At 33.9% G+C, this 144179-nt stretch overlaps 12 protein-coding genes across 14 annotated transcripts; 6 read left to right on the top strand and 6 right to left on the bottom strand.

Moving 5' to 3' along the window:
• The first annotated feature begins 12180 nt into the window (after positions 1-12180).
• LOC133321460 (protein apterous) lies at positions 12181-13314 on the top strand. Of its 2 annotated transcripts, none has more exons than XM_061530551.1 (4): positions 12181-12350; positions 12420-12703; positions 12781-12977; positions 13047-13314. In XM_061530551.1, exons 1-4 carry the CDS (start codon positions 12238-12240, stop codon positions 13218-13220), a joined length of 768 nt encoding a protein of 255 aa, XP_061386535.1. In that variant the 5' UTR covers positions 12181-12237; the 3' UTR covers positions 13221-13314. The 2 variants fall into 2 exon arrangements, with proteins under 2 accessions (XP_061386535.1, XP_061386534.1); XM_061530550.1 differs by having other exon boundaries at positions 12420-12712.
• Positions 13315-32788: 19474 nt separating this feature from the next.
• LOC133321456 (uncharacterized) lies at positions 32789-44596 on the bottom strand. The gene is made up of 6 exons (XM_061530543.1): positions 44527-44596; positions 36502-36684; positions 34931-36339; positions 33450-33546; positions 33232-33386; positions 32789-33160 (listed from the first exon to the last, which is right to left on the bottom strand). The coding sequence occupies exons 1-6, from the start codon at positions 44594-44596 to the stop codon at positions 32789-32791; spliced, it is 2286 nt and encodes a 761-aa protein (XP_061386527.1).
• A 23211-nt stretch (positions 44597-67807) lies between these two features.
• Positions 67808-69802, top strand: LOC133321458 (cytosolic non-specific dipeptidase-like). Its single transcript, XM_061530546.1, has 5 exons — positions 67808-67845; positions 68167-68935; positions 68991-69058; positions 69155-69671; positions 69758-69802. Exons 1-5 carry the CDS (start codon positions 67808-67810, stop codon positions 69800-69802), a joined length of 1437 nt encoding a protein of 478 aa, XP_061386530.1.
• Positions 69803-70728: 926 nt separating this feature from the next.
• On the top strand, positions 70729-72858 carry LOC133321461 (cytosolic non-specific dipeptidase-like). Its single transcript, XM_061530552.1, has 5 exons — positions 70729-70766; positions 71009-71777; positions 71833-71900; positions 72226-72742; positions 72808-72858. The coding sequence occupies exons 1-5, from the start codon at positions 70729-70731 to the stop codon at positions 72850-72852; spliced, it is 1437 nt and encodes a 478-aa protein (XP_061386536.1). The 3' UTR covers positions 72853-72858.
• A 1692-nt stretch (positions 72859-74550) lies between these two features.
• LOC133321462 (cytosolic non-specific dipeptidase-like) lies at positions 74551-81507 on the top strand. The gene is made up of 5 exons (XM_061530553.1): positions 74551-74610; positions 78341-79109; positions 79213-79280; positions 80874-81390; positions 81463-81507. Exons 1-5 carry the CDS (start codon positions 74573-74575, stop codon positions 81505-81507), a joined length of 1437 nt encoding a protein of 478 aa, XP_061386537.1. The 5' UTR covers positions 74551-74572.
• A 329-nt stretch (positions 81508-81836) lies between these two features.
• LOC133321455 (OCIA domain-containing protein 1-like) lies at positions 81837-85241 on the bottom strand. Its single transcript, XM_061530542.1, has 3 exons — positions 85238-85241; positions 82150-82398; positions 81837-82087 (listed from the first exon to the last, which is right to left on the bottom strand). Exons 1-3 carry the CDS (start codon positions 85239-85241, stop codon positions 81837-81839), a joined length of 504 nt encoding a protein of 167 aa, XP_061386526.1.
• Positions 85242-85284: 43 nt separating this feature from the next.
• Positions 85285-85806, top strand: LOC133321464 (cytosolic non-specific dipeptidase-like). Its single transcript, XM_061530554.1, has 2 exons — positions 85285-85680; positions 85750-85806. Exons 1-2 carry the CDS (start codon positions 85423-85425, stop codon positions 85792-85794), a joined length of 303 nt encoding a protein of 100 aa, XP_061386538.1. The 5' UTR covers positions 85285-85422; the 3' UTR covers positions 85795-85806.
• A 325-nt stretch (positions 85807-86131) lies between these two features.
• On the bottom strand, positions 86132-88402 carry LOC133321453 (OCIA domain-containing protein 1-like). The gene is made up of 4 exons (XM_061530541.1): positions 88340-88402; positions 86867-87019; positions 86444-86801; positions 86132-86382 (listed from the first exon to the last, which is right to left on the bottom strand). The coding sequence occupies exons 1-4, from the start codon at positions 88400-88402 to the stop codon at positions 86132-86134; spliced, it is 825 nt and encodes a 274-aa protein (XP_061386525.1).
• Positions 88403-89171: 769 nt separating this feature from the next.
• Positions 89172-91927, bottom strand: LOC133321452 (OCIA domain-containing protein 1-like). Its single transcript, XM_061530540.1, has 4 exons — positions 91823-91927; positions 90781-90918; positions 90507-90711; positions 89172-89182 (listed from the first exon to the last, which is right to left on the bottom strand). The coding sequence occupies exons 1-4, from the start codon at positions 91925-91927 to the stop codon at positions 89172-89174; spliced, it is 459 nt and encodes a 152-aa protein (XP_061386524.1).
• A 3302-nt stretch (positions 91928-95229) lies between these two features.
• On the bottom strand, positions 95230-97587 carry LOC133321457 (mediator of RNA polymerase II transcription subunit 16). Its single transcript, XM_061530544.1, has one exon. It carries the CDS (start codon positions 97585-97587, stop codon positions 95230-95232), a length of 2358 nt encoding a protein of 785 aa, XP_061386528.1.
• Positions 97588-99001: 1414 nt separating this feature from the next.
• LOC133321450 (ATP-dependent zinc metalloprotease YME1L) lies at positions 99002-103335 on the top strand. Of its 2 annotated transcripts, none has more exons than XM_061530538.1 (9): positions 99002-99299; positions 99384-99576; positions 100690-100785; positions 100870-100943; positions 101010-101323; positions 101388-101617; positions 101681-101841; positions 102604-102769; positions 102839-103335. In XM_061530538.1, the coding sequence occupies exons 1-9, from the start codon at positions 99037-99039 to the stop codon at positions 103331-103333; spliced, it is 1992 nt and encodes a 663-aa protein (XP_061386522.1). In that variant the 5' UTR covers positions 99002-99036; the 3' UTR covers positions 103334-103335. The 2 variants fall into 2 exon arrangements, with proteins under 2 accessions (XP_061386522.1, XP_061386521.1); XM_061530537.1 differs by having other exon boundaries at positions 100861-100943.
• Positions 103336-114435: 11100 nt separating this feature from the next.
• Positions 114436-132835, bottom strand: LOC133321451 (phosphatidylinositol 4-phosphate 5-kinase type-1 alpha). The gene is made up of 13 exons (XM_061530539.1): positions 132751-132835; positions 127992-128017; positions 127779-127919; positions 127363-127703; positions 126782-127297; positions 126614-126715; positions 124144-124276; positions 123919-124006; positions 123209-123271; positions 119490-119570; positions 117016-117373; positions 114694-114866; positions 114436-114539 (listed from the first exon to the last, which is right to left on the bottom strand). Exons 1-13 carry the CDS (start codon positions 132833-132835, stop codon positions 114436-114438), a joined length of 2211 nt encoding a protein of 736 aa, XP_061386523.1.
• Between the last annotated feature and the right edge of the window lie 11344 nt (positions 132836-144179).

Genomic DNA, 144179 nt, shown 5'->3' with positions numbered 1-144179 from the left:
TTCTATAGAAAAAAATTCACAGGTCCGTAGGGACTATTTTTTTGCTATAGAAAAAAATTCACAGGACCCTAGGGACTATTTTTTTGCTATAGAAAAAAATTCACAGGACCGTAGGGACTATTTTTTTGCTATAGAAAAAAATTCTCAGGACCCTAGGGACTATTTTTTTCTATAGAAAAAAATGCACACGACCCTAGGGACTATTTTTTCCTATAGAAAAAAATTCACAGGACCGTAGGGACTATTTTTTTCTATAGAAAAAAATTCACAGGTCCGTAGGGACTATTTTTTTGCTATAGAAAAAAATTCACAGGACCCTAGGGACTATTTTTTTGCTATAGAAAAAAATGCACAGGACCCTAGGGACTATTTTTTTGCTATAGAAAAAAATTCACAGGACCGTAGGGACTATTTTTTTCTATAGAAAAAAATGCACACGACCCTAGGGACTATTTTTTTGCTATAGAAAAAAATTCTCAGGACCCTAGGGACTATTTTTTTCTATAGAAAAAAATGCACACGACCCTAGGGACTATTTTTTTTCTATAGAAAAAAATTCACACGACCCTAGGGACTATTTTTTCTATAGAAAAAAATCACACGACCTAGGGACTATTTTTTTCTATAGAAAAAAATTCACACGACCCTAGGGACTATTTTTTTCTATAGAAAAAAATTCACACGACCCTAGGGACTATTTTTTTCTATAGAAAAATATTCACAGGACCGTAGGGACTATTTTTTTGTATAGAAAAAAATTCACAGGACCGTAGGGACTATTTTTTTCTATAGAAAAAAAATTCACAGGACCGTAGGGACTATTTTTTTCTATAGAAAAAAATTCACAGGACCGTATAGACAAGTTTTTTTATAAAAAAAAAATCACAGTACCCTAGGAACTATTTTATTCTATAGAAAAAAATCACAGGACCCTAAGAACTATTTTTTTCTATAGAAAAAAAATCACAGGACCCTAGGGACTATTTTTTTCTTTAGAAAACACATCACAGGGCCGTAGGGACTATTTTTCTATAGAAACAAATTCACAGGACCGTAGGAACGCCTCTATTAATGAGACCTCCTAAAAATATTTTTAAAAAATCCACGCCTCTATTGATGAGACCTCCTAAAAATATTTTTAAAAAATCCACACCTCTATTGATGAGACCTCCTAAAAATATTTTTAAAAAATCCACGCCTCTATTGATGAGACCTCCTAAAAATATTTTTAAAAAGTCCACGCCTCTATTGATGAGACCTCCTAAAAATATTTTTAAAAAATCCACGCCTCTATTGATGAGACCTCCTAAAAATATTTTTAAAAAATCCACGCCTCTATTGATGAGACCTCCTAAAAATATTTAAAAAAATAAACAACACCTTTGCTGAGGGTTCTTCCTATCTGAGTATGTTTTATCGGAGTATGTTTTCCATTCCAAAAATTCATGTCCACGCCTTAAGAATTCAACTTCCTGGTACCCTCTCCTACCCCACAATAAAACAACAATTCGTTACACGTTTCTCAAAAAAAAAAATCTGGTACATCTACGCCTCAACATTTCACCTAAGAATAACTTCTACTCCCGATTGAATGCCACAACAGCTTCTGTTGTTGCCGATCGAACAAAAAAAAAAGAGATTGTTGCTGCCACTGAACTGATGTTTGTTGTTCTGGTTATCTTCGTTGTTGTTGTTGTTATTGTTTTTGGTTATGAACCACCATCATGTTTTGTGTGGTATGTAGTAGCATAGCAGAGCATCACATCGCAACGCATCGCCTTGGACCAACATGACGACATGTGTTTTGCATTGTAACAGTCCTCCTCCAGCAGAGGAGCCTGCCCACAATTGCCACCAGTTACACTCGGGTGAGCGATACAAGTTGCAATGTGACGCCACTTTACACCACCACTCACTCCACTTCACTGCAATTCTCCTCACTTCACTTGACTACCCTGTGTGAGTGTGTGTGTCTGTGCCAGTGATACATTTGCGGTTGTGGTTTTTCTTGTTGTTGTCATCTTCTTTTACTTCCATTCCCTTTGTGTAGTTGTTGTTGTTCCTTTTTTACCAGGAACAGGAAAAATTATTGTTTATTTCTTTGCTCGTGTCACACGCTCATATTTCAGCAGCAGCATCGCTTCGTATCTAATCAGTCTCGAAATCATTTCATCCAACCAAGGCATCCAGCCAGCCAGCCAACCCATCCAGCCATTCCATCCATCTATCCATCCAACATTTTGTACGCATGTATCATCATGCTTGGTTGGCATTTTCTTTCCTGAGTATGGGGGTATGGATGTTGATGTGGTTGTGTTTGTGTGTGTGTGTGCTTCTGTGAGGAATTGAGTTGACAAAAGTTTTGGCCTCCATCCATCCATCCGTCATACCATCCCGCCCCTTCTCTTCTCTCATCTTTAGCGACAATTTAGTTTTGGGCTCCACCTCTTTTTTTCTTGTCGTTGTTGTTGCTGTGGTTTGGTGGTTTGTGGTTTTGCAGGGTGTTTTTTCCGACATCATACAAAATCAGATTCAAAGGGAAGGGCATGGAGGATGGAGAATTGTATTTCATTCTTCTTCGGTTTGTGGTAGACCACACTTTCTTTTTGAAGAATTATTTTTCGGGAAGACTTTTTTTAATTCACAGTTATCTTCCCTGCCCTTGCCTGGGAGACGGAATAAATAAATCCAGTTGAGTGAAAAATTTGTATTTAACTGTTATCTTCATCATTGCCGTAATCTCTGTGGCAGAATCTCTTCAAAGATGATTGTCAGCATTAACACGACAGAGGAGATATCTGCACGCAATACGGAGACAGTGCTTTAAAGGGCAACATTTTTAATAAAAGGAAAAGATTTTTTTAATTACGAATAACTGATAAATTGTGTTTATCAGACCCCTTGGGGTCTTATGTAGACATATGACCTATGTGCTCTTCTGTAGTGGAAAATATCTTGAGTTTTTCTCTACATTAGGTCTTTCGGATTTTCTATAGTCTCTGAAGACTTAAGACCTCCATTATATAGAAAATCGTTAGGGTCTTATATATGTAGAACACTCTGAGGTTTTATAGGCATAATACCCTGAGGATCATAAGTAGATAGGAAATTTTTGGTGTATCCTTTAGACGGAAGATTCTTGATGTCTTCTATAGACAGCGGGCCTTTGAGATGCTCTATAAACAAGAGATGTTTCATAAGCAGAAAACACTTGTAGATTTTATATATAAATAGAAAACCCATGAGGTCCTCTGAAGCTAGCATATCCTTGAGGTCTTCTATAGTCATGAAACCTATGGGATATTATACAGGATAGGATAACTTTAATGTCTACAATGTATAGAAGACAATTGACAGATGATCCTTTAGAGATACTATAAATCAGATATTTTATAGGCAGAAGAAGCCTAAGTTTTTCTATGGATAGAATACTTTTAAAGGCTGCTACGTTTTGAAAGGTTTTGAAGACCCTTGGAGGCTCTGGTATACTTATATATAGGCAAAATATTCTCTTAAGGTTATATATGGACATAAAGCTTTTGATGACTAATACAGACAAGATACACTGTAGGGATTCTACAACCGACACACTTTGGTGGTTTTCTATAAACAGAAAAAAAAATCTCATCTATAGACTGAAGATCCTGTGGCTCTTTCATAGGAAGAAATTGATCTCCTCCAAGAACCTAAGACCCTTGTGTAATTCTGATCTCCAAGAAGGCCCTTAAGGTCTGATATGGGAAGTAGACACTCGAAGAAGACTTCTACAGAAGAGCATTCACGACTTTTTTTTAAATACTTTGTAAATGATTTTTTAAAAAATTGAACTGACTATGTAAGAAAACCAGTAAGGAATGTAGTGAAGTCGGGCGGGACCGACTATATGATACCCTTCACCACTTTGGGTATATTCAACAGATTAATCTTAACAGACCTGTAAAATGAAATTGGATCCATAATCATGTCATTCTGCAACCGATACTAAATTTTTCATTTTAACACATACCATTCTAGACTTAATTCATTACACTGTGCCAAATTTCATGCAAATCGAAAGATATTAAGGGACTTTGGTGCACCATTTACATGAAATCGGACGAAAATATATATGGGAGCTATATCAAAATCAGAACCGATTTTCACGAAACTTAGCACACATCACTCTAGACCCAATTCATTACGCTGTGCCAAATTTCATGCAAATCGAAAGATATTAAGGGGCTTTGGTGCACCATTTAGATGAAATCGGACGAAAATATATATGGGAGCTATATCTAAATCTGAACCGATTTTCACGAAACTTAACATTCACCATTCTAGACTTAATTCATTACGCTGTGCCAAATTTCATGCAAATCGAAAGATATTAAGGGACTTTGGGGCACCATTTACATGAAATCGGACGAAAATATATATGGGAGCTATATCAAAATCAGAACCGATTTTCACGAAACTTAGCACACATCACTCTAGACCCAATTCATTACGCTATGCCAAATTTCATGCAAATCGAAAGATATTAAGGGGCTTTGGTGCACCATTTACATGAAATCGGACGAAAATATATATGGGAGCTATATCAAAATCAGAACCGATTTTCACGAAACTTAGCACACATCATTCTATACCCAATTCAGTACGCTGTGCCAAATTTCGTGCAAATCGAGAGGTATATATGGACTTTGGTGCACCATTTACATTAAATCGGACGAAAATATATATGGGAGCTATATCAAAATCAGAACCGATTTTCACGAAACTTAGCACACATCATTCTATGCACAATTCAGTACGCTGTGCCAAATTTCGTGCAAATCGAGAGGTATATAGGGACTTTGGTGCACCATTTACATTAAATCGGACGAAAATATATATGGGCGCTATATCAAAATCAGAACCGATTTTCAGGAAACTTAACACACACCATTCTAGACCCAATTCAGTACTCTATGCCAAATTTCGTGCAAATCGAAAGATATTAAGGGGCTTTGGTGCACCATTTACATTAAATCGGACGAAAATATATATGGGAGCTATATCAAAATCAGAACCGATTTTCACGAAACTTAGCACACATCACTCTAGACCCAATTCATTACGCTGTGCCAAATTTCATGCAAATCGAATGATATATAGGGACATTGGTGTACCATTTACATAAAATCGAACGAAAATATATATGGGAGCTATATCAAAATCAGAACCGATTTTCACGAAACATAGCACACATCATTCTATACCCAATTCAGTACGCTGTGCCAAATTTCGTGCATATCGAGCCGCTTTCAGATATTCAATAAAAAACGTAAATTTCCCTATAACGACAACAAATCCACCTTCCCACTTCAATGCGTATTTGTATATCTCCTCCCTCCCCATTTTTTTTCCAACACCACGTGTGCTACCATTTCATCATGTTTGCCTATTTAAGTTGTCGGAAATAACACTTTACATATACACACAGAAAATTCAGGTGTACTCATCGTTGGGATCTGCCGACACGGTAATTATATGTAATGATTTCTGTTCAACACAATAAACAACAAAAAGGAGAAGAAGATAAAAAAAATCCACTAAAATTATAACATTTGCAACGGTTATTGAAAATTCATTGAATTGGGTCCAACAGATTTATTTATTTACGAAGTGGCGGCTACCGTTCACGACGTTGGCAGGCGGTCCACAAACGGAACGGAAATTTGTTGCGCATGCGTAGGCAGTGAGTGTGGCACACAGACACAAGCCTCCCAAATTATGATCATCATCATTCGTCTTAAGAGTATATATTTAAAGGTAATTATCTCGATGGAACACAATACCTTAGAGAAAAGAGGTAGCGGCAGGGAGTGATTGTTGTTTGGTAGCCAGGATGTCGATAGTTTATTGTCCAAAACGAATTGAGGGTGCTGCCTTAAATTACTACACGTTCAATCTTTGGTATTTTCTTTTTTTTTTAAATATATTTTCCACCGTCATCTTGAAAAATTATATGTTTGAAATCGTAAATTATAACCTCAAAACTTTGCAATTTTATTGCGATTTCCTTTCTCTTGCTAGAGGGGATATTTTGGATAACTACGAATTCGGTACTGTTGTATATTGTTTGAATGGTTACTTTTCGAAAAGCGTTATTAAATATGGCAATTTTTCTTTTGAAATCAATGACAATTTATAGAAGGTTTGGTGTTTGATGGGATATAAATGACCTGAAATGTTCGAAGCTTCTGTTGTCATTTTTATACCCTCCACCATAGTATGGAGGGTATATTAATTTTGTCATTCCGTTTGTAACTCATCGAAATATTCATTTCCGACCCTATAAAGTATATATATTCTTGATCAGGGTAAAATTCTAAGACGAATCACGCTATCTTCTGAAGGAATTGAGATAGGGTGTTGAAATTTTGCATAGGGTTCGAAGATCGGTCAAGTTCAAAGATAGGTCAATTTTTTCGGATATCCCCCATATACGGGTACCCCCCAATTTTCGGTATTTTCGGGTTCTTGAGCACGTTTTTCTACCGAATACGCTGAAATTTGTTACATTGAGTTCTTAATAGGTTCCAAAAATTTTCCACAAAATATTATGAATATAGGTCAATTTTTTCGGATAGCCCCATATAAGGGTACCCCCAATTTTCGGTATTTTGGGGTTCTTGAGCGCGTTTTTCAACCGAATTCGCTGCAATTTGACATTTTGCAGTAGTATATGGTAACAAATCTCCCTACCAAAAATTATAAATATTCGCCCCCTTTTTGGGGTAGTCCCCATATAACCCCCTTTTTATACCCTTCACCACACTGTGGTACAGGGTATTATGTCTTTGTGCATATGTTTGTAACAGCAAAAATAATCGAGATAGACCCATGGTTCCTTTTGAGAATATGCATAGAATCACTTTCTGAATCGATTTATGCATGTCCGTCCGTCCGTCCGTCTGTCCATGTTAAATTGTAAACAAAGTACAGGTCGCATTTATGATCCGATTTGGATGAAATTTGGCACAGCTCATTTGTTTGGCCCAAGGACGAACCCTATTGAAATTGGGAAAAATCGGTTCAGATTTAGATATAGCTCCCATATATATTTTTGCCCGATTTACGGACTTTAGACCCTGAAAATCTTTCGATTTGCACGAAATTTGGCATAGCGTACTGAATTGAGCCACGAAAGATGTGTGCCAAGTTTCGTGAAAATCGGTTCAGATTTAGATATAGCTCCCATATATAGTTTCGGCCGATTTTTGGTAAATGGCGTACCAAAGTCCCTATATATCTTTCGATTTGCACGAAATTTGGCATATCGCACTGAATTAAGTCTAGAATGATGTGTGCAAAGTTTCGTGAAAATCGGTTCAGATTTAGATATAGCTCCCGTATATATCTTCCTCCGATTTAAGGTAAATGGTGTACCAAAGTCCTTATATATCTTTCGATTTGCATGAAATTTGGCATAACGTACTGAATTGAGGCTAGAATGATGTCTGCCCAGTTTCGCGAAAATCGGTCCAGATTTAGATATAGCTCCCATATATAGTTTCGTCCGATTTCATGTTAATGGTGCCCCAAAGTCCCTATATATCTTTCGATTTGCAGGAAATTTGGCATAACGTACTGAATTGAGCCTAGAATGATGTCTGCCCAGTTTCGAGAAAATCGGTCCAGATTTAGATATAGCTCCCATATATAGTTTCGTCCGATTTCATGTAAATGGTGCAACAAAGTCCCTATATATCCTTCGATATATTTGGATAGAGCTTCCATATATATTTTCACCCGATTTTAAGTAAATTGGACATCAAACTCTTCATGCTAGTCAGGTTGACATCAAATTTTGCACAACGTACAAAATTGAGCATAGAATTACGTAGTTGCGTTTTCTAGAAGTACAGACATAGCCCAACAGATAACCTATTTATATTTGATTGAAGTCGATTTATATAACTTATGGATATATAGGTAGATTCACATTTAGATAAATATCACATATTTTATTTCATCCAATTTCATGTTAATAGTCCTGTTTAATATATCCATAGTGGTGAAGGGTATCATATAGTCGGCCACGTAAGGTTCGATAATGAACTATAGCCGCATTCAGACCTAGCCCCTGATTGGAGGTTCCAGAAGGAGTGGATCAATATTCCCCATCTTCGAATTTGAACTAAGCTTGGAAGAAATAATAAGATGGGCAAAGTTCGGATGAAATCTAAATTTTCTGAAACGGATTTGGTCCAAAGAAACATGGGGTCTAGAACCAATATTTCGCCGTGTTAAAGTGTATACACCCTCATTAGCCACAAGGCTGAGGGTATAATCATTAAAAAATTTCCTTTAAAAATTTCTAAAATTTTTATTATGGTTTAGCTCCACTTTTTGGTATGTTCCCTATATTTTCATTTATAGTACCTGTCAATATATCTATGGTGGAGGGTATCCAAAGTTCGGCCCGGCCGAACTTACCGCTTTTTCACTTGTTTTTTTTTCAAATATTTTGTTAATAAGTTTTTGGGTATCCCTACCTCTATGTCGAGGTTAAAACTATACATGGATAACCATTTATTAAAAAAAATATATCCAACATTTGGATTTTGAAAAAATCTCAACCCATTGTGCAGCAGATCAACTTATCTTCATTTGCAAACGTCATCCTCAGAATTCTCATCTAGGATGATGGATGATCGGTTGTTTGTTTTGTGGTTTACGGTTGCACTTGCTGATGCTGCTCCTGTTCCTTCAGATGTTGTGGCTGGTTGGTTGGCTGGCTGTTACCACAGAACATCATCGTCATACCACACACACGGACGCACACACTCATCTGGTTGAAAAACCAAACTCCTAACCCCCCATTCCCTTTACGACACAGATACGGCAACACTTCGAATCAGATTCACCAAACCAAACAGACATAACCCACTTGCAGTGGCGGCACGTAACTGCAACAAATCAAGGTGCACGTATTACGACATGCAGAAAAAACAAACAGACAGACGGACAGGCATACATACTGACACTCAAGAACTACCAGTCAGTCAGTTATAAATCCGAAAATGCAAAACTATCAACATTTTTGCACACCAAGTTGGAGTTGAAGTTACGGAAAACTAAATCACAATGAAATGGATCTGGAAATGAATGGGGAGGTTGGTTATGGGGAACTCTCTCCCCTCCTCCTTCTTTTCGCCCCATATACATTTGGGGAGGTGACATAAATTGTTGTCATGCACACATGCAATCGCAGAATATCACCAAGAAGACTTTATGTTTTTGTTGTTGTTGGCTGCCAATTTAAGACCAACCAGACCCCAGAATCAGAAATATTTACTACTACCACCAACCAGCCCGCCACTGATGCCAAATCGTCATCATATGAGAGGTGCAACTAAACAACATGAACAGATAATATCTCAAGTTTGTTTTTTGTACCACCTTCTTATCATTTTTGTGTAATCTACGAAGGAGCCAGCAAATCTATGGCCCATAGACTGGGACATTCATCATCCGTGACATTGGCTGAGAGAAGGGCAGTATAAATGTTGCGGTGCTGCCGCTGATGCTAATAAAACGCACTGAAAAATAATAGCCCACCGCTCTGCATAGAGGTGGGTCCATTCCGTGCAAGAAGGTGTTAATTTTTGTTGGTATTTTTTGTCAAGGGGACAATGTCAGGATGGTGGTGACTGCGGGATATCTCCAACATAATTCACCTGTTTCAGGGTTCATATATGGAATGAAATTAAATATGTTGACGGAGGGGAGGAATGGGAGTGAAGAAAATTAAAATCTGAAATATTTTGTAAGGAAGGGAATTTTATAGAGGCTTGGGAATTTTATAGACGATGGATAGAAGGGATTGGAGGAAGGTTCCTTCGCCATAATTTCTAGACCTCTTGTAGATAATCGTCCCCTTCTCTTTTATCGCCCAAAGACCTCTAATAGATTCAATAGGTACCCATTCTGCATGATTTTGTTGTTAAGAGTATCATGCAGAATCGGTACCTATTGAAGCTATTAAAGGTCTTCGGACGATAAAAGATGAGGAGACGATTACCTACCAGATATATTCTAAATATAAAAATCATGGCAAAGGAGAACCTATTAAAGCTTGTAGATGTCTTCAGAAGATAGAAATGGCTGGGAAGATTTTCTACAAGAGATGGAGGCCAACCACACTATTCGAATGAATCGGACCCCTTATACAATGCGTTCGGATAAAATAACAAATTAACATCAAAGCGAATAATAAAAAAAATTATAACGGTCTTCGGAAGATACCCGAGGTTTGAGAATGAAAATCTGAAACAATTTGTAAGAAAGCAAATCTTCTAGAGAGAGGTATGCTAAATATAAAAATCTTGTAGAAGCTGTACCTATTAAAACATTGAAAAGTCGTCGGAAGATAGAAGAGGTGGAGGCGATTCTCTATGAGAGATCTTAATGTAGACATCAAGCAGAATATAGAAATCATTGAAGCTTCAGAGGGCTTCGGCAGATAGAAGAGGTTGGAATGAATTGGACCCCTTATCAAAGGCGTTCGAATAAAATAACAACCTACTTAGCGTAATAAACCTAACTTTTAGAGGTCTTCGAAGACTAAAAGAGGTTTGAGAAGGTTAAATAAAGCCTAAGTGGTGTCAATCGGATGAATTGGATTCATTATCCAAGGAGTTCGAATAAAATAAAAACCTACTTAGCGTTAAGGGGATAATAAAAAGCGTCTAGAGGTCTTCGGATGATAAACGAGGTTTGAGAATGTTCTCTATGAAAGGTAGAGTCGATCCAGACACTACTCGGTTGGCTCAATGGCCTCATCGGTTGACTGACGGCCTTCGGATAAAATATAAACCTTAGTGGCGTCAAGCGGATAATAAAAATGCATTATCCGCGATGATTGGATAACAAAGAGGTTTTATCCGCATTATCCACTTCATGCGGATAAAGTAAATATGCGTTTGGGTAACATTATAACCTTATCCGCGTTATCAGGATAATAAAGAAACATTATTCGCGCAATTTGGGTATCATAAAAATGTTATCCGCGTTATTCACGCTATCCGGATAACATGAAAACGTTATCCGGATAACAAAAAATCATTATGTAGGATATTTGGATAGCATAAAAATGTTGTCCACGCTATGCGGATAACATGGAAACATTATCCAAGTTATGGGGATAACATAAAACACTTATCCGCGGTGTACCGTTATCCATTGAGTTTGGATAAGATCCGCGTTATCCGGATAGCAAAACATCATTATCCGCGATATTGAGATAACATTGAAACCTTATCCGCGTTACCCGGATAATAAAAAATCATTATCCGCGTTATTTGGATATTATAAAAATGTTATCCAGTTTATCCACGCTATGCGAATAACATAAAAATTGGGTTGGATAACATAAAAATTGGGTTGGATAACATTATATCCTTATCCGCGTTATCCGAATAATAAAGTAACATTATCCGCGCGATTTGGATATCATAAACATATTATCCGCATTATCCACGCTCTGCGGATGACATGAAAACTTTGTCCAAGTTATGTGGATAACTTAGAAATCTTATACGCGGTGTTTATATGGCATAAAAACGTTATCCATTGAGTTTGGATAAGTTTAAAAAATTTTCCGTGTTATCGGGATAATAAAATATCATTATCCGAGATATGCGGATAATAAAAAATCATTATCAATGGTATTTTGACGAAGTAAAAATGTTATCCGCCTTATCCGCATTATGCGCATAATAAAAAAACATTATCCGAGTTGTTCGGATAACAAAAAATGGTTATCCGCGATATTTGGATAACATAATCATGTTATCCGCATTATCCACGCAATGTTAAGATCATAAAAACCTTATCCGCGTTATTCGGATAACCTTAAACGTAGGTGGATAACCTTAAAATCTTATCCGCATCATACCGGAACCATAAAAATATTATCCACGATATTCGGATAAAATAAAAACTTTATCCGCGTTATACGGATAATAAAAAAATCATTATCCGCGATATTTGGATAACCTAAAAACCCTATCTTACTATGTGGATACCTTGAAAACATAAAAACCGAATACGCGAAGGTCGGATTCGGTTTTTAAAATTTTTATCGCACTTATTTTCTATGGTCCAATCTTTTTACTAACCAAAACCATTCCCCTTCCTCTTTGCAGTGTTTTTGGTACACGACGCTGTTCCCGCTGTCTGGCATCGATTGGGGCCTCCGAACTGGTGATGAGGGCGAGAAATTTAGTATTTCATGTGACCTGTTTTTGTTGTGTGGTCTGTCAAAGTCCCCTGACAAAAGGTGATCAATATGGGATCATAGATGCGCTCATCTATTGTAGGTAAGTACCGCAGACGAAAAAAAAAAACTTTAAAAGAACTTCTAATCAAGTTTTTTCTCTCTTTCACAGAACCCACTACACAATGGCCCGTGAAGGTGATACGGCCTCAACCAGCCTCGGTCCGGCTGTTGTGCCCGGCGTGGGCGGTGCCAGCTCCTACCCGTATACAAGTCAATTTGGTTCACCACCGAATGATTCGTCGAGTCCCCACTCGGATCCGACCCGTATTGTTCCTAGTAGTATATTTGCCTCCGCCTCTCACGTGATGACCGGTCTTCCACAGCCGCCACGGCAAAAGGGTCGACCCCGCAAACGTAAGCCCAAAGATATTGAAGCCCTCACTGCCAACATAGGTATGCAATGCAAGTACTGTTCTCTCTCTTCACAGACGAAACGTTTGTCCTAACCAAAGCCAATTTTCTTCAAACAGATTTAAACACTGAGTATTTGGATTTTGGTCGGGGTTCGCATATGAGTGCATCGTCGCGTACGAAGCGAATGCGTACCTCGTTCAAGCATCATCAGCTGAGGACGATGAAATCGTATTTTGCCATTAATCACAATCCGGATGCGAAGGATTTGAAGCAGTTGTCGCAGAAGACGGGTTTGCCAAAGAGAGTATTACAGGTGAGAGAGGGAGAGAGGAAAACTCTCTTTTATATGGTATATTAATCTAAAATTTTCTGTGTTTTCCAGGTGTGGTTCCAAAATGCCCGTGCCAAATGGCGTCGCATGATGATGAAACAGGATGGTTCAGGTATGCTGGAGAAAGGTGATGGCACCCTGGATTTGGACAGCATATCTGTGCACAGTCCCACCTCATTTATGATGGGAGGTGGCCAGAGTCCCAATCCGCATGGCATGGATTAGTATACGTAGTAGTTGTTTGTACTCTCTGGATTCTGTGACCTCACCACCTCAATGAGTATTATGGAACTGTGTCAAAATCAAAAGAGCACGGACAACAACACCGATGGCAATGGGAGCAGCAGCAACAACACCAACCCAAACAACAACAATGAATTATAACATCATCGGGATCATCACGTCAATCGATAAAGGAACCATTTTTCTCCATATAGATTTAACGGCAGGGACACATAAATCTATTCAAAAAAATAACTCATCCTCCCACATCCTGAACGCACCCACATCCTTTTTCAGGATCCAACACCACCAAATTGTTGTAGTTGCAGAAAAAAATCCAAAATATTGGGTTTTAGCACCAAGTGATAGCAGATTGAGTACAGACGACCAATGTAATCCACCCTCTCATTATCTTTATCATCTTTTTACCATCTGGAACTTCTCCAAAGTATCCAAACAACATCACCCAGCAAACATATATGCAACAAAATACTCAATACCCCCAAAAACATTACAAATATTAAATATTTAAATGTAGAAAAAAATCCAGGCTTTATGTAGACATTTTTGTTATATTTTTTAGAAATGTTCGGTTTAAGCCTTTCGAAATCCAGATAGAGTAGGAGAAATACTTCAGAGGTTGAAAAGAACAAATGTTTGAAATAGTATTTAAGGATTCATGTATTCTTCTCTACACCATCAATAGAAATGAGTTAAGAAACCTCAAATTACAAAAAATAGGGTGGTACAAAGAAATCGGAGGTCGTTTGAGGAATTAGAATTGGCAATTAATAAAAAATTAGATAAGGAGTCTCAAAATATAAAAATATCGGGACCATACCAAAGGTACTTCAGTCCATTATTTTTCGCCAGAATCATTTTATAATCTCGGAACAGAAATGCCAAAATAACAGGTCAGTACAGTGTGAAAATATCGAAAATCTGTCGGAATTCTTTTATATGACAATTTAGTGTTAGCAGTAGGTCGATTCAGTAACTTATAACGATCCGACAATCGACAATTTTGTCTACACATAAAATAGTTTGCAGTAACGAAAATATTATTCTGTAAAAATGTAGACAAATTGACGATAAACTTTCAAAAAGCTTTTAATTTTGAAAATTTTGAAAACAAAATACATACAAATTCAGAACAAAACAAGGCATGTTCAATATTAAAAAATATTTGTCGATAAGTTAACTTCGAATATTTTGGTGTTGTTTATTAACAACATTTTTAACAATTGTTGTTAAAAACTGTTATAGAATTGAAATATTGTTTATTTTTTCGTCATAACATTTTATCGATTTGAGAATTGTATAAATTTAATAGTGAATCGACCCACAGGTCTACAAATGAGGCAGGACAATTAAATGTCAAAACATTTACTCATGAAGAAAATGTTCCGTCAGCTGGTTTTTATGACTAATATGTATGGCTGCCAGCTCAAATCATTGACCTTGTCTTCAGGAAGATATTTTATCTTAGTATCCCTGCTATTACTTTCAGATAATACCTAAAATCATTGGGGACCCCTGTATTGGAGCCATATCAAAATATGAAACTTTACTGAAAATCGACTGCCAGAAGATTTTTTACCTTAGAAGAAGCGCAAATTACCGCCCCTAGAGTCTCAAATGAGACTTTCAAATACCGGGCCACTTCACATGGACCTATTGGAAAAAAACGTCTGCAGGAGATGTTTAACCATCTGAAAACCGAAACAGACACTTTGGCGTTAGGAGCTTCAGGACACTTATGTGGAAATTATGTCAAAACCTGCACCGCCGGCTCAGTACAGTGTGAAAAACAGCATGGGACCATACAAATATCGAAAATCTGTCGGAATTATTTTATATGAAACTTTAGTGTTAGCATGTCTGCAAATGAGGCAGGACAATTAAATGTCAAAACATTAACTCATAAAGAAAATGTTCCGTCAGAATGTTTTTATGCCTAATCATTGACGTTTCCTTCAGAGAGATATTTTATCTTAGTATCCCCGGCTAGTACTTTCGGGTAATATGTACCTAAAAACATAGGGGACCTCTGTATTCGAGCCATAACGAAATATGAAACTTTACTGATAATCGACTTCCAGAAGATTTTTTACCTTGGAGGAAGCGCAAATTACAGCCCCTAGAGTCTCAAATGAAATTGAGACTTTCAAATACCGAATATCGATCGGGACCTATTGAAAAAACGTCTGCGGGAGATCTTTTATCATCTGAAAACCGAAACAGTCACTTTGGCGTTAAGAGCTTCAGGACACTTATATGGAAATTAAAAACTTCCGCCAGTAGGTTGACAATGTGGCTATGACTTTCCCGGATACTCAGGTTGACAATTATAGCACATTCGCTTGAAAAATGAGCTTACGATCGTCCGAATTTGAGGAATTCTACTCTTAGAATGGCAGTCCAACAAACAAAAAAAATGCTAGGCTTAATATAAAAAAAGGTTCCGAAATCCTTTCGAATTTGTTAAGACAAGTCAGAAATGTGGTCTCTACAAACATGGTTTCTCTTACCCGAACCAAATCTGAACTGAAAATAAAATGATTTGTTCATCAGAAACATAGTCCAGAAAGCGTTTTCGAACGAACGAGTTCAAATGAATGATTCACTGAAAAGAGCATATGAACTAGTTCAGTCTACTTCAGTTAGCAAAAATCAGCGCAGGAAAGAACAACGAACAATTCATTGTATAAGGGTCGATCAACGAAAAAAAAAAATTAACAAGATAAATTGTGGCCCATTGTTCATTGAACTAAATACCGAATTATGAACTAAAGGAACGAACTAGTTCCATTAAAACCCCTAAACGTTTTTAAATAAAATGATGTGCTCATCAGAAACATAGTCCAGAAAGCGTTTTCAAACGGACGAACGAGTTCAATTGAATGATTCCCTGAAAAGAGCATATGAACTAGTTCAGTCTACTTCAGTTGGCAAAAATTAGCACAGGAAAATACAACGAACAATTAATTGTCTATGAACCAAAAAAAACTAACAACATAAATGGTGGTCCATTGTTCAATGGACTAAATACCGAATTAAGAACTAAAGGAACGAACTAGTTCCATTGAAACGCCTAAATTAACTAATACGTGCAATGGATAAAGGTTCATTACAATCATTACTTTTCCAAGGTGATATAAAAAGAATAATAACAGATCTAGGGCTCTATTCTGGATATCCATAATGAAAAATATCACTTTGAAGTTGTTTTTCGAATAATCGAAATTTTTCTTTTATTGACCCTATCATTTAGAAAAAAAAACTTCATTGTTCAAAGCCAAAGTGTTCATTTGTCGAAAGAGAAAATATTCAAACAATAATTTGGTGCATATGTTCATTTTTAATTCACGAACAGGAATGTACGGAGCCAGATAAATGATTGGATCAAATGGAAATAAGTGAACAAAAAAAAATAACAAAAATAAACAAGTGGATCAAAAGGAACCACGTCTAATTCTTGCGTTCATATAGTTCCTTTTGTGGAATAGTTCCTTTGAACCAGTATCGTCTATATAACGGGGGGAAATATTGTTCAATTCAAAATAAGGAAATGTGGTGCATTTCTTTTTTTTCTTCTGCAACAACCAAGGGAATTATTTCTCCTTCTTTATAGAATTTTTAGAGGGTAATAATTAAAAAAAAATAAATCCTTAAAAAATCTAATTTTGCAATACAAAAAAAAAAACTACTTAAATTTCTATGAGGAAAACAAAAATAAAACTTGTGTGTTTTTTTAGTTCTTTGTTCTAGTCAAAATTGAAAAAAAAATTGTTTGAAAAATAGGATATTTCTTAGAAGAAAAGCATAGCAAACGATAAAAACAACCCAAAGAAAGTTCCATACCACAAAAAATGAACAAACAATTTATATATTTATAAATTTATATATTTATAATATAAACCCCAGTGAATAAACTTAGTTTTTTTTAACTGAACTAAAAAACCTCCATAACTAGAACACACCCAAAAAAACTTCGAACAAATTTCAAGGTCTTCGGTTGGTTACAAAGATCTGGATATTTATTTTATCAATTTAAAGACATTCGGACTTCCATAGCTCAAACCAGCTTAGTGATTTCATTTTAGTTCTTATGTTAAAGAACTAGTTTTTCTCTAAATGGAATACAATTCTTCATTTACAGTCGATCTTCCCCAAGTCGAAAAGTCAACAGAGTAAGAATAGGATGCAAATTATAATTAATTCTAGAGTCCGAACCGCTTCGTTTCTGAAGCGGTACGATAACAAAACCGAGAACGACAAAAGGAACTAGATGAACAAGGGAATCGTTCTAGTTTGATACTAGTACCGAACGTTCCCTTTGCGGAATAGTTCCATTGAACTAGTTCATTTCTTAGGGAAGTTCGATTGTAAATGAAAAAAATGTATTCGATTTCGAGAAAAACTTAAAACTGAGGGTATCTAACAGAAGATTTTGAAATAATGTTGGAGTTGATTATAAAAAAATAATAAATAAATCTAGAAAAAACCAAGGTTTTCCTTTTCACCTTCCAATGGCTTCATTTTTTCTGGCTTCTATGCAAATTATTGTTTTGTAAATAATTTTTATATATAAACATATAAATATATAAATAAGTATAGCGTTAAATTGAATAGAAATTAACGAAGTTAGTATATTAGAGTTATTTATTAAATGAAAAACAAAAAACTGAAGAATACGACACACAAAAAATTAAGTCTTATATATATTGTTATTTAATTGACTCTCTCAACCATAATCATTAATATTATTATTAATTATAAAATAAAAAGAAATAATAATAATTTGTTTATTTATAAGTTAATTAATTTTTGTGGGTATTAACTTGTAGGAAATACTAACTAAAAATGGGAAATAGTCTCAAAAACGAATCTGATTATGCAGATTTTGAAAAAAAAAAATTGAAAAGAAAAGAAATTTATGGAGGGTGGCAGGCTTGGCTTTGTGTTGGGTAGCGGCTTATTTATTAATACTTCTAATTAATTTTAAAGGCATTTTAATAATAGTCCAGAGCTTACACGAAGTCAAGCATGTCATATTCCTGTACATTTAAACCTAACAAATGTTAAAAACAATTGTATAAATAAATTATATATAAGAAGAAAAACAAAAAAATATTTATTAAATTAGAGAAGAAAATAAATCTCACAAAAAACAACTAAAAAATATAATCCCAAAAAATAACAACAACAAAAACTACATTAACTTATAGTTAGCTGAGCGAAGCATGTGTATATTATTTTGTTAAATTATAATGATTATTATATATATAGATTAAGTGAAAACGAAGTCCTAGTAACTCTACCCCCCAAAAAACAAATAAAGAATTTAAGCAGCACATAAAAATAACATAAAAAAAAATAATTTATAGTTTTTAATATTTAAGGTGAAAAAAAATTAAAATAAACAAAGCGTAAAGAAATTTATAAAAAAAAATAATTAAAAAAATAAAATGAAAATATAACAAAAATATTTGTACTTAATATTATTAAATTATTTATAGAAATATTATTATTATTATTGAAAGATGTAAAACAAAATGAAAACAAGCAAACAAACTGGTTTATAATGAATATTTAAAACCTTAAATAAAAAAAAAACAAAAATTAACAACAAAAATAAGAATATACATGAAAAATCAAGAAAAAAAATAAAGCCTAATTACAAAAAAATATTTAATGTGTTTTATTATATTTAATTTAAAAGGTGAACAATAAATTAAAAACATATTTTTTTTCAAATCTGGATTTTTTAAACAATATCTTTTAGAGGACTATATAAGCCGTGGACCTATACAAGACTTGGATTTTTATAAAAAACATTTTTTTAGGTCCCAAACAAGGCTTGGAATTTTAAAAGAATAATTTTTCATGGGCCTATACAAGGGGTGGATTTTTTAAAGAATATTTTTCATGGACCTATACAGGAGGGCGTGGATTTTTAAAGAATATTTTTTCATGGATCTCCACCAGGCGTGGATTTTTTAAAGAATATTTTTCATGGGCCTATACAAGGCATGGATTATTTAAAGAATATTTTTTCATGGTCCTATACAAGGCGTGGATTTTTTAAAGAATATTTTTTTAAAGGCGTGGATTTTTTAAAGAATATTTTTTTAAAGGCGTGGATTTTTTAAAGAATATTTTTTTAAAGGCGTGGATTTTTTAAAGAATATTTTTTTAAAGGCGTGGATTTTTTAAAGAATATTTTTTTAAAGGCGTGGATTTTTTAAAGAATATTTTTTTAAAGGCGTGGATTTTTTAAAGAATATTTTTTCATGGTCCTATACAAGGCGTGGATTTTTTAAAGAATATTTTTTTTAAGGCGTGGATTTTTTAAAGAATATTTTTTTAAAGGCGTGGATTTTTTAAAGAATATTTTTTCAAAGGCGTGGATTTTTTAAAGAATATTTTTTCAAAGGCGTGGACTTTTTAAAGAATATTTTTTCAAAGGCGTGGATTTTTTAAAGAATATTTTTTCAAAGGCGTGGACTTTTTAAAGAATATTTTTTCAAAGGCGTGGATTTTTTAAAGAATATTTTTTCAAAGGCGTGGATTTTTTAAAGAATATTTTTTCAAAGGCGTGGATTTTTTTAAAAAAATATTTTTTAAAAGGTGTGGATTTTTTAAAGAATATTTTTTTAAAAGCGTGGATTTTTTAAAAAAATATTTTATCAAAGGCCTGGATTTTTTTAGAGAATATTTTTTCAAAGGCGTGGATTTTTTAAAGAATATTTTTTCAAAGGCGTGGATTTTTTTAAAAAAATATTTTTTAAAAGGCGTGGATTTTTTAAAGAATATTTTTTCAAAGGCGTGCATTTTTTTAAAGAATATTTTTTCAAAGGCGTGGATTTTTTAAAGAATATTTTTTCAAAGGCGTGCATTTTTTTAAAGAATATTTTTTAGAGGCGTGGATTTTTAAAGAATATTTTTTCAAAGGCGTGGATTTTTTTAAAAGAATATTTTTTCAAAGGCGTGGATTTTCTTAAAATAATATTTTTTCAAAGGCGTGGATTTTTTTAAAAAATATTTTGTCCAAGGCTTGGATTTTTTAAAGAATATTTTTAGAGGCGTGGATTTTTTTAAATAATATTTTTTAGAGGCGTGGATTTTTTTAAATAATATTTTTTAGAGGCGTGGATTTTTTTAAAAAATATTTTTTAGAGGCGTGGATTTTTTAAAAAAAATTTTTTTCATGAGGCGTGGATTTTTTTAAAAAATATTTTTTAGAGGCGTGAATTTTTTTTAAAAAATATTTTTTAGAGGCGTGGATTTTTTTAAAAAATATTTTTTAGAGGCGTGGATTTTTTTAAAAAATATTTTTTAGAGGCGTGGATTTTTTTAAAAAATATTTTTTAAGTTCCAAACAAAGCGTGGATTTTAATCTATACTAATAAAAGAGTAAAGTGATTGACTGACTGACTGATTTAACGATTCATCAACGCCCAGACGAAACGGCTGGAGCTAAAATCTTTAAAATTTTGAGTGAGGATCACTCTTGGTCCAAAGGTGACAGATAAGGCTGGGTTTTTGGAAATTCGTACTAGAACGATACGAAAAGTACTAAATGTGATACCATTTGGCGAAAAGGTGGAGCTAGAACTCTGAAATTTGCATTGTTGACCGTTGATGGAGTGTAGGATAGATGTACCAAAGGGTTTTTGGAAATTCGAACTATTAATATCCGAAAAAAAAAACGAAAATGTACTAAATTCGGTACAATTTCGTAACATGTGAACGGATAGCGCTAAAAACTTGAAATTTGGATTGTGAATTAAGGTTGAGAAGGCTAGGGTTCATTTAAGGAGATGGTTTTTGAAAGCATGTGTGTACGAAAATTACTACATGGTACTAAATTTGATGCATGTTTATTTTTGAGGTACAAATCGAGCTGGATTCCTGAAATTTGAAATTATCATTACCATCGGAGTGTAGTAGTGGGATATGTACGTAGTTTTGGAATTTTTTTACTAATGTGTACGAAAAGTACTAAATCGTACTATAATCGGTACAGTTTGAATTTTGGGTGAACCGAAAGAGCGGAAACAACCAAATTTGAAGTCAGGATCACGGTATTGGGTGTAGGATTAGAGATAGGATTCAGTTTAAGCAATTTATATTCATAGAGCTAGAATCATGAAATTTGGAGTCAGGATCAAGATATATAGGAAGTTTTAAAACTGTTTACAAATGTGTACTAAATTTGGTACAATTTGAATTGTGGGTGAACCAATAGAGTTGGAATCCTAAATTTTGCATTTAGGATCACTGTGAAGGTTTAGGGTTGGGTTAAGTAGGAAGTTTTGAAAATTTGTACTACTGTGTACTAAATTTGGTACAATTTGAATTGTGAGTGAACCGATTGAGTTGGAATCCTGAAACTTCGATTTGGGATCACTGTGGGGGTGTAGGGTTGGGGTATGTAGGAATTTTTAGAATTTTGTACTAAGTGTACTAACTTTGGTACAATTTAAATTGTGGGTGAAGCGATAGAGTTGGAATCCTGAAATTTTGATTTAGAGGTGTAATATTTAGGTATGTAGGAGGGTATGGAAAATGGTACTACATGTACTAAATTTGATTTTTGGGTAAACCGAAAGAGTTGGAATCCTGATATTTTGATTTATGAACACTGTGGGGGTGTAGAATTAGGGTATGTAGGAAGATTTGGAATTTGGTACTACTATGTACTAAATTTAGTACAATTTGAATTGTGGGTGAACCGATAGAGTTGGAATCCTAAAACTTGAATTTAATATCAGTGTGGGGGTGTAGGATTGGGGGATGTAGTAAGTTTTGGAAATTCGTACTACTGTGTACTAAATTTGGTACAATTTGAATTTTGAGTGATCCGATAAAGTTTGAATCCTGAAACTTGTATTAGGGATCACTGTGCAGGTGTAGGATTGGGATATGTAGGAAGTTTTGGAAATTGGTACTACTGTGTACTAAATTTGGTACAATTTGAACCTGTAGAGCTTGAATCATGAAATTTTGTACTAAATGGTACTCAAATTTAATTTATAGTCAATAAAAATGAATGGATAGCTTAGTTTTTCTGGCATATGCAGTTTTCTGTGAAAATAAAATATTATGTTAAAACATGTTTAAATATATCCCACATTCGCTAACATAGTAGCGGGTATATTCAAGTAATTTCATATTTTTTCATGAATCGATAAAAATATTAGATTAAAAAAATTTTCAGCCAAATAGAGAAGATTTGGATTTAATAATTTTTTTAGGCGTTCACAAAGGACTTGGATTTGAAATAAAAAATCAAAAAAGGCTTGAATGTAAAAAAACATTTTTTTTAGGCATCGACAGAAGGCGTTGAATTTTAAAAGAACATTTTTGGAATACCACAAAGAGGCCTGAATTTTTTAAAGAATATTTTTAAATGACTCAAAGAGACCTGTATTTTTTAAAGAACATTTTTAAACACCACAAAGAAACCTGGATTTTTAAGAAATATTTATACCCTACACAACTATGTTGTCAGAGTATTATAGCTTTGTGCAGCCCCAAGAGTTTGTAACGCCACGAAATATTGATCCTAGACCCTAGATTCCTTCCCGTCTGTTAATTATAATTTGTAAACACGATACAGGCCACAATTATGGGCCAATCTTCACGAAATTTGGCATGTAGAATGGGTTCGGCCCAATGAAGACCCCTATTTTTTATACACTTCACCACACTGTGGTACAGGGTATTATGTCTTTGTGCATATGTATGTAATAAGCAAAAATAATCGAGATAGACCCTTGGTTGCGTTTGAGAATATGCAGAGAATCACTTTCTGAGTCGATTTATGCATGTCCGTTCGTCCGTCTGTCCGTCCGTCCATGTTAAATTGTAAACAAAGTACATGTCGCATTTATGATCCGAATTGAATGAACGTTGGCACAGCTCATTTGTTTGGCCCAAGCACGAACCCTATTGAAATTGGAAAAAAATCGGTTCAGATTTAGATATAGCTCCCATATATAGTTTCGCCCGATTTTAGGTAAATAGTCCACTAAAGTCCTATATATCTTTCGATAGACTCAAGAAATTGATGGTATATCCAAGAAGAGGTGTTTAGGCTTTCAATTGATACAAATTATGTTGTCGTATGTATTCGGATGTGGGAGTTACACTTAAATATTTACAGGTGTTTACGTATACAGATATTATTTAGTAACCCATTACCGCACAGGAGGGCGGAAATATAGCGCAGATTGCTTTGAAATGTTCCACGAGGTTTCAGTTATGGTCAAGTACAACGCCTATAACTTTCGGTTATGATGAAGTGGACCAAAAACTTATTTTTTTTCGATTCAGTCTATAGGCCACAATTATAAGCCGAACAGCACAACACAATCCACGGTGAAGGTTATATGGACAAGTAATTAAAGGGATGTACTGAATATTGGTAATATTCGGAAAATATGCCAATGTAAGGAAGAGGTGACCTCTAATCGGGAAAGAGCGTGCAACTATCACGAAAAATTATCCAGGCTCGGAATAAAAATCCGAAAAAAGATAGAGTTCTGTGGTTGTTGTGTAGGGCATCGTATGGTCGGCCGCGTCTGACTATAATGTTCCGCTCACTGCCTCTGTATTAAAAAAAATTATTTTTTGCACACCTCAAAAAGTCCTGGATTTTTTATAATCATACCTGAAAAGATGCTCACGGCGAAGTGGCGGTTTACTATAAAGCAAAGGATTTCATATCAAATAGTTGAAGGTCCCTATCACCATTTAAACAAATTTCAAGTAATACCGATTTACTATGGTAAGCCGATAACTTCTCAATTATGGCCTTGAATTAAACATTTTAAGTGCGGAGATATAATTTCCTTTGTTTACAAGAAGTATTTTTAGATTATATATTGTTTAGCGTATTTTAATGCAAATTTAAGAGAATGTTTTAAAATACATATTTTTTTTTAAATTTATGTTTATTTTTTAAACATTTATTTTTTTTGACGAGGATTTTCTATTAAAAATATTCCAAACAATTTTTTTATAAAAATATATTAATTAATTTTTAAACGAATTAAAAAAAAATATGTATATGAATTAATGGATTTATTTCTTTAATATTTACACACAATTTCATTTCCAAATAATTCAAAAGCGCATTATTTATTACCCTATAATCACAATTCTCTTGAATACACCCAAAAAAAGCCGAATCTCTCATAAGCAAACATTGACAACACTGTTGTTTGTTAACTGTTAACATGCATGAATTTGCACATTGCAACTTTGTTTTTGTTTTGATTTTGTTGTTGTGATGAATGTTGATTGTACTATTTTTTTAGGTTAGGTTTTTCCCCAAAAAACAAATAATTTATGTAAAACATGTCACAAACAACTTACCTTCAATGCTTTTTGTGTCCCGTTAATGATATTTGCTTGTTGATCCAATAAGACTCTCTCACTCACACACATACACATCTGTGCGCCAAAACAACACAAAAACAATAACAACACTTTGTCAAAGGCAAACACTTGTCACACGATCATGTCTACATCTTTGGCATTTGCTTTTTTCATTAAATTCCATTATTTATTGACACATTTTTCACTTTCTTCTTATTCACAAACACTTTCCACTTAACCGTTCACACTTTTTTCTACTTTTTATCGTATAAAAACTAATTAAAACTTTGGAAAACTACAAAAGAAATGCAAACTTCTGAAAAATGCCGTGTTGTTTGTTTTGCTTTCTGCCGGTAACTACTGACACTCACAGCGGCGTTGCCAACACCAACATATTTCTGTGACAATATGAGGTATTGCCATACATGTTAGAAATGTGTTATGGGGTATGAAATAGAATGAAACACGTCGGATGGTTTGTTTATTAACGGAATTTCTTATTGGAAATGTGATATGAAATTGAATAACGTCTTGTTTGAATGAAGGAGAGGAATGAAATAATTGGAAAGAGAAGGAAAAGAGAAGTTAATGAATGAGAAAGAGAGTGTTGCCAATAAAATACAATGGGAAATGGTATGTGTATAGGAATTATTAAAGGTTAATTTAAATATTAATGTAAAATGATTAGAAATGTATATTTATTTTAATAGGTGTGGATTTATATATATATATATATACCCTCCACCATAGGTATACTGACAGATAATTGAAATGAAAATATAGGGAAAATACGAAAAAGTGAATATATACCGATAATTCCACAAACGGATTTATGTAAACCATTATGTGCACCAAATAAAAATTTCAGCAATTTTTAATGGGAATTGGGTGGAACATCTCCACGGTTACAGTTGTATAAGACCATCACCACAGGTCTAAAATATTTCATTCTCGAACTCCACGTTCTAATTTTTATCTCGATATCCTCCGCCGGTAGAATGATTACAACAAAGTCTTAGAACCCAAACTGCGGAACAAATCAGATAACTATTTTAATATAAAAAGGGGGACTACCCCTAAAAGGGGGATAAGAACCCCCAAAATACTAAAAATTTGGGTGTACCGTTATATTGGGACTACCAGAAAAAGTGAACCTATATTTATAATTATTAGTGGAGTAATTTTGTACCCAATAAGAACCCAATGTACAAAAATTCAGCGAATTCAGTTATAAAACGTGACCAAGAACCCCAAAATACCGAAAATTGGGGGTACCCTTATATGGGAGCTATCCGAAAAAATGGACCTATATTTATAATTTATAGTATGGAGATTTGCTACCCTATAATAACTCAAAGTACCAAATTTCAGCGAATTCAGTTATAAAACGTGCCCAAGAACCCCAAAATACCGAAAATTGGCGGTACCCTTATATGGGGGCTATCCGAAATAATGGACCCATATCTATAATTTTTAGTGGAGAGATTTGCTACCCAATAAGAACTCAAAGTACCAAATTTCAGCGTATTCAGTTAAAAAACGCGCTCAAGAACCCCAAAATATCTTCGAACTTGACCTGGTCTCAAATAAGGCGTGGATTTTTAAAAGAATATTTTTTCAAGGCTTATCTAAGGTGGTCTCAAATAAGGCGTGGATTTTTAAAAGAATATTTTTTCAAGGCTTATCTAAGGCGTGGATTTTTAAAAGAATATTTTTTCAAGGCTTATCTAAGGCGTGGATTTTTAAAAGAATATTTTTTCAAGGCTTATCTAAGGCGTGGATTTTTAAAAGAATATTTTTTCAAGGCTTATCTAAGGCGTGGATTTTTAAAAGAATATTTTTTCAAGGCTTATCTAATAAGGCGTGGATTTTTAAAAGAATATTTTTTCAAGGCTTATCTAATAAGGCGTGGATTTTTAAAAGAATATTTTTTCAAGGCTTATCTAATAAGGCGTGGATTTTTAAAAGCCTTAGACGTGGAGAAAAAATTCTCAGGTCCCTGAGAATTACTTTTTTCCTATCATTTTTTTTTTCAAATAAATAAAACACATTGACAATTTATTGTTTGATAATGAATAAAAAATAACTTTATTAAATATTAGTTTTGTTGTTGTTGTTTTTTGTGGGTTTTTTTTTGTTTTTTCTTTTCAATTGGTTTCATTTCTGGTTTTTTGTTTTTGTTGTTTAAACTTAAAGCTATATTTAGTATTCTTCTTTTGTTGTTGTTTGTATTGTTTGTTTGTTTGTTTGCAAATCAAATATAATTTAATTTATTTTATTTAATAAAAAACTGATTAATGATATTCAAAATTTTTAATCAAAAACGAATTGAATCAAATTCTATAAATGCAACAAGGTTTTTTTCTATTCTGGTTTTTTTTATAGTAATAAAGAGGGGCAGGGGTAGAGAAAAAAATCAATGCCATTATTTTTAAGGGGTTAATATTTTTTTATTTTAAGAAAAAAAATAGAATACACCAATGGTTAGGGGGAGTGGGCTTAATAAAAGGGTATATATTACTTCTCAAAAATTGAAACAACAAAAGAAATAAAAAAAATTTGTTAGAAAAAAAAAAGAAATTCGATTTTAAAAAAGGACGGGATTGGGGTATGCGTTCGAAGATCGAAAAGAAAATATAAAATTTCGTTAAATTAAATATTTGGGGTAATTTGTTATTATATAAATTAATATTATTATTTTTTAAAATTATTAAATGTATATAAAAAATTATTAATATTATTATTAATTATTATTTTTTTTTAATCGTAGATGTTGTTGGTAATTATGTATATATCAAAACAAAATAACATTTTCTAATGTATATATGTAAATTAAAATGTATGTGTGTGGGTGTGTAAAAAAGAAAGAAAATGTCTTTTGTTTCGCGAAATAAACAAAAAATTGGAAAACTAAATTGTATAGTTGAAAAATAAACACATATATAAATTACAAAAAATATATAAATTGTTAAATATCGTATATAAAAATGTAAATATTTTCCAAAATCAAAACATACAAAATAATTTTTTTTTGTGTGTACCGGGTTTTTTGTTTTAGATTTTCATCTTTTTTGGGATTTTAGTAACTCAAGGGATTTATTTTTATTTTTTGTTTTTTTTTTACCTTTTTGTCGAAAAAATCGAAAAACACACACAAGAACAAAACTGAATCGAACTAAGATTTGGGAAAAAAATAATTATAGAAAGGGGGAAAAGGAAAATATAAATTTGTAGATTAGAAACTAAATAGTGGGGGATTTTTTTTTATTTATGTTTAAGGAGGTAGTGGAAATAATTCGGAATACTTGGGTAATACTTGTACTAGAGTGTAGAAATAGAGAATGAAAATAATAACACTGTGCAACAAAAAAAAAAATACAATTTGTCATTACTAGAATCCTTAAAAGGCATAAATATTGTAACTGAAAATTTTTTCAAAAAAAAAACTAAACTCCAAAAAAAATATTTTTTCTTAAGTAAATTAAAAAAAAACAATTAAACTTTGTAATTTAAATTTGGAAAATGTTAGTTAAAATTCGATATTTTCCAAATAAGATATTTTTTTTATATATTTTTTTATTATATAAAATATATATTTTCCTTAAATTTCTATTTTTTGAAACATTTATATTTAAAACTTAATTTTATAATATTTTTATTTTAAAAAATTCAGAAAAATATATTTTTTTTAATTACCATACCTAAAGGTAATTAAAAAAATATATATATTCTCTGATTTTTTTTTTTTTAAATAAAAATATTAGAATATAAAGGTTCAAAAAAATATATAATTTTTTTTTTAAAGAAAATATATATTTGTTATAGTAAAAAAATATATATAAAAGTATCTTATTTGAAAAAAAATATATATCGAATTTTACCAAAATATTGTGAATTTAATTTATTTATTTTGAATCTATTTATTAAAATTAAAAACAAATAATTGCATTAATTACAAAAAAATTGCAAAATTTTAAATTTGAAAAATTTAGGTTTTCCGATAATTGCAAATGGGAAAATGTTGAATTTCGAATTTTATTAAAATATAGTGAATTTATTTATTTTGAATCTATTTATGAAAATTAAGAACAATTAATTAAATTAATTAAAAAATAGCAAAACTTTAAATTTGAAAAAAAATTAAGTTTTCAGATAATCGCAAATGGGAAAATGTTGAATTTCCTTTAAATTTTAAGAGCATTTTTTTTTTAAATATAAAAAAATATGGAAAAAAGTCGAAATATGGAAACATAATATTTTAAGTTTGAAACCCTAAAAAATATAAAATTTTTAAATTTGATTTTTTTATTTAAATTTTCTTTATTTATTTTTGTTTTTAATTTTAAAAGTATAAATTCAAAAAAAGAAAATTTTAAAGATGTTCTTTAATATGGAAAATATATATATTATAAGCCAGGGTGCGAAGAATGATTCAAATACGTTCTTTCTTAATACGGGCGAGAATGGTTTTTTTTCGAAAATATATATATTATTAAAATTTCGCTTCAAGCGTCGTCGATTCATTCATTCGCAAGCATTCTTTGCTGAACAGGGTGCGAAGAGTGATTCAAATGCGTTCTTTCTTACGAATGCTCACGCACGATAATTCGAATGTTTTCAATTTATTGCATTCGCCAGAATTCGGGAATGTTTGTTTTCATTCGTAAGAGAATGTCAGAAAGAATTTCAAACACCAAATGAAACGAACGATCGTTGTTGTGTGTTCTCATTCGTTTGTTATGTGTGTGCGAACATTCATTGGTGAATGCTCGTTTGGTAAAGAATTTATCGCCATAAATTCATTCGAAAAATGAGCAGCACGAAACGAATCATTGAATCATTTGAATCATTGGCGAACGAATTTTTGTGCACCCTGATTATAAGTTTGAAAACATGAATTGGGAAATTTCAAAATTTATTTTTTTGAAAAAAAAAAATCTAGAATTTCCCATTTTATGTTAAAAGTTCAAATTCAGAATAAGAAAATTTTTAAGATGTTCTTTAATTAAAAACTTAAGATTTTACAAATAATCATTTTTTTTTTTTAATTTAAAATTGAATCGAGTAAGGTCTTATTGTTTCAAAAAAAAGTAAGACTTAAAAAAAATATTTGAACATATTGGAAATTTTTGAAAATATATTTTTTTTAATATTATAATCAATTAAGAATATATTATTCTCTGTTCAAATATTTTTATTTTAAGTTTTGATATTTCTTTACATTTTTTTAAATGCAAAAAAAAAAATCAATATTTCATAAGTTCCAAAATATTTTTTTTTTATTTTGAATTTTCATAAAAAATGTTAAAAATTAAAATTTAAAATTTTTCCATTTTTCAGCTTTTTAATTTTTAATAAAATGGAAAAATTACCCAACTATGAAATATAAATGTTGCAGAGTAGAAAAAATTTAAATGCTTCTAAATTTTTAAAAATAAAAATTTTTCAACTTTCAACATTTTTTTTTTTTAATATTTGTTTTTAAACTTTCATAAAATGCAACAAAAATATCAAAAATTTCCAAAAAAAAAAAAAATTATTAAAAAAAAATATTTTTTTTGGAAAAAAAACTTTTTTTGAAAAAATAAATATTTTGGAAATTATTGTATTTTAATATTGTAAAATATAATTAATTGAAGATATGTAATTTCGTAATATTTTTTTCATATCAAAATGTAAGGCCCAATAAGTATTTAAAAATAATATCAAAAGTTTTGAGATTTTTCTACCAATTTCTATTTCTTGTTTTGTTCTACACATTTTCCCGACGTTCATTATATTTTCTTTTGTTGCACAGTGTCTTAAAAAAAAAAAAAGATACATATAAATTGTTATTATATTAAATTCTAAAATAAATTGTTTTCTATTTTTTGTAATATATATTTTTTTTTATAATAAAAAAGGCATTTCAATATAAGTTCGTTTATGGTTTTGGTATTTTCGCAACGGATTTTTTTCTTTTGTCATACAACATATTTTTTTACTTTTTTTCTATTTATCTAATATAATTATATATGTGTGTATAGTATTACAATTGTAACAATTGTTTTTGATTTGTGGTATTTTTTCGAAATATTCGTAACAATTTATTTAGTATTTTTTTATTAATATTTTTTCTAATAAGATTTGATCATAGATTGAATACGGCCCAATAAAATATTTTTCAAATGTAAAGCAAGGAAGTCATGGTGGAAATAATTCTCAAAAAGGGAATTTAAAAAAATTAATTTATTAGATTTTTTTCTTTTGTAAATTGTAAATGGAGATTCCAAAAAAAAAAAAAAAAAAAATCACATCATTGAAAAGGGTTACCAATTTTAGGGGGGAAATTACGGAATTTTTTGAAATTTGCATTCTTTGCATTTTTTTTAAATTTTTTTCAGATTTTTTTTCATAAAAAATTGGAAAATTTTTTAATAAATTATAGATGGCATTTTTTGTGAAATCCTTTTTAATTTTGTTGTTGGATTTTTTTTTCTTAAAAATTTTTGTGAAATTTTTTCTTAACAATTTTTTTGAAATTTGTATTTTTTATATTTTTTTGAAACATTTTTTTCAGATTTTTTTTCTTAAATTTTTTTTTGAAAAAATTTTTTTCTTAAAGTGTTGGGAATTTTTTTCTTAAAAATTTGGACATTTTTTTCTTAAAAAAAAATTGGGAAAAAATTGTTTCTTAACAAAATTATAAAAAATTGAAAATTTTTCTTAAAAAAAGCAAGCAAGTCATGGTGGAAATAATTGGGAATTTTTTTTTAAATTTTTCTTTTTTTCTTCCAAAAAAATTAGGGAAAAAAATTTTTTGAAATTTGTATTCTTTAATTTTTTTCAGATTTCTTTCTTAAAAAAATTGGAAAATTTTTTTAATAAATATATGGCAATTTTTTTTTGTTGTTGCATTTTTTCTTAAACATTTTGGAAAAAAATTCTTAAAAATTTTGGGAAAAAATTTTTTCTTAAAAATTTTGGAAATTTTTTCCTAAAATTTGGAAATTTATTTTCTCAAAAAAAATTTCGAAATTTGTTTCTTAAAAAAAAAAATTAATTAAAATTGGAAATTTTTTTCTTAAAAAATATATGCAATTTTTCTTTAATGTTGGTAATTTTTTCTTAAAAATTGTTTTTGTAAATATTGACTCCACATGAAAATAATTCCAAAAGGGAAATTATTTTCCAAAAAACAAGATTCATCTCTTTAAGATTTTTTTCTTTTTGGAATATAACCTCAAAATTCTTTGATTAAATTGGGAAAGATTAAAAATTTTAATATTTTTTGGAATATAACCTGAAAAATATAACCTCAACCTTCTTGATTAAAGTGGAAAAGGTTCAAATTTTTAAAAATATTTTTTTTTTTTTTTTGAATATAACCTCAAAAATTGCTTGCTTTACATTTGAACAATATTTAGGTCTGTGAGGGGTGTATATATTGTAAGTATGTGTGTGTGATTATGATAGGGGTTTATTTTAGGATAGTTTAAACAGTTAGGTATCAGTTTTATTTTTTATTATTATAATTTTTTTTTTATATTTTTCGAAGGGGATTGCTTTCGAAGCACGACTCTCGTTTTGCACCTGCTGCAGAGGCTTGCAATAGTTTTGTTGTAGTATTTTGTATTCGTATTTATTTTTCTTAAATTTTGTATTCGTTTCATTTTTTAATAGGGATTTTTTGTCTTCATCATCATCGTGTTAGCCATCTAAATATACTTAAAAAAATTTTACTCATAAACATAATTTTAAATTTTTATTAAACACTCTTTTTCTTTTTGTGGATTTTTTTTTTAATAATTTAATAATTTTTTTCGTATTGTATAATTTTTCTTATTTCCTTCCTAGACTAGTTTAGTAATAGTAATAATAATAATAATAGTTTTGTTGTTGTTGTTGGTTGTTTAGGTTGTGTATTAATATTATAGTATTATTAGCAAGATAGAGTATAGAGTATATGTAGGGGTGTGTGTGTGATTTTTTTAGTTTAGTTTTCTTTTTTTCTTGAAATAGTTAGTAGAACTCTTTTAAAGATTTTTTGTTTTTTGCAAATAATTTAGAGGGTACTATTTTGTAATTTTTAACTATTCAAAAAATATATATGCAGCTTTATGTCTTTTGTTTTTATCTTTCATTAAATATAAAGCTTCTTCTTACTTCCTGTTGTTGTTGTGGTTTTCTTTAAAGCAAAATTAGCTGTCCTGTTGCAGAAGTTCTGGTTGTGGTTCCTGTTTTTGTTTGCTACTATTTGCTTCCAGAATTTCAATGCCATCGATCAGAGTCACACCACCAACCTCCACATCATTGGCGGCGGCAGCAGGTGATCCTGTGGCGGCCGCAGCCGCCATAGCTTCACGATTGCGACGCTTCATTTCTTGCAATTTTTTACGTTGAGCCTCACGTTTTAGTGCGGCAGCTGAGGGTGTGGAATTAACACTACCACTGCCGCCACCATTTGCCATGGGCGTATTTGTACGCGATTTTAAAGTCTTTGTGGGTTTGGGTGTCCTCAGGACATTACTACTGCTGCTGCCGGCATTTGCTGTTAACAGATTGGCTGGTTTCTGGAGGAGAAAAACAAAAAAAAAATATTTGAATTTATTTATAACAAAAATCATTGAGCGTTGGAACCCACCTTCCAATCATTGGCCTTCAAAATTTCAATTTCCTTAAATATCGAATCGATATGATCGACTTGTAAATAAACCATATCCCAGAAACCTTGTAAATCATCGACAGTGGTTGGGAATTGATCTTCGGGAGCGCTGTTCAAATTGTTGTGACACAAACCTGGAGGAAAATAAGAAAAAATTGAATTAATTGAGATTATTTTGGAGGATTTCAAATACTCACCTTCAAATTGTTTCATTTTTTGGGATACTAAGAGGCGTGCTTTACCAGAAGCGGAACGCAATAAACCCATTGTGTCTTCGGTAATATCGGGATTACTCTAGAAAGATAAGAAGATTTGCATTTTTAAAAAATATTTTTTCAAGGCGTGGGTTTAAAAAAAAGTTCAAGGCGTGGATTATTTAAAAAAAATATTTTTTCCAAGGCCTGAAGTATATAAAAAATATTTTTTTCAAGCCGTGAATTATTTAAAAAATATTTTTTTCAAGGCGTGGATTATTTAAAAAAATATTTTTTCAAGGCGTGGATTATTTAAAAAAATATTTTTTCGAAGCGTGGATTATTTAAAAAAAATTGTTTTCAAGGCGTGGATTATTTAAAAAAATATTTTTTTCAAGGCGTGGATTATTTAAAAAAATATTTTTTTCAAGGCGTGGATTATTTAAAAAAATATTTTTTTCAAGGCGTGGATTATTTAAAAAAATATTTTTTTCAAGGCGTGGATTATTTAAAAAAATTGTTTTCAAGGCGTGGATTATTTAAAAAAAAATTGTTTTCAAGGCGTGGATTATTTAAAAAAATATTTTTTTCAAGGCGTGGATTAATTAAAAAATATATTTTTTTCAAGGCGTGGATTATTTAAAAAAATATTTTTTTCAAGGCGTGGATTAATTAAAAAAAAATATTTTTTTCAAGGCGTGGATTATTTAAAAAAATATTTTTTTCAAGGCGTGGATTAATTAAAAAATATATTTTTTTCAAGGCGTGGATTATTTAAAAAAATATTTTTTTCAAGGCGTGGATTATTTAAAAAAAAATATTTTTTTCAAGGCGTGGATTATTTAAAAAAATATTTTTTTCAAGGCGTGGATTATTTAAAAAAATATTTTTTTCATTATTTAAAAAAAATATTTTTTCCAAGGCCTGAAGTATATAAAAAATAAAATTTCAAGGCGTGAATTATTTAAAAAAATTTTTTTCAAGGCGTGGATTATTTAAAAAAATATTTTTTCAAGGCGTGGATTATTTAAAAAAATATTTTTTCGAAGCGTGGATTATTTAAAAAAAATTGTTTTCAAGGCGTGGATTATTTAAAAAAATATTTTTTTCAAGGCGTGGATTAATTAAAAAAAAAAATATTTTTTTCAAGGCGTGGATTATTTAAAAAAATATTTTTTTCAAGGCGTGGATTATTTAAAAAAAATTAAGGCGTGGATTATTTAAAAAAAATTAAGGCGTGGATTATTTAAAAAAAATTAAGGCGTGGATTATTTAAAAAAAAATTAAGGCGTGGATTATTTAAAAAAATATATTTTTTCAAGGTCCTCTAGGAATTAGGAATTTAGGAATTTTTTAATTAAATTTTTTATGGTCCGCCATGACACAGGCCGTGGATTTTCAAAAAAATATATATTTTTTATTTTTTTTTTATTCCGTGAAGAGAAGTTAAAATTATTTTTAAGGGTCTTAAATTTGGAACTCACCGCCAATGCATCCATATATTTCTCAGCCACTGCTGCCAATTCCAATAAACGATTCTGTTCCGATTTCAATTGTCTAAGGAAGAAATGGGCATCCTTGGCTGACGAGCCATTGCTAGTTGTCGGCTCAGTGGACGACACAGTCTCATTTGTTGTAATATGGGAAATGGGAGTTATTACCAATAGCTCCTCGGAAGATTTGACATGAGGTGAGGCTAATGATGATGACAGGGGTGGTGGAGTCTGTAACAATTCTGCCGTGGCTTGGTCATCTACTAATTGCACTTTACGATCAACTTCATCGCTACCGATTGAACCTGCAGCGGTCGATGACGAAGAATTTAAATTTTGTGACTTTAGAAGATCGGGATTGGTAGTATTGGGATTATGATGATGGTGATTATTTGTTGTTGTTGTGTTTGTGGTGATGGGGCTGCTGCTGTTGTTGGTTGTTGTGGTGGTGGAAGTGATAATTTCCGATTTGCTTGTAATGCCATTGCTTGTGCTGTAATTTTGTGTTTTATTTACTGTCATGGTTGCTGTTGTCGCTGTGTTGGAGTTGATTTTATTATTGGCAGCTGTCAGATCCCTACCGGGGGAAGTCCTAGAGAAATTCCTTTTAGGCGACACTATAGGCAACTGGGCCCTAAATTCCTGCGATAAATGTCTCAGACATGGTAGATCGATGTTGTTATTTTCGGAATTTAAATTCTCTGCGCCTGCCGATGCGGATGATGACAAACTGGAGGCGGGTATGGAAGGTTTACCATTCGATGATAACTTCTCACGAAATTTGTTGTAATCTTTACTGGGTGACAGTTCTTGGAATTTCCTGACCAACTCCGAAGTGGCTCCACCACCACCATTTTCACTATTCAATGACCGATTCAAACGTTGTGGTGATTCTCGTATCTTCTTTGGGCTATAGAAACCCTGAGCTAGAGCACCTGGCCCATAGAGTCTTTCCACACGTTGTTGTATAAAACTGCGGGTAACTGTGCTACCCCCACCATTGCCAATATCATCACCCACACTTAAATTATGGAGACTGGTATCTGTGGCACCATTCTGTGAATGGTTATTGTTCTCAATGATGGTGTATTTGCTGCCAATGGTGGTCATACCAACACCAACACCGCCACCATTTGTGGCCATGTGCGGCAAATGATGATGCGGGTGGTGGTGGTGATGCGGCGAGGTGACATTTACATTCGGCATGGCCAATAATACGGGTGGTGCCAGCGAATTACTCTTCTTGCAATACTGTAAACTAGTCGACGAGGGTCGTATGGGCGATACTTCGCGTGATTTATTTATGTCTTGTCGTATTTTCGAATCGTATGTGGTTATATTCGAATAGCCATTAACACAACAGGCCAAATTTAGATAGCTCGGTTTCTTGTCGTATGTGTCTGCGGGGGTTTGTGGCGATGCTAAGTGAGGCGGATTTGTCACCGTGCCTCGACTACTGATACTTATGTTGCTGTTGTTACTCGGATTGTGCGTTTCCACCAGCACCGTGTTCAGATTATTATTCACTGTCGCTGTGGGCTGTTGGGTAGTCGTCGTATTACTTGCGGTTGCTGTCGGTGTTGTTGTCAGAGCAATGCAGACTTGACCCGTCACGGGATCCACATAGGCTGTTGTATTGTTTTTAACGGTCTGTACGGAACAGCGTTCGCGTATGTTGGCGGTAAATTCTCGTGTTATATCCTTGATGGAAATGGGTGTGGGAAAATTTAAACTGTCACTAGTATCTGTGTTGAGGGAAAAAAAATGTGATTAAATTTTTAGAACTTTTAAATTGGGGTTGGAAAAAATTGGAAAATTTATTTTATAATGCCTTCCACAATGTTCCGAAGGACTGTAACCTTGGGTGAGATATGCCTTAATCATAGGGATTGGGGTATTTTTTGAGAAAAGTGCATTGGTAAAAATAATAATTAATTTCCCCACCAAAAATTGTCAATATTGGTCCAAGTTACGAGGTAGCTCTCATATAACGGCACCTCTTGAATTTCAGTATTTTAGGGAGTTTGGTCACGTTTTTCGTCGGAATTGTTTGCAATTTGATATTTTGGATTGTAATTGGGTAGAAAATCTCCCCACAAAAAACTATCAATATTGATCGATTTTTTTTTTTAGCCTCCATATTACCTCCCAAATTTCAATATTTTCTTGAATTTGGATACGCTTTTCGTCGGAATTTTTTGCAATTTGGTACTTTGGATTTGAATTGGGTAGAAAATCTCCCCATCAAAAATTATCAATATTGATCGACTTTTAAGGGTAGCCTCTATATTAGAGTACCACCCATTATTCGGAATTTTGGAGATTTTTGGACAGGTTTTTCAATCAAATTGGCTCTAATTTAATATTTTGGGTTCTCAGCGAGTGTTAAACCTCCCTACCCAAAAACTATCAATATTGGTTTATTTTTTTTTTATTTTTTTTTTTTTTTTTGGGGGGGGTAGCACCCATTGAAAGGTACCCCCAATTTTTTTGAGGATTTCAGAAACTTTCTTCCAATTTGAATTGGTTCTAATTTGATATTTTGGGTTCTCAGCGAGTTTTTATTCTTCCTAACAAAAATTATCAATATTGGTTAACTTCAGCTCCGATTTCAGGGGTAGCGCTCATTTAACTGTACCACCAATTTTCCGGGGGTGTTCAGGATTTCAGAAATTTTTCTTCAATCGAATTGCCTGTAATTTGATATTTTGGGTTCGCAGTGAGTGTTTAACTCTTCCTACCAAAAATGATCAATATTGGTTAACTTTTGTTCCGATTTCAGGGTAGCGCCCATTTCACTGTACCCCAATTTTCGAGGTTTCAGAAACTTTTCTTCAATCGAATTGCCTGTAATTTGATATTTTGTATTCTCGGTGGTTCCTACCAAAAATTAACAACATTGGTCCACGTGTTGATGTAGCCCTAATATAACGGTACCTCCCAAATTATGGCATTTTGGCAATTTCAGGAACATTCTTTAATCGAATTGGCTCTAATTAGATTATTTTTGTTCTCAGTGGGCGCCAAATAATCATATTAACAAGTAAAAAGTGTCAATCGGTGTTGCATTTTAAAAATTATTGACCATTTGTGAGGGATTTACCAGAAGGAGTGGACTACTGGGTCCCATCTTCAAACTTGATCTAGGCTTGGATAAAAGTAATATGTTGTGCAAAGTTTGGTTCAAATCGGACGTTCCATTAGCCTGATATTGCATTAATAAATATTGAAAATTTTCACCATTTGTTGGGGAGGTCCTAGAAGGAGAGGACCAATAGGTCCCATCTTCGAACTTGTGCTAGACTTGGTAAAGATAATAGGTTGCGCAAAGTCTGGTTCTTATTGGATATGGGTCCCATCTTCAAACTTGATCTAGGCTTGGGTAACGGTAATACTGATATTGGATTAATAAATATTGGAAATTTTGACTCTCTGTGGGGGAGGTACCAGAAAGAGTGGACCAATGGGTCACATTTTTAAACTTGATCTAGGTTTGGTAAAGCTAATAGGTTGTGCAAAGTTTAGTTCAAATCGGGCGTTCCATTAGCCTGATATTGGATTTATAAATATTGGAAATTTTGACTCTCTGTGGTTGAGGTACCAGAAAGAGTGGACCAATGGGTCACATTTTCAAACTTGATCTAGGTTTGGTAAAGATAATATGTTGTGCAAAGTTTGTTTCAAATCGGACGTTCTATTAGCCTAATATTCGATTAATAAATATTGGAAATTTTGACTCTCTGTGGGGGAGGTACCAGAAAGAGTGGACCAATGGGTCCCATTTGTGTAAATCGACATGTGTAAATCGACTTCAAATTTTCTGAAACGGAGTTGGTCCAAAGAAACATGGGGTATTTCGATGAGGAACATTTTCACCGTATCAAAGTGTATATACCCTCATTAGCCATAAAGCTGAGGTTATAAAAATTATCAATATCGTTCCACATTTTGGTGTAGCCCCAATATAGCGGTACCCTCAATATTCGGAATTTTGATTAGCCGATTTATGATTCTGATCGATGGCAATAGAAAATTATATCATTCCAAGACTTTGGTGGTCCCAAGAATTTCCTCGCAGAACAAATTTTTAAGGCCATGGTAGTAGTCGAGGTCATAGTCAATCTGATTGTCTGTAGTTTTTTTATATCGTTTTCTCCTGTCAGCAAATATACTATATGACATAGCGTCCATATTGATACCCTGACCCTAAAAATAACTCTTATTTTGTATTTTGTAAGTCTCGGTAAATTGAATCTGGTTCTTTGAGGTTCATAGTATCGTGAGTCAACGGTATTATCCCAGTTCCAGCGGATATCCTTTGTATGTTTAGTTAAACTTTATTTGTTTTTTTTCACTGACGCCTAAAAGTATGCAATGAAATTAATGGCACTAAAAATCACAGAAGAGATTATTATTACAGAATTTTATTATATTCTAATATTTGATAAAATCTGTGGCACTAGAGCACTAACGTCCAAATCTAACCTTAATAATTCGGTATCACTTAAATCGGAATAATTGGTAAATAATTTAATAATTATTCCGATTAAAATTATACGAGTTTTTAAGGTTAGATTTGGACATTTTTGGACATATTCGAATATTATTTATTATATATATATTATTTATATTATTATAATATTCCGATATTATTATCGAATTTTTCACTTATTTACCAAAAATACACTTTTCTCAGTAAACACCCAACTCAATCGAAGAACTATCACCTTTAAAATAAAAAAAAAGACAAAATCGAAAAAAAAACTTGACCAAAAAAAAAAAAGAAAACTTAAAATATAATCGTGCCTTATAAGGAGGATATATATATATGTATGTGTGTGTATATATACTTTGGGGTAGGTTGCTTGGTGTATAATCAGCTATATTTATATATGTACGTGTGTGGTTGTGTATTGGTGCATTTAAAGGACAACATTATTTACTAGGTCAGTTCCAAAGGAAGGAACTTTATGAGAGAAAAAAAATACACAGTGTATCCTTCAAAAATTTAGAACTAAGCCAAGTTGGTTGACTGACTAGAGACTTTATTTGATTTTTTTTTTTTTTTCAACTACATTACATTAGCCATTAAAGTCCATTAGACTGGCTGACTAAGAGAGAAGAGTGCCCACTACCTAAGTGAAAAGTATGTTTGTTTGTGTGTGTGCTGTGTTGTAAATAGACTACAAAGTGTATACTTGGATACGCTCCCATGCCCCCCAAGGAGATATACAAACACATATTACTAGTAATAATAACCCACCACACATTAATCGGTCATAAAGGTTGACGGATCGCTTGGTTGGTTGTATAATAATTTACTGGACAATAACCCGGGGGATATGGGGGGATTTGTATACATGTTGTTGTTGCCTACACACAAAAATATACACAGAGGAGATTTTAAACTCACTTTTAAAACATAACAAAAAAAAAAGAATAACAAATAATAAACATAAAACAAATACAAAAACACAAACAACAAGAAAATACCAATATCATGGAGTGGATTGTCAGAGACTGGTTGGAGGTTGGGTAGGTAGGTGTATGTTAGTGGGAGAAAACAAAAACATTACAAAAAAGATAACAGAAAATATAAATAAACCCCAATAGGATTTTTAACAATGAAAGAAGGGGTTGGGTAACTTGGAGTTTGGGGATTTTGGGGTATAAAGGGAGCAGGTCCATAACGCGTCTTGGGAAACCCTACATAAACCCTCTTGTGTCATATTCATCCGTTGCATTACCGATTGTATGTTAAAAAAAGGGTGCGATCTTTGAGTGTAATAATTTTTTTCAGCTTGGGAGTGGAGGTGTACAGTAAAGTCCAAGCACCAGAGGGTTCTGCAAATACCTTCTCTTCGGGTATTTTAAGTATTACGTGAAGGTGTAAATAGCTCCAAGAACTTAGTTGACATTTAAATACCGGCAGGAAACAAAAAAAAAAGTTAAACCAAAGTAAAATAAAAAAGGAAAACCAAAAAATCCATTTGACGACATGTGTTTGTGTTAGTTTAGTTGTTGATAGAACAGTTATAGGTGTGGTAGTTTTGGGGTGTAATAATAAGTACAAATTAGCGTGGATTGTCTCTGTACATTTTTGCTGGTTGGTTGAAAATAAAAAATGTAATTTAATCCGCTGTTTTGTTGTTTTTACTTCATACAGGGAACCAAGTGGTAAATCACACAGTTATTTATTAGAGAAGTAATTATATTTATTTGTAAAAAAAAGTTTGAATTTTTACACGCAATGGGCGACTTCATTGTAACATAGTTTAATTATGAAGCCTAAAAGTATGCAGCAGATTTCTAAATAAGTCCTATACAAAGTCGCTAAACTCTCTTCCGTTAATAAATTCACTTTTTAGAATTGAATAGCTGACCTATGGTACATTTAAAGGAAAAATATATTTTTAAGAAAACATCTGGAGGTTATACACTCTTTGGTCAACTTTATATGGGCAAACATGAGACTAGACAAAAATTTCCTTAGTAAGACTTTTTGTTTTTTTTTTATAAATCACTATTTTCGATAAGATATTATATAAGGTCTTACATTAGATTACACCCAGGGTTACCAAAAAAATATAATTTTTGAGCTTATATAGGAAGATTTTTTTGTCTTCCACAATAGTAAATTTTTCTGGTTTGTTGCTCATCATCGATTTAATCTCTTTAGATCTCTTATATATTTGGTGTTCTTTATATAGGACATCAATTAGGTAGACATTAATGTATTTTGATAACCATATATGACCATATATGGGGAAGTTGTCAAGGTCGGTCTTGAGATTGTATCCTCAGTGTCGTAAAAATTCAATAAATGGATTATTAGAATATATATTCTTTATAGAAATGTTAACCAATTTGATATTTAAAATGCGAATTATTTTTGAGAAGTGAACAGATAAATTTCATGTTTGGATTAAAAAAATGGCTTGTTCTGGAAGAGACGAATATACATACGGCCGTTTAGGTGCATACATTGAAAACTTACCAATTTAAAAGAGATAGATATTAAAGGAGATAGATATTAGAAGAATACATTCAGGGAACTAAATATTTTAATTCTTGTTCGAAGTCTACTAAATGCAGCAGTCTAAATGTCATCAATAGAGAAAAGTGATTATTCTATAGATAGAATACCTTCATTGGGGCATTAATTTAAGGAATATATTTTTTTGAAATTTGTTTTCATCGGCCATAAGTAGACAGAAGGCCTTCGAAAGGCTGCCTATAAACAGAATGACTGAAGACCTTTTGGAAACCTTTAATAGGGTCAGAAAAACTTTTCAAAATCAGATAGAGGTCAAATAGTCTCTCTAAATGTGATCAATAGACAGAAGGCCCTCGAAAGAACAGAAACCCTTTTCAAAAGACCGTCCTATGATATTTTTTACAGACAAAATACCTCTTAGAAAGCTCACATAGACAAAGGACATTTTGAGAAAATCCATTTGGCGGATTTTAAAGATAAAATACCTCGATTTGAATCTCCAAAACTCTATATATGAATCCTTTGTTGAAGTAGGAAATTCACGTGGTCTACTATAAATAGAAGACTTTTAAATGATTCAATCCTCCCATATATAGAAGACGATTAAAAAAAACAAGTAAAATAGTGTCAGTCATCTTTGGATTTGATCTAGGCTTGGTAAAAAAAGCAGGTTATGCAAAGTTTGGTTCAAACTTTCTGACACTCTGTGCGAGAGGTACCAGAAGGAGTGAATCAATGGGTTCCATCTTACTACTTGATCTCGGCTTGGTAAGGATAATAGGTTGTACAAAGTTTCATTGAAATCGGATATTCCGTTTGCATGTTATAAAATTTTGACCATTTTGTGGGGGAGGTACCAGAAGGAGTGGACCAATGGGTCCCATTTTCCTATTTCATCTCGGGTTGGTAAAGACAATACGCTGTGCAAAATTTGGTTCAAATCGGACATTCGATTAGCCTGATTTTGGATTTATAAATATTAAAGATTTTTACCCTTTGTGGGAGAGGTACCAGAAGGAGTGGACCAATGGATCCCATCTTCAAACTTGATCTAGGCTTGGCAAAGGTAATAGGTTGTACAAAGTTTCGTTAAAATCGGATAGTCCGTTTGCATGTTATTATAAAATTAATTTTTAGCCAAATTTTGACCATTTTGAGGTGGAGGTACCAAAAGGAGTGGACCGACCTTCCCCATCTTCGAAACTTAACTGTGCGCACCAGCCAGCCAGCCAGACAGACAGGCAGACGGACAACGGACGGACGGACATGTGTAAATTGATTGCAAATTTTCTGAAACAGATTTGGTCCAAAGAAACATGGGGTCTATAAACCAATATTTCGATGAGGCACATTTTCACCGTATCAAAGTGTATATACCCTCATAAGCCATAAGGCTGAGGGTATAAAAAATTCTGCAGACATGGGACATTCGAATGGGACTTCTAAAGTCATATAGGCCTTCTAAATGTTTTCCAAGGGAGTAATAACTTCAAGCAGTTCTTAATTTATAGTGAAAGTAGTGATATATTTTTAAAGATTATTTTATATGCTGACATCTAAGAGAAAAAATGTGATGACGGTCTTTGCAGCCTAAAAATAGTCTATAAATATTGTAAGGTTAATATTAAATGAAATCAATAAAATAAAAAATCTTTAAATAATTTAATAATATTGAAGCTTCCTCGAATCCTATACTGACAGAAGACATTCTATGGGTCTTAAAAAAAATAATAGGAGACTTTCTAGCAACGAAATATCTTCCATAGACAGAAGTCATTCTACAAACAAAAAACCTTCTCGTGGCCATCCTCCAATGGCTTGTATAGGCAAAAAAATCACTTAAAAGGTCTTAGAGATTCCAAGAGGAGAACAATCTGCAAGAATAATTTCAATAGGACATTTACTAACTTAGTTAAAACTTAGCCTGTACGGAATATTGATGTCCTCTTTGGCGCCTAAAAGTATGCTATAAATATTGAGTGGCTATATAAGCAATGGTCTTATTACGCCTATCCATACTTGACAAACATATTCTCTAAAGGTATAGATAGTAAACCGAAATGATCCTATTGACGAACGACTTTCTAAAGTTATTCATTCTATAGGCAGGCAGAAGACATTCGCAAGGTCTAAACGCAAAAATTCTAAAAAATCTTTATTTGAAGGAGAAGAGTCTAAGTATCTTACATGGGCATATGACGTTAGGTCCTACTTTTATAGACAGAAAGACTTCTAAAGCCCTCCTTCTACCTTAGTACAGAAATCGAGAATCGATATATAAGAAAGATTGAAATTTCAAGTCTTCATGAGGACCTTCAGAAGGTTTATTGGTCTTTTCTTATTTTGAAACCGAATGGTCTGCACCCCCAAAGAAATTTTGATGGTGTTATGTTTTATTAGAAGTATTTGTGGTCCTCAATAATTTTGTTTTTGTAATAATAACTGTATTTTCCTTTTACCACTTGGTGTCCCTTCGTTGTAAATTTCCGATGCTCCAATATTTTAGTTTCACTCTGTACAATATTTGATGTGGTTTTGTTGTTTCATTAGAGAGAGACACTTTTGTTTGCTTCTTGTTTTTATGTTATACCTGATATATCAGATGATTCAGCATCGACATCTAGAGAACAGCTGCCAATAGAATCCATACTTCGATCCATAACGTTTTCTTTACACACTGGGAGGGTTAGATAGGTGGTGTTAGGTGTGCAACAATGTTGTAGTATATTTGATTGGGGTTTTTGAAACACTTGAAAATTTCGTTTTCGATTTTTTTTTCGAAGAAAACCGATCTACAATGTAAACAACTCCGGTACGTCTGCTGCTTCGTCCGCTGACTGCTCCACGACTTCTTGTCGTTTATTTATTCACCGTAGTAGATCTCAGTGATGCGTGTGTGAGTGGGTGGATGGTTCGTTGGTTGGTTAAGTTGCATTTGGATTACGTCGTTCCAAGAAAAACTGTTAGAGGTAACCACCATTCACCACCATCAACGGGAAGGCGTTCAATTCAAATGGATCGGATTGTTGTTGTCGTTATAAAAATTTTGAGATGTGGAGGAGTTGTAGTAACACAGTTCGTGGTAGTTGGTGTTGTTGTTGATGGTCGTTTGGTCGGACGATTGGTTGGTTGTTTGTTGGGTTGATTGGAGAATAAAACACAAAAATATTATCAAAGACAAACACACAAACACAGACACAAAATAAACAAGCACAAGAAGAAGAAGAAGAAACATACAAATACGAGATAATGATAAAAAATAGATATATAAATAAAATTGAAGTTTTCTATCTAATTTTTTATAATTACTAATTAATTGAGAGAAATGGCATAGCCATACAATAAATTGTCAAAAGGGCAACAAGGCAGAGGAAAAGTAGTAAAAATTACAACAACAACAACAGAAAACTCATAAACAACACAAGTCAAGCGAGCAAAATGATCAGATAAAAAAAAACGAGAAAATAAATTAAGAAATCAAACGGAAATAAAACAAATTATAACAAAACGAATTATCGAAAAAAATGAAAACAAACAAAAAATAAAAAAAAAACTATTTACAACAAAACAAATTATAGGAAGAACAAAATTGACATGGGGTTAGTAGAAAAATAAAAAAAATATCAAAATAAAACAAAAAAAGGCTGGTGGGAAGGCACTCCATTCATTTATGATTTCTTATCAATAATCAGCAGCACGCAGGCAGGCATGCAAGGCTTGTAAGAAAAACAAAAAGAAAACAAACAGCGGGAAAGCGCAGCAGTCGTAGAGAAGAACGACAACAACAAAAAACGAAGAAAAAGTTCATACAAAAAAAAGAAAAGAAACTTAATTTAAATCAATCATCGTTTACAAAGTTGTTGAACAAAATATAACTGCTGTGCGAGTGATGTTTGCGCGGAGGATTAATAGCTACAAATCACGTTATAACTTCGGAAAAAAAGAAAACTAGTAACAACAAAAATAAAGACAACACAATTTATGGATAATAGATGTGCTAAAAAGGATATTTGTGATTTGATACAATATATGAAACATAGGCGGTTTTAATATAATGGTCTTTAATTGACAGCAGATCTTCTCAAGGACTTCTATTAAAAGAGGACATCAGTAGAATGTCGTTTAACGGCAATTTATAAACAAAATACATTAAAACAGAATTCTAAAGACAGAAAATGATCCCTTGTTATTATTCTTTAGACAACAGGTTTTCTACGACCAGAAGCCCACCTCTACGGGTACTAGACCTTCGAAGAACTTGTATTGGCAGAAGAACTTCTATGGGCAAAATACGTTTTGTCATTCTTCTTTAGACATCCGTTTTTCTACGGACAGAAGTTCTTATGACACTTTGCTATACACAGAAGGTGTTCTAAACGTTTTCAAATGACAGAAGGCCTTCTGTGAACAGAAGGACTTCTATGGATAAAATATATTTTAAAAATCTTACATGGGCCGGAGGCCTTCTATGAAGAAAATACGTTTTGTCATTCTTCTTTAGACATCCGCTCTTCTACGGACAGAAGTCCTTATGGCACTTTTCTATACACATAAGGTCTTCCAAACGTTTTCGGCCTTCTGTGAACAGAAGGACTTTAAATGACAGAAGGCCTTCTGTGAACAGAAGGATTTCTATTGATAAAATACCTTACATTCGCCGGAGGCTTTTAAAAGTTTTCTATGGGCACAAGGCTTTCTATGAAGAAAATGAAGAAGACCTCCCAAAGGACTTCTTTAGCCAGGGCAAAATAGGTTTTGTCATTCTTCTTTAGACATCCGTTTTTCTACGGACAGAAGTTCTTATGACACTTTGCTATACACAGAAGGCCTTCTAAACGTTTTTAAATGGCAGAAGGCCTTTTGTGAACAGAAGGACTACTTCTATGGATAAAATATTTTATAAAAAAGTCTTCTATGGACAGAAGACCTTCTATGAGCATAATGGTATGGGCAGACGGCCTTGGGTTTTCTTCTATAGGCAAAAGACCTTTTATAGGCCCTTCATTAACAGAAAATCTTAAAAAGATAGGCGTACTTGGATTTGGAAAAATTAAAAAAAATAGAGTTCTGTGAATTATTGAAAAAATATTTGTATACCCTACACAACTATGTTGTCAGGGTATTATAGCTTTGCGCAGTCCCAAGAGTTTGTAACGCCGCGAAATATTGGTACCTATCGTCATATCTTGACTAGCTGAGTCGATCTAGACATGTGTGTCCGTCCGTCGCCCATTATAATTTGTAATACAAGCCACAGTTATGGGCCAATCTACACGAAATTTTGAATGTAGGCTAGGTTCTGCCCAAAATAGACCCCTATTGTTTTTGGTAATGATCGGTTGATGTTTAGATGAAATGACCAAATACTTAATTTTTGTCGTTTTTTATGGTTGCTCCATATACCGCAATTATGGTCTAAACATGTAAGGGGATTGGGCCAAAGAATAATCATGCTTATTTTGATAAAGATCGGTCATTATTTAACGCGTGAAATGGTATCAATTTAAAGGTAAGCCTTTAAATTGATGCCAATTATACCGTCGTATGAACTCGGATGTGGAAGTTACACTTAAATATTTACAGGTACTTATGTATTCAGATATTATTTAGTAACCCATTACCACACTGAAGGGCGGAAATATAGCGCTGAACATTTTGAAATGTTCCATAAGGTTCCAGTTATGGTCAAGGACAACGCCAGTAATTTTTGGTGATGATCAGATAATAAGTTTGGAAAGTGGACCGAAAACTTAATTTTTTGTGTTTTTTTTTTCGAGTCGATCTATGGGCCACAATTATAAGCCATACATCACAACACAACCCACGGCGAAGGGAATATGGACAAGTAATTATAACTGAATATTAGTAATATTCGGAAAATATGTCAGTGTAAGGAAGAGGTGCTGTTGACCTCTAATACGGCAAGAGGTTGGAACTACCACGAAATATTGCGCAGGCACGGAATAAAAATTCGCATAAAGTTAGAGTTCCGTGGTAGTTGTGTTGGGTATGGTATGGTCGGCCCCGTCCGACTATACTGCTCCGCTCACTGTTTTATTTTTTTTTTTTCATACAAATTTACTTTCCTGCTGTCTATGGTCATAGTCTATATATGAAATATAAAACGTTACGATCATCATCATATCGTTTTTTTTAATATAGCGCTCATTCGTGAATTGTTTTCAACACGCAAATGGCAAACAGAAATGGTAACAATTGTTGTGTTGATTTTGTTTTGTTTTACATTTTAATTATTCCGTTTATTATTTTTTTTTCTCTGGAATGAAAAAAAATCAGTATTTTTAATTAGAAAAATCTTACGTAATTGTTTGTCAGTTCCATAATGGAATTTCAAACCTATTTGGTTTAAGCTAGCACTTTATTTGAATTTTCGTTCAAAGGTGGCCCAAAGAAGCTTCAACTTGGGGAAATTTGAAACCAGAAAACGAAATTTAGTTTTATAATTTCCATATTCTATTCGAGGTATTTACCTCCGGATGGATGGATTCTTAATTGCTGGAATTCATTGAAATGTATTTAGGTTCTAATTTAAACTGATTTAATTACATTATAAATTTCACAACAAACTAAATACCCAGTGAGAGAGAGTTCATCATTCACAAAATTAGATAAAAAATTTTCAAAAGCGCACAACGGACAGATAGATTTCTAAACAAATTAAAATCAATACGTGCTGTGAATATTTTGCTTAATTAGAATTACTTTCAACAGAATTAAATAAAAAAAAGGTTTCGCCAAAATAACATATTGTTTCTCCAACAAAAAAAAAAAATCTCAAGAAAAAAAGAGGTGAAGTTAATTGCGCATTTTTAACAACAACAAAAATAAATAAAAAATAAACACCATCTGGTGAAAGTGTCTAGAAAACCCCCATTCTCTCCTCTCTCGGTACAAGTTTAGAATATGAAAATAAATCACTGCTGCAATTAAAATTCTTTGCAGCTATTGAAAAAATAGAACTGGAACATTTTTAATTAGATTAATGTTGAATTTCTTACCATTTCATTTGCATTTCGATAAAAACAAACTGTTTGGAATTTTGTTTGCAAAAATAAATCCAACTTTGTTATTTACAGACCAGACACTAAGCCGCCCATGAATGATAGCAGCAAGTTCCCTCATTAAAAATATCAGTTTTTCGTGTTTATGCCTAAGTTCCAATATTATTAGAATTGATTAGAATTCAAAGTAAATATTTATATACAACATGTGTAAATATAACACATGGTCAGATAATGAAACTTGTTTATGGAGGAAAATATGAATATTTATTTAGAAGTTAACAAAAAAAAAATAAATTGGTCCTTGAAAAGTTAAAAAAAAGAACTAAAACCAGTGGTCCTGTATTTTTTTTTATTAAAACTCAAAACAAAATTCATAATTAAAAAAATTAAATATGAAACAAAAACTATTAAGGATTTAAGGATTTACACAAGGCATGGATTTTTAAAAAAAATATATTTTTAGGATTTGCACAAGGTTTTATAAAAATATTTTTTTAAGGAGCCACACAAGGCGTGGATTTGTTATGAATTTTTGAAAAATATTATTTAATTCTTGTGTTTGTTAGAAAAAAATAATTCCAAGCTATTGGTTATTATACGGTATTGTTTTTGCTTATTTTATAAATAAAACCAGTTAGGAAATTTCAAAAGTCGGACGTACCCGACTATATAATACCCTTCACCACTTTGGGTATATTCAACAGATGAATCATAACAGACGTTGCAATAAAAGCTATATCTAAATCTGAACCGATTTTCTGGAAAATTAACACACATCATTCTAGACCTAATTCATTACGCTGTGCCAAATTTCGTACAAATCGAATGATATATAGGGATTTTGGTTGACCATTTACATTAAATCGGACGAAAATATATACATATGGGAGCTATATCTAAATCTGAGCCTATTTTAAGGAAACTTAACACACATTATTATTAACCTACCTCAATACGCTATGCCAAATTTCGTGCAAATCGAAAGATATATAGGGACTTTGGTACACAATATACCTTAAATCGGACGAAAATATATATGGGAGCTATATCTAAATCTGAACCGATTTTCACGAAACTTAGCACACATCATTCTAGGCTTAGTTTAGTACGCTGTACCAAATTTCGTGCAAATCGAAAGATATATAGGACTTTGGTGCACCATTTGCCTAAAATCGGACGAAACTATAAATGGGAGATATATCTAAATTTAAGCCGATTTCCTCCAATTTCAATAGGGTTCGTCCTTGGGCCAAATGAATGAGCTGTGCCTAATTTCATCCAATTCGTATAATAAATGCGACCTGTACTTTGTTCACAATTTAACATGGACAGACAGACGGACGGACATGCCATACATAAATCGACTCAGATTGTGATTCTATGCATATTCTTAAAAGGAACCATGGGTATATCTCGATTCCTTTTGCCTGTTACAAACATATGCACAAAGACATAATACCCTGTACCACAGTGTGGTGAAGGGTATAAAAATGAAACCGTTTTAATTTGTCATTTTTTGCCTGTCACACTTTTACTTTTTTTTTTGCTATTCACGCGATTTGTATTTTTGTTAGGCTGTTAGTCAAACATTCCACGAGGTATAATTGTGTACAATGATGATACTATTTTTTACAAAATATTTGTGTTTTTTTTGCACTTAGTGGTTAGCTATGAATATAGCCTACATATGCATTTACATACACACACCTATGTGTGTGTGTAAAAAAATTAATACATTTTTGGTTTATTTATAAACATTCTGTTTAAATATAATAATGTGATGCTTGGTGGTGGTGCATTCACTTGAACTCAAAAATAAATAAAAAATGATGACTACCACAACAATGGCGGTGGTGTTGGTGGTGGTGGTGACGGTGCTGATGACACTGTGGTAATAACGCTTTACGAAAACCGCAAAACTTTTTGTTGGCTGAATCGATGTCGATGATGAGGATGATGATGATCTCTGTATATAATTTATTTATTATTAAACAAAAAAAGAGTATATCTACAAGTATCTACTTGCAGTATATTTTTAATAATATGACATTATGTCGCATTATTTCACCATCGTTAATTGTTAAAGGGTTTTTCACATTTTTTTCTTATTCTGCTTGCCAGAGAGTAATAACCTTCAAGTTATTTTTTGTGCCCACTATGACTAGGATGATGCCACCCAAGGCTATAAAATTTATAATAAGCTTTTTGTAATGTGACATTTAAAAAAAAAGTGGCTGGAGGGTGCATAAATAATATATTGATTTATTACTAAGTAGAGGAATGTATGGACCTCTATCTAAATGTATTGGGAAAAGCATTTACATATGCAGAGGTTTACGGATCGAAGGTATACGAAATATATATATATATGGGTAATATTGCCAATTATACCCTTCACCACACTGTGCTACAGGGTAATATGACTTTGTGCATATGTTTGTCACAGGCAAAAATAATCGAGATAGACCCATAGTTCCTTTTGAGAATATGCACAGAATCACTTTCTGATTTATGCATGTCCGTCCGTCTGTCCATGTTAAATTGTAAACAAAGTACAGGTCGCATTTATGATCCGAATTGGATAAAATTTGGCACAGCCCTGTTGAAATTGAGAAAAATTAGGAAAAATCGTAATGAATAAGGTCTAGAATGATGTGTGTTAAGTTTCGTGAAAATCGGTTCAGATTTAGATATAGCTCCCATATATATTTTCGTCCGATTTAATGTTAATGGTTTACCAAAGCCCCTATTTATGTTTCGATTTGCACGAAATTTGGCACAGCGTAATGAATAAGGTCTAGAATGATGTGTGCTAAGTTTCATAAAAATCGGTTGAGATTTAGATATAGCTCCCATATATATCTTCGTCCGATTTTAGGTAAATGGTGCACCAAAGTATCTATATATCCTTTGATTTGCACGACATTTGGCATAGCGTACTATATTAAGTCTAGAGTGATGTATGTTAAATATCGTGAAAATCGGTTCAGATTTAGATATAGCTCCCATATATAGTTTTGTCCGATTTTATGTAAGTGGTGCTCCTAAGTCCCTATATATCTTTTGATTTGTACCAAATTTGGCATAGCGTACAGAATAACGTCAGGAATGATGTGAAAATCGGTTCAGATTTAGATATAGCTCCCATATATAGTTTTGTTCGAGTTTATGTAAATGGTGCACCAAAGTCCCTCTATGTCCTTCAATTCGCACGAAATTTGGCATAGCGTGCTGAATTAAGTCTAGAGTGATGTGTCTTAAGTTTCGTGAAAATCGGTTCAGATTTAGATATAGCTCCCATATATAGTTTCGTCCGATTCAATGTAAATAGTGTACCAAAGTCCCTATATATCCTTCGATTTGCACGAAATTTGGGATAGCGTACTGAATTAAGTCTAGATTGACGTGTTTTAAGTTTCGTGAAAATCGGTTCAGATTTAGATATAGCTCCCCTATATATTTTCGTCCGATTTTAGGTAAATGGTGCACCAAACTCCTAATATTTGTCCGATTGACACGGAATTTGGCACAACGTTTTATATATATTTTGAACGGATGTTTGATTGAGATTATATTTTTAACAATGCGGCAGACTGAGTAGCGTGCATCAAGTTTGCTATTAATCGATTTCCATAAATATGTCCCATTGTACGCAAACGATTCTAAACCTGGTATTTGGTATTTGATCTTGAAATATTTGAAATTTGAAATTTTTTAGAAAAGAAAACTTAGCAGATTTTAATAATTAGTATAATACTCTAACCCAGTGAGCGGCTTCAGATAATATCTGGTCCACCATCTACCCTACACAACTACCACGGAAATCTAACTTTCTGCGGATGTTTATTCCGAGCCTGGACAATATTTCGTGATATTTGTACCCTCTTGCCAGATTACACTGACATATATTCCTTACACTGACATATATTCCGAATATTACTAATATTCAATACAGCCCTTCTAATTACTTGTTCGGATTCCCTTCACCGTAAATTGTGATGTTTGGCTTAAAATTGTGTAGTGTATAAGTTTTTGGTCCACTTCATCCCAAAATTATTATCTGATCATCACGGGAAATTATAGGCGTAGTCCTTGACCACAATTGGAATCTCATGGAAAATTTCAAAGCGATCAGAGCTATATTTCCGCCCGTGGTAATGGGTTACTAAAAAAAATATCTCAATACGTACGCACCTGTTAATATTTAAGTGTAACTCTCGCATCCGAGTACATACAACAATATAATTGGTATCAATTTAAAGGCCAACCACTGATCATGGATATATTGTCAACTTTTCGGGTCTATGTCCTTCAGGAGTAAATATATTCCCTATCGAATACAAAATTTGCCATTTTTCACACAAAAGTCAGGGTCCATTTGACTCGCTAAATATTGACCGATCTTTATCAAAACAGGCATGTTTATTCTTTGGCCCGATCCCCTTCTTCATGTAAAATTTTGCGAAGTTTACGCCATAATTGCGGCCGCTGGAGCGACCAGAAAATTAGACAAAAATACCTAGACCCACCTTTAAGTATACCGATCGTCATATCTCGACTAGCTGAGTCGATCTAGACATGAAGTGGACCACTTTATCCCCACTTCAAGAAGTGGTCCACTTCATCCTTTAATTGGCCAGAACCCATCCTACCTGCAAAATTTCGTGAAGATTGATCCATAACTGTGGACTGTATCGTATTTACAAATTATAATGGACAGACAGACGGACGAACGGACACACATGTCTAGATCGATTCAGCTAGTCGAGATATGACGATCGGTATACTTAAAGGTGGGTATAGGACCAATATTTCGCTGCGTTAGAAACTCTTGGGACTGCACAAAGCTATAATACCCTGACAACATAGTTGTGAAGGGTATAAATAATACACCATTTACATAAAATCGAACGAAATTTTTTATGGGAGGCTACATCATCCAATTTCTGAAACGATTTCCACAAAACTTTTTTCGGCTTAACTCTAGTTTAGTAAAAGCGATCAGATTTTTCTGAAAATTTTTCCAGAGGTATTTATGTTTACCCCAATTATGGGAATATCTTTTTTTCTTGGGGGACGTAACCGGTTACCCGGTTATTTGACCCGGAAGATCGGGTACGGGTACCCGGAAGTTCGGGTACGGGTACCCGGTTATATCCGGTTCTACGGATCCGGTTAATATAATATGGGTATCATTTTAAAGGTTATAAAAATACCTTTCCATTGATAATATGATTATCTCAAACCAATTTGGAGATATAGTCAAACAACTGGGTTTTGGCCCCCGATTTTTTTGAAAAACTCCCTAAAAGTCGAACTTGGGTGCATTATAGTCATTCTCCAACCCAGTCTCAAATGATAGACCACAATTTGTCCTTTCCAAAATCGTGCGATATGTGGCTATATCTGTTGTGGATCAAAAGATATGGGCCTTAGAACCCAACAAAGGAGAAAGTCTTAAATCCCCGGCCGAAGACCGGCTACACAAAAAATATTCTATTTAGAAGGAGTTTCTGTCGCGTTGCCGGTGTTGGCATTTGTCCAGAGGAAAAAGTCTTAAATCCCCGGCCGAAGGACGGACACACACAAAAATATTCTATTTAACAAGAGATTCTGTCGCGTAGCCAGTGTTGGTATCTGTCCATAGGAGAAAGTCTTAAAACCCCGGCCGAAGGACGGTCACTCAAAAAACACCATGCTATTTAAAAGGAGATTCTGTCATGTAGAAAGATTTTACTTGTTTTATAGGGTTCTAAAGGCCCATATCTTTTGATCCACAACAGATACAGCCAAATATCGCACCATTTTAGAAGGGGCAAATCGTGGTCTGGGATGGAGAGGGACTATAATGGACCCAAGTTCAACTTTAAGGGAGTTTTTCAAAAAAAATCGGGGACCAAAACCCAGTTTTTTGACTATATCTTTAAAATGGTTTGATACCAATTTTATATTAGCCGGATCCATAGAACCGGATATAACCGGGTACCCGTACCCGAACTTCCGGGTCAAATAACCGGCTAACCGGGTACGTCCCTCAAGAACAAAATATATCCCCATAATTAGGGTAAAAATACCTACCTCTGGAAAAAAAATTTCAGAAAAATCTGATCGTTTTTACTAAACTAGAGTTGTTCCCTTTTTTCTTTTGAATATATTTTTGTTATAATTTTTATTGGTATAACACAAAACGTAAACGATTTTAATAACTGTTATAATACTCTAACCCAGTTTTGGTTAATGGAGCTTCGTGATTATATCTGGCCATGATCTATGGGGTCACATAATAGTTTATAAGATTTTTTTTATATTCGTCTTTTCTGTTTTGTTTTGGGGGGCACAACCATCTACAGTGGAACATGACTATAACACCAATACAAAAATTATTAATTGTTAACGTTTGAATATTTACATTACAAAGCCACGTTAAATTTTTGTTATATATATTTTTTTTATTTTTAGATTTTTTTAATCACCCTCAAAGCGCCACGATTGCAAAAAAGAAGTAAGTCTTGCAAACCAGTTCACACAACAACTCAATACAAATCAAATCTGTTTCTAAAAAAAATAAATAAAATGCGTTGGAATAAATCCAAGATTATAATTGAGAACTCAGGGCAAGCAGACAGACGTCAGTATGTCCGACCAAAAAACGAGCGAGGGTGTGAATCACTACAGTTATAAATTTTGAGTTTTAAGGTCATCACTATATATATTTTTTAATTGTCTTTTGAAAAAATAACCACCAAATTTGTAAGCCAGACTTGAGAATGCGTCGCGGGTTGACTCAATTAAATGACGTTTATGATTGTTTTAAATAATAATTGTCAATTTTTTTTTTGCATTTTGTCAAATGAAATAATTAAAAAAAAATTACGAACCGGAAATACTTTTGCAAGCGATCGTTTTTCTTTTTATTTCTCTCTTGCAGGCGTTTTTTTTCTTTTAATACGCGACACACCACTAATAGTCAAAGTCAATACGATACTGTCGACTGACTGACTGAATGCCGCTTACGGATTGCGACTTGAATCAAAGAGTGTGGACTTTTGTTGATTGTTTCTTTTTTATTTTATTTTCATTTGTTGTTATTTTATTATGGACTCTATGTGACAGAAAAAAAAAATGACAAAGATGTGTGTGGTTTTGTATTTTTATTATTATTGTTATTAATCAGATACAAGTTTTGAGCTTTGAGAAACAAGTCGGTGGTTTTGTCTAGGGTGTTAAAATTAAAAAAAGCAAAAAAAAATATTTTTATAAATAAAAAAGTAAATCTAAAAGTGGAACTTGTCCCCTTCGCCACTTGGTGCCAACACTTCTTTTATTTATTCCGCTTTTTTTGTATTTTTTCTAATTTCTTAATTTCCGAATTTTTATTTCATAGTTTTTTTTCTTCCCAACTACTGTGGGAAAGTTCAAAAGAGAGTTCATTCATTCATTTTTGGTAACAATTTCTTTGAATCCAAAAAAAAAATCATTTCCAAAAAACGGGCTAATATTTCTAATGAATTACTTCGTATTTGTTCAGGTCCAATAAAAAAATGGAACTTACACACACACAGTAGTTGGCCCGTTACAACAACTAAATAATGCCCACAATGGTTAGGTGGTAGGTTGACTTGGTTAACAGCTTAGGTGGGTTATAAATTTAACAAGTTAATATTTTATGGCAATGTGACCATATGCCGCCAAAGCTATAGCCGGCCGCATCGTGCATTACCGACTATAAATGTTTTACATTTCTTTTTTGTTGTAGTTGTTGTTTTTGATTTTTCTGTTTGTTGTTGTCCAATATTAGTTAACACACCAGCTGAGGCTGCCATGTCATATTTGTTCCTAAAGTGAACAATGAATTAGTTAATAATAGATTTCGATTTGATTGGTTATTAAATGGTCATAAAATTTATGTGCAGTGGGACTTAAGGAAGGTACCACTAAAGGTCAAAGAAAATCAATGCCAACATAATGGTTGAAGTCTCTTTGGAGCTTTTGTGCACCATTTGTTACGCCCAATGCCCATTTTCATGACAATCGAACAAAATTTGCCGGTTTGGAGCACCATTTCTAGAAAATGGGGAAAAAAAATTTATGTGGGAGCTATATTCGAATATCAATCGATTTCGACAAAACTTAGCACACATTCATCTAGACTCAATTCGATGCGATGTGCAAAATTTCGTCACAATCGAACAATCTTTGGAAGTTCGCAGCACCATTTACAGGATATCGGACGAAAATATATAAGGGGGTTACATCCAAATCTCAACCGATTTCAATAAAATTTAACATATATCCACCCAGGCTCATTTCGGTATCATGAGCAAAAATTTTGTTGCAATCGAACAAACTTTGCGGGTTTGGTGCACCCTTTTCAGAAAATCGGACGAAAAGTTATATGGGAGCTATATCAAAATATCAAACGATTGCGACAAAACTTAGCATACGTTATTGTAGGCTCAATATATTACGCTGTACAAAATTTTGTTGATATCGGACCAATTGTTGTGTACTTAAAGGTCCTTCTACATGAAATCGGACGAAATGTTATATGGGAGCTGTATCGAAATTGTTGTTGTTGCTGGCTCATTATAGTATGATATGCAAGATTTCGTCGATATCGAAAAAAAAAATTAGGGAGTTTGGTGCACCATTATCAAAAAATCGGACGAAATGTTATATGGGAGCTATATCGGAATCTTAACCGATATAGCTCATTATAATACATTATGAAAAATTTCGATGCAATCGGACCAACTTTTGGGTACTTAGAGCTCCTTCTATATAAAATCGGAGCTATATCCAAATCTTAATCAATTTCGACAAAACTTAACACACATTATTGTAGGCTCAATATAGTACGCTATGCTAAATTTCGTTGCAATCGGACGAACCGCTTCAAATTGATATCCATATAGTACATATTGAATTCTAATAGACTTGGTCTCAGCGGAACTTCGGAGGCCCATAGCTCAGGAAGTATGGTTTTCTGCAAGAAAAATATTGTATCGTTATAATCAGAGCCCCTAGTACTAGTTGTGATAAACATTTCAAAAGATTTTAGCATCTATCCATTTCAGGGTCCAAGTTTAATTTTGAAAACCCACATCTAAGAAACTACGGACTTCCCTGAAAAAATAATAATAATAATAATTTCATTTTGGTAATCAGGACCTTCACTGCTTCAAATTGATACCCATTTTGCCTTGGCGAATTTTAAAAAGGGCACAGAAAATTGCAAGGACCTTAGCGGAACGTCGATTTTTTTTTTTTTTTTTTTTGTATCGGTTTCTAAATTTGATTTGTTTCCACAAAAAGGCATAGAAATTTATGTGTTTTTTTTTTCTTTCAAAACGATATGCAACCGGTTTCTATACTTGACTTTTTTCCAAAAGCCTCAGATTTAGAAATAGATTTTTATATAAGGGTGCGGCAGTGGGATTTTGGAAGTCCATATCTCATCCAAATAATTATATTTTTGTAATCAGAACTTCTACCGCTTCTAAATTGATACCCATATTGCCTATAGAGAACTTTAAAGCATCATGTGAAAATAAAGGCGTCTCAGCGGAATTTGGAGGACATTGAAGAAACAGTATCGATTTCCATATGAACAAAATTATATCTTTGTAATCAGGTCTATATGTGTAAAAAATTCAAAATAATTCGCAATTGGGCCCTTAACTTATCGTCTTCTTCCCCAAGTGTGTTTCAGATTTTTTTCCAAATGTTAAAATTGCAAACCAGTTTGCTCAACTTCAAGAAAGTCATATTGCTACCCATCATATTGCTCTGAAGAATTTTAAAATGACAAGGAACATCGGAGGGCAATAGCTCAGGACATCCTGGCCCCTACGGTTAAAATTTCAAAACGATTCACGATTGGGTCCTATACATGCGTTATTTCCCCCCAAGTGCGTCTCAGATTTGTGCCCATTTTTTTTTTTATTCCAAACACATATTGGGAACACTTCCAAACCAGATTGGGTTTCAACTTCAAGAACTTCATATTGATACGCATATTTGCTCTGAAGTATTTTGAAATGGACAAGCAACACCGGAGGCCCATAGCTCAGGAAATCCTGGCCCTTAAGACGACTATATACGGTTAAAATATCAAAACGACTAGCGATTGGGTCCTATACATGACTTATTTCCCCCAAATGTGTCTAAGACTTCCCTGAAATGTCCATTATTTTAATTCCACACCCATATTGGGAAGACTCAAATAAAATATCCAAACACATTTATTAAAAAATCTCATTTCAATTTCGCATTTTATTCAAATTTCCCACTTAGTCATCCCCCTCATGTTCTCTATTATTTTCCGGTTAGAAAAAAAATACAAAATCCCAACCTTCCCATTCAGATAATTCAAAGATAATCCCCCACACCATTGACAATTTCATCAACGAAAAGTGGATGAATGATGGACACAAATTCAATGGAACTACTATTCGCCCTTGTTAGAATTATGAAAACGATTTCCATATGAAAGAGGAACCATCATTTGTCTATGAAGTGCCAAATGTTTGACATTAGAGCGAGGAGCAATTGCAAAATAGACATCAATGGGTACTTTTTTATAAAATTAGAATGACGTCGCGTAGAATATTTGTATGTGTGTGTATGTGGTGAATGGCTGAATGCATTGCTTCTTTATACACTTCTTTCTTTTATTACATTTTCCGATTGGGGCTGGGTTTTTTTGGATTTACAGCGAACGAAACGAAACACAGACAAAGAATGTGCAGACAACACAGCAAACGGAAAAAAAGATGAGCAGCAATGAAGAGTAGCACATAAAATATATTATAATAATGATGCGTGCCATCATGGCTATGGCAGGAGGGGTAATGGCTATGGCAGGGGTGTTTGAAGGCAGGGTGCAGCAGTTGGCAGGCCGTAAGTCTTATTAAAATAGTCCCAAATGCGTTATTTTTTTTGGGGGGACGGTTCATAAAAATGCTTAGCAATTGTCACTAAAAACGCACCAAAAATATAGGCTGGCAGCAGTAGCAACAGCCGCATCACATGGTTATATTTACATACACATACGCGAATGACATGTGGCAGACCGGCACGTATGCAGCGGAACAAAAAAAAATCATCAAGAGGATCAAGAAACAAAACAAAGACAAATTAAAAAAAAACACACACACAAAATCATGCAGCCCGGTAGCCAGGCACATTACCATAATAATGACAATGATGCTGATGAGGATGGGAAGTCATTTTCCCTATTTCTGTTGTTGTAAAAATTGGAGGTACCAATTATAGAAACAAAAAGAGTGATATATGGCATGGGGACTGGCTTGGCTTGGCTCTATGCAGGCAACACAAGAGGAAGTAAGAAAAATAAATCGACGAAAACAGAAAACATCAGCATGTCATGTGAAGTAGAATCTTTGGGTTTTTTGTTGTGTTGGTACCAAAAAACAACAACAAAAACAGGCAGCCCATAGGCTAAAAATATAAAGATATATGGAAAATAGCTCAAAAAAGATGAGCAGCAAGCAAGCGGCAGCCTAGGAATGACAGACAAGAGCTGTTGTAGTTGTTGACTGAGGAGTGTGAGTAATCTTTTCCATCATCCTCCTCATCATCATTTAAATTTGAAAGAAGAAAGAAACACAAATGCACACACACACAACACACTCACTTTTGGGTGTACGTGAAGAGAATTATTTATATCAACTTCACCGCCTTCTTTACAAGTCAATAAATCGATAAAGAACGAAAAATAAATATTTATATATTGTATATTTTCTTCTTTGCCTTACAATGATGCAAATAACCAAAAAAAAAAACAAGACAATTGCTGCACAACCTTGGACTTTGTTTTCGTTTTTCTTTGCTCGCTCGCTAGTTTGTTTGTTTGTTTGCGGTGCATTGCCTGTGTTGTTTTTGTTATTGTATTCTGTTTATTCACTCTCATCCAATGTTTCCAATGATGCGGCTGCTGCCAAATGTAATGTCGATGACTGACATGTGTAATTGACAACGGCAGCGGCGGCAGCCAATTTTGGAGAGAAATTGACAGTAACAATAAATTGACAAAACACAAGGAGATGGCATGGACAAGTGATGCCAATTGAGCGCTTTTTTATCAAACATGTTTGACAATCAATGTATTTTTCCAGAGGAATAGAAGAAAATGAGATATTAAGTGATGCCAACAGAGCGTTTTGTAATAGAAAATATCTGAGAGCTGGGAGATTTGCCTTGCAAATGGCGATCATGATTTAAAGGAAACTGTAGTGATGGTAGATAAAGGGAAAAATTATAAAAAAACGTAAGAAAATTTGAAAAATATCAAAATAGGTGCAAGAGAGAGTGTTTGACTATCACAATATTTTTGCAGAGTAATAGAAATAATAGGAGTATAAGTTATACCAATGCAGCGCTTTATATTGGAAAACAGCTGAGATATGGTAAATGTAAAATTTACTATCCAAAGCCGGGTTTATTAATATTGACTGTCAAATTTATTGTTTGAAGAATAAATAAACAAAAAATATTTTTATTGGAAACCAAATATACGAGCACAATCTTATCAATACGCTTTTTTGAAAGATATTTGTAATTTTTATCCTGTTCTGCTTTGTATTTCGCGATTAAAAAGTTGACAGCAAGATACGACTAAGGCATGAATTCGCCTGCCGGTTAACATTATGAATAAACCTCGACCCAAAGCAATTTTTAGAAGATGGCGAACAGCTACATATATGTATATTTACTGTTAATTTCAGTAGGCCATACTGTTTAGTTATAAGTTTTTACTCAATAATTATGGCTAAGCCAAAAATGAAATGAAATCCAATGCAATTCAATTCTGTTGAGAAATTACAAAAAAAAAAAAAAAAACGTTTGAACAGAGCTTGAGCAACAAAAAAACTGATGAGACAAGTGATGTCAACATTGCAAATAAAACACAGCTGATAACTAAAGATTGAAAATATCGCTATCGCGTATTTGATAACGGAACTTATTTTAACAGAGAAATATAACGGACCAGTGATGCTAACATTGAGTAAAAACGCTGAAAATAGAAGATTTGTTTATCAGGAAAAAGGCAAACATATTGCGCTTATTTATTTAAAGATAATAATGATGATAGGTCTAGTTAAAATATTTTATCGCAAAATTTGAAATTTTTGTGAAGCAAGTCAATTTTAATTACCACAATTCTGTAGTTTCTAGGTGAAAAAGTTGGGAGAAATTGCAAACATTAACCTCTCTTAACAATTTGCGCAAGTAATGGTCTGTTTCCGCATTACAAAATTTATGTAATTTTTAATATTTTTTCCATATCGTAAAGGATAATTTTTTTTATTGTACTAAAAATGTTACATTCAGGCAGGTTCCGAAACAGGCATACAATTTGAATCTGAAGTTTACGAGTCAGAACTGGAAAAATTTACTCTAGCCATCGAAATAATATTTCAAAAAATGCTCCTTTCCTAATTGCAACCAATAGCGAAATATTTTTTTTTAAAGAAGGTCGTAACATTTGGAATCATATTAAATTTACCAATATTTTTGGTGATTTTATTTTCGGAGTTGTGTACTGGAACAATCTAGTAACGAACGTTTGGGTATTTATAATCATTTAACAAGAATGTTTTGAATTTCTAGAAAATTGTTGATTTATAGAACCTATTTTATTTTTTGCATAATATGATTTTCATTTTAATATTTAAATTTTTTGTGATTTGCTTATAGAAAAATTTTCTAAACGTCAAAAAATGTGTCTCAATAAGCTTTTTTTCATTTTTTTTTTTTTTTTTTTTTGAAGCGAAGCTGTATTACATTCAATGGCTATTTACTTGATATAACTTATATTAGGCATTTCTGTATTATAGTTATTGATGTTATTTCTAATCCATATTTTAAGAGCACTTAAAAAATTTCATTGATTTATTTGTAGGTGTATTTTAGTATATTTTTTACAATATTTATATAAATTTGTGCTATTCTTTTATATTAATATAAAAAATTTTCCGACTTTATTATGAACATTTTCCAAACGTAAAAAACGCTACAATAGCAACACTGATACACGCAGTAATGATGACATTCAATCTCTTTCTCTCACATGTCAATTTCCAATAGGTAACAGTAACAACGGCCTATGACAACTACAATGGATGTCTGTATCACACATAATAATTTTACGTGTGCTTTATTTTACTGATCTGCTACTTAAAAGAAAAAAATGTTTCTTTTCTTCTTTTGAAATATCTTCAAGAATTAAAAAAAACGCTACACTGACACAAAGAAGAATGATGATGATCTCTAACCTTTCTCTCTCTTTCGATTTCTCACATGTCAATTTCCAATAGGTAATAGCAGTAACAACGGCCTAGCATAATTACATTTGATGTCTGCAGCAGTGTTGAACAGAACTAAATTGAGAGTAAGTGCGTGAGAGCATAACTGAGTGATCATCATCAAAAATGTCTGACGAAAAGAGAGAAAAAGAGAATAAGTGTTTAGCCATCACCGCTATCGTACTATTTTGTGCATTAGTGGTCTGCAGCATCTCTGCTCTCAGAGAGCCGTGGCAGCAGCATCAAACAAAAAAGAAGTCAGGCTCAAAGGCCACACATTAACAAATAAAAAAGATTTCTTAATTTTTTATATCCTTTTTTATTAGTATTCAACTAAACTCCTCTTTATAAGTTAAAAAAGGAGCAACAACAACTCTTACTTAACATGTATGAAGAAGAAGCAGGAAATACCAACAAAGTAAACTCTTTTTCTATTTGACTTCGTATTGTTGTTGTAATGGGTTGGCGCTTTTGTGAGTTGTTCAGTCTTTGTTTCTTTATATGTATATGGATGGAGACCTAAAAACTAAAGTAACGAACCGGTGAGCAGCGCTGTGCTCTTTTGTAACACAATAATACCGCCGACGTTGTCGTCGTGCTTCAAAATACGAGAAGACAAGACGTTCCGCACTGTTGTCGTCTATTATTGCTTCATTTTTTTTGTTTGCCGTTTGTAAGTTCAGAAATAACTGTACAGAGAAAGAGTTGTTTCTTTTTTGTTCTATACATACATGGTTCTATTCAAAATAGAACAAAAAACAAAAACAACAATTATAATGTGATGGAAATGGAAGACACACTAGAACAACAACAAAACTTAAAGAGAGCAAAGCAAGCGAATAAGAAAACAAACACAATTACATACATATTACAGAAAAGAAGGAAAATAATAATGCACATATTACAACAAAATATGACAAGTAAATAAAGCAACAACACAAAGAACAAAACAACGACACACACAAGACAATAAGAACATCATGACATGAAATAAAACTGCAACAGCAACAACAACAATATTAGCATTTTATATCTACTATTTCTCACTACATACCTTTTGATTTGTTTTTTTTTCTGTTTTGCAAAAAAACACAAGTATAGGAAGAAGAAGACGAATGGTGGGGTAACCAAAGGGGAGCGAGCAAGTGCAACCAACAAGAATTGTTTTGCTGTTTGATTTGGTGTAAATAGAAGTAAAAACAACAAACACAATAAATCAAATTGTTGTGTTGGCTGGCCGGCTCGGTAGTTTGGTTGACGTTTGCTTGAGTTAGACCACGACGACGACGTCTATTACACACGATAATCACAATGTTGGCGAAGACGACGACCACGGCGTTTACGTTGACGTCAACGTTAACAATAATAATAACAACAAAAACAATATTGTGATAGCTTTGCTTTGCCGTTGCTTTTTGCGATATTGCTTTTCTTGGTTGCCACAGAAGCCGAATAAACCGCACAAAATCTCACTAACTTCACAGGCATGAAATGAGACAAAAGAAGAAGAGGAAGAAAAAAAGAAATTATGTTTTAATTAAGTTATGCTTGAAATATTTTGCCAACCACACTTTGCTTTACATCCGAGAAGAAATTCTTATGCATGATTTTTCTTGTTTCTTTTTTTCTTACAATGATTTGTTTTTCATTTCTATGGCTATTTTTTTCTTTCTTTTTTGTTTGTTCTCTATTCCGTTGTTGTTGTTGCTATTCTTTACAAAGCAATTTTATTACTCTTTCATTTCACACACATATTACTTTTTTTGTTTAATAAGCAGCAACAACAACATCAAAAGCAACAAGATGTTTAATGGCAAAGACACACACATAAACACCAAAAATGGATGACACACACACTCACACAAAGTAAAAAAATAAAATTATAAACAAATTTTTTAAACCAAATTTGTTTGATGAGTTCATTTAAAATTAATCACACACAGCCACCTTTTTTGAATTAGCACTATGATTTTTGTTCTCTTTTGCATTCAATTGATTTTTATTTCACATTATTTCATTTTTTTTATTATATTAAAGAGGCGTTGATCGAAGTTTTTTTGTCATTCGGTTCATCAAGCTGCCTGCCTGGCTGGCTGGCTAGCTGTGTTGGTGTAAAATGGAATCGATCAAGGTTTTTTTTTCGTTCACCCGAGATTTCCACGCAAAAAAATGCACTTCTTTTTCGGTACTTTGGTCTTTAAGCCAAAATCAACACCGCCCGCCGTTCACAGTTGTTGATTTTTTTAACAAAATATTTCTTAAAAAATCTTATTGTATTTCTTTTTATTAGAAATTCTTCTTGTTTCTTTTTCTGTAATTCTTTTACAGCTTCATCACACAAATTACCTAATTTGCACCGTTTACAATAAACTCTCGACTACTTCTCAAACACACAGCAAAATATATTCACACACTCGACTCACTGCAATTAGGGTTATGTAGATCGACTTTTGTCTCAACGTCAATGGCGATGTAAAAACAATCGAATTATCGATAGTTTTGTGTAAAAGGGTTACCAAAGTCATTGTAATCGTTGTGCTCACATATAAAATGGCGTTCACAAAAGGTAAAATACAAATGTTGAAATAAATTGTTGGATAAATAAAAAATTATATAATAATAAAAAATAATTGCCAATATATGTAACAAAATATAAAAATAATAATTATTATTTTCTGGGAAAACAAAAAATCGGATAAAATTGAAGTACATTTTTGACATCGATGGTTAAGCAAAATAAGAATTAAAACTGGGAGTGAAATAAGTTAAAAGCAAGGGAGTCGGCCCAACCCGGAAATTGTTTTGTTCGTACAAATAGTATATTTTTGAAATGGAAATTTTCATATTGAACCAGCTCCCTCTCCAAAGCAAAATACTTTAAAAAATAGCTTGCTTTATACGAACCCCACGAACTTTAAAGTGGAAACATACGAATGTGATCCCCTTCTAATTCTATGTTTCTGAACTTGCAATGATCATCTATTACATAATAGATTTTTTCTTATTCTTTAAACATTTTAGCAAGTCACGAATAAAAAAATGCCGAATAAATTGTAATGCAAATTTGTAGATTCAATTATTTTAAAGGCACAATGGGTTCTCTTGTGCTCTTCTAGAAGGAATCCGAGAAATATATCAAGAAAATAAAGGGCGAAAAGTGTATAGACTATCGGATGGGAAAACGTTGAAATGAAAAACAAAATGCAATAGTCATCTGCTGCCAGAGGATTTCATTTTCTACTAGATAACGTAGAGATGGAAATGGTGCCGGGCGGGCAATATCAAGAATTAACACAGTTAACGGACTTATATTTTGTGTCCGGCTCTGATGAAGAAATACATGGAGAAATAAATATGAAAATGATCGGATAAGTCAATCGGCTAGAAAAGTGAATTTAAGGCTGGTCGAAAACGCGTCGGTACATATGCTTTATTGGCTTAAAAAGAACTGTCTTTATTTTTGGTTCCACTCGCTGCCACTCTACAAGAACTTGTGGTGTTCGCGTTACTGAACGAAATCCATGCGGTTCAAATGAATTAAATTTTAAACAAATTCAAGAATAACCCTGTATAATTTGAAATGAAAATCTCAAAAACACTTAAACTTTAAATGCATTTGTCTCGAAAAAGTTTTTTATGTCTGAATATTTGTAAAGAACGACAGAGCGAATATTGCGTATTATACTATATTATCAGGCCAGGGAGGAACCACCAGAATTCACATTGAAAAATATTGTAAGTGTCATCCTGAACATCTAGGATCAGTAGAAATTGAAACAAATCGTCATTCAGAAGTGATATTGTGTGTGTACACCGCTTTACAAAGTCAGTAATCGATAAAAAATAGCTGATATTTCAAACTGATAGTGTGTACTCGTCTTTATCATAAAACACTTTTGGTGTAAATACGCCCCTTTGCGTCGACATTGTATTTAAAAAAAAAAATAACCGCCGTTATTAAATATTTTTAATATTAAAAAAGAATCAATAACAAAGTTCATTAAAGACTTATGGGCCCATGCTGAAACGGATTGTTTGGCAACGGCCGTTTTCAGGAAACTGCAAATGAAATAAAAAAGATAAATTAAATATGTATTATAAAATTGAAGACTGTGCATTTAAAAATGTATTCCCAAAAATTAGGATTTTTCAAGTCTTTAGAAGACAATGCTAACAAAAATAAGATAAGATTTGTTTTTGCAAATCTTTATGATCTTCCACACAAAGAGAGAGATAAACGCAATCCGTTTATCGTCAACGTTTCTATTGTGTTAGCCGATTATCTCTTTTGGAGACTTCTTTTGACAGGCCAACGGCGAGTATATAAACTGCGATGCCTGACGTTCTTGTTGACATTTGTAAGGAACAGTGCAAGTGCACGCGAGTAATGCAATAGTAATTGCCGGTGTATTTTTGCATTTTTGTTGTTGTAATTTATTGTAATAAAGCCATATATATAAAAGAACGATAAGGATTTATTTTTAAAATAAAAAAGACAAAGCAAACAATTATAAATATGTCGGAACTTCCCAGTGTTTTAAATCAATTCTTCAAGTAAGATAACAAGTGCAATTGGATGTTCTTCTTCTTGTAATTATGTTGTTGCTGTTGTTTGAATTAGGGAGTGTTTTCTTTCTTTATGTTTTGTTGTTTTTGCTTTGCAAAGACGACATGATCAAATGTGTGGAGGTGTGGGGTATCAGCTGTTCGGTTGATGGATTGAGTTATCAAAGAAAAAGGCGTTGCAATTTTAAAACAAAGAATTGATCTCAGAATTAAAAAAGCAAAATCATAATTTTTTGGAAAAAAAATTTAAATGCACAGGCTTCAGTTTTATAATACATATTTAATTTATCTTTTTTATTTAATTTGCAGTTTTGTTGATGAAAACAAATCGAACTATATTGATGTCCTGAAAACGGCCGTTGCCATACAATCCGTTTCAGCATGGGCCCATAAACGTGATGAAACTCAACGTATGGTCGAATGGACAGCAGAGAAATTGATAGCTCTTGGCGCTGAAGTCGAGTTGGTCGATATTGGTGAAGAAGAATTGCCGGGTGGCCAAAAAATACCCTTACCCAATGTCATTCTTGCCGAATTGGGCAAAGATCCCGAAAAGAAAACCATTGTTGTTTATGGTCATTTAGATGTACAACCCGCTCTCAAGGGTGATGGCTGGAACACGGAACCCTTTGAATTGACCGAAATCGATGGTAAATTATATGGTCGTGGTGCCACCGATGATAAAGGCCCAGTCCTCTGTTGGATTCATGCCATTGAGGCATTCCAAAAGTTAGGCATCGAATTGCCAGTAAATGTTAAGTTTGTCTTTGAGGGTATGGAGGAAAGTGGTAGCATAAATTTGGATGATCTACTGATGGAACGTAAAAATGATTTTCTTGCCAATACGGATTTTGTTTGCATTTCCGATAACTATTGGTTGGGTAAGAAACGTCCCTGCATCACATATGGTCTACGCGGTTTGGCAGAGTATTATGTAGAGGTGGAGTGTGCCCGCAAAGATTTACACAGTGGTGTATTTGGTGGCACCGTGCATGAGGCAATGACTGATTTATGTTGGCTGTTAGGGATTTTGGTTGATAAAGATACGAAAATTCTAATTCCCGGCATTGAAAGAGATGTATGTTGTATGATTAGAGGTTTTGATTTGGAAATAATTTACGTTTTCGTTACAGATTGCACCTTTGCTCCACAACGAACATGAAATCTATCAAAATATTGATTTCGACGTGGAAGATTACAAGTAAGATATTGCGTGTAATTTATCGCCTTAATTATTATTATTGTAATTATTAAAAATTTTTCAAATTTTTAAATTTCTTTTTGCTTTATTTTCCAGAAACGATGTTGGGGCCACTTGCCTACCACACAATGAAGAGAAAATGCGTTTACTTATGGCCAGATGGCGTTATCCATCTTTGTCCATACACGGCATTGAAGGTGCCTTCTATGAACCCGGCGCCAAGACCGTGATTCCCGCCAAAGTCATTGGTAAATTCTCTATACGTTTGGTACCCAACCAAGATGCTGATCACATTACCGAATGTGTTACGAAATATTTAACGGAAAAATGGACTGAACGTGGTTCACCCAATAAAATGAAAGTCACTTTAGTATCGTCTGGTAAACCATGGACCGAAGATCCAAATCATCCACATTACGATGCGGCCAAGACCGCCATTAAATATGTTTTCAATGTAGAGCCTGATATGATACGTGAGGGTGGTTCAATACCAGTCACCCTGACTTTTCAAGAGGTCACTGGCAAGAATGTTCTACTTCTGCCGGTGGGGGCGTGCGACGATGGTGCCCATTCACAAAATGAAAAAATTGATATTTACAATTATATTGAAGGGGTATGTTTGAACGTTTGGAAATTGTTTGAAGAGTTAAAAATCGTATCTTATTAATTTCTTTTGTTTTTGTTTCTCTTTTTTCTCAGACTAAACTATTGGGTGCCTATTTGTACGAAGTGGGTAAATTGTAATTAATTTGAAGTACGGAGCTGCACATAATGTATTTTGCGGTTACATCACATAGCTAAGATAAAATGAATACATCACTTTTGTATTATTATTATGAGAAGCGGAGCTTTGAAACATATTTCCAAATGCTTTTAATACCTTTATATTATGTTATTATTGTTAATAATATTAAAAAATCTCTTTTTATTAAATTCCTTTGCATATATGTGCAAATAAATCCTCATAAAGTAGGTTAACCCGGTAAAAAGTTCTAATGTACAAGGAGTTTTATGTTATTAGTTTTAATATTATTAAAAAATCTCTTTTTATTAAATTCCATTACATATTTGTGCATACATAGTGTATTATATTTGAGGTATAGGCAAATATACTTTTAGATGCTCAAAATCAACCGAATTTGAACCAAACTGTCATTCAAAAGTGATATTGTGTGTGTACACCGCTTAAGACAATCTCTAATCGATAAAAAAAATAGCTGACAGTCCAAACTGATAGTGTGTACTCGACTTTATCATTAAACACTTTTGGTGTAAATACGCCCTAGGTCAATGTCACTGTATGTGAACATTGTGATTTAAAAAATAACTGCCGTTATTAAACAATTTTAATATTAAAAAGACTCAATTAAATTGTTCATCGCGATTTTTGAAGACTTCTTCCAACACAATGCCAACAAAAATCAGATAAGATTTGTGTTTTCAAATCTTTATTTTCCCCGCCAACAGAGAAAGAGAGATAAACGCAATCATGTTTATCGTCGACGTTTCAATTGTGTTACCTGATTATCTCTTTTGGAGACTTCTTTTGATAGGCCAACGGCGAGTATATAAACTGCCATGCCTGACGTTCTCATTGACATTTACTTGTAGGACAGTGCGAGAGCAATGCAATAGTAATTGGCGGTATATTTTTTGTTTTGTTTATAAATATGTCGGAACTTCCCAGTGTTTTAAATAAATTTTTCAAGTAAGATAAAAAGTGCAAATGGATGTTCTTCTTGTAATTATGTTTTTTGAATGAGAGAGTGTTCTCTTTGTTTATATGTTGTTGTTTTTGCATTGAAGGCATGATCAAATGTGTGGAGGTGGGGTATCAGCTGTTCGATTGATGGATTGACTTATCAAAGAAAAAGGCGTTGCAATTTTAAAAAAAAAAACAAAGAATTAGAATGAATAATTAATTTATTTTTTCTCTTCTTTTTTTTGCAGTTTTGTCGATGAAAACAAATCGAAATATATTAATGTCCTGAAAACGGCCGTTGCCATACAATCCGTTTCAGCATGGGCCCATAAACGTGATGAAACTCAACGTATGGTCGAATGGACAGCTGAGAAATTGATAGCTCTTGGCGCTGAAGTCGAGTTGGTCGATATTGGCGAAGAAGAATTGCCAGGTGGCCAAAAAATACCCTTACCCAATGTGATTCTTGCCGAATTGGGCAAAGATGCCAAAAAGAAAACCATTGTTGTCTATGGTCATTTGGATGTGCAGCCCGCTCTCAAGGGAGATGGCTGGAATACTGAACCCTTTGAATTGACCGAAATCGATGGTAAATTATATGGTCGTGGTGCGACCGATGATAAGGGACCTGTCCTCTGCTGGATTCATGCCATTGAGGCATTCCAAAAGTTAAACATCGAATTGCCAGTAAATGTTAAGTTTGTCTTTGAGGGTATGGAGGAAAGTGGTAGCATAAATTTGGATGATCTACTGATGGAACGTAAAAATGATTTTCTTGCCAATACGGATTTTGTTTGCATTTCTGATAATTATTGGTTGGGGAAGAAACGTCCCTGCATCACTTATGGTCTACGTGGTTTGGCAGAATATTATGTGGAGGTTGAGTGTGCCCGCAAAGATTTACACAGTGGTGTATTTGGTGGCACTGTACATGAGGCAATGACTGATTTATGTTGGCTGTTAGGCATTTTGGTAGATAAAGATACGAATATACTTATTCCCGGTATTGAGAGAGATGTAAGTTGTATGATTATGGGTTTTGATTTGGAAGTAATTTATGTTTTTATTTCAGATTGCACCTTTGCTACATAACGAACATGAAATCTATCAAAATATTGATTTCGACGTGGAAGATTACAAGTAAGATAATTTATTATTGTGAGAATTGACAGGTCATATATTTGTTTTGTGATAGTGGGTTAGTCAGTCAGTAAAGGTTAAACTGTTTTAAAAAGGGGAAATACATATTTTTTCATGACCCACTAAAAGTGGTCATTCTATATAAGGTATGGATTAAAAAAAAAATGTAAACCCCTATATAAGAAGTGAATTTTTTTATAAATATCTGTCGAGCTCCTATATAAGGCGTGGATTCATTAAAAATATTTTTTTTCAAGATCCAATATAGAGCAATGAATTTTTTAAAAATACTTCACCTTTAAATTTTTTTTTTTGCTTTTTTCAGAAACGATGTTGGTGCCACATGTCTACCACACAACGAAGACAAAATTCGTTTACTTATGGCCAGATGGCGATATCCATCATTGTCCATACACGGTATTGAAGGTGCCTTCTATGAACCCGGCGCCAAAACCGTGATTCCCGCTAAAGTCATTGGTAAATTCTCTATACGTTTGGTACCCAACCAGGATGCTGATCACATTACCGAATGTGTTACAAAATATTTAACGGAAAAATGGTCTGAACGTGGTTCACCGAATAAAATGAAAGTCTCTTTGGTATCAGCAGGTAAACCATGGGCCGAAGATCCAAATCATCCACATTATGATGCGGCAAAAACAGCCATTAAACATGTTTTCAATGTAGAGCCGGATATGATACGTGAGGGTTGTTCAATACCAGTTACCCTGACTTTTCAAGAGGTTACCGGCAACAATGTTCTACTTTTGCCGGTGGGTGCGTGTGATGATGGAGCCCATTCACAAAATGAAAAGATTGATATTTACAATTATATTGAAGGGGTATGTTTGGACATTTAATTTTTTCCCCAAAACTGTATCTGATCTGATTTTTCTCTCTCTTTTAGACTAAACTCTTGGGTGCCTATTTGTATGAAGTGGGTAAACTGTAATTTATTTGATACTTGGAGCCCTGCATTATCTATTTAGCCGTTACACCACATAGCTAAGATAAAATGAATACATCATATTTGTATTATTTTGAGAAACATAGTTTGGAAACAAATTTCCAAAATGTAGTTTTAAGAATTTTATATTCTGTTTTCATTGTTAATAATATTAAAAATCTTTTATATTGTTAATTATTTTTTTAATTTATATTTTTTATTTGAGCTTGCAGTTGTTGGTCTTAGGGGTGTGGTATACATAAGAACTGAGTCGTCTGATGTTAAGTGTAATGGGAATAGGGTCTATATAAGGGGCTATTTTAATGTCCTTTAAAAACTTGGATTTTTTTAACATTCTATATAAGGCGTGGATTTTTAAAATAATTTTTTAAGGTCCCATTTAAGGCATGGTTTTTTAAGGTCCTATATAAGGTGTGGATTTTTTTAAGGTCCTATATAAAGCGTGTATTTTTAATATAATTTTTTAAGGTCCTATATAAGGCGTGGATTTTTAATATAATTTTTGTTAAGGAACTATATAAAGCGTGGATTTTTAAAATCATTTGTTTAAGGTCCTATATAAGGCGTGGATTTTTTTGTTATATTTAAAGACTTAGCGGTGTAAAAACCAAAAGCCAGGTTGGTTCGACAATCAGCAACCCAAGTACTGATTCGTAAATCGACAGCAGATGTAATCAGCAAAAAGGCGTGGATTTTTGAAATCATTTTTTTAGGTCCTTCTCTGTGAAAGATTTCAGCTATGGACGTCTTTCAGCTTTTCCATGAACTACTCCATTTAGCTTTTCTATGAAGACTCCTATGAGCTCGTTACAAATGTCCCCGCTCCAGTTCATTTAGGCAAGACTTCCTTCAGCTCGTCTATAAAGACTCCTATTAGCTCGTCACAAATGTCCTCGCTTCTGCTCGTCTATAAAAAACTACCTACTGCAGCTCTTCTATGAAAAATTTCCCGCTTCAGTTCTTCTATGAAATATTCCCTTTAGCTTGACGTTGAAAGACTCCCTGCTTCAGCTCTTCTATGAAAATTTTCCCACTTTGACTCATCTATGAAATTTTTCTCGCTTCAGCTCGTCTATAAAGACGTCTTTTCAAAACCATTTGCCATTTCTTTTCTTTCTTATCTTTTTTCTGAGACGTTTTCCCAAGACAATCTCCAAAAGAAACTATTTACTCATGTCCAAACATGACAAATTTTACATTTTTTGACATAAGCAATTTTGTTTTTATGATAAGACATCCGCTTGTGGTTATTATTTGTGTTATGTGGAGCCACTGTACTCTGTGTGTGAGAGAGAGAGAACGACACAACCCGCAACGACATTCGTTTATCGCCAACGTTTCAATTGTGTTCGACGTTTTTGCTTATCTCTTTTTTGGAGAATTCCCCCCAAAACATATGACAGGCCAATGGCGAGTATATAAACTGCGATGCTTGTCGCACTCGTTGACATTTAGAAAAAAACATTGCTGTGAGGAAACTGTATGTGTCAGTGCACGCGAGCGTAATATTTGCCGGTATATTTTTTTTTGCATTTGCCGTTCATTTCTAATTTATTATTGTTGTTGTTGTGATACACTGAAGATATAAGCGCGATAAGGTATTTTTTCGTTGATTAAGAAGAAGAAACAAAACAGACAAATTAAAAATTTCTTTAAAGTGAAAAAAGGAATTATTAGTAAAGAAACAAAAGAACACAACAGCAATATGTCGGAACTTCCCAGTGTTTTGAACCAGTTATTCAGGTAAGTTGAAACAAGTGCAAACTTTTGTGGTGGATGCTGTTCATTTTGTAATCTCTTGTTAGTATTTAAAGCAAAAGTAAAAAAATATTAACATTTTTAATTATTTTCCAACATGTCCATCCATAAATAGTTATTGGTTTTTCTAATAATCCAACAAATATTTTGCGGTAATCGATGTGTTGTGTTGTATGTGTGTCATAACCGTCAATTGGCATTTTACTCATGCATGTCGCCTCCATGCAAAAAAAAAAAAGAAAAAAAAAAACAGCAACAACAACGATGAGGAGCAAAATCATGCAGAAAAGAAATTAAGCTTTTACCAAAAACAGGCAACAACACAACTGAACAAATTTAAACTGTGTATGCCCGCTGTCCCAGTCCCTCCGCCTGAGCGTTTTTGTTTGTGAAAGAAGAATAAAAAAAAGATACAACATGCACTGGAGAAATTAGAAATTATTGCAATTTATATGAGACCGAATGACTTGCTAGCTGACTGACTGACTGGGTGCGATGTTTGCTATCTTGTAGAAAAACATAGGCCTTTGTCTGCATCAATTTGTTGTTTGTGGTTTCCCTAAACAAAAGATTAGAAATGTTTTTGTTGTTGTATATTTTTATTACAATGACTATAACAGCATTTTGTTTTTCTTCAGAACTGCCGGCATATCAGGAAATTGCATTAGAATGGGGAGAAAAAAATTAAAGATTATACTGCTATTGGTGTTTGTTAAAAAAATTAGCAGCTTATTTTTTATAAAATTAAAAATTCAATACATATTTGCAAGTGCATTGGAGGAAAGAAACACCATAGCCAATATCTAATCAATGTCCGTAACCGATTTCGGGTACAAGGCCTTAAATAATTGAACTTGTTCCAAGGAGTTTTTCATAGACGAGCTGAAAGGAGACTTGGTGGAGAAGTTGAATAGGAAGTTTTTCATAGTTGAACATTTGTTGACCTCGATCGCGAAATATTGCCCAATCTCAGAAAATGGAGCCACAAAAAGTTAGATTTTCATGGAAGTTATGTAGGATATCATATGGTCGGTCCCGTCAGACTATACTGCTCCGCTCACTGGTTTTAATATAGATACGGCTTTGCTAAAACATTAAAAAATTACGCCTTTATTCAACCGAACCCTTAAAAATATTTTTAAAAATTCACTCCTACGTCTGAACCCTTAAAATATCTTTAAAAAATCCCCATCTTTGGCTCAACCTAAAATTTTTCAACAATCCACAACTTTAGCTGAAACGTGAAAACTATTTTAAAAACATCCACATATTTGGTTGAACCTAAAGAAATATTAAAAAAAAAATTAACACTTAAAAATATTTAACAAAAATCAAGCCTTAAAAATATTTTTAAAAAATCACTCCTTCTTAAATACATTTGCCTGATTCTTTTCCGTTTTGTCTTGTTTAATATTTATTAAATTTTAGATATTGTAATTGAAAAACTCATTATTGCTAATTTCGAAAATATATTTCAGTGGCTCTATCTTTGTTTGGCTAATTTACTGACTTTGTTCTACATTTATACGTGATAAAGATTATAATTTATTTTCTTTGTGTACTCGTATAACATATTCAAATTCGAAATATAAAACTTCAAAAGTGATATCTCACTAAGTGTGGACTGAAAAGAAAACGAAGGAAGGAATTTTTTTAATTTTTGATAAATTAAAAAATTGTTTTATAAATTTTAATAAAAGAAAAATAGTTTTTTTTTAATATTTATTAAATTAAAAAATAGTCATATTAAAAATATTTTACGTTTTTAGAAACTTTGATACTGTTCAAAAAATATAGTAAGCTTTAAATTTCTAAAGGAAATTTTTCCTGTAACATTGAGGTCTTCAATTGCGTAGTCCTCAAAGGCATATGCAATTTCCGCAGGTCATTTTTCTTAGGCCTAAAATATATTTATGAAGGCTTCAAATAGCCAATTGACCCACAAATTCATATGGGAACATTTCGTAGGCCTGAGAAGCCAGCCTAGGTTTTTATTTAGGCCACTGAGACTTAGGAATGTTTTTTTTGTATCCCTCAGAGACCTACAAATTTCTATAGGATTTAATTTTTGTATGCCTCAGATTGATGTCAGTCTAGAAAGAGCTAAGTCATTGTGAAACCACTGTATAGCTCATTAGAAGGCGGTATACATAAAAACTTTCCCACATATAAAAAAATATATTTAATTTTTGGTTTCAAAAAAAGATTACCACTCACGTGTCTGCGGTTTATAGAACTATTATCAAAATGTCTGGGAGACATTTTCCATACACTAAAGCATTTTTTTAAACCTCCACTGGCGAATTTTTGAATTAAATAAAAAAATAGATATTTTTTATCTTTTTGTTGTCTACATACATGGTACTTAATATTAATTATACACACATTCATAATTGTAGTCATTTATTTCAAAAATAAAACAAGTTTATTGTACCGCTGATAAATCCAAAAATATGAATAATAATGATAATACTTTATTTTTATTTTATTTGTTGTATTCAAGAGAACCACTGCAATCGAATAAACCACTTCTCTCAGAGAATACATTTTTTCTTAACGTCATATACCCGTATTTAATAATAAATTATTTGTTACAAAAAAATAATAACTTATCTATGTTTTATGGCAATCACATTGCCCATATTTTATTTTTTGTTTTAATCCGTTTAAGGAATGGTAGAGGTATGATTGACTGTGTCAGCTCTGGGCAACCAATCCAATTGTTGTTATCGAAAACCAAACCCTCCAAAGAAAAATAAAAACGGCGTCCATTTTAATAACATGTTATTAATAATCACAATCATCATCAACATCATCATCGTTGTAAATAAATACTTATCAATAATTTATATATGCAATCATAAATTTCTCCGCACAATCTTTTAAATGCCTATCGTGTGGATTTTCTGTGTGTGACGATTATTAATTGAAAATGTATGGTAAAATATGATGGGTTATTTTCTGAAAAACATGTTTAGCTACAATATCATGTCATTCAGTTGTAGGTAGCATTGAATTTGAAACCACCTAAAAAAAACAATATTTTTTTTTAATTCATGCTTTTATAAAAATAATCGAAATTTCTATAGTAAATGGTAAAATATGATGGGTTATTTTCTGAAAAACATGTTTAGCTCCAATATCATGTCATTCAGTTGTAGGTAGCATTGAATTTGAAACCACCTAAAAAAAAAACAATATTTTTTTTAATTCATGCTTTTATAAAAATAATCGAAATTTCTATAGTAATTTTTTATATACCTATGAGGCCTACTAAATGCTCTTGAACGTATTTCGTGGGCCTCAGAAGCCTAAAAAATTCAACAATTTTTCTTAGGAAAATTTTTGATGGCCTCCTACACAATTTCCATAGGACAATATTCGTAGACCTCAAATGCCATCAAATATTTCAAGGAGGTCTACTAGCGGTTTACACACTTGTTTAGAAAATATTTTGGATGCCTCGCATAGGCCTATAAATATCTTTCGGAAATTGTTCGTCGTAGGCCTCTGAAGCCTACAAATTTCCTTAGAACAATTTCTAGATTACTATACGAAATTTTACATAGACACACACCAAACCCCTTTTAATGTCCATAGGAAATTTCTCATAAACCATATCTTTGAGAAAATGTTCATAAGATTAAGGAATTAAATTTTAAATCTGTTTTTAAATAATAATCAATTTGTTTTCATATTTTTTCCTCCTTTACAGCTTTGTCGATGAAAACAAATCAAAATATATTGATGTCCTCAAAACGGCCGTTGCCATACAGTCCGTTTCAGCATGGCCCGATAAACGTGGTGAAATTCAACGTATGATGGAATGGACTGCTGACAAATTGAAAGCCCTTGGCGCTGAAGTTGAATTGGCCGACATTGGTGAACAAGAATTGGTCGATGGCAAAAAGATACCCTTACCCAAGGTTATTTTGGCCGATTTGGGTAAAGATCCCAAAAAGAAAACCGTTCTCGTTTATGGTCATTTAGATGTCCAGCCCGCTCTCAAAGAGGATGGCTGGAATACTGAACCCTTTGAATTGACCGAAATCGATGGCAAATTATATGGTCGTGGTGCATCCGATGATAAGGGTCCAGTCCTCTGTTGGATTCATGCCATTGAGGCATTCCAAAAGTTGGGTATTGAAATACCACTCAATATTAAATTTGTCTTTGAGGGTATGGAGGAAAGTGGTAGCATCAATTTGGATGATCTGCTGATGGCACGTAAAAATGATTTCCTTGCCAATACCGATTTTGTGTGCATTTCCGACAACTATTGGTTGGGCAAGAAACGTCCCTGCCTTACCTATGGTCTACGTGGTTTGGTCTACTATACCGTGGAGGTGGAGTGTGCCCGCAAAGATTTACACAGCGGCGTATATGGTGGCACCGTACACGAGGCGATGCCCGATTTATGCTGGTTGCTAAGCACCTTGGTCGATAAAGATACGAAAATTCTGATACCCGGTATTGAAAGAGACGTAAGTTGTTGAATGAGTTTTAAAGATTAGTGATTTCAGTAATTTATGTTCCATTCATTGTTAACGCTCCTTTGTTTGTTTGGTTTTTTTTTCTTTCTTTCAGATTGCTCCTTTGCTCCATAACGAAAATGAAATCTATCAAAATATTGATTACGAAATTGAAGATTACAAGTAAGATAATGTTGGGTTGGTTATTTATCGCCGAACGATTTATATTTCGAGGGCATGTGTTTTGATAAAAGCAGCATTTTTTATTATTTGCTTTGTTTTTGCGACAGTGGGTCATTAGGCCAATTTGTGTGTATTTACTGTGGGTAAATTCCCGGAGAATATGAGAGGCATTTAAAGAATTTTTATTTCAACCAGGGAACTTCCCTTTAACGCCACAGAGAATTTCCCTTTTGTGTGCTTTAATCGTCATAGAGAAATTCCCTAAAATCTGAAAAATATTTTGTAACAAATCCAAGGCTTTGTCCTGACCGTTAAAAATATTAAAACAAATCGTTGGCCTCAGATGCTTGCTGGGTAATTTTTCGTAGGCCTTAGACGCTTTTAGGAATTTTTTGCTATAGGAATTTTTTCATAGGCTTCAGAGCCCTCAACTTTTCGTCAGGGAATTTTTTATAGGCCTGAATTTTAAAAAAATATTATCAAAAAAAAATCGAAGTCGAAAAATCTACACATTTTTATAAGAAGTCTTTGGTAGACCTCAGAAACCTACACAACCTCTGTAGAAAATTTTTCGAAGGCCTACAAGATGTTTCGTAGACCTGCAAAGGCCTACAAATTTCTTCGGGACATTTTTCAGAGACAATTTTTTCATAATTTTTCGTAACCCTGAGGCCTTTTAGTTTCAATGGGAATTTTTTTCATAAGCCCTAAACATTTCTCCAGTCGAAACATAGGATTTTTTGATAGACCTCAGAAGCCTACACATTTGTATAAGAAGTCGTTGGTAGTCCCCACAAAACTTCTGTAGAAAAAATTTCGAAGGCGTACAAGATTTGGCCTCGGAGCCCTAAACTGTTCTCCATAATGATTTATAAGCTTAAGAGCCCTAAAGAATTTCTATAGGAAAAATTCCGTAGTCCTACGAAATTTTTAGTAGGCCTCAGCGGCCTACAAATTTCTAGGGGAATTTTTCGTAGGCTTCAGAGGCCTACAATATTTTATGGGAACATTTTCGTATGTCTTCAGGGGCCTTCAATTTTCTTTAGAACATTTTTCGTAGGCATCCAAGGCTTAGAAATTTCTATAGATAAATTTTTCGAAGGACGAATTTCCAATAAAAAAATGGCCCACAAATTTCTATGGGAAATTTTTCAAAGCCTCAGAGGCCTACAAATTTTTAGGGAAATTTTTCGTAGGCCTTTGAGGCCTAAAAATTTCTATAGGAAATTTTTCGTAGCTTTCGAGAGGCCTACAAGTTTCTATAGGAAATTTTTTGTATGTCTTCAGGGGCCTTCAAATTTCCTTAGAACATATATAATATTTTCCTTCGGAACATTTCCGTAAACATTTTCAATAAAACCAATGACCTACAAATTTTTATAAAAAAAAAATTGTACACCTCCAGGGCCTGAAAATATTAACAGGGCATTTTTTGTATGACCCCGAGGCCTTTAAGAGCTGTAGAATTTTTTTCGTAGGCTTCAGAGGCATAGCCAATTTATTTCGGGATTTTTTTTTGTAGATCTAATTTATCCTCTAATTACCGTACTGTTAAAATAATCATTTTTCAATTCGCCTCCTCCCGCTTTTTAGAAAAGATGTTGGCACCACCCGCCTACCTCACAATGAAGACAAAACCCGTCTATTGATGGCCAGATGGCGTTATCCATCTCTATCCATTCACGGCATTGAAGGTGCCTTCTATGAGCCCGGAGCCAAGACCGTAATTCCCGCCAAAGTCATCGGTAAATTCTCGATTCGTTTGGTACCCAATCAGGATCCGGAACACATTACCGAATGTGTTACCAAATATTTGAATGAAAAATGGGCTGAACGTGGTTCACCCAACAAAATGAAAGTCACCATGTTGTCGGCTGGTAAACCATGGACCGAAGATCCCAATCATCCACATTATGAGGCTGCCAAGACCGCCATTAGACATGTATACAAGGTGGATCCCGATATGACACGCGAGGGAGGTTCTATTCCAGTTACCTTAACATTGCAGGAGGCCACTGGCAAGAATGTTATTCTCGTTCCTGTTGGTGCTTGTGATGATGGTGCCCATTCACAAAATGAAAAGATTGATATTTACAATTATATTGAGGGAGTAAGTTGGAGAATTTGTTGCGAGATTTTTGTAAACAGTAGCTGATTAATGTATTTTCTTTTTTTTTCCTAGACCAAACTCTTGGGTGCCTATTTGTACGAGGTGGGCAAATTGTAATTCAGTTTTATTTATTTATTCAGTATAGAGACAGAGCCCCTCTTGATCGAATTGGCCGTTACATCACTTAGCTAAGTTACAAAATGAAAACATCACATATTTGAGTTGTTTAGAGAAGCCGGGCTTCAAAACCATGATTTCCAAACTTTTTTTCTTTTTTAATACTTTTATATATTGTTAATAATAATAAAAGCATAATAACAAAAATCGACAATAAAAGCACTTTTTTTATAAATTATTAACAGATTTCTGGATGCAAATGCATTCACTCCATTATGCTTTAGCATAAAAATGGTTGCTATGGCATCCAAGTCCGTTGTGTGTTGCACTTATTCCGACCAGGCATCTCCATATATATTGGTTTGCATATTCTTCATGGGTCTATCATCGCTGGCCGAGGGTGGTCTTTGGAGTGTGGCACGCATAACCACCGGAGCCTCTGGTGGTAAGGGTTGCGAATAGGGATTCTGTTGTTTCTTTAGATAGTCCTCACGATTACGTTTACGCAACTCATCATAGGTCATGCCGGGTTTAACGGATTCCAAGAGGATATCTGGATCCACATGGGTTGTGCTGGGAGCTGGAAATTAAAACAACACTTTATAAATTTTTTTATTTTTGGAAAGTATTTCCATAACTCACTATCCAAACTTGGCCTATAAATATCATCCAAGCCGGCAAATTGTGGCCTTGATTCTGTATCCAAATTCAAAGCATTACCCCTGGCATCGGGATGCAAATGTTCATCACTGTAAACATCCGTGGTATTGGGACTGAACTGATCCAATGTCATACCCATACCAATACTTTGATCGGGATTCAGGAAACCCGAACCACCGCCACGTTGACTTTGACGCTGTCGTAGGATTTTCGGCACATTTTTGTTGATAACTGAATTTGCCCAAGAAATAACCAACGATGACACCCAATATTACCTTGGGTGCAGCTCCGTAACGTATGTTGGGCTAGAAAGGTATTGCATAATTAATATATTTTCAATCGCGATAAATATCATGTAAAAAATGCCTTTAGAGGCCTACAAATGTTTATAGAAAATTTTTCCGAGGCCTAAAAATTTCCCTAGGAAGTTTTTCGAAAGCCGACAAATTTCTATAGGAAATTATTGGTAGGCCCCAGAGGCCTACAAATTTTTATAGGAAATTTCATAGGCCTCAGAGGCTTACAAATTTCTATTGGAAATTTTTCGTAGGCCTCAGGAACCCATAGAGGTCTATAAATTTCTATAGGTAAATTGTCGTAGGCTTCAGAGGTCCACAAATTTTTATGGCAAAATTTTCGTACGCCTCAGAAGCCTACAAAATTTCTGTAGGAAATTTTTCGTAGGCCTCACAAGCCTACAACATTTTCATGGAAATTTTTCGAAGGCTTCAGAAGCCTAAGGAAATTGTTCGTAGGGCTCAGACTTACAAATTTTTATAGAAAATTTTTCGTAGGCCTCAGAGGTCTACAAATTTCTACATATAGGAAAATTGTCGTAGACTTCAGAGGCCCACAATTTTTAATATCAAATTTTCGTATTTTTATTTGCTATGTTTTTGCGACAGTGGGTCATTAGGCCATTTTGAAGTACAATTTACTGTGGGTAAATTCCCGGGGAAAATTGAGTGGGTGAATGTGAAGAATAAAATACTGAATCAGCATGTATTTGTATTAAATTCGGGTAACTTCCCCATAACGTCACCGAGAATTTCCCTTTGTGCACTTTAATTAAAAAATATCGTCATAGGGAAATTCCCTAAAATCGACACGTTTATGTTGATATTAAAAATATGTTTTAAAAATCCAAAGCTTTGTCGGAACATTAAAAATTATTTAAAAGAAAATCGAAAATTTAGGCCTTCCGCTACTAGCCTTTCAAATTCTTTAGGAAATTTTCTCAGAGACTTACAAAATCCAATGCGCAGTTTTTCGTATGCCTCAGAAACCTACAAATTTCTTTAGGACGTTTTTCCTAGACCTCAAAGGTCTTCAAATTTCTTTAGGAAAGTTTCCGTATGCCTCGCAGGCTTTCAAATTTACATAGATAATTTTAAGAGAGGCCTACATAACTTCTATAAGAATTTTTTTTCGACACTACCGAGGTATGAAAATAGCAAAAAAAAAAAAAAAATGTAGGCCTCAAAGGTCTGAAAATATCAATCGGAATTTTAGTATGCCTCTAAAGGTAATTTTTCGTGGGCCTTCAGAGGTCTAAAACTGTTTTTAGAAAGTCCTCAGAGTCCTTAACATTTCTCTAAGACATTTTTTCATAGACCATATCGGCTTAAAATTCTCTGCATTTTTTTTTTTTTTTTGGCCTGAAAATATCAATAGGAAATTTTTCGTGGGCCTGCAGAAGCCCAAACCTGTCTTTAGACATTTTTGAAAGACTTCAGAGACTTTAAAGTTATTCTAGGAAATTTTTCATAGGGCCAGTGACAGTGGGTCATTAGGCCATTTACAATTTACTGTGGGTAAATTCCCGGGGAAAATTGAGTGGGCGAATGTGAAGAATAAAATACTGAATCAGCATGTATTTGTATTAAATTCGGGTAACTTCCCCATATCGTCACCGAGAATTTCCCTTTGTGCGCTTTAATTAAAAAATATCGTCATAGGGAAATTCCCTAAAATCGACACGTTTATGTTGATATTAAAAATATGCTTAAAAAATCCTAAGCTTTGTCGGAACATTAAAAATTATTTAAAAGAAAATCGAAAATTTAGGTCTTCCGCTGCTAGCCTTTCAAATTCTTTAGGAAATTTTCTCAGAGACTTACAAAATCCAATGCGAAGTTTTTCGTATGCCAAAGAAACCTACAAATTTCTTTTTTTAGGAAAATTTCCGTATGCCTCGCAGGCTTTCAAATTTACATAGATAATTTTTAGAGAGGCCTACATAACTTCTATAAGAATTTTTTTTGGAGACTACCGAGGTATGAAAATAGCAAAAAAAATGTAGGCCTGAAAATATCAATCGGAATTTTAGCATGCCTCTAAAGGTAATTTTTCGAGGGCTTTCAGAGGTCTAAAACGGTTATTAAAAAGTCCTCAGAGTGCTTAACATTTATCTAAGACATTTTTTCATAGGCCATAGCGGCTTAAAATTCTCTGCATTTTTTTTTTTTTTTTTTTGCCTGAAAATATCAATAGGAAATTTTTCGTGGGCCTGCAGAAGCCCAAACCTGTCTTTAGACATTTTTGAAAGACTTCAGAGACTTTAAAATTATTCTAGGAAATTTTTCATAGGGCCAACAAATTTTTATAGGAATTTTTCGTAAGCCTCCCTGAGAGGCCAACCATTTCTATAGGAAATTTTTCGTAGGCCTCAGAGGCCTACAAATTTTTATATAGGAAATTTTTCGTAGGCCCCAGACACCTACAAATTTCTATAGGAAATTTTTCGAAGGCCTACAAATTTTTATATAGGAAATTTTTCGTAGGCCTCAGAGGTCTACAAATTTGTAAAGGAAATTTTTCGTAGGCCTAGAATTTTCTATAAGATTTTTTTTTTGTGGATGTCCGAGGCATAAAAATATCAATAGGATTTTTTTGTATGCCCCCGAATTTTTTTGCGGATTAATTTGCTCTCCTATATTACTAAACTGCTAATTTAATTGCCTTTTTTCAATTCGCCTCCCTCCTCCCGCTTTTCAGAAAAGATGTCGGCACCACCCGCCTACCCCACAATGAAGACAAAACCCGCCTACTCATGGCCAGATGGCGTTACCCATCTCTATCCATTCACGGCATTGAAGGTGCCTTCTATGAGCCCGGAGCCAAGACCGTGATTCCCGCCAAAGTTATCGGCAAATTCTCCATTCGTTTGGTACCAATCAAGATCCCGAACACATTACCGAATGTGTTACCAAATATTTGAATGAAAAATGGGCTGAACGTGGTTCACCCAACAAAATGAAAGTCACCATGTTGTCGGCTGGTAAACCATGGACCGAAGATCCCAATCATCCACATTATGAGGCTGCCAAGACCGCCATTAGACATGTATACAAGGTGGATCCCGATATGACACGCGAGGGAGGTTCTATTCCAGTTACCCTAACATTGCAGGAGGCCACTGGCAAGAATGTTATTCTCGTTCCTGTTGGTGCTTGTGATGATGGTGCCCATTCACAAAATGAAAAGATTGATATTTACAATTATATTGAGGGAGTAAGTTGGAGAATTTGTTGTGAGATTTTTAAACAGTAGCTGACTAATATATTTTCTTTTTTCCTTTAGACCAAACTCTTGGGTGCCTATTTGTACGAGGTGGGCAAATTGTAAACCATTTTTTTATTTATTTATGCATGCAGTATAGAGACAGAGCCCCTCTTGATCGAATTGGCCGTTACATCACTTAGCTAAGTTACAAAATGAAGACATCACATATTTGAGTTGTTCAGAGAAGCCGGGCTTCAAAATCATGTTTTCCGAACATTTTTTAATACTTTTATATATTGTTAACAATAAAAGCAAAATAACAACAAAATATTCACAATAAAAGCACTTTTTTATAAATTATTAACAGATTTCTGGATGAAAATGCATTCACTCCATTATGCTTTAGCATAAAAATGAACGCTATAGCACCCCAGTCCGCTATTGTTGAGTGTGTTTGCATTTATTCCGACCAGGCATCTCCATATTTATTGGTTTGCATATTTTTCATGGGTCTATCATCACTGGCCGAGGGTGGTCTTTGGGGTGTGGCACGCATAACCACCGGAGCCTCTGGCGGTAAGGGTTGTGAATAGGGATTCTGTTGTTTCTTAAGATAATCCTCACGATTGCGTTTGCGCAACTCATCATAGGTCATGCCGGGTTTAACTGGTTCCAAAGGGATATCTGGATCCACATGGGTTGTGCTGGGAGCTGGGAATGAAAATGTCATTTACTATCTGTTCTCTAATAGGAAATAATTGCGATTACTCACTATCCAAACTTGGCCTATAAATATCATCCAAACCAGCAAATTGTGGCCTTGATTCTGTATCCAAATTCAAAGCATTACCCCTGGCATCGGGATGCAAATGTTCATCACTGTAAACATCAGTGGTGTTGGGACTGAACTGACCCAATGTCATACCCATACCAATACTCTGATCTGGATTCAGGAAACCCGAACCACCGCCACGTTGACTTTGACGCTGTCTTAGTATCTCAGCCAATCGTGAATTGGGTAATGCCATAATTTTCTCGGCACATTTTTGTTGATAACTAAATTTGCCCAAGAAATAACCAACAATCACACCCAATATTACTTTGGGTGCAGCTCCGTAACGTATGTTCGGCTAGAAAGGTATTGAAATATTAATATATGAATTTTGTATGGCGATAAATATCGTGTACAACTTACCGCTAGGAAACCTTGCTTCACACCCAAAAAGGCAGCCACACCAAATGTGGTGCCCAATGGTAGGGAACGTTGAAAGAATGACTCGGTATTACATTCACGGAAGACGCGAAGCTCATCCGATGTGAATTGATAATTGGCCTGGAAGGGGGTAAAATTGAAGTGAAGTTTATAAAGAGTTAAACATCATGAAAAAAATAAAAAGAATTTTCTTATATCTACACAATTTTTTAGACCTCCAGAGACCAAAAAAATTTCTATTGTATATTTTTCGTAGGCCTCAGGGGCCCGAAAATATTATATTTGAAAAAAAGACATACAAATTTTTATAGGAAATTTTTCGTAGGCCTCAGAGGCCAAAAAAATTCTATAGGAAATTTTTCGTAGGCCTCAGAGGCCTACAAAATTCTCTACAAACATTTTCGTAGGACATACATATTTCTGTAAAAATGTCTATAGAAAATTTTTCGTATGTCTTGAACAAATTGTACGGGGCCAAGGGAGTTATATATATGGACGTTTGGTAGGGAAATTAAAAAATATACTGACAAGGACCTATGTTGATAATGCTCTAACATAATGGGGTTTTTATGCATTTTAGGTTAGAAAATATGCCTAGTCCACAGTATATGGAGACATTGTCATATACTAGGCTTATATTGAGAATTTTCTGCGAGATCCGAAATTTTGTATGGAATCCAAAACTTTGTATGAAGGCTATGTCAGAACCTAAACCTGAAATGCATTTTTGCCAAGAAGTCTTTTTACCTTCGAGAACCATAAATTACAGTATATCAGTTTAGGAAAGGAGCATTGAGCCATGAATATACCTGAAATGGGGTGAAACTGTTATATAGAGGTAATGTCACAACATGGATATATATTGAAAATGCTCTAACGGGTCTTAGACCTTCTGAAAAATGTCAAAATACATAGACTTCAGTTGAAAATGCATATGGAGCTTTTAAATATCTAAAATGACAGTATATCAAAATATGGACTTATAATGACAATTTTCTGCAAGAGGTATTTCAGGACATCATTTTAAAAATAATACACAATTAACTTAGTGGCAAAATTCAAGGGTCTCAGCGAAACAATCCGCGACCTGTTATTTTGGATAGTCAAATGGTCCCAGGTTGTTCAGGAGTCAGTGCAGGCGCATAACATAAATACCACCTCTTACAAAGAGGGCAAGTTAACGGAAAACAGTTCCATCTGGAAAATCGGAAAATTCTATAGAGTTCGATTCTATTTTAGGATACAATATTGATCTGTTTTGGTGCTGCACGAATTTTATAAAATTTGTACATTTTTGCAAGTTATTAAAAATTATTCTTTGGAGTTCGAAACATCTGGACTCCCATTGACATAGTGCCTTCGATTTCCCAAACACCGGTTCCGTTCGAAAATATTGTCAATTCTATAGGTAAACATTCCTTTGTTTAACACTTGAACTTTCATTATTTCACTTACCAATGGATGTTGAGGCCTTTGGTCGGGCGGTGGTGGATTCATGGGACCCACTGGTTGATTCATTGGAGGATGATATTTATTTCACAATTGTTGATGGAAAATTAACAACAAATAACACAAAAATTATACAACTGTCGTGCCGGGTAGGAGAACAAAGCTGCTGCTGATTGCAATTTGTCCATGACGGGTGATTACTAGTTTGACGGCGTTAAATGATGCGGGGAATTACAATGCATTAAAGGCAGAAGAATAAATATTATTATTTTGATAATAATTTTTAATTTTTTATTACATTACTTCATTTTGCCTTAAATGTTTATAATATTTTTTTAAAAGTGGGATTTTTGTTTTATTTAAATACGTTAATAATAATAAAGGTACCGCTAACTTTATTATCGCAAGACTTTGTACTCTGTTACCGGCATTTGCAACAGCTGATTTGCGTTTTAAGCAGTGTTGACACTGTGCACGTTAAATGTAAAAACGCCTTTTTGGGTGAAATGTATATGAAATATTCAAATGATGGAAAAATAAACCATAAATAAATAAAAAATGAATTGAAACTTGTTTAAAATAAAATTATGGTACATTAAAACATGCTAATGAATCGCATCACTGGAATAATAACTTCTTAATACTATTCTTCCCAAGAGCGGGTTGTACATTTTTATACCCTCGGCTGTATGGCTAATGGGGATATATACTATGGTAAAATAATACAAGATAGGATAACTTAAGGTGAATAAATCAACTCTGTGGGTAGTGGCTTCTTCTGTCAAATATAATATATAAGAAACGTACACAATAATTGGTTGTGTTCATTTGATATTTTTTAATACATAACTAAAAACGCGAAAATTTAATGGAAGGTTATGATTTCTTTCCAAACTTCAGTACACAATATCATGAAATTGTCTTTTATATCCACAAAATAAAACGTATTTGGTCTGTTCCCGTACTGCAAGAATCTACTATTTTTTACTACGATAACGAATTTTCCATTATGATATCAAAGAAAATAGTAAAATCTAGTAGATTCTTGCAGTACGGGAATAGACCAATTACTTCAGTATTGTATTTCAATTAAATTTCATATATTTCAATTTAATATGAATTTATTTGACGTGGTATTAAAAACAATATGTACACACACACACAAAATATCTATGTATTTTGATTTGATGGAACAAGCCACGATAAGAAAAAATTGTAATCAGTTAATAGCTATGATAATAATTATACCTTATACCTACCCTATCTTATAATAATTATACGATATTTACATCAACCATACAAAACTACAGCGTCCAGTTAAATCCAGCAATCAAAACAGATGATCGATGAAAAATACATATTCTTTAAAAGATTTGTAGATGAATTCCAAACCGAAATTAAATATTAAAAAAACTGGGATTCAGCCTGACTATTTTGCAAAAACAAATACAAATGGTATCCCAAATAAACCGCCAACACTACTGAAGTTGTAGACGCAGGCACGGTTAAACTGTTTGGTTTGTTGCTGTACACTAGCAACACCAACAAAGTGGGAAAGGTGTGGTATTGTTTGTAAATGCCTTGTTAACCTCGAAGTGAGGCTCCAGCGAAATTCTCATGCAGTTTATGTCGTTGGTCAGCTAAGTACTTCCCTTTGTTACAAGAGACATTTGGGTATGAAAGGTTTTTTGTATAGAAGCAATAGCTTCTGGGGAGAATATCCCAACAAAAAACTAAGGGAACTGATGAGGATCAGTGGCGTGATCCGAAACTATAGTCTTCCCTGCCTTACCCCTCGGCAAACAATGCCATACATTCCCCACTAATAAATAGTTGTTTTTTATAATAACAACAAACTGGGATTCAGCCTGACTATTTTGCAAAAACAAAATACAAATGGTATCCCAAATAAACCGCCAACACTACTGTATATTTTTATTCAATAAATGTTTTTATTCAAATATTTTAAAATAATATTCTTATAAACTACGTTACATATTAACAAAAATATATATTTTTTGCAAAATATAATTTTTTTTAAAATTGAAATTTTTGCAAAATAAATATTTGCTTATATATAATTGTTATTAAAATTATTGTTTGTTATTATTATTATTTTCAATAACATTGGCATTTTCTTGTTCGCTGCTTGTCTTATTATTACAATTTTTACCAAACGGCTTTGGACACATCACAGCCGGTGTAAAGTACCACGAATGTTGCTGCTCCTTACGTTGTTTTATCATTTCGCCAATTTTCGAGTCGGGTAATGCCATTAACTTTTCAGCACATTTTTGTTTGTAGCTCCATTTACCAACGAAATAACCCATAATTACACCCAAAACAACTTTGGGTATGGCACCGTATTTAGCATTGGGCTAAGGTTGAAAGAGTGATTTATTATTTAGAAATATTGAAAATAATGTATTTTGATTTAAATATCTTACCTTTAAGAGACCATTTTTAACACCCAAATAGGCGGCACCTCCAAATGTCAAACCCAAGGGCAAGGCACGTTGATAAAACGATTCCTGATTACATTCATGCAAGACACGCAACTCCTCGGAGGTGAAGTGGGGTCGCCTCTGGAAAAAATTAAAAAGGAAATTTTTTAAATTAATATATTAGTTGTGTTCCCATACTTTATTTTAAAATAGTAAAGCTAGTAAATGGATAGATGCCAAAATTGCTGTTAGAGTACAAAAAGGTCTGGAATCATCCAAAATCACCACAGCTACCATGATATAATTTATTACAAGTTAGGGGATAGCTACCAACTGATTACAATTTTTTCTCAAGGTACCTTGTTCTGTCAAATGAATACAAATTACATTTAAATATATTCAAATTTAATTCAAATGAAAATGATTTTTTTACTGAAACAAACATTTAATGAAATTCCCTATCGGTCTCTGGGAAGACATCTGTTGAAAATATGTCAAATAAGCACAACCACTTGTTGCGTATATTTTTGACATAAGAAGCCACAACCTACAGAGTTTTTTTTTATTTACCTCAATTTGTTCTTGTATAATTATACCATGATTGCATACATTTCCAGTAAATTCACATATGAGAGGTGAACCCGCAAAAAAATTAAAGGTAGGTACATAACATTTTAGATTCAGATAATAATTATCCATCTTATTATATATATATTATATATATATATTATATATATATATATATTATATATATATATATATATATCACAAAAATTCATTATTAAAGAACTTTATCAGTACCGGCATAACCGGCTAGATCGTATCGTTAATTAAAACCAAAAACATTACAATCAAATTTATTCCATTTTGAAGCAAACAAGACTTTTTGTTGTTTTGCTTTGTAAAAAATTCTGGATTACTCTTTTTTGGCAAATTAACACACACAATCCTTAATTATATATGCATGTTTTTTTTTGTATGACATCAGTACCCCTCCATATTGAATTGATGATAATTTATGCGTTGTTGATCTACTTCAACTTACCCAATGTTGGCATCCTCCTCTGCAGTCCTCTTTGGTACTCTCCGTTGTATTCAAATTTTGTTGAACAGGGGTTTCCTGAGTTATTTGAGGTTCTTGGGGTTTCATTTTGGTTTTATTATTTTATTAAAAAAAGAAAAAAATTAAATTTAAAATTGTTTGTTCTAAATCTTCCGATTTGTTCTTCAGGTGCAACACTGCCCAATCTGTTGTTTGCAATGACTGTTTTGTTTACTGGATTGTTATTACCTATTATATGCCCGTATGTGATTAGCAATTTGGAATTTCGGGAGCAGTTGCTGATTTCAATGTATTGGTTAGATATCATTCGGTTTTGTATGTATATTCGTTGTTTATTTTGATGGCTTATCAACATTTGTTGCTAAACATAAAACTTAATGACGAAATCATATTTTAATTTTATGCAATATTTTGTATAAATTGCCAATGTTTCTAATCAATCCTGTATTGATAAAGAGATAACGATTCTAGAAAAAAAGATTAGCGGTGCGTGCCTTCAATTTTCTTAAGAATATTATATTGATAATTATAAAAATTATTTTCATAATAAATTTACAAGTTTTAAACAGCTAATTATTTGTGAGTTTAAATAAAAATATTAAAATATATTGGATTTGCAGTTCAAAATTGATATTAAAAAAAACTCCGAAGACTTTTTCATTGACGGCCATTACTTGAATGACAGCATGTAATAACGATAGTGTAACAACGGCACTTGCATATACAATACACAATTATTTGCTTTTTTTGTTTTTATATTTATAATTAATTTTAAATAATAATAATTCACTTGATTATAGGGTATTAACTTAAATAATATAAAGAAATAATTATCTAATAAAATGAACAGTAGTTTTTGGCACTATACATTATTATTGAATGTCATTGACGGTTATCGCTGTAACGTGTAATAACGGCACTTGCAACTACAATACATAATAATTTGTTTATTTTTTTGTTTTTAAATTTATTGTTATTTTAAAATAAAATGATTCATTTGATTTTAGGGTATTAACCTAAATAATATGAAAAATAATTAAATAACAAAATAAACTCAGTAAGGTAGCCGCATAGGCAAATTTTTACAACAAACATCGGTTGTTGTATTTTGATATGTCAAAAATATTTTGCCAAAACAAACAGATTTTTTTAAACAAATTCTTGTAGAAAATGTTAATAAAAGTATTACCAAACAAGCTCTTCAAAATTCGGAGATTTTCATTTATACTTTTGTTTTATTCTACATTACAACATTTTTGACATTTATTTGCACTAACAGCTGGGCCGATGTGGCTACTTTATTAAATATACCTTGGTCCGCTTTTCCACAGGCAGATTTTTATTTGGCAAATTTTTTGTTTTCTCTTTTGAAATTTTCGGTTGCTTTTCCATTAGCAAATTTTTCTTTGCCAAATTTGCGAATCAAAATACAAAAGAAAGAAAAAAACGCGTTTGAATTTTAAAGAATTTTTTATATATTTTATTATATAAATTGCAAAAATTAAAAATTAAATTTCACTTGCACAAATTAAAGCAACAGGTTTGTAAATAAAAGCCGGCTGTGTGTCAGTAAAACGAATAGGTTAAAAAGAAAATGTCAACAAAATTGTTTTCAGTAAACAGAGCAAAGCAGAATTTGTGTGTACCGCAAATTCTGAACAGGCAAAGTTTTGTTTTTCTTCCTCGCACCCCTCTCGCCTACAAACTCAGTATTTGCCAAATAAAAATTTGTTTGTGGAAAAGCAGACTTGACATATGTATTTGTAACATATGTCTCTCAAAATGTGTAATAACGATAGTGTAACAACGGCACAAGCAAATAAAAGGCAAATAAATTAAACAAAATGTCTTTCAAAATTATAAAATAATAATCAAAAAAAATATCTAATTTAATGGAATTAAGAATTTGTTATTCTTTATTAGTGCAGGTCGACATGTAATACCGGATTTTTTAATAGTAAAGCTAGTAAAAATCTAAGGCTACGTTTTGACTACTAAATCCACTCGAACTCAAACGACAATTCCATTGCGTATACGTCACGTTAATCCTGTTCTCAAATCCAGTGGATTATATTTGACACATGCGTTACGGAATTGACATATGAGATCGAGTGGATTTCGTAAATCTTAACGTACCTTAAATATATGAAAATCGGTCTAATGGTACGTTTACATTGTACCGGATTTATTAATACCGACTTTTACACATTTTAAACGATGTTTTGAAAAATTTTAAGGTTCATATAAACCCTTTATATAGCGATTTAAAATGCGCCTGAGCTAAATTAATTTCGAATACGGCAGAGTTATAATTTTTCCATCGTCATGTACAGTATAACTTTTTCTCGGTTTAACCTATTTTATGATGTATTTATTTGACATATATCCAATGGAATTGACCATATAAACCCACTGGGTTAACGAAAACCAGTACAATGTAAATGTACGGCAACCCTGCAAAAATGTCTTATGTAGATGCCGTTAAAGCTTTGCCTGCTATTGTTTATGGGAGCGCACCTCATTTCTGTGTAATATCGGCCATATAGAACGATTAGTTTTATTGTTTTCATACAAAAGTTTTTGCGCCAAAATGTTATTGCATGCACGAATTATTCGCAAATCAGTTTTTAGAATTGACAAAAGGTGCCAAATTGCATACTTGATCTAATTTTGTAATCCCAAGAAGAAACCTATTGAAGTCTTTAATGTTTTCCGAACGAGCGGCTATTTCTATTGAACCAATATTTGCAGTATTTGTGTTATTTATATAAAATCAATACGCAACATCATAATCAGGTACGTATTAAATCAATATCCTTCGGATTCGCAGTGGTTGGGAAAGCTCATTTTTAGCATAAGAGGAAAGACTTTAAAGTTCGTTTATGATTTTAGAGATTTTTATATAAACGACTACGCCTACCGTAATAAGGTGAATATTTGAAGGTGGGACTTATCGGTACACTCCTTCTTGTACCTCCACTCCATGGCAAGCCATAATATTTTTACAAAATATAGATTTAGTGCAATTATCGACTATGCCCCGTTTGATTCTATCTCAATACGGAAACGATATTTGTCGATGTTGTGACTTTAAACTTTGCCATGGTGAGACAAGGTCACATGCCGACACTGTAAACACTACACAATAGGCCACCAGATTGTTCACAGAGATTTTAGAGAGAACACTATTCTGTAAGAATTGCCTGTAGTATTAAAATGTTAGAATAAATATATAATCTACAAATGTAGTTATGTGCCGGAGAAGTTGAAACCTTATAAAATAAAAACCCGATTTCCGGAATTATCCTTCTTAATTTAGTGTTTATTGAGTACAAATTTATATATAACTTAAAAAACTAATATGCAACTGAAATCAAATTTCCAATGTTTCAAACAGTTAACCAAAAACCACCACAATGACAATACTGCCATCTTTGGCACCAGGCCTTGAGAGCTGCCGTCTTTGCGGTCTTATTGATGTTGTTGATGAAGCCACAGCGTATACATTTACGTATGGTTTTCACTTTGGAACCCAAATGTAGATTACTGACATCATCACGACAACTGTTGGAGAAGACCACCTCATCATAGTGCAAGTCCTGCAAAGCTAATGGTTCAACAGATGTTTGGAAAACAAATGGGAACAACTTTGCGGTAGCATGATTATTTAATAGTGTTGTGGGTGTGTTTGTATGGCGACTGGGTATAAGAACCTGTGTCGACAGGACACTACAATCATCGAGTAAGACTTCATCGGGTTCATTGGGATTTTGATAGAGACGTGTTAGCAGACGAAAGAGAACGGGGAGAACATCAAAATTTTCCACTGACTTTGTGTAGATGGGCAGACATTGGGGAATGAGCAGTCCCCAAATTCGTATCATAACCAACAGCTCGCGGATACTGCTAATGGCTATCATATCACGACTGATGTCGTAGCCATGTTTCTTGTTGAATTTTGCCTTCATAATATCTTCGGGTAGTTTGTTGAGAATACTGAGTGCCAAATCGGCAACCCATTGTATTAGCTGCTGGAGACTTTGTAGCGTGGTGGGTTCCACGGTGAAATCCTTGGCATCCAGGACACATAACACCTTATCCACATCGTTGTATTGAGGGTTTGGATCGGATAAAATCATTGAGAGATTTTCTGCCGGCCCCTTATCTTGGGAACTTAAATCAGAGGGTCGTAGAAGACTTTTAAAGGCAATGGAAATGGAATGTAGGGTTATGAGATTATCGAAATCCTGTTGTTTGGTTTGTATGCGACAGAGGTTGCTCTTCAGCGACAGGAAATTTGAGTAATAATATTGACGGGTAAAATTATGCTGCCTTGTAAAATTCTCGGTGATTTTTTCGGCCAAAACCTCCAAATTGGGTAGATTTAACATCAGCACATCACTGGCATCAATGCCCGTGACAATGGAGTATTCCAAAAGGGCTGCTGGTAGTGAAAGCGGATTCATTTTGTAATTTTTATCATAATGATGATTCGGCACCTGCATGGCATACATCTGGCCCAAATTATCGAAAATAATTAGCAACTGATTGAGAAAAGTTATATCGGAGGCCAATAGTTTACATGGTGCCCTTTGATGATCCTCGGGCATTCTTTCTACCACAGGTGAGGCCAACTTCTTTAGGCCCATTTCCAATACTTGCACCGAATAATCCTTGAGGGTGGCAAATATCAGCAGAGAATCTGAGGGCAGCTTTGTCAAACAAATATCACAAACTTTGGAAGTCAGTGACAGCTTCGCAGACAGCTCCCATTGTTCCCATTGCACAAAATCGGTTTTATTCTTCTGCAGCAATTTATGGACCGCTTGATGTTTCTTCGTCAAAATCCATTGTTCCAAAAAACTACCATCCATATAATCATAGACCACAAAGAGCAGTTCTTCTCCGTTGATGTAACGCCAGCGGATATGCGACACCTGTTTGGATTCCAATTCATCCTTTTGAAAGAAAACACTTGTCATGGAACCACATTTTAGGGCGAGAGATTCTTGATTTTCCTTTTCAATGGCCACTTTGTAACAGTTTATCAATGGTTCATTCCAACTGTTCACCACCACACTAAATGTACCACTGGGACTATAATCCACACAGCTGTGTGTAATATAGGTTCGAGATAACTCCAAACTGTACGAATGGATATTCAACTCAGTCGGCTGGGCACTATTACCGGCTGCATCAAACATTGGCGGCAACAGCTGGGGTATAGAAAATGCCCCCATCAACCCCGAGGAGGATAAAACAAAACATCCCTCCACGGGAGTGTTACCAAAATGTGTTAACGATGGACGAAAATCAGATCGTTCAAATTTATCCGAATACGCTTGCAAATCCTTCTTATGGGTATTGAAAAACATTTGTTTACCATTGTGAAAAAATTTCGCCTGGATAATTTCTTCAAAGGGCAAATTTGCCTTGTACACCAATTTCCAGGTATTGATGCCATGATTCCGCGTCATCCATATTTCACAAACACCATGCTTGTAGCCAATCAACAACAATTCCCCCGTTTGATTCCATTCCAATACGGAAACTATATTTTTCGAGGTGGTGATCTTAAAACTTTGCCATGGCGAAACAAGGTCACACACCGACACTGTGCTCTGCAGACCCTGATGTACACAATAGGCCACCAGGTTCTTCACGGAGATTTTACAAAGGACACAATTCTGCAAGAGGTAGCCATCCTTATTGCCACCAGGATTTTGGACTTTATAGAGAATTGTCATCTTCTGCAGATATTTTTATATCCCAGTAAGAAGGTTGAACCAAGGTGTATATTTTACTTCAAATTGGGCAGACTTTATTTCCGGCTGATGTAGAATCCGCTCCGCTTGCTATTGGTAGTAAGAAATCTAACAAATCGCTGATTTTTATTTTCTTTAATTAAGGCCACAAAATAGCTTTCCAAGATCAACAGACGGATTTGTTTGGCTGTCGGCTGTCAGTTTTTATTTTTGCCGATCTAGGGTTGCCACATCCAACAAAAAATTGCAAACAAATGTCGACGACTTTTAAAGCGGCTATGAAGGGGTTTGGCAACATGCCAAATCTTAATGTCAATCAACCCGATATTGAATTTTTTCCATAGTAAATCGATTTAAAAAAAAATGAGGACTATAGACAAACTCAGGTATAAAAATAGTTGGTCTTTTCCCGTACCAGGATCTTATGGGGTAAACAACATTTTATTAAAGCATTTTCAAGGTCCCGTCTCATTGTAATTCCTTTTATAGCAGAAATGGCTGTAATTTGGCATTCTAGGTTTTCGTGTGTAAAAAAACTTATTTGCAGACATTGTCTATATATGTTCATGTATTAACATACCTCCATGATTTATTGTTGTCTCGACCATCTGTCAACTTTTTCCTTATAATATTTCAAATGGTTGGCAACATTGCACAACGAATTCAGATAGAAATTACGCACTTTGACAGTTAATCGAGACATCAGCTGCGCTAAATGGACTACCTATTTATTGTTCCATGCATACTTCTATTTAAAGTCCCTCGCCACCTTTTCGTTATGCCGAAAGTCCCATCGGAATTTTACAAGTTTTTATTTACCTACAAACAGCTGCCTACTACTCTCAAAATCGATCTTTAAAACCCTTAACTGTTTTCGATTTTGAAATCCCTAACTTCACTCCGCGTATTTTGTTTTGTTCCTCGTATTTATTAACAATTCTAATTTCCTTCTTTTTTTCTTCACGAACAAGAACAAGCAGACATTTTTCTCCGTGTATCTGTGTGTGTGTTTGTGCGAATGTACGTTGTGTCTGTCAAACACATTCTGTCATTCCTGCTGTCATTCGGCTGGTCGTTCATAGTTTCATAAGTAAATTAAAAATTGCAAATTTTCATTAAATTTTTGGAACGTATACGAAATGTTTTGTGCCTACACCCATTCGTTGGTAAGTTCTCCACATCGGGGTTATTTTTTCTATAGGAAATGAATGAGACTTTATCTTTATTTTGCAGCCCTATTTGTATTTGGGTAATTTCGGCCGAAAACCACAAAAAGTCTACAGTAGCAGCAGCAGCCACAGCAGCAGCAGTCATGGACAATTAAGGACAATATCAAGTCGGTGGCATCATCTTGGAAAACGACGTGATGCTGTAAATGGCTCCGCCACTGCATCAAGAAACATTTTGAGAATACCACAAAATCTGCAACACATGGTCCGTGAACATAATGCCACAGCACAGACATTCTTCGAATCGGCCAGAATAAATGATTTGCTACAGAAGGCCGCCAAAATGTTGTTAACCTCACAGCAGGTTAATGTCGATGGTGTAGGCATCAGGCATGTAACAACGGGGAAGGGTAAAAATGCACGTCACCTCATCGAATTTTCAATGGGACAACAGATGTGGACCCAAACAATGCCAGCCAAAACCTATTCCAAACTCTTGCAATCCATTATACCTCAACATCAATTGTATGTATAGAAAGGAGGGGGTTTTGAGTTATGAGAGGAATAATTTCCTGATTTTCTTTCCCTCCTATTCTTTTGTTTTTCCAGAAAATTTGTACGTACCTTTAAAACAGATCGTTCCATAGCCGCTGAATTAAGACGTAATCCAACAGTGGCATCACGTCTGCGTACTGCCTTCAGTGGTAATCCTCAAAAATTTGATAGTGAACTGAGCAGTAGTTCGGAAACGCTAAAGAGATTATTGGAAAAATCTTCCGAAGGTGGTCCTGAAAAGAATATGGTAAGTTTGAAGGGAGATCTTTGAAGATGATTTCAATTAGGAATGATATCAAAGAACATAAGTCGTCTATAGAAATAGTCAACCTGAAAATATACGTCCGTTAGCTTCATAGAATTAGACACTCTGGACCTTCAGTTTGTTTATTGAAATAGTCTCCCAAGGCCTGAAAGCTCCTCTATAGAAATAGACTCCTGGGCGACGTCTGTAGAAATTGTCTCCCTGACCCCTACGTTAGCTCGTCTATATAAGTAGACTCTCTAAGACTATAAGGATACCTTCTGGTCTTTTATAAAAAAAAAAAAAATATCTACTGGTATTCTATAAGAAGACATTCTGGTATCTTATCAGCCATTCTGGTCTCCTATAAGAATACCATCTGGTTTCCTATAAGAATACCGGCAGGTTGAAGACCTTCTGGTCTCTGGTCTTTTGGCCCTTCTATATAAGACCTTCTTTGTCCCCTATAGGACGACATTCTGATCCTTCTCTAAGAAGACTTTCCGGACTCCTAAAAGAATACCTTCTGGTTCTTCTATGAGAATAACTTTTGGTCTCCTATAAGAGGGCCTTCTGGTCTTCTATAAGAGGACCTTTTGGTCCGTCATAAGAAGACCTTTTGGCTCTTCATAAGAAGACCTTTTGGTCCTTCATGAAAAGATATTTGGTCCTTCATAAGAAGACCTTTTGGTCCTTCATAAGAAGACCTTTTGGTCCTTCATAAGAAGACCTTTTGGTCCTTCATAAGAAGACCTTCTGGTCTCCTATAGGAACACATTCTGGTTCTTCTATAAGAATACCTTCTAGTCTTCTTGAAGAATATGTTCCGATCTGATATAAGAAAACCGTCTGGCCTTCTATTAGAAAACCTTCTGGCCCTTCTATAAGAAGACCTTCTTGTCTCCTATAAGAAAACTTCCTGGTCTACCATAAGAAGACCTGCCTTCTATAAGAATACCTTCTGGTTATCTTTAAGAATACCTTCTGGACTTCTTAAAAAACCTTCTGTTGCTCAACATGAAAACCTTCTATTCTTCCAGAAAAATAAGACCTTGAATCTTCTTCCTTTTAAATTTAAGTACTAACAATTCTGTCCTTCTTTTCATCTTTCTCCAGGAAAACAGCATAAAAGTCGCATTTGCCGAAGGCTATTTGGCAGCAGCAAATTCAGAAGATCATCCAAAATCTGGCAAAACCATGAAGTATTTAAAGGTAAGTTCCATAACATAACACACAACAACAACACAAAACATTGGGCCATGTAATTTGAAAATTAAAACAATCCAGGTTTTTCAGCAATTGTTAGTCATCGTTGTATTTATTGGACTATTTGTAAGTCTGTTCTCTTCCTCGAATGGTTCCATGTTTCGGTAAGTATCCATTACACATTTTTATTTCATATATACAATTTTTAATGTTCCCTTTTCTCAATTTAGCATCCAGTTGGGCAATCAAGTGGAAGTTGATCCCGAAGAAATCCATGTCACCTTCGAAGATGTCAAGGGTTGCGATGAAGCCAAACAGGAATTGAAAGAAGTTGTAGAATTTCTAAAAAATCCTGAAAAGTTTTCCAATTTGGGTGGTAAACTACCCAAGGGTGTGCTATTGGTGGGTCCACCTGGTACTGGTAAAACTTTGTTGGCCCGTGCTGTGGCCGGTGAGGCAAATGTACCATTTTTCCATGCCGCCGGTCCAGAGTTTGATGAGGTGCTGGTTGGTCAAGGTGCCCGGCGTGTGAGGGATTTGTTTAGTAAGTCCTTTTCTACAGATAATTTTAAATATGAAATTAATTTCAATTTGTTTTACATCCTCAGAGGCCGCCAAACAACGTGCTCCCTGTGTTATATTCATCGATGAAATTGACTCGGTTGGTGCAAAACGTACCAACTCCGTTCTGCATCCCTATGCAAATCAAACCATTAATCAGTTACTCTCCGAAATGGATGGTTTCCATCAAAATGCTGGGGTTATCGTTTTGGGTGCTACAAATCGTCGTGATGATTTAGATCAAGCTCTTTTGCGTCCTGGTCGTTTCGATGTGGAGGTATGTGTTGAGTTGCTTCGAGAAGGAATTTTTGTTTATTTATGTCTTAATTTTGTTTTCCAGGTTGTTGTTAACACACCCGATTTTACTGGACGAAAGGAGATCATAACACTGTATCTCTCGAAAATTTTACACGACGAAATCGATTTGGATATGTTGGCTAGGGGTACATCAGGTTTTACTGGTGCCGATCTAGAGAATATGATTAATCAGGCTGCACTGAGGTAAGATATGGGGACTTTGTGGAATTACGACAATGAAATGGGAAGAGATTTGTGATCTTTAATGCGAAGACCTTCGGGTTTTCAAGGAAAAGACTTTCGGGTTTCAAGGAGAAGACTTTCGGGATTCAAGGAGAAGACATTCGTGTTATCAAGGAAAAAGAAAATACGGTATTCTATAAAAAGATTTCTGGCTTTAGGTCTTTTTCGTCTTCTAGGATTAGACCTTCTGTTCTGCTGGGAGAAACCTTTCGGGCCTTGTATAAGAAGGTCTTCTGGTCCTTTTATAAGAAAACTTTCTGGTCCTTCTACAATAAGATCTTCTGGCCTTCTGGTCTTCTAGGAGAAGACATTCTGGTCATCTAGAAGAATACCTCCTAGTCTTCTAAGAGAAGATATCATGGTCTTCTAAGAGAACCCCTCTGGTCTTCTAGGAGAAAACCTTCTGATTTTCTAGGTGAAGACCTTCTGGTCTTCTAGGAGAAACCTTCTGATCTTCTAGGTGAAGACCTATTGGTCTTCTAGGTGAATACCTTCTGGTTTTCTGGGAGAAGACCTTCTTTGATATGAAAAGAACCATTGGGTTTTCTATGAGAATACCTTCTATTCTTCCAGAAGAACCCCTGCTGAACCTCATTCTGTTCGGCTATAAATATCATCTGCTGTTCTATAAAAAATACCTATTGGTTTGGGAAAATACCTTCAGTTCCACAATTTAAAGACCCTCTGATCTCCAATTTTAATTCCATTTTTTGTTTTTTACAGGGCGGCGATTGATGGCGCAGAAACTGTAACCATGAAACATTTAGAAACTGCACGTGACAAGGTACTAATGGGACCCGAACGTAAGGCACGCCTACCCGATGAAGAAGCCAATCTCATTACGGCTTATCATGAGGGTGGACATGCCATTGTGGCCTATTATACCAAGGTAAGCAAACTATAATAAATTTAAAATTAAAAAAAACCTTTTAATATCCTCTCTCTCCCCGTTTAACAGGAATCCCATCCATTACACAAAGTCACAATTATGCCACGTGGCCCCTCACTGGGACATACCGCCTATATACCCGAAAAAGAACGTTATCATGTTACCAAAGCTCAACTGCTGGCAATGATGGATACCATGATGGGTGGTCGTGCCGCCGAAGAGTTAATCTTTGGTGCAGAAAAAATTACCTCAGGAGCTAGTAGTGATTTGAAACAGGCAACTTCCATTGCTACACACATGGTTAAAGATTGGGGTATGTCGGAAAAAGTTGGTCTACGTACAATTGAATCGAATAAGGGCATGTTCCCCAATGAAACACTGGGACCCAACACCGTTGAGGCTGTTGATGCTGAAATTAAACGTATTCTAAATGAGAGCTACGAACGGGCAAAGGCAATCTTACGGAAACATGCCAAGGAACACAAGGCCCTGGCCGAAGCCTTACTGAAATATGAGACTTTAGATGCTGAAGATATTAAGGCGATTATGAAGGATTCGCAATAGTAAAATTTGCTATACTTAAATTGAATGAAAGAGAATGCAGCCAGCTGAAGTTTTGAAATGAGAGGCGGAGGAAGTTTTAGTTTTATATTTTAGGTATAAATATCCACAAACAAACAAAAACATATTACTTAAAATTGTTAACAAAAGAAAAAAAGCAAACACAACAAAAAGGACAATTTATTTAAAATACCAAAAATTCAGAGCAGCAGCGAAAAAAAAACATATTTTTTAGACTAACCAAAAGCAAAAAAGTTGAACGACACAACAAGAAAAAGAAAAGGAATATGGAACTCTAAAATGCTAAACAAAAAACAAAATATTATTTGAAATAATATTATTCAGCTAAATTATAAAAAAACAACTCTATATAATCAATTTTATATTAATTTTTTTCCGATTCCATAGCCAATAATAATTATAGAAATAATGTGTGAGAAAAAAATAATAAAAAAAAATTGAAAAACGATTGATTACAAATCAAAGAATATTTTGTGAAATGAAATTAATTCCAAACTCCCCCGTCTAAAATGTGTAACCTATGAATGGTAAGCTAGCTGCGGACGTAAGGTAAGAACCAATAATTTAAATTAATTTAAGTTTTTTTAATTTACTAAAATTACTTTTCAGTTTTTCAAATAATATCAAAATTCCAAATTATCAACAATTTAATGCAAATTGAAAGCAGCAAAATTTACCATTGAAACACATCAAGAATATATTAACAAATTTACACTATTTTTATATCGCCGCAAAAACAAAATCATCAACATTTAAATTTTGAAATCATTTCACATTATATCGATTTTAAAACCCCGAATCCTTGGATATGCCACCCTAATAATGTAAGTAATATATTCATGTAAATTTTGTATTGTAGTTGAAATAGAGAATATAGAGAGGGAGTGAAGAGAATATATTCTGGTCTTCTAGGAAAACAATTTTTGGGCTTCTATGAAAATGTCGTTTGGCCTTCGAGATGGGACCTAAAATCTGGGTTTTAAAAAAAATCCATGCTGATAAAATGTCTTCAAAAAATATTTTTTTAAAAATTCCCCACTTGAAAACGGTCTTCAAAAACATTTTTTTGTTGTGTTTTGAATAAATATTAAAAACAAATCACACTTGAGATTGTAAAAAATGTATTTAAAATATTTATTATTAAAATTTAGTATTAAAAATATTTAAAAAAGCCACTCATGAGCTTGAAAAAAAAAACTATTTTTTTTTCTATGATTTAATCCTGAAAATAAAAAAAAAAAAAAAATAGATAAAAAAAAAAGGGTAAAAAATCAAAAACTTGGAGATCCCACGAATTTTTCAAGGGTCCCACGAATTTTTTTCTATAGAAAAAACTTGGCGAAAAAACTTGGCGACCCAAGGGTCTCACGAATTTTTTTCTATAGAAAAAAACTTGGCGACCCAAGGGTCTCACGAATTTTTTTCTATAGAAAAAAACTTGGCGACCCAAGGGTCTCACGAATTTTTTTCTATAGAAAAAAACTTGGCGACCCAAGGGTCTCACGAATTTTTTTCTATAGAAAAAACTTGGCGACCCAAGGGTCTCACGAATTTTTTTCTATAGAAAAAACTTGGCGACCCAAGGGTCTCACGAATTATTTTCTATAGAAAAAACTTGGCGACCCAAGGGTCTCACGAATTTTTTTCTATAGAAAAAAAACTTGGCGACCCAAGGGTCTCACGAATTTTTTTCTATAGAAAAAACTTGGCGACCCAAGGGTCTCACGAATTTTTTTCTATAGAAAAAAAACTTGGCGACCCAAGGGTCTCACGAATTTTTTTCTATAGAAAAAAACTTGGCGACCCAAGGGTCTCACGAATTTTTTTCTATAGAAAAAACTTGGCGACCCAAGGGTCTCACGAATTTTTTTCTATAGAAAAAACTTGCCGAACCAAGGTTCGCACGAATTTTTTTCTACAGAAAAAACTTGGCGACCCAAGGGTCTCGAATTGTTTTCTATAAAAAAACTTGGCGACCCAAAAAAATAAAAAACTTGGCGACCCAAGGGTCTCACGATTTTTTTTTCTATAAAAAAACTTGGCGACCCAAGGGTCTCACGAATTTTTTTCTATAGAAAAAACTTGGCGACCCAAGGGTCTCACGAATTTTTTTCTATAGAAAAAACTTGGCGACCCAAGGGTCTCACGAATTTTTTTCTATAGAAAAAACTTGGCGACCCAAGGGTCTCACGAATTTTTTTCTATAGAAAAAACTTGGCGACCCAAGGGTCTCACGAATTTTTTTCTATAGAAAAAACTTGGCGACCCAAGGGTCTCACGAATTTTTTTCTATAGAAAAAACTTGGCGACCCAAGGTTCTCACGAATTTTTTCCTATAGAAAAAACTTGGACCCAAGGGTCCCACGAATTTTTTCCTATAGAAAAAAGTTGGACCCAAGTGTCCCACGAAGTTTTTCCTATAGAAAAAAGTTGGCGACCCAAGGGTCTCACGAATTTTTTTCTATAGAAAAAAACTTGGCGACCCAAGGGTCTCACTAGTTTTTCGAAGCTTATCGCACATAATTCTACGCTATGCCAAATTTCGTGCAAATCGGACGAAAGTATATATGAGAGCTATATCTAAATCAGGCGCGATTTTCACGAAGCTTTGCACACATCATTCTAGACTCAATGCAGTACACTATGCCAAATTTCGTGCAAATTGAAAAATATTAAAGGACTTTGGTGTAGCATTTACATAAAATCAGATGAAAATATATATGGGAGCTACATCTAAATATGAACCGATTATCACTAAACTTTGCACACATCATTCTGGACTCAATTCAGTAATCTATGCCAAATTTCGTTCAAATCGAATGATATATAGGGACATGGGTGCACCATTTACATAAAATCGGACAAAAATATATACGGGAGCTATATCTAAATCTGAGCCGATTTTCATGAAACTTTGCACACATCATTCTAGACTCAATTCAATACGCTATACCAAATTTCGTTCAAATCGAATGATATATAGGGACATGGGTGCACCATTTACATAAAATCGGACAAAAATATATACGGGAGCTATATCTAAATCTGAGTCGATTTTCATGAAACTTTGCACACACCATTCTAGACTCAATTAAGTACACTGTGTCAAATTTCGGACGATACTATATATGGGAGCTATATCTAAATCTGAACCAGTTTTTCCCAATTTCAATAGGGTTCGTGCTTGGGCCAAATAAGTGACCTATGCCAACATTCATCCAATTCGGGTCATAAATGCAACCTGTACTTTGTTTACAATTTAACATGGACAGAAAGACAGACGGACCGACGGACATGCATAAATCGACTTAGAATGTGATTCTATGCATATTCTCAAAAGGAACCATGTAGCTCAGAATTGAAAAATGTTTAAAAAAATTGCAAATTAATTTTAAAAATCCAATTTTGTTTTTGATTTTGAAATTATTTTTTAACATGTATTGAAAAATGTTAAAAAAAATTGCAAATTAATTTTAAAAATCCTATTTTGTTTTTGATTTTAAAATTAATTTTTTTTTTACTTATTTTTTAATTAAAAAGAAAATTTAAAATTAGGCTTATTTGAAGTATTGAAAAATATATTTTAAAATTCACGATTTAGTTTATTTCACCGTCGGAATATTGACCGATCATCATCTAAACAACCGCTCTAAGTATTTGGTCAGATCCCCTTCACCCTGTGTAATATGTGATGTTCTGCATATAATAATTGCCTCAAGAAAATCTGACAAAATTAATGTTTTCGGTTCAATGCTCCCCCTGAATGAAATCTCAACTTCACAGAAAACTATAGGCGTCGTCCTTGATCATAATCGGAAGTTCATGTACAATTTCAAAGCTATCAGCGAGACATTTCCATCCTCTAATGGAGCAATAGTAATACTATGCACATAGTCACCTTTACCTAATTACGTATAACTCCCACATCAGAGTACATGCAGCCATAAGTTTGGTATCAATTTGAAGGTCAATGAAATACCTGTTGGTCCTCTTTGATATACTATCAACTTCTTGGGTATATGTCCTTCAGGAGCAAGTATATACGCCTCAGAATAAAAATCTTGTAATTTTTCACACAAAAGTCAGGGTTTGACCTGCTAAATATTGACTGATCTTTATCAAAACAGGTATGCTTATTCTTTGGCACAATCCTCTTCTCCATGTAAAATTTCACGATGTTCGGAACATAACTGGGGACTCTGGAGCGACCAGAAAAACCGACACAAATTAAGTATTCGGTCCATTTCATCCCTTAAATATTAAATATTAACAATGAAGACCCCATTGGACCGAACCTATCCTCCATGCAAAATTTGGTGAAGATTGGTCCATAACTGTGGCCTGTATCGTGTTTACAAATTATAATGGACGGACGGACGGACACACATGTCTAGATCCACACAGCTAGTCGAGATATGCCGATCGGTATACTTAATGTTGGGTATAGGACCAATATTTCGCGGCGTTACAAACTCTTGGGACTGCACAAAGCTATAATACCCTGACAACATAGTTGTTGTGTATGGTATAAAAATCCAACTTTGGATATGAAAAAAACATTTAATTTCTGGTCTACCGTGAGAAGACCCAATGGCCTTTTAAGAGACTATCTACTGTTCTACGAGAAGATATACTGGCCTTCTATGGAAATACCTGTTGGTCTGATATTCCATTTTTTCATAGCATTCTATATAGGAATGCATTGTGGACGTATAAAATAAGACTATGACCTTTGGATTTTCCATGGGAAAATCATGTTTGTTTCTATGAGAAAACCTTCTGGCCTTATATGAAAGGAAATCCTGGACGTCTAAGAGACGATTTCCTTCTTTGAGATTATCTGCTTGTATTTTTTTAAAAGAAAAAATAAAATCAGACTATGACCTTTTGGTCTTCCATGGCAAACCCCTTCTGGACTACTCCATCCTCCTGGTCTTCTATAATTTTTTTTCGGCCTTTCCTTATGGTCTCGTCTGATAAACCAAAAAATATTTGTCCATTTTTAACACTGAAATGAAATTATTGTTTTATTTATTTTATTTTTGTATAATTCCTTTTTTTTGTTTTATTTATTTTCAAGTTATTGTTTTTCATTTCTTTTTATATATATATATATTTTTTTTAATAAATTAATTCAGAATAATATATATTTTTTATTTATTTATTTATTTATGTTGTTTGTATAATTTAACAGATTCTTACTAAATAATACATCGTCATCTTCATCATTATCATCGTCATCATCATCAGTTACCTTTCCTGTTTAACTTTCTTCGTTTTTTATTTTGTTTTTGCATCACTTCGTTTCTTTTTCTTTTGTTATTAATTTTTGCCACGGAGTTTATGTATTGTATATATATGTATGTATGTGTGTATATATATAATATGATGTATATATAATTTATTTAAATTTTAAATTAATATTTATTTATTTTAAATATGGCTTTCTTTCAATTTTTGTTTTTCCTAAATTTTCTTTTAGCTAGAGAATATGATATATATGTATGTATATAATAATAATTAATTTTTTGGATTTTTTTTTTGTTTATCAATTTTTTGTTTGTATCCCTTTTTAAACAAATTCATATATTTTTTATTTATTTATAATAATGTTTATTATTTCTTGAATTTGAATACAATATTGTTATTATTATTATTTTTAAATTTGTAATTCATCACAACAAATATTTGTTTTTAATTATTATTATGAATATGGCTAGAAAGTTTTTTTTTTTGGATTGGGATTGGGAGGATTTTTTTTAGTTTTGTTTTTGCGGTTATGTGGAATTAATGCTGGCCAAAAAGTTTCCCTTTAATGAAATTAATTTATAAATATTTAGTTAATTTTTGTTTTTTTTATGGAATTCATTTGTTGTTGTATTTGTTGTTTTGAGGTGATAGCCACTCACCCGCTTGTTTATCAGTAGGCTAATATTTATTTATTTTTATTTCAAATAACAATTACATAAATATAAATTATTTGTTTTTTTTTTGTAATATTATTTTTAATTATTTGTTCATTATTGTACAATATATACCTTTATTCTTTTAATTTATTTATTTTTTTATATAAAAATATTAAACAAGGAACAAAGATAAAAAATGTGACACCAAAAAAAAAAATAAAACGAGAAGACCTTCTGACAGCATATTTAACAAATTAGAGATGCCGGGTGGCCGGCCATTTTAATGGGGCTGGGGAAGAGTCGAATCCCTACTTCAGTATTCCTAAACTAAAATGACCTAAAGATAATAATTCTGTTCTATATAAACATTTGACATGAGGTTGTAAGAAATTTGACTCTTTGGTGCAACAGTTGCTACAAATCTGACGAAGATATATATATATATATATATATATGGGAGCTTTATCTAAATCTGAACCGATTTTTTTCCAATTTCAATATGGTTCGTCCTTGTGGCATATAAGTGATCTGTGCCAATCTGTAGAAAAAATTTTTTTTTTAATAAATTATTTTTTATACCATCCACCATGGTATGGAGGGTATATTAATTTTGTCATTCCGTTTGTAACTCATCGAAATATTCATTTCCGATCCTATAAAGTATATATATTCTTGATCAGGGTAAAATTCTAAGACGATCTAGCCATGTCCGCCCGTCCGTCCGTCTGTTGTAATCACGTTATCTTCTGAAGGAATTGAGATAGTGCGCTGAAATTTTGCATATGGTTGTCTTTTGTCTGATTCAAGTTCGAAGATGGGATATATCGGTTCACGTTTAGGCATAGCTCCCATATATGGGTACCCGCCAAAATTTCTGCCGAATTCGCTGAAATTTGGTACATTGGGTTCTTATTGGGTACTAAATGTCTTCACAACAAATTAGAAGTATAGATCCACTTTTTCTGGTAGCCCCCATATAACGGTACCTCCTAATTTTCAATATATATTGGGGGTATATCGAAATTGGTCCGATTTTTCCACCGAATTGGCTGTAATTTAGTATTTTGAGTTCTTAATAAGTACCAAATCTCTCCACAAAAAATTATGAATATAGGTCCATTTTTTCGGGTAGCCCACATATAGGCGTACCCCGCAATTTTCGGTATTTTGGGGTTCTTGAGCGCGTTTTTCAACCGAATTCGCTGCAATTTGGTATTTTGTAGTCGTATATGGTAACAAATCTCCCTACTAAAAATTATTAAAATTCGCCTCCTTTTTGATGTAGTCCCCATAAAACCCCACCCCCTTTTATATTAAAATAGTTATCTGAGTTGATCTGCGTTTTGGGTTTGGTTCTAAGACTCTGTTGTAATCATTTCACCTGCGTAGGATAGAACGTAAAATTCGATAATGTACTATATATGAACTACAGTCCGGATTTAGGCCTAGGCCTAGCCCCTGTGTGGAACGAACCAGAAGGAGTGTACCGATATTTCCCATCATCGAACTTGAACAAATATTGGAATAGATAATAACATAGGCAAGGTTTAGATTAAATCAAAATTTTCTGAAATGGATTTGGTTAAAAAAAACGTGGGGTCGTGGGGTCAATATATCGACGAGTCACATTTTCACTGTATCAAAGTATATACACCCTCATTAGCCATAATGCTGAGGTTATAAATATTCATTAAAAATTGCTGAAATTTGTATTTGGTGTACATTATGGTTTACATAATCAGTTTGTAGAAAGGTCACTTTTTGGTATGTTCCCTTTATTTTCATTACAAGTACCTGTCAGTATATCTATGGTGGAGGGTATCCAAAGTTCGGCCCGGACGAACTTAACGTTTTTTTCACTTGTTCTATATTTTTTTTTCCCGATTTTCTAGACATAACTTTAATTAATTAAGATTTTTAATATAATTTCAGACACAAAAAAAGACCTGATTTTTATAAATATTCGCAAATCGAATTTGAATATCTTGTCTACAAGAAGGAGACCCTATGATCGTCAATGAAAGGTACGTGTCCCAATGGTTTTAAATTTTTTTACCCTACACAACTATGTTGTCAGAATATTATAGCTTCGTACAGCTCCAAGAGTATGTAACGCTGCGAAATATTGGTCATAGACCCACCATTAAGTATACCGATCGTCATATCTGTCCGTTCATGTGTGTCCGTCCGTTCGTCTGTCCATTATAATTTGTACAGTTATGGAATAATCTTCACGAAATTTTGCATGTAGGATGGGTTCTGCCCAAAAAAGACCCCTATTGTTTTTGGTAAAAATCGGTTACTATTTAAAGGATGAAATGGACCAAATGCTTAATTTTTGTCGGTTTTTCCGATCGCTCCACAGGCCGCAATTATGGCCCACACATCGCATGGAGAAGAAGGGGATTGGGCCAAAGAAAAAGCATGCCTATTTTGATAAAGATCGGTCAGTATTTAGCGGGTCAAATGGATTCTGGCTTTTGTGTGAAAAATTACAAAATTTGTATTCTATAGCGTATAGATTTAACCCTGAAGGACATAGACCTGAGAAATAATTAGTATATCCAAGAGCAATGGTTTTAGTTTACCGATCGTCAATTTAAGGGTCAGATGTGACGGTTACACTTAAATATTTACAGGTGCTTACGTATTCAGATATTATTTAGTAAACCATTACCACACATTAGAGGGCGGAAGTACAGCGCTGATTGCTTTGAAATATTCCATGACGTTCCCGTTATGGTCAAGGACAACGCCTATAATTTTCGGTGATGATCAGATAATAATATTGGGATGAAGTGGACCGAAAACATAATTTTTTTTGTGTCGATCTACAGGTCACGATTGAAAGCCGAACATCACAACACAACCCATGGCGAAGGGAATTTGGACAAGTAATTAGAAAAGCTGTACCGGATATTAGTAATATTTGTTGACCTCTAGTCGGTCAAGTGGTAGCAAATATCGCGAAATATTGCCCAAGTTCAGAATTTAGAACCACAGAAAGTCAGATTTTCGTGGAAGTTGTGTAGGGTATTATATGGTCGGCCCCGTCCGACTATACTGATCCGCTCACTGGATTTTATTATTATTGTTTTAAATTAAAATTATTTTTTAAATTAATTTTTTTTAATTTAATTTCAGAAAAAAATGAAATATTCCGCAATATTACAAAACTGGTAAGTATGCTGTCAAAATTTCTATTTATCTGATATATGTGATTGTTTTATTTTATAAATATTTTTTGTATATAAATTTGAATAAAATTAATTATGAACATGGCCGTAAATATTTTTAGCAAGAATAATAACATTTGATGGTTCAAAATTTAAATTCAATCAAAGATACAATGTCCTTGAGTTATGGATTTTTTTTAGGATTATTTATTATTAGGCATTGTATTTTTTTTAATGCAAATAGTAATGGAGTTTATTAAAAATTTTTTTTATTTAAAATTATTAAATTATAAATAAATTAAACACTTAAGAGATAAATATTCATAGAGATAGGTAGGGATAGAGAGAGGGAGAGTTAAAAATATATAGCCATAGATAAGTTAAAAAAATTGTCATATTTATATTGAAAACATATTTGCAATTTTGAAAACAATATAAGAAATTTTAAGATCCATATCTTTTTTGAGGTTATTTTTGGAATATTCGCAAGTAGTCTTAGATAGCCTTAAATTCATAAAAACAGTATCGTCTTTTGTAAACATTTTGAAATTAAAACAAATATTTGATTTTTTTTTTAAATTGCGACAAAGAAACAAATTTTACACATATGTATGTATTTATGTTTGTATATATTAAGAAGTATATAAATAATTACATTATATATAACTATAGTAGTATGTACATGAATTGGTTGGTTGGTTATTGCAAACATTTTTTTTAACTTCATTATTATGATGGTGATTATGTATGTATGTATATGTTTAACTTTAATGAACAAGTGTATGTGTATAGGTAATTATGTTAATTTAACATAATTTGAAAACAATTAATTAATTCAAAAGTAGTATTGGGAAATTCCGAAAATGGCCATAAGGTCCCAGGAATTTTTTTCTATAGAAAAAACATAGACCTGAGGGTCTCGGAATTTTTTCTATAGAAAAAACATCGACCTGAGGGTCTCGGAATTTTTTTCTATAGAAAAAAACATCGACCTGAGGGTCTCGGAATTTTTTTCTATAGAAAAAAACATCGACCTGAGGGTCTCGGAATTTTTTTCTATAGAAAAAAACATCGACCTGAGGGTCTCGGAATTTTTTTCTATAGAAAAAAACATCGACCTGAGGGTCTCGGAATTTTTTTCTATAGAAAAAAACATCGACCTGAGGGCCTCACGAATTTTTTTCTATAGAAAAAACTTGGCGACCCAAGGGTCTCACGATTTTTTTTCTATAGAAAGAACTTCGACCTGAGGGTCTCACGATTTTTTTTCTATAGAAAAAACTTGGCGACCCAAGGGTCTCACGAATTTTTTTCTATAGAAAAAACTTGGCGACCCAAGGGTCTCACGAATTTTTTTTCTATAGAAAAAACCTGACCCAAAGGGTCTCACGAATTTTTTTTCTATAGAAAAAACATCGACCTGAGGGACTCGGAATTTTTTTCTATAGAAAAAAACTTGGACCAGAGGTCCAAGGAATTTTTTCTAAAAAAATTTTCTTGCACCAGAGGACCTGATGATTTTTTTTTCTATAGAAAAAACTTGGCGACCCAAGAGTCTCAAGAATTTTTTTCTATAGAAAAAACATGACGACCCAAGGGTCTCACGAATTTTTTTCTATAGAGAAAACTTGGACCTGAGGTTCCCGAGAATTTTTTTCTATAGAAAAAATTTCGAACTGAGGTTCACGGAATTTTTTTCTAAATATCTACCTTGATGATTATGATTTTGATGAACACAATTCAAACTTTTTTTTTTGGTTTTTGAGTTCAGAGAGTATACCGAAGAAAACACACGCACACATTATTTCAGAACAAAGCTGGCTATATGGATACATCAGTTATTTCTTATTTGTAACTTCTTCTAAATTAAAACAACAACAAATAACTTCTCCTATTTTCGTTCATTTTTTAATCCTTTTTGGATTCCTCGATTTTCTTTTTGTTTCCTATTTACTCCATTCATTCGGATTTTGTCCCCAACAACACCACTTTGGGTTTTTCTTCAATGACGATCGTTGATCATTTCGGCGGATAGCGAATTGATGGCATCCTCAACCGTTGGCTTGTAGCGATCCATTTTCGAGGAATTAATTGGCGAAAAATGTTCTGAAATTAAAGAGGTATTGTCTGATCGCATTAAATGTGTTACGGACAATTCTATATCGACTTAATGCAGGACACTCCAGCGCCCCCTATCCCCCACTCCCAGAGGTATTTAGGGGTTGGAAGTGGGGGGCGTGAGAGTCCTTTGTCTACTTACCAAAGTCACCACTTGAACTGGAATCGGTAAAACTGGGCGTACCTTCGGTCCATGTGGGTGTTGAACCTTCACCAGATGCTGGTGGTGTCCAGGCTAGACCGCCCCTTGAACCATAGTGACTACTGGATGATGTATCTACGGCTAAATAGGTGTCTAAATGTATTTCGGAAACACTAAAATCATACAATACAATAAAAAAATTCATTTCAACTACCGGATGATGATTCAAATGAAAGAGACAGAGAGAGTTAGAGAGAGAGACACACATACACACACATACAAAGAGCAGAGCATTCGGAAATAAAAATTGTAGAGCTCTTGGCATTCCATGATTTATATTTAAAAAATATATATATTTTTATATATAATATACATATATACATAGATTATATTGTGTCAGGGCAGGGGTCTTCAGCATTGTGCAATTGTGTGGTGGAAGGGTGTGGTGGATGTGGAGGTGTATAAAGAGAAGGTGCAAGAAATGTTACATACAAAGTGCAGTTATTCAAAAAGTTTAGAAAAGGAAATTTTGGATCAAAATTTCAGGTTCGGAGCTTGATCCGCAGGTCTCACAATTTTTTTTAATGGAAAAAGCTTTGACCTGAGTGTCTCGTGATTATTTTTTCTATAGAAAAAAACTTCGAAAAATTTCGACCTGAGGGTCTCGCGATTTTTTTCTATAGAAAAAAATTTCGACCTGAGGGTCTCGCGATTTTTTTCTATAGAAAAAAACGTTGACCTGAGGGTCTCGCGAATTTTTTTTCTATAGAAAAAAAAAACGTCGACCTGAGGGTCTCGCGAATTTTTTTTTCTATAGAAAAAAAAAAACGTCGACCTGAGGGTCTCGCGAATTTTTTTTCTATAGAAAAAACTTGGACCTGAGGTTCTCGCGAATTTTTTTCTATAGAAAAAACTTGGCGACCTGAGGGTCTCGCGAATTTTTTTCTATAGAAAAAAATTTCGACCTGAGGGTCTCGCGAATTTTTTTCTATAGAAAAAACTTGGCGACCCAAGGGTCTCGCGAATTTTTTTCTATAGAAAAAACTTGGCGACCCAAGGGTCTCGCGAATTTTTTTCTATAGAAAAAACTTGGCGACCCAAGGGTCTCGCGAATTTTTTTCTATAGAAAAAAAACTTCGACCTGAGGGTCTCGCGAATTTTTTTCTATAGAAAAAACTTGGCGACCTGAGGGTCTCGCGAATTTTTTTCTATAGAAAAAAAACGTCGACCTGAGGGTCTCGCGAATTTTTTTTTCTATAGAAAAAAAAACGTCGACCTGAGGGTCTCGCGAATTTTTTTTCTATAGAAAAAAACTTCGACCTGAGGGTCTCGCGAATTTTTTTCTATAGAAAAAAACTTCGACCTGAGGGTCTCGCGAATTTTTTTCTATAGAAAAAAACTTCGACCTGAGGGTCTCGCGAGGGAATTTTTTTCTATAGAAAAAAACTTGGTCCTGAGGGTCTCGCAAATTTTTTTCTATAGAAAAAACTTGGACCAGAGGGACCCGAAATTTTTTTTCTATAGAAAAAAAAACTTGGACCTGAGGGTCCCGAAAATATTTTTCTACACAAAAAAAACTTGGACCTGATGGTCCCGAAAATTTTTTTTATAGAGAAAACTTGGACCTGAGGGACCCGAACATTTTTTTCTATAGAAAAAAACTTGGACCTTTTTGTTTATAAAAAACTTGGACCCATGTGTCTCAGGATTTTTTTTCTATAGAGAAAACTTCTGCCTGAGGGTCTCCAATTTTGTTTTTTTTTTTTTTAAATTTCGAACTGAGGTTCTCCGATTTTTTTTTGTATACAAGAAAACTTCGTCCTGAGGGTCTCAAAATTCGAATCTCAATTCGGACATTTTTTTTTGTAGGAAAAAATATGCCGAACCTCAATTCGGACATTTTTTATAGAAAAAAATCGAAAAACCTCAGTTCGGACTGTTTTTGGACTGCCTGAGGGTCTTCAGTTTTTTTTTTATAAAAAAAATCGAACTATAGAAAAAAATCCGCCAAATTTCGGAAAAAATCGCCAAACCTTAGTTCGGAACTTTTTTCTATGGAAAAAAAAATCCGCCGAACCTCACTTCGTGCATTTTTTCTTTTATATTTTTTCTATTTTTTCTATTAAAAAAAATCCGCCGAACCTCAGTTCGGAAATTTTTTCTATATAAAAAATCCGACCTTAACCTCTTTACCCAGCTTCATTTCACTTTTCTAAGCGCAGGTCCATTTTTTTATACATTCATTTACAGTTTTTGTTTTTTGTTCAAGAAGTCATTCTCAGTTCAGTTTTTTGTGGGTATTTTTTTTTTTCACAAACTCACCTGACCATATCATCTTTTTGCGATGACGATGAACTTCGATAGGCTGGACCCACATTCATTTTACGATCGTGATACGAGGAGGAGGACAGCCCGTCGCTTTGATGGTAATGTGCTGACGTCGGCTGCTGTTGCTGCGACTGCTGCTGGTGGTGATGGTGGTGGTGTTGGTGGTGATGAGCCGCCTGCGACTGGGAGGAGTGTTGCTGCTGGTGGTGGTGGTGATGATGCGATTGATGCTGTTGGTGATGCTGATGCGAACGCCTCGAAGTCGTTGAGGAACTATGCTTGTTATAACTATTATCCTCGGATATATCATCGAAGGCAGGGGGTGGTGTTGAACTGCATGATGGTGTTGTGCCTAGCGATAAATAAATGAGAGATAAATGAGATAGAGAGAGTAAGAGATTGTTTTTTTTTTCAATAGTAAAGAGAGAACAAATTTTTAGGCTACTAGTATTTGTAAGGAAGGGTTGAGGTGGGGTTCAGGGAGTTGGGGATGCGGATTTTTTTGGTTCAAGCATTTGAAATGCATTTTTTAATGATTCAAAAAAATTTGTTTTTGTTAAAAAATTAGCCAAGCATTGAAAAGCCTTTTCGGTGCTGCCCTGCTGCTGGATGAGCCAATGATATAGGTCTGAGCGCAACAACGACAACAACAACAACAACGATTAACTAAAATTCAACAAAACTACTACGTCTACTACTAAATGGTGGATCAAGATTCAAACTAGGTGGAGGAGGTAAGCCGCCATCCTTGATTTTATTTTTGGGCAATTTTTTCAAGGCATTTTTTTTCATTTCAGATTCGTTGATGGGGTCCTCCGGATGATGGGCGTTATTGGCAGAGGTGGTGGTTTTGGTGTTGGTATTGGAATCGTTCGTTCGTTTCAATTTCTTGCTTTTCTTGTTGCGGCGCTCCCGTTCGGTTTTATCCCAGCGGGTGTGGGGATAATATTTGCGAGCGCCAATCTCACTGCTGTTCCTGCGGACATATTCGTCTCCGCCGCCAATGCCGATCGCACCACCTTTGTTGTGATAAGCAGCAGCAGCTGGTGCTGGAGCATCACTGTAAATACTATGCAGTTCAGAGAGTTCATCATCCTGCTGCTTCTGAATTTTCGTGGAACGCACCCTCCTGGACCTGTGAGACTTTTCCAAGTCCTGTTTAACTTCTATAAAGGCATGCATAGATTGTAAAAGATTATCTTCAAATGGCTCACAGCTATCATCGGCCAGGGCCATGTCCGCATATTGCATATACTGCAGGCGTTTCTCCCGCTTCCTTTGGGCCCGCTGGGCACGAGTTTCGCGGCGCATCTCCTCTTTGTCCTCCTCATTCTTAGCGGCATGCCTTGGCACACTACGTTCACTAACCTCTGAGGGTATGGGTGGGAAACTATACACAATGGAGGCAGCGACCGATGGACGCCGCCCAGCCATGAGATTATTCTGCCGATGGAACATATCGACATGATTTAGCGGGCGAACATGATGAGAGATGCGTGATCTAGCTGCGGAATATGTACTAGAAGCGGTTGATCTCACGGAATCTTTGCGGCGCATCATCATCGCGGTGGTAGTTGTTTTTTGCGGGACGGCGGTAATTTGTGGTGGAAGTGGTATTGGTGGAGGTGCGATTTTTACCGGACTCTCGGGGCCACCAATACCCTCAAACAGGTCATGTAACTCCAGCCAGTCCTGGACATTGCTGGGCGAACGGCGATCCCCAAAACGTGGCAAATCCTCCTCCGGCTGTGGTGGTGGTTTCAGGCTGGACATTAGACCCTTGCTGCTGCTGCTGCGGTCACGTTTCCCATTCCTATCCCTAGAATAATTATCATCGCTGATGCTGTTGTTGTTGTTGTCGTCGTCGTAATTGTGCGTCGTCATCGTGGTGTCTTTCTGTTTGGTTTTATGTTTCTTATTACGATTCGCTTTAGTTTCAATACCTGGTGTGGTGGAAAGGGCCCGAGTGGAGCCTCCGCCACCGCTAACACTACCGCCTCCTCCTCCCTCAAGCTGATTATCGCTGTCACCTCGGCGTCTGGGTGAACCTCTGGGTGGTACGGGCGGTGGTACTTTGGCCTTTAAGGTGGCACCCGAGCCACCACCTCCTCCTCCTCCCGAGGGATTACGTTGCTTAACCGGTGGGGCTGCCATGGATTTTAAGGTGGACACCGACGTACTGGCTACTGGACCACCAGCCGCTGACATTTTGCCACCGGCTATGTGAGATTTTTTATGTTGTTGTACTGTCGCTGTCGGTGGATGATGTGGGGCATGACCATGATCTGCATATCCGAAAAACGACAAAAAACAAAAAAATTCAAATCAAATTTTTTGAGGTTGAAATTTTTTCTCTAATTTTTAATGGATATTTTTTTTTAATTTCTAATTTTTTTTAAGTGTAAAAATGTGTGTGTGTGTGTGTGAATATTCGTTTTTTGTTGTTTTTTTTTTTTTGGTTTCTTTACCTCTTGCCTCATTTTCACTATCTATGGAACGTTGTATTGCTTTCGACAGACTTTTTCGCTTCGATGGTGAGTGCTTGAGAGCTAGATTTTTTCCAATCAGGATTTTTTTGACATGCCCAGTTTTGTCATACAGCCAATAGAGATTTTCATTTTCATATTTTTGCAGCAGGCAAATGATGTTGTTATGTGCATTTTTTGGCATTCGGAAATTATATAAAAAAAGTTTGAATTTATTAATTAGCAAAATATTCAGCATCGGCTTTTTATTTTTTTTTAATTCCTAGTGCACTTCAAATACGAACTTAAAAAATTAAAAAGCACGCAAATAATTCAAAAATGCTTTAAATTTTTTTTTTGAGATCAAAATAAAATGTTGCAGTTTTTTTAATAAATATGAAAATGTTGATATGTTAATGGTTTATGATAAAAAAAGATTTCAATTTTATTTTGAAAAAAAAAATATATTTTTTACCTGATTTCACATCAGGGTTACACAAATTTCATATAAAGCCAATAATTTAAATTTTTTTTATTAATTTATTTATTATTTTATAAAAAATCTGCTCAAAATATTGGATATTGAATAACTTATGACTATAATTTGGGGATATTTTTTGTAAAAAAAAGATTTGCTTTCAGTTTTTATAAAAAAATATGAACTTCTGAATAATTGTTTATAGAACAATTGGGGTTTTCTATAGAAAAATCCGTATTCACCTTCTAAGAATTTTTTCTATAGAAATGTACATAAATGATTTTATAATTTTTTTAAATACTTTCTTTACAAATGTTCGAACATATTCGAATACCATTTAGTACCAAATTTCATGATTCGAGCTCTACAGGTTCACCCAAATTCAAATTGTACCAAATTTAGCACACATATTTTCCAAGAGTACCCACCTCAACCATCCAACAAAACGACCTGCATACCGCGATCCTACACCCTCTCAATGATTCCAAATTCAAATTTCAGAATTCCAAGTCTATGGTTCACCCTCAATTTAAATTGTACCAAATTTAGTACACAATAGTACGAATTTCCAATAATTCCTACTGAACCCAAACTCACATCCCCACAGTTATCCTAAATCCAAGTTTCAGTATTCCAACTCTATCGGTTCACCCACAATTCAAATTGTGATCCTGACTCCAAATTTCATGATTCTAGCTCTATTGGTTCAATTAAAATTCAAATTGTACCAAATTTAGTACCATTTAGTAACCATAAGTATTAATTTCTTAAACTGAATCCTGACCCCAATCCCACACCCCTACAGTGATCCTGACTTCAAATTTCATTGTTCCCATTCTATCGGTTCATCCAAATCCAAACTCTACCGATTATAGTACGATTTAGTACTTTTCGTACACATAAGTAAAAAATTTCCAAAACTACGTACATATCCCAATCCTACACTCCGACGGTAATGTTACTTTCAATTTTCAGGATTCCAGCTCCATTTGTACCTCCAAATCAAATTTGTACCAAATATAGTACCATATAGTACTTTTCGTACACATGTATACACGCTTTTAAAACCATCACCTTAAATAGACTCTACATCTCAACCCTAATTTGCATTCCAAATTTCAACTTTTTAGCGCTACTCGTTCACATGCTACAGAATTGTACCAAATTTAGTACATTTTCGTACTTTTCGGATAGTTACAGTTTGAATTTCCAAAACCCCTTTGGCACATCTATCCTACACTCCATCAACGACCACCAACCAAAGTTCTAGCTCTACCGGTTCGCCAAATACAAATGATACCACATTTAGACTTTTCGTACCGTTCTAGTACGAATTTCCAAAAAACCCAGCCTTATCTGTCACATTTGGACCAAGAGTGACCCTTACCCAAAATTTCAAGATTCTAGCTTCACCCGTTTCGTCTGGGCGTTGATGAATCGTTAAATCAGTCAGTCAAACACTTTTATTAGTATAGATTTACAGGTTCTTATGTATTCAGATATTATTTCGTAACCCATTACTACACTAGCGGGCCGAAATATAGCGCTGATCGCTTTGAAATATTCCATGAGGTTCCAGTTTTACAATAACTGGACAACGCCTTTAATTTTCGGTGATGATCAGACAATAATTTTGGGATGAAGTGGATCGAAATCTTTATTTTTGGTGTTTTTTTTCGATTCGATCTATAGGCTGCAATTATAAGCCGAACATCACAACACAACCCACGATGAAGGGAATCTGGACAAGTAATTTAAAGGGCTGTACTGAACATTAGTAATATTCGGAAAATGTGTCAGTTAAGGAAGAGGTGCTGTTGACCTCTAATCGGGCAAGAGGGTGCAACTAATACGAAATATTACCCATGCTCGGAATTTAAATCTGCAGAAAGAGTTCTGTGGTAGTTGTGTAGGGTATCGTATTGTCGGCCCCGTCCGACTATATTGCTCCGTTCACTGGTTTACGTTTTATACCCTACACAACTATGTTGTCAGGGTATTATAGCTTTGTGCAGCCCCAAGAGTTTGTAACGCCGCGAAATATTGGTCCTAGACCCACCTTTAAGTATACCGATCGTCATATCTCGACTAACTGAATCGATCTAGACATGTGTGTCCGTCCGTCTGTCCATTATAATTTGTAAACACGATACAGGCCACAGTTATGGACCAATCTTCACGAAATTTTGCATGTAGGATGGGTTCTGGCCAATGAAGACCCATATTGTTTTTGGTAAAGATCGGTTAATATATAGGGGATGAAATGGACCAAATACTTAATTTTTGTCGGTTTTTCTGATCGCTCTAGAGCCCTCAATTATGGTCCGAACATCTCGAAATTTTACATGGAGAAGGGGATAGGGCCAATGAATAAGTATGCCCGATTTGATAAGGATCGGTCAATATTTAGCGGATCAAATGGACACTGACTTTTGTGTGAAAAATTAGAAAATTTGTATACAATGACGTAAATTTTCCATGAGGTTCCAGTTATGGTCAAGGACAACGCCTATAACTTTCGGTGATGATCAGATTATAATTATGGGATGAAGTGGACCGAATACTTAATTTTTTTGTGTTTTTTTCGAGTCGATGCCAATAATAGGCCGAACATCACAACACAACCCACGGTGAAGGGAATATGGACAAGTAATTAGAAGGGCTGTACTGAATATGAATAGTAATATTCGGAAAATATGTCAGTGTAAGGAAGAGGTGCTGTTGACCTCTAATCATGCTAAAGGGACGAATTATTGCCCAGGCTCGGAATAAACATCCGCAGAAAGTTAGCGTTCCGTGGTAGTTGTGTAGGGTATCGTATGGTCGGCCCCGTCCGACTATACTGCTCACTGGTTTAAAACAATGTTCGAAAAAATTAAAAAATCGTAGGTTATAAAAAGTTTACAATAAAATAAAAAGGAAGAAAAATTCACAGTTATAAAAATGTTTTTTAACTACCGCTTATAAAAATTCGTAAAAAAGCATTTGTTTAAAAAACCCGCATTTTTTTTAATTTAATAAATAAATAAAGTATCTATTTTTCTAAATCCACGGTTTTTTATTATTTGTTGTATTATTTGTTCCTAGAAATGTAGAGTTTTTATTTTGAGCAGATTTTTTTTTTAATTTTTTTTATAAAAATTTTTAAATAATAATTTTGAAATTACTATATCTATTATTTTTCCATTATAGTTTTTTATATTATTTTTTTTTGTTTTTTTTTCATTAATTCGCTAACATTTACCTATATAACTGGATACCAAAGTACGAAATTTTCTATGATTTCCTTTGATCTCGGGGAGATCCACTGTGCATTTTCGTTTTTTGTTTTGTTTTTGTTTTTTGAAATAAAAAAAAAATATAGAAAAATGTGAATATGAAACATTGTTGAGGATAATATGATAAAGAGATTATTTTTATCCTGCTTGCAAGACAGATGACAGAATCAAATGTTCAACAAACTCTAGCGGGTCAAGGCGCTCTCAAAATTGTTACTTCAAATAAATTTTTACAAAAATTTGATGTGGAGGTGATAGCGAAGGAAATGACAAAAGTTTAAACATTTTTATTGAATATTTTTTCAATATACTTTTTTTTTATCTCCCCATATAGGGTAAAAATATATTTATAAAAATTCCACGATTATGACGTTACTATATTCAAAAAAGGAGTTCCGAATAGTCCCAAAAAATATATTTTAAAAGATCAAACCTTATAAGCTTTTAAGAAAAAAGTATTCTCAAAAGTCTTTAATTATGTTCAGTAAAATATTTCCAAAAACTTTTATATGAGGTCCTTATAGTCCTCGATTTTTTTTATTAATTTTTCTCTTGTCACTTTCCCCTAATCACCATCACATTTGTTAAATTTTTGTGCAAAATCATTTTTTGTTTTTTGTAATTTTTATTTGTTTTTTTGTTGTTGTTGTTTGTGATTGAATTGAAGAAAACTTACGAGACGGTATTTTACGAAATACAGTTTTGGCCATGAAATTTTGAAATCTTTGAGCATAAAATGAAGGACGACACACTGAAACAGTATCCTTGAGAGATGTGTAAAGAAAAATTGGTTTGAATTTATAAATTAAATATTTTTTTTTGTTTTTTTTTAATAAAAAATTAGCTGTAAGATAATATCCACAGATAAACAAGATAAAGATAAATAATCGCTTGGACTTACACCATCATGAATGATACTCTTGAAGGTATGTTCCAGTTTCTTTTTCAGCCGATACGATTGTAAAATATCAATGATGCCAATGAAGAGCAGCAGGCGTTCACCCTTTTCACTGCGGGCCGGAATGCCACCGGGTCTGAAAGGGGGGAAAAATAATTTAATTGGAAATAATTATAATAATTCGCAGGAATTTGTCCTAAAAATGTCGCAGGAATTTGTCCTAAAAATGTCGCAGGAATTTGTCCAAAAATATTTTTGTTAAATCCACACCAGTCCATGGTCCATAAAAAATCCACGCCTTGTGTAGGTCCTTGAAAAAATATCCTTTATAAAATCCACGCCTTGTGTAGGTCCTTGAAGAAATATCCTTTGTAAAATCCACGCCTGAGTCCTTAAAAAATATCCTTGTCTAAGTCCTTAAAAATATCTTTGAAAAAATCCACTCCTGAGTCCTTAAAAAATATCCTTGTCTAATTCCTTAAAAAATATCCTTAAACATCCACGCCTGAGTCCTTAAAAAATATCCTTAAAAATCCACGCCTGAGTCCTTAAAAAATATCCTTAAAAATCCACGCCTGAGTCCTTAAAAAATATCCTTAAAAATCCACGCCTGAGTCCTTAAAATATCCTTGTCTAAGTCCTTAAAAAATATCCTTGTCTAAGTCCTTAAAAAATATCCTTTAAAAAATCAACGCCTTGTGTAGGTCCTTGAAAAAATATACTTTAAAAAATCCACGCCTTGTGTAGGTCCTTGAAAAAATATCCTTCAAATAATACACGCCTTGTGTAGGTTCTTGAAAAAATATCCTTTAAAAAATCCACGCCTTGTGCAGGTCCTTGAAAAAATATCCTTTAAAAATCCACGCCTTGTGTAGGTCCTTGAAAAAATATCCTTTAAAAAATCCACGCCTTGTGTAGGTCCTTGAAAAACTATCCTTTAAAAAATCCACGCCTTGTGTAGGTCCTTGAAAAACTATCCTTTAAAAAATCCACGCCTTGCCTATGTGCTTAAAAACTATCTCTGAAAATCCACGCCTTGCCTGAGTGCTTAAAAAATATCTCTGAAAATCCACGCCTTGTCTGAGTCCTTGAAAATTAGTCTTTAAAAAATCCACGCCTTGTCTGAGTCCTTGAAAATTAGTCTTTAAAAAATCCACGCCTTGTCTGAGTCCTTGAAAATTAGTCTTTAAAAAATCCACGCCTTGTCTGAGTCCTTGAAAATTAGTCTTTAAAAAATCCACGCCTTGTCTGAGTCCTTGAAAATTAGTCTTTAAAAAATCCACGCCTTGTCTGAGTCCTTGAAAATTAGTCTTTAAAAAATCCACGCCTTGTCTGAGTCCTTGAAAATTAGTCTTTAAAAAATCCACGCCTTGTCTGAGTCCTTAAAAAATTTTCTTTAAAAAATCCACGCCTTGTCTGAGTCCTTGAAAATTAGTCTTTAAAAAATCCACGCCTTGTCTGAGTCCTTGAAAATTAGTCTTTAAAAAATCCACGCCTTGTCTGAGTCCTTAAAAAATATTCTTTAAAAAATCTACGCCTTGTGTAGGTCCTTGAAAAAATATCCTTTAAAAAATCCACGCCTTGTGTTGGTCCTTGAAAATTAGTCTTTAAAAAATCCACGCCTTGTGTAGGTCCTTGAAAAAATATCCTTTAAAAAATCCACGCCTTGTGTAGGTCCTTGAAAAAATATCCTTTAAAAAATCCACGCCTTGTGTAGGTCCTTGAAAAAATATCCTTTAAAAAATCCACGCCTTGTGTAGGTCCTTAAAAATATCCTTTAAAAAATCCACGCCTTGTGTAGGTCCTTGAAAAAATATCCTTTAAAAAATCCACGCCTTGTGTAGGTCCTTGAAAAAATATCCTTTAAAAAATCCACGCCTTGTGTAGGTCCTTGAAAAAATATCCTTTAAAAAATCCACGCCGTGTGTAGGTCCTTTAAAAAATCCACGCCTTGTGTAGTTCCTTGAAAAAATATCCTTTAAAAAATCCACGCCTTGTGTAGGTCCTTGAAAAAATATCCTTTAAAAAATCCACGCCTTGTGTAGGTCCTTGAAAAAATATCCTTTAAAAAATCCACGCCTTGTGTAGGTCCTTGAAAAAATATCCTTTAAAAAATCCACGCCTTGTGTAGGTCCTTGAAAAAATATCCTTTAAAAAATCCACGCCTTGTCTGAGTCCTTGAAAATTAGTCTTTAAAAAATCCACGCCTTGTCTGAGTCCTTGAAAATTAGTCTTTAAAAAATCCACGCCTTGTCTGAGTCCTTAAAAAATATTCTTTAAAAAATCCACGCCTTGTCTGAGTCCTTAAAAAATATTCTTTAAAAAATCCACGCCTTGTCTGAGTCCTACAAATATCCTTGAAAAAATCCACGCCTCTTTTGATCCTTGAAAAAGTTTTATTTAAAACCCTCCCATTTTGGACATTCGTCACATCGAACCATTTTCTAAGCGTGTGTGTGTTTTTTTTACTTACGGCATATCCTCTTCATCATCAATGGGTTCACTTTCAGCCTGTATACTCTCCATGGCCGTGGAGTGGGCTACCAAACGTTGGCGATTCGAGCGATAGGCCGCACTAAAAATACGAACAATTCTTGGATTAGTAGATCATCCTCCTTGAATACCTTCTCGCCCCACTCACCTATTGCGTTGTATATTGCTTTGCGTTTCTTCATCCTGATTATCCGACGTTGTCTCTGTACCACGAGCATTATCCTCATCCGATTCCTCGGATTGCGATGATTTGGCCTGCTTTCGTGTCTTCTGCTTTTCCTTTGAGGCCAAATCTAAATTGTGTACGCCCAGCAGTAGGGAATAGTCCATAATTTTAAATGATTCCAGTACCGTACAATCCCGTTGTATTGTCTTAATCAAGGCCGAATAGGTTTCAGCCTCGAGGAATATACCATTCGGATGCTGTTCCATAAAATCTAAATCCTTAAATGTTGGCGATTTCTTGGCACGTTCCGCTTTATTGGCTTTGCGTTTAAACGTCGATCCCTTCAGATCGTATTTCAGATGCATTTTCACATAGGAAGGCAGCAGATTGTTCATCACCACCAGACGGATGTTCTTGGCATTGTTGGTCTGCAGGCAGTACAGGCCGAAGAACTTCGGCAAAAGGGTACGGGGATTTTGATTTAAATTCATGTAGTAACTGAAAAAAAGAGGAAATTATTTTCTTTTCTTGGAGATCTTCTTAACTTCTTCTTCTCTGCTTACCCTGGCAATAATTTTTGCAAAAATTCCCCCTCCTTGTGCTGCACCGTCTTAATGATAAATTCATCGTCATGCGTCAAATAGAATATGGAACCCGATGCACCCGGATTCGACAGCTCCCGCAATGGTGACGAACACATGGACATCATAAAATCATCCGGCTGGATGCCGAACAAATCTCTAAAGTAACGAAATGCTATCGGCGCATAAATTTTATAACGAAATTCACTATAGTGGTGGGCAGGCGTAAGGCTAGAACCTTCGGGCGGAAAGACAATACTTTCGATTTCCCAAAAGTCCATCATAAGTAGATCACGTTTTGGTTTAGAGGCTAAACTACCGACCTGTTTGGGGAAAGGGAGACACAATTAAAATTAATATTCGAAAAATTCCGAAAATAAGTCAGAGCTTCCGCTTACCGTATGCTGTATACCCAATTGTATGGAACCCATAATCTGTGAGGTCTGTATCTTTTTATAGGTGATCTCACCACCCTCACCGACACGCCTATGGCCAATTTTACGCTCCTTATCACTTTTGGTACGCTGTTTACCCGGGGTCTAAAAAAGCCAAGGAGAGAAGAGAGATTAGTTAAAATAAGTCGAGCTAAAATTGAGATTGTGCGAACTTACCTCCGAAATGGATGAGTCTTGGGCATCTGAAAAAAAATAAAAAAATTAATTAAAAATATAGGTCAACTACAAATGAAAAGGATAAAAATGATACCCTGAGAGGAGCAATCCTGAAACTAAACATAAACAAGTCTCAGCTGAGATAGAAATGCCGCAGAAATCATCCAGGAAACCAGAGAGACTGTCTGAAGCGTTGGAAGACTTCTAATAGAGAATCTGAAGCCGATCAGAACCTGAAGAACCGGGAGGAAGAGACAACTACAGAGAAGATTTATAGTCCTACGAAATCCTCCAGAAAAATCACAGATATTTTTAAATAGCAAATTTGAACTTTAAAGAGTATTTCGTAGAGAACCTGAGAGTTTCAGTAGAGAAGATGAAGTCCACCAGAAGACAAATGGAAGAGATTAAAGCTGAAAGCTTTCTCAAAGATAACCTAAAACAGGGTGTGGGGAGAATAGACGACGTCCTAAAGTTCTGGGAGTCATTCAATAGAACTAGAAGACTGAAAGCCGATTAGAAGGCAAAGAGAAGTGCTAAAACCCAAAAGATCTCTAAAAAACGACCTGAAGGATAGGGAATTAGAGAACGGATGACATTAAGAGTCGAGATGACATTAAAGTCCTATAAAATATTTCGAACAAACCTGGGATTTTCATTAATGGCAAGCCCAAAGTTCTGGGAATATTTCGCAGTCGTCCTAAATTTATAGGGGTATTTCAAAAGAGTACCTAAGCCGAATAGAGGAAAAGACAAAAATTATCATAGGTCTTTGTGGTCTTAGAGTCTAAACACAACCAGAGAGTCTTATTGGCAACGGGAAATCCCGATAAAATGACCTACATGAATGAGATAAGCAATGAACAAACCGAAACTAGTACCGATCTTCCCTTTGTGGAATAGTCACTTTAATGTATTTCATTTCGGAACGATACAACTCTAGATAAGCTTGAAGTAAAGTTGAGCGGTTTCGTTCTCTTTCGGTTAGCTTCGAAAAATATCATTCATTTAGTTCCATTGGTACGATCAGGAGTGTCGTAATGCTACTGATATGAAAAATGCAGCGTATAGGACAACCCTGCGGACAGTAGAAACACGTAATGCGATGGATAACTATCAGGAGAAAAGGAGAGAGGAGAAACGTATTTTCAGAAAAAAATAAGAAAGCACAAGAAAAACGTGAGCGTGAGCAAATCGAGATGTACAGGAGTCAGAATGAAGTCCAGAAATTCTACCAACGGGTAAAACACCAAACCAAAGGCTTTGGTGCAGGCACAACCTCCTGTAGAGATGGAGAAGGTAACCCGGTGACAGATATAGACAGCGTGCTGAGGATCTGGAAGGAGCATTTTGAAAAACTGGTATCAAATATTAGCGGCGAAGAGGATACCCCAGAACCAATAATAGTTGACGGTATAGAGTGTATACCACCTATCCAAGATGAGATCAGAATAGCAACCAATCGGCTGAAGAATAATAAAGCAGCAGGTGCCGGTGGGTTACAATCCGAACTATTCAATACTGGTGATCAGATGCTGGTAAGGAGCATGCACCAGCTGATTAGTACAATTTGGTTAGATGAATGCATGCCCAATGATTGGAACCGCAGCATCCTGTGTCCCGTGCACAAAAAAGGAGACAAGACGATATGTGCCAACTATAGAGGATTAAGCCTCCTTCCCATCGCATATAAAGTGCTGAAGCCAATGGTCAATGACATTATTGGACCATACCAATGCGACTTCAGACCTGGCAAATGCACTATTGACCAGATTTTCACTCTGCGCCAAATCCTGGAAAAAACCCACGAAAAAGACATCGACACATTCCACCTATTTGTCGACTACAAAGCAGCATTCGATAGCACAATCCGCTCTGAGGGTTTTAAAATACGGCTGTGCAGGATAACTTTAACTGGCACAAGATCAACTGTTAAAGTCGGAAAGAAACTCTCGGAGACCGAACGAGGATTCATATTCAGGTGACAGTTTGTCGTGTGATCTTTTTAACATCCAGCTGGCACTCAGTACACTAGACAAAACATGTTACTCGCCTACGCCGATGACATCGACATAATGGGTCGAACATTGAGAGCGGTAACAGCCACCTTTGAACAAATTGAGAAGGAGTCTGCCAAAAATGGGTCTGGCAGTAAACGGCGAAAAGACTAAGCTGATGGTACAACGCCCAAGACATCCAGTAGACTTGGACCAACTGTGGAACTTGAGAACTACAGCTCCAAAGTAGTCAAAGATTTTATATACCTTGGTACGGCCATAAATAAAACTAATCACATCAGTTTTGAAATTCGGAGAAGGATAGTGTTGGCCTACAGATGCTACTATGATCTGAGTAAGCAACTCAAAAGCAAGGCCACCTCCCGCCAGACCAAACTCACACTCTACAAGACGCTGATACTACCCTTGCTATTATATGGATCAGAAGCATGGGTACTTACGCAAGCATGAGGCAGCTCTTGGAGTGTTTGAGAGAAAAATTCTCCGAAAGATCTATGGGTCGATCTGCGTTGACGGTGAATATCGCCGTCGAATGAACCATGACTTGTACCAGCTATTCTCGGACATCGGCATTGTTAGACATATTGAGCTGCAGCGACTACGTTGGCTAGGTCATGTTGTGAGAATGGATGAAGATGCCCCAATGATTCTAAATCCAAGTTTCAGGATTCCAACTTTATCAGTTGACTCACAATTCAAATTGTACCAAATTTAGCACACAGTAGTACGAATTTCCAAAACTTCCTACATATTTCAATCTTACATCTCAACAGTGATCCTGACTCCAACATTTCATGATTCTAGCTCCATTAGTTCAACTAAAATACAAATTGTACCAAATTTAGTACCCATAAGTATTAATTTGTTAAACTGAATCCTGATCCTAAATCTACACCCCTACAATGATCCTGACTTCAAATTTCATTGTTCCCGCTCTATTTTTATTATTTTTATTTTTCGTACACATAAGTATTGCAGGAAATTTTCGATTTGCAGGAAATTTGGCACATCGTAACGAATTAGGTCTAGAATGATGTGTGTTAAGTTTCGTGAAAATCGGTTCAGATTTAGATATAGCTCCCATATATATTTTCGTCCGATTTAAGGTAAATGGTGTACCAAAGTCCCTTAATATATTTCGGTTTACACGAAATTTGGCACATCGTAACGAATTAGGTCTAGAATGATGTGTGTTAAGTTTCGTGAAAATCGGTTCAGATTCAGATATAGTTCCCATATATATTTTCGTCCGATTTAGGGTAAATGGTGTACCAAAGCCCCTATATATCTTTCGATTTGCACGAAATTTGGGACAGCGTAATGAATTAAGGCTAGAATGATGTGTGTTAAGTTTCGTGAAAATCGGTTCAGATTTAGATATAGCTCCCATATATATTTTCGTCCGATTCAAGGTAAATGGTGTACCAAAGTCCCTTAATATATTTCGGTTTACACGAAATTTGGTATAGAGTAATGAATTAGGTCTAGAATGATGTGTGTTAAGTTTCGTGAAAATTGGTTCAGATTTAGATAAAGCTTCCCTATATATTTTCGTCCGATTTAAGGTAAATGGTGTACCAAAGTCCCTATATATCTTTCGATTTGCACGAAATTTGGCACAGCATAATGAATTAGGTCTAGAATGATGTATGTTAAGTTTCGAGAAAATCGGTTCAGATTTTGATATTGCTCCCCTATATATTTTCGTCCGATTTGGGTTAATGGGGTACCAAAGTCCCTTAATATATTTCGGCTCGCACGAAATTTGTCACAGCATAATGAATTAGGTCTAGAATGATGTGTGTTAAGTTTCGTGAAAATCGGTTCAGATTTTGATATTGCTCCCCTATATATTTTCGTCCGATTTAAGGTAAATGGTGCACCAAAGTCCCTTAATATATTTCGGTTTACACGAAATTTGGTACAGCGTAATGAATTAGGTCTAGAATAATGTGTGTTAAGTTTCGTAAAAATCGGTTCAGATTTAGATATATCTTCTATATCTGACCAAATGAAAAATTGAGTATCGGTTGCTGAATGTTGCATGTTTATGGATCTAATTTCATTTTACTGGTCGTTTAAACGTCTGTTAGGATTCATTTGTTGAATATAGCCAAAGTGGTGAAGGGTATCATATAGTCGGCCCGTGTGACTTTACTACTTTCCTTACTGGTTTTTTCTTGTTTGTGCAAAAACAATATTAAAATTCAAACAAATGTCAAAACATTCCCCCAGCTGTCAAAAAACATAAACAAACCACTTCAAATTAACATATTCCAGTTGGAAGAGAGGAAGAGCGGAAGATAACAAAAGTGCGAAACAAATTTGTGACACATGTTCTCTGTTAACCACTCTCATGAACATGAATTTATAACGGAAACGCGCTCACTATCTCTCTCTCTTTGTGATTTTGAGGGCATAACTATTCCAATAGGAATACAATACATCGTATTCTTGTGTCAGTTTAGCGATTTTCATTGATTTTTTTTCTTCGCTGACATTGTAATGATTTTTTTTGTCGAAGGGAATATTTTCTCGATTTTTTTTTTTTAAGGAGGAGCAGTATCCCATTCTTGTTTAACAATTTATGATATTAAACTTTCGAACATACACACATAGGGTAACAGATAATACACACACACGTAGTCATCTATCATTAATGGCAAAAAATCTCTTCCTTTAGGAATTTATGTAATGCAAATTGTGTTTGTAATTTATTTTTTTTTTTCGTTGGATTTTACCTTCACGGTCGGATGTGAATTTTGTATTAGATGTTGAAGATACATCCGGATCTATGGAGCTAATACCAACTCCTCCCGATGCCATGATGATGGGGAATTCTGTTTCCTCGTTTTTTTGCTTCTTAAAAATATGGGTAACAGGAATAATGACCGCTATGCTAGGGTATTATGAATTTTTCAGGGCTAGACAATATTCGATGAGGTTCACTATCACCGCGATATCACATTCATTCGTTAATCACGAATTTCTAAAACACTTTTCCATTTCAATTTTTCACATATAGGACAAACATTTTTATACACTTTCTGAATTTTTTCTTTAATTTTTTTCTGTTGGCTTGAGATTGGAAAACGCGAAAAGTAGTGGTGGTTGGTTGATTGCTTGCTTTGGAGGGCGGCGTCAATGATTTTCTATTTTTTTTTTTTTTTACGAAGTAAATGAAAATTTTTCAAGAAACTGAAAACCCCAATGACTTTAATGCAACGAAAAAAAAATCGGATTTAAGTTTTTGCACTATGAAAAATCTTTTGATTTATTGCTTTTCGGGATATCGAACTGTGTACTACCACCGCTGTCGTGTTACTTAATCACTGCCTCATTCACTTGGGTTGGTCGGCGAGGGGGAAGATTTTTCTTTTCTTTGCAATTTTCTTTTTTTTTTCATTTAATTTTTCTTCCTCCAGTGATTTTTTTAATTATTGTATTGAAAAAACACAAAAAACTGAACACAAAACACGATTTTATTGAACAGAAAAAAACCTTGGAGCCACTCTACTACTCTTGCTTTTGTTGTTTTTGTTGAATGGTGATTTGTCGTCGTCGTTTTTTTACTACTGCTGTCACTACTACTGCATACTTATAGGATAAAAATGCTCTGCTCTGGAAGACAGCTAACTAAAAAAATCCGAACACATACGCGAGAGCAGGAAGAAGAAGAACCAGCAGCATTAGACATGAAAATATCCCCCAAAAAATAATATTCCAATACAGACAGACAGCAGGCAAAGCACAGTGTTGCATGACATTCATTGCTGGGAGAGAGCATAATATCCGGCTGAAGAGTTGTTTCGAACAACGGCAACAAACGAAGTGGCAACGCCGGTCCCAAAAATATCATCGCTGAACATGTGTTTTAACGGTTTTTATGTAAAAAATAGTTTGACAGCTGTGTTAATAAAGAGAGTAGGATTAAGATAAGGTTAGAGAGAGAGCGAAGAGAAGAGAGTGTGGACTTTAAAGAGATTTTGAGTAACCAAAAAAACTCCCCCTTTCAAACCCCAAATAAATTAAAGAAAACCAAACATTATTTTTTTTCTAATTTACCTGTTTTCCTATATCCGTTTTGGTTGTTGTTGTTTTTAACATCCACCACCACCATCACCGGTTACCAATGTTACCGCTTTAAAATTTTCAAAAAATAATTCAAAAATACCCAAAATTTTGGTCTTTCAAAAATTTTGAAAATTTATTAAAAATCTCAACAAAAAATCGACGTTTAGTAACCTTTGAAATTACCTCAAAAAAGTCCTGGCAAAGGGGCTTTCAAAAATTCATAAAAAAATCTACCGAAAAGCGAATTTCGAACAATTCATTAAAAATCCCTCAAAAAAAAAAAAAAAAATCGAAGCTTAGACGACTTTAAAATTCCTGAAATGCGGATATTTAGGGGCTTTAAAAAATCATGCAAAAAATCTGATGCTCAAGTGACAGCTTTAAAATTTTCAAAAAATAATTCAAAAATACCCAAAATTTTGGTCTTTTAAAAATTTTGAAAATTTATAAAAAAATCAGGCTTAAAAATCTCCAAAAAAAAAATCGACGTTTAGAAACCTTTAACCTAACCTATGGGGCTTTTAAAAATTCTTAAAAAAAAATCTACTGAAAAGCGAATTTCGAACAATTCATTAAAAATCCTTAAAAAAGGCTTAGGCGAATTTAAAATTCCTGAAATTTAGGGTATTTAGAGGCTTTAAAAAAATCATAAAAAAAAATCTTACAAAAAATCTGATGCTGAGTTGACTTTAAAGATTCTTGAAATATGCCGGCATAGGGGCCTCTAAAAATTCATTAAAAAAAAACTACCCGAAATTTTAAAATTCGTAAAAAAATCTACCGAAAATCGAATTTCGAGAAATAATTAAAACCTAAAAATAAAATAAATAAATAAAAATCGATACTTAGAAATATAGATATTTAGAGGGCTTTAAAAATTCATTAAAAAAGCTTACGAAAAATCGTTACTTAGGCGACTTTAACATTCCTGAATTACGCTTATTTAGAGGGTTCTAAAAAGTCATAAAGACGACTTTAAAAAAATTTGAAATATGCAGGCTTAGGGCCTCTAAAAATTCATTAAAAAACTACCAGAAATTTTAAAATTCGTAAAAAAATCCACCGAAAATCGAATTTCGAAAAAATATTTAAAACCTCCTCGAAAAAAAATAAATAAAAATAAATAAATAATAAAAATAAATACTTAGAAATATAGATATTTAAAAAATAGATATTTGAAATATAGATATTTAGAGGGCTTTAAAAATTCATTAAAAAAGCTTCCGAAAAATTACTGAATTGCGCATATTTAGAGGGTTTTAAAAAGTCTTAAAAATATCTGCCGAAAATCTATGCTTAGACGACTTTAACAATTCTTGAAATATGCAGGCTTTGGGGCCTCTAAAAACTCATTAAAAAATTACTCGAAATTCGTTGTTAAGGGGCCCAAAAAGGAATTTCGAAAAAAAATAAATAAAAATTTCCAAAAAAGAGGCTTAGGCGACTTTCAAATTCCTGCAATATAGATATTTAGGTGCCTTTATAAAATTTGGAAAAAAATCTTGCTTAAAAATTCTTGAATTATGCATGCTTAGAGGCCTCTAAAAATTCCTTGAAAAATTACTCAAAATTCGTTGCTAAAGGGCTTTTAAAACTTCTTAAGAAATGTACCGAAAAGTGAATTCAAAAAAAGTTTCAAAAAAAGAAATAAAAATCGATATTTAGGCGACTTTAAAATACCCAAAATATAGAAGGCTTTAAGAATTCATAAAAACATCTTCCGAAAATCGATGCTTAGGCGACTTTAAAAATTTTTGAATTATACATGTCTAGAGGCATCTAAAAATTCCTTTACAAAATGACTCGAAAATTAATGTTAGGGTCCTCAAAAAAATCCCATAAAATCGATTAATTATGGACGATACCATCGATACTTAAGAGCCTTTAAAAATTCCTCAAAGAATCGATGCTTAAAGGTCTTGAAAAAATAACCTGAAATATCGATGCGTAGGGGCCTTAAAAATGTCTTTCATATTTGTTAAACAATTATCCGAAAAATCTATGAATAGGGACATTTAAATATATCTGAAAATTCGGGCCTTAAATATACCTGGAAAAGTAGATGCCTAGGGGCCTTTAAAAATTCATTAAAAAAACAACCTCTAAAATATATACTAAGGGACCGTCAATGCTTAGGCTCCTTTAAAAATCCCTCTAAAAACGATGCTTTGGGGCTTTTAAAAATGCCTCAGAAAATCGATACTCAAGAGACTTTAAAAATCCCATAACAAATCCATGCTTAGGAGGGGAATTTAAAACTCCCTTTAAAATCAGTGCCTAGGGACTTTTAAAAAATCATTAAAAATCTCTCAACAAAAATTATGCTTTGAAAATCTCTAAATCGATATTTAGGCGACTATAAAATACCTGAAATATATATATTTAGGGGGCTTTAAGAATTCATAAAAAAATCTTCCGGAAATCGATGTTTAGACGACTTTAAAAATTCTTGAATTATACATTAGAGGCCTCTAAAAATTCCCTAAAAAAGACTCGAAAATTGAAAAAAAAAAAAACACTAACAATCGATTAATTATGGACGATACCATGATACTTAAGAGCCTTTAAAAATTCATCAAAGAATCGCTGCTTAAAGGTCTTGAAAAAATAACCTGAAATAATCGATATTTCAGGGCAGTGGCCTTAAAAATGTCTTTCATATTTGTTAAACAATTATCCCAAAAATCTATGAGTAGGAACATTTAAATATATCTAAAAATTCGGGCCTTAAATATTCATGAAAAAGTAGATGCCTAGGGGCCTTTAAAAATTCATTAAAAAAACCCTCTAAAATATATGCTCAGGGGACTTTAAAAGCCAGAGCTAAAGCTTCTTTAAAAACAACTCTAAAACGATGCTTTGGGGCCTTTCAAAAATTCCTCAGGAAATCGATACTCAAGAGACTTTAAAAATTCATAAAAAAATCCACAACAAATCGATGTTTAGGAGGGGAATTTAAAACTCCCTAAAAAATCAGTACCTAGGTACTTTTAATAATTTATTAAAAAATCTCTCAACAAAAATGATGCTTAGGAGCCTCCAAAAATTATTTAAAAAAATATCTTTAAATAGGCGATGCCTAGGCACTTTTAAAAATTCATTAAAAACCCCTCTACAATATATTCTGTGGGACCGTTAAATGCCAATGCTTAGGCTCCTTTAAAAATCCCTTTAAAAAATCCTCAGAAAATCGATACTTTAAAAATACATTAAAAAAAATCCGCAACAAATCGATGTTTATGAGGGGAATTTAAAACTCCTTAAAAAATCAGTGCTTAGGGACCTTTACAAATTCATAAAAAATCTCTCAACAAAAATTATGCTTGGGAGACTCAAAAAATCATTTAAAAAATCTCTTTAAATAGTCGATGCATAGAGGCTTTTAAAAATTCATTAAAAACCGCTCTAAAAACACGCTTAGGGACCGTTAAATGTCAATGCTTAGGTTCCTTTAAAAAAACATACTAAAATCGGTGCTTCGGGACTTTTTAAAAATTCCTCAGAAAATCGATAATCAAGAGACCTTAAGAATTCATAAAACATATCCCACAACAAATCGATGTATAAGAGGGGAATTTAAAAAACCCTTAAAAAATCAGTGCCTTGGGACCTTTAACAATTTATTTAAAATCTCTCAGAAAAATTGATGTTTAGGAGCCTCTACAACGATTTAAAAAATCCCTTGAATTATTGATGCATAGGGGCTTTCAAAAGTCAATCAAAATCTGTGCTTAGGGACCTACACGAATTCAACTCCCATGAAATCGATGCATAGGGGTCTTTAAAATCGCTCAAAAATCAAATCGATACTTAGCGACTTTTGAAAATCTATCAAAAAGTCAGAGCTTAGGTGGTTTTGTCTGTCTTTAAAGAAATGCTTAGAAACCCTTAAACATTTCTTAAAACTCGATGTTTATCGGTCTTAAAAAACCAATTAAAAACCTAAGCCTGGGCACCTTTAAAGATTCTTTAAAAATTTCACCCTTTCAGGAGTTTAAAAAGTTTTTTTTTAAATAAGTTGTTTAAAAATTCCCGATTCAAGTTCTCGGTAAGCGGCAGTAATTTTTGTTAATTTTCAAAAAAAAACGCACTTAAGGACCTTAATTTTTTTTTTAATTTTCCCAAAAGATCGGCACTTAAGAATTTTTAAATTCTATAAAAAATCCACGGTTAGAATTCCTCCATATTTACTCCTCCATACATACTCCATAATCCACCCAAACTCTTTAAAACTTCCATGCTTTGAGGTCCTTCATAAATTCTTTAAAAATCCACGATTCGAGGACGGACTTCATTTTTTTTTTTTTAATTTAAAAAAATCGCCTTTAGGACGTTAAAAAATTCTTTAAAAATATATTAAAAAATCCGCCTTACGAGCCATAAAAAATTTAAAATCTTTCATAAATCCGCAATTTAGAACCTTAAAAAATTCTTGAAAAATCCAAGTTTCGTGGTTTTTATATATATTCATGAAAATCCAAGCTTCGAGATCTTTGATAAATTCATTCAAAATCCAAACCTAGAGGCCACTAAAATCCGCACTATGATGGCTTAAAAAATCCACGATTAGACCCCTTAAAATATCAACGCCAGAGGTCTTCAAAAAGTCCTTGAAAAATATTCTTTAAAAAATCCACGCCTCTGTGAGCCTTCGAAAAAATATTCTTTAAAAAATCCACGCCTCTGTGAGCCTTCGAAAAAATATTCTTTAAAAAATCCACGCCTCTGTGAGCCTTCGAAAAAATATTCTTTAAAAAATCCACGCCTCTGTGATCCTTTGAAAAAATATTCTTTAAAAAATCCACGCCTTTGTAAATCCTTAAAAAAATACTATTTAAAAAATCCACGCCTTTGTAAATCCTTGAAAAAATATTTTTTAAAAAATCCACGCCTTTGTAAATCCTTGAAAAATATTCTTTAAAAAATCCACGCCTCTGTGAGCCTTTGAAAAAATATTCTTTAAAAAATCCACGCCTTGTTGGAGTCCTTGAAAAAATATTCTTTAAAAAATCCACGCCTTGTTGGAGTCCTTGAAAAAATTCTTTAAAAAATCCACGCCCCTGTGAGCCTTTGAAAAAATATTCTTTAAAAAATCCACGCCTCTGTGAGCCTTTGAAAAAATATTCTTTAAAAAATCCACGCCTCTGTGAGCCTTTGAAAAAATATTCTTTAAAAAATCCACGCCTCTGTTAGCCTTTGAAAAAATATTCTTAAAAAAATCCACGCCTTTCTAAGTCCTTGAAAAATATTCTTACAAAAACACGCCTCAGTGAGTCTTTGAAAAAATATCCTTTAAAAAATCCTCGCCTCTGTTAGCCTTTGAAAAAATATTCTTAAAAAAAACACGGCTCTGTGAGGCTTTGAAAAAATATTCTTTAAAAAATCCACGCCTTTGTAAGTCCTTGAAAAAATATTCTTTAAAAAATTCACACCTTTCTAAGTCCTTGAAAAAATATTCTTAAAAAAACACGCCTCAGTGAGTCGTTGAAAAATTATCCTTTAAAAAATCCACGCCTATGTTGGTCCTTGAAAATATTCTTTAAGAAATCCACACCTTGTCCGAGTCCTTGAAACAGTTTATTTTTTTTTTAAAAACGATCTAAAATATTTTAAAATACCAAATAATGGCAACCCTTCTCCCCCCTCCCACCTATCCTCACTTTAAAATCGAGACAGACAGACAAAGAGAGAGAGAAAGCAAAGAAAATGCTAAATCATTAATTTTTATTAACGGTTCATTTGCCGAATAATGTCGTCTCAGTGGCACAGTAGGACAGGACCTTTTTGCTTAGTGAAATGGTTTGTTAAGCAGACACATACATACAAACACACACACACACCCAAACACTTGGACAAACAACATCCCCACAATCATTTTCGAAGCAAAGGAGAGTGGAAATCAGATAACGTTTATGTTTTACGAGTTTTATGACACTGACACTAATTTAAAAGTCAGGAACTTTAACGTAAATTAGACTTTCTGGTCTGGTCTGGCCGGATTTTGTGAAAAGGACAGTTTACACAATTGTCGTCACAAAAAGGATATCAAGATAATTATTATTAAATGATTTTCCTTTTCAAAATAAAGGAAACTATAAAAATTAAGAGAACATAATTCAGTTGAGTAGTAGAGGTAGGAATGGGAGGGTTTTAAAGAGGTAGGAATAGGTGAAGTTGATTTAAAATGTTAGAATAGTGAAGGTGCTGCTCTTTAATAATTAAGAGTAAAGCGATTGACTGACTTAACGATTCAGCAACGCCCAGACGAAACGGCTGAAGCTTGAATCTTGAAATTTTGGGTGAGGGTCACTCTTGGTCCAAAGGTGGCAGATAAGGCTGGGTTTTTGGGAAATTCGTACTAGAACGGAACGAAAAATACTAAATGTGGTATCATTTGTATTCGGCGAGCCGGTGGAGCTAGAAATTTGGATTGAGGGTCATTGATGGACTGTATAGTACATGTACCAAAGGGTTTTTGGAAATTCGAACTATAACTATCCGATACGTACGAAAATGTACTAAATTTGGTGCCATTCCGTAGCATGTGAACGGAAAGCGGTAAAAACTTGAAATTTGAAATGCGAATTAGGGTTGAGAAGTGGGGCCCATATAAGGAGATGGTTTTGAAAACGTGTATGTGTACGAAAAGTACTATATGTGGTACTATATTTGGTACAAATTTGATTTGGAGGTACAAATCAAGCTGGAATCCTGAAAATTTAAATTGACATTATCGTCGGAGTGTAGGATTGGGATATGACATGTAGTTTTGGAATTTTTATTACTTATGTCTACAAAAAGTACTAAATCGTACTATAATTGGTACCAAATTTGAATTTTGGTTGAACCGATAGAGCTGGAACAATGAAATTTCGAGTTGGGATCATTGTTGAGGTATAGGATTGGTGTATGTAGGAAATTCGTACTAATGTGTACTATATGGTACCAAATTTGGATTTGGGTGACCCGATAGAGATGGAATCTTGATATTTGGAGTTAGGATCATTGTTGAGGGATTGAAATGAAGGGACGAAGTTTTGGAATTTGCTACTAATGAGAACTAAATTTGGTACGATTTAAATTATGAGTGAACCGATGGAGGAAGTTTTGGAAATTTGTACTAAATAGTACCAAATGTGTACCGAAATGAGCTAATTAAGAAGTTTTGGAATTTCCTACTTATGAGAAATAAATTTGGTACAATTTAAATTATGAATGAACCGATGTAGGAAGTTTTGGAAATGTGTACTAAATTGTACCAAATGTGAACCGATTGAGCTGGAATCTTGAAATTTGACGTTATGATTACTGTTGGGGTGTAGGATTGGGCTTTGTAGAAAGTTTGGAAATTCGTACAAATGTGTACTAAATTTGGTACAATTTAAATTTTGGATGAACCAATAGAGGTGGAATGCTGAAATTTGGAGTTTGTGTCACTGTTGAGGTGTATGATTGGGATATATATAAATTTTTGGAAATTCGTACTAATGTGTACAGAATGGTACCAAATGTGGATTTGGGTGAACCCGTAGAGCTGGAATGCTGAAATTTCGAAATAAGATTGAATTTTGAGAGAACTGATTGAGCTGGCATCCTGAAATTTTGAGTTAGGATCATTGGTGGGGATGTAGGATTGGACTATGCTAAAGGTTTTGGAAATTCGTACTAATGTGTACTAAATGGTACCAACAGTGGATTTAAATGAACCGATAGAGCTGGCTAATATTTAGGGGATAAAATGGACCAAATACTTAATTTTTGTCGATTTTTCTGGTCGCTCCAGACGCCGCAATTATGGCCCGAACATCGAAGAAGATTGTTGGAGTGTAGCATCGGGGTATGGATGTAGTTTTGGAAATTCATACTAAATTTGGTACAATTTGAATTTTGAGAGAACTGATGGAGCTGGGATCCTGAAATTTGGAGTTAGGATCATTGTTGGGGTGTAGGATTGGGCTATGCAAAAAGTTTTGGAAATTCGTACTAATGTGTACTAAATGGTATCAAGTGTGGATTTAAATGAACCAATAGAGCTGGTTAATATTGAGGGGATGAAATGGACCAAATACTTAATTTTTGTCGGGGTTTTCTGGTCGCTCCAGAGGCCGCAATTGTGATCCAAACATCGCGAATTTTTATATGGATAAGGAGATTGGGCCTATTAAAATTGGGAAAAATCGGTTCAGATTTATATATAGCTCCCATATATATTTTCGTCCGATTTAAGGTAAATGGGGCACCAAAGTCCCTCTATATCTCTCGATTTGCACGAAATTTGGCACAGAGTACTGAATTAGGTCCAGAATGATGTTTGCCAAGTTTCGAGAAAATATAGCTTCCATATATTGTTTCGCCCGATTTTATGTAAATGGTCCACCAAAGTCTCTGAAAATCAGTTTTGTGAAAATCGGTTCAGATTTAGATATAGCTCCCCTTATAAAGTTTCGCCCGATTTTAGGTAAATGGTGCCCCAAAGTCCCTACATATTTTTCGATTTGCACGAATTTTGGTATAGCGTACTGAATTAAGTCCAGAATGATGTGTGCCAAGTTTCGTGAAAATCGGTTCAGATTTAGATATAGCTCCCATATATAGTTTCATTTGATTTGCCCGAAATTTGGCATAGCGTACTGAATTAAGTCCAGAATGATGTGCGCCAAGTTTCGTGAAAATCGGTTCAGATTTAGATATAGATCCCCCTATATAGCTTCGCTCGATTTTAGGTAAATGGTGCCCCAAAGTCCCTATATATCATTCGATTTGCACGAAATTTGGCATAGCGTACTGAATTAAGTCTAGAATGATGTCAGTTAAGTTTCGTGAAAATCGGTTCAGATTTGGATATAGCTTTCATATATAGTTTCGTCCGATTTTAGGTAAATGGTCCACCAAAGTCCCTATCTATCATTCGATTTGCACGAATTTTGGCATAGCGTACGGAATTAAGTCTAGAATGATGTGTGCCATGTTTCGAGATAATCGGTTCAGATTTAGATATAGCTCCCTTTATATATTTTCGCCCGATTTTAGGTAAATGGTGCCCCAAAGTCCCTACATATTTTTCGATTTGCATGAATTTTGCCATAGCGTACTGAATTAAGTCTAGAATGATGTCTGTTAAGTTTCATGAAAATCGGTTCATATTTAGATATAGCTCCTATATATAGTTTCGACCGATTTAGTGTAAATGGTGCACCAAAGTCCCTCCAAGTCTTTCGATTTGCACGAATTTTGGCATAGCGTACTGAATTAAGTCTAGAATAATGTCTGTTAAGTTTTGTGAAAATCGGTTCAGATTTAGATATAGCTCCCCTTATATAGTTTCGTCCGATTTAGTGTAAATGGTGCACCAAAGTCCCTCCAAGTCTTTCGATTTGCACGAATTTTGGCATAGCGTACTGAATTAAGTCTAGAATAATGTCTGTTAAGTTTTGTGAAAATCGGTTCAGATTTAGATATAGCTCCCCTTATATAATTTCGTCCGATTTAAGGTAAATGGTGCACTAATGTCCCTGAAAATCATTCGATTTGCACGAATTTTGGCATAGCGTACTGAATTAAGTCTAGAATGATGTCTGTTAAGTTTCGTGAAAATTGGTTCAGATTTAGATATAGCTTCCATATATATTTTTGTTCGATTTAAGGTAAATGGTGGGCCAAAGTCCCATTAAATCTAGAATAATGTCTGCTAAATTTCGTGAAAATCGGTTCAGATTTAGATATTTTAGGTAAATGGTGCACCAATGTCCCTGAAAATCATTCGATTTGCACGAATTTTGGCATAGCGTACTGAATTAAGTCTAGAATGATGTCTGCGAAGTTTCGAGAAAATCGGTTCAGATTTAGATATAGCTTCCATATATAGTTTCGCCCGATTTTAGGTAAATGGTGCACCAAAGTCCCTCCAAGTCTTTCGATTTGGACGAAATTTGGCACAGAGTACTGAATTAGGTCCAGAATGATGTCTGCGAAGTTTCGTGAAAATCGGTTCAGATTTAGATATAGCACATATATATAGTTTCGACCGATTTAGCGTAAATGGTCCACCAAAGTCCCTGAAAATCATTCGATTTGCACGAATTTTGGCATAGCGTAC

This window comes from Musca vetustissima, unplaced genomic scaffold (assembly GCF_032173495.1).
Source record: "Musca vetustissima isolate MV318-11 ecotype Yass unplaced genomic scaffold, APGP_CSIRO_Mvet_v1 utg28993, whole genome shotgun sequence".
NCBI classification, from domain to species: domain Eukaryota; kingdom Metazoa; phylum Arthropoda; class Insecta; order Diptera; family Muscidae; genus Musca; species Musca vetustissima.
The sequence above is the reverse complement of the archived record's forward strand: the minus strand, read 5'-3'. Positions and strand labels throughout refer to the sequence as shown.

Bases quoted from the DNA above. Each gene is read 5' to 3' on its own strand.
- LOC133321460 (XM_061530550.1), top strand. From the start codon at position 12,238: ATGAGGGCGAGAAATTTAGTATTTCATGTGACCTGTTTTTGTTGTGTG. The intron at 12,351-12,419 runs GTAAGTACCGCA...TCTCTTTCACAG, and splicing joins GATGCGCTCATCTATTGTAG to AACCCACTACACAATGGCCC. The intron at 12,978-13,046 runs GTGAGAGAGGGA...TGTGTTTTCCAG, and splicing joins TGCCAAAGAGAGTATTACAG to GTGTGGTTCCAAAATGCCCG.
- LOC133321452 (XM_061530540.1), bottom strand. From the start codon at position 91,927: ATGAAACCCCAAGAACCTCAAATAACTCAGGAAACCCCTGTTCAACAA. The intron at 90,919-91,822 runs GTAAGTTGAAGT...AATTTTTTCCAG, and splicing joins GAGGAGGATGCCAACATTGG to AGGCGACCCCACTTCACCTC. The intron at 90,712-90,780 runs GTAAGATATTTA...TTTCAACCTTAG, and splicing joins TTAAAAATGGTCTCTTAAAG to CCCAATGCTAAATACGGTGC.
- LOC133321461 (XM_061530552.1), top strand. From the start codon at position 70,729: ATGTCGGAACTTCCCAGTGTTTTAAATAAATTTTTCAA. The intron at 71,778-71,832 runs GTAAGTTGTATG...TTTTTATTTCAG, and splicing joins TTCCCGGTATTGAGAGAGAT to ATTGCACCTTTGCTACATAA. The intron at 72,743-72,807 runs GTATGTTTGGAC...TCTCTCTTTTAG, and splicing joins TTTACAATTATATTGAAGGG to ACTAAACTCTTGGGTGCCTA.
- LOC133321453 (XM_061530541.1), bottom strand. From the start codon at position 88,402: ATGAATCAACCAGTGGGTCCCATGAATCCACCACCGCCCGACCAAAGG. The intron at 87,020-88,339 runs GTAAGTGAAATA...CTTCACTTCAAT, and splicing joins AAAGGCCTCAACATCCATTG to TTTACCCCCTTCCAGGCCAA. The intron at 86,802-86,866 runs GTAAGTTGTACA...ATACCTTTCTAG, and splicing joins TGAAGCAAGGTTTCCTAGCG to CCGAACATACGTTACGGAGC.
- LOC133321458 (XM_061530546.1), top strand. From the start codon at position 67,808: ATGTCGGAACTTCCCAGTGTTTTAAATCAATTCTTCAA. The intron at 69,059-69,154 runs GTAAGATATTGC...TTTATTTTCCAG, and splicing joins TTCGACGTGGAAGATTACAA to AAACGATGTTGGGGCCACTT. The intron at 69,672-69,757 runs GTATGTTTGAAC...CTTTTTTCTCAG, and splicing joins TTTACAATTATATTGAAGGG to ACTAAACTATTGGGTGCCTA.
- LOC133321450 (XM_061530537.1), top strand. From the start codon at position 99,037: ATGGTCCGTGAACATAATGCCACAGCACAGACATTCTTCGAATCGGCC. The intron at 100,786-100,860 runs GTAAGTTCCATA...AAAACAATCCAG, and splicing joins AAACCATGAAGTATTTAAAG to GTTTTTCAGCAATTGTTAGT. The intron at 101,842-102,603 runs GTAAGATATGGG...TGTTTTTTACAG, and splicing joins ATTAATCAGGCTGCACTGAG to GGCGGCGATTGATGGCGCAG.
- LOC133321456 (XM_061530543.1), bottom strand. From the start codon at position 44,596: ATGGATCGAAGTATGGATTCTATTGGCAGCTGTTCTCTAGATGTCGAT. The intron at 36,685-44,526 runs GTATAACATAAA...CCCTCAACACAG, and splicing joins TGAATCATCTGATATATCAG to ATACTAGTGACAGTTTAAAT. The intron at 33,161-33,231 runs GTGGGTTCCAAC...TTTCTCCTCCAG, and splicing joins TGAAGGCCAATGATTGGAAG to AAACCAGCCAATCTGTTAAC.
- LOC133321455 (XM_061530542.1), bottom strand. The intron at 82,088-82,149 runs GTGAGTTATGGA...TTTAATTTCCAG, and splicing joins TTATAGGCCAAGTTTGGATA to CTCCCAGCACAACCCATGTG.
- LOC133321464 (XM_061530554.1), top strand. From the start codon at position 85,423: ATGAAAGTCACCATGTTGTCGGCTGGTAAACCATGGACCGAAGATCCC. The intron at 85,681-85,749 runs GTAAGTTGGAGA...TTTTTCCTTTAG, and splicing joins TTTACAATTATATTGAGGGA to ACCAAACTCTTGGGTGCCTA.
- LOC133321462 (XM_061530553.1), top strand. From the start codon at position 74,573: ATGTCGGAACTTCCCAGTGTTTTGAACCAGTTATTCAG. The intron at 74,611-78,340 runs GTAAGTTGAAAC...CCTCCTTTACAG, and splicing joins GTTTTGAACCAGTTATTCAG to CTTTGTCGATGAAAACAAAT. The intron at 79,281-80,873 runs GTAAGATAATGT...CCCGCTTTTTAG, and splicing joins TACGAAATTGAAGATTACAA to AAAAGATGTTGGCACCACCC.
- LOC133321457 (XM_061530544.1), bottom strand. From the start codon at position 97,587: ATGACAATTCTCTATAAAGTCCAAAATCCTGGTGGCAATAAGGATGGC.
- LOC133321451 (XM_061530539.1), bottom strand. From the start codon at position 132,835: ATGGCATCGGGAGGAGTTGGTATTAGCTCCATAGATCCGGATGTATCT. The intron at 117,374-119,489 runs GTAAAGAAACCA...ATTTATCGCTAG, and splicing joins TAGTGAAAATGAGGCAAGAG to GCACAACACCATCATGCAGT. The intron at 114,540-114,693 runs GTAAGTAGACAA...CTTTAATTTCAG, and splicing joins CAGTTCAAGTGGTGACTTTG to AACATTTTTCGCCAATTAAT.